The sequence below is a fragment of the Dama dama genome, chromosome 4 (genome assembly GCF_033118175.1).
Source record: "Dama dama isolate Ldn47 chromosome 4, ASM3311817v1, whole genome shotgun sequence".
Classification (NCBI taxonomy): Eukaryota; Metazoa; Chordata; class Mammalia; order Artiodactyla; family Cervidae; genus Dama; species Dama dama.
Genome location: NC_083684.1, coordinates 36,204,037 through 36,348,215, shown reverse-complemented (window position 1 = coordinate 36,348,215; position 144,179 = coordinate 36,204,037).

Genomic DNA, 144,179 nt, shown 5'->3' with positions numbered 1-144,179 from the left:
TTCTGTGCAATAAAACCAAAACCAATGCAAAATGACAACCTATAGACTAGGATAAAGTGTGAAAATGATGCAACCATGAAGTGTTTAATTTCCAAAATACACAAATAGCTCATATAACTCAATAGCAAGAAACAAGCAACCTAATAAAAAAATGGACAGAAATTCTAAACAGACACATTTACAAAGAAGACACAGATGGCCGATAGGCACAAGAAAAGATGCTCAACATTGCTAATTATTAGAGAAATGTATTCAGAGCTATAATGAGATATTACTTCACAGTGTTTAGAATGGTCATTATCAAAAAGTCTACAAATAATAAATGCTGGAGAGGGTGTTGAGAAAAGGAAATTTCCTTACATGGTTGGTGGGAATGTAAATTAGTGCAGTCACTATGTAGAACAGTTGGAAGCTGCTTTAAAAAAATACTAAAAATTGTTATTATATGATCCATAAAACATATAACTGGTAAATACAACAGCTCTATTGTATTTGAAAAGATACATGCACTCCAACATTCTTTGCAGCACTACTGACAATTGCCAAGATATGGAAGCAACCTAAGAGACCATCAACAGATGAATGGATAATGAAGATCCAGAATACATACATTGGAGTATTACTCAGCCATAAAAAAGAATGAAATAATGCCATTTGCAGCAATATGGATGGACCTAGAGACTATCATACTAAGTGAAGTCAGTCAGAGAAAGACAAATATGTGATATCACATATTTGTGAAATCTAAAAAATAGTGCAAAGGAACTTATTCACAAAACAGAAACAGGCTCACAGACATAGAAACAAACTTATGGTTACCAAAGAGGAAGGAGGAAGAGGAATACATTGGGAGTATGGGATTAACAGATGCATATAACCATATAGAAAATAAACAACAGGGATTTTTTTTTGTTTGGAACAGAGAAATATATTCAATATCTTATAATAAACTATAATGGAGAAGAACCACTTGCTGTACACTTAAAACTAACACAGTATTATAAACCAACTATGCTTCAATTAAAAAAAAAATACAGGACTTCCCTGGTGGTTCAGTGGTTAAGAACCTGCCTGCCAATGCAGGAGTCACGGGTTCAATCCCAGGTCTGGGAAGATCCCACATGCCTCAGGGCAACTAAGCCTGTGTACCACAAGTACTGTGCCTATACTCTAGAGCCTGTAAGCCACAACTCCTGAGATCACATGCCACAACTACTGAAGTCTGCTCACCCCAGACCTAATGCCCCCCAACAGGAGAAGCCACAGCAATAAGAAGCCCACACACTACAACCTGAAAGTAGACTCTACTTGCCACAGCCAAAGAAAGCCCACACCCAGTAACAAAGACGCAGCATAGCCAAAAATAAATAAGAATTTTTAAAAGAATATGTTTAATATGTAATAAATATATACACATAATAAATTATTATGTAAATAATAAATATACTTAAAAGTTATTTAAAAAACTTTTCAAGCCTTACCATCCTGTTGCAGCTACTCTAACAGTAGTGCAAAATCAGCCATAGACAATAGATAGGAATGTATGACTATATACCAGTAAAATTTTATTTACAAATAACATTGCAAATTTATTTAGCTCATGGGCCACAGTTTTCAGACTCCTAATCGAGAAAATCTGGGGGATTGTAAATAATAAGGAGTTTTTGCTTTAACCCAACAAAAATAGGATAAACTATTGGATGGCTTTACCATGGAGAAAAATTGCTGAATTTACATTTCAAAGATCACTCTACCCGAGACTGTAATAGTGTATAAGAGAATGGAGTACATCAGAGTGCAAACCGTAGAATAATTTGTTGGTAACTGCAGTTGAGAGATATTGCTAACAGGATGATTGTTAGAAGGGTGAGAGAGATGGAAAGAGGTCAATCTGTATGGGTGTGTATTTGTGTGTGCACAGACATGCATAAACCTTCCATCAGGATAGAAGCTGTACATTTTTTTTTGACATTTTCCTTTGTGTGAATAAACAGATTCTGCAACATCTGTAACATAATTCTAAAGAAAGAGGCAGAGCTTTATCTATGAGAATGGCATTGGAGTGATTAAATGATGATTTCCTGTACACAGTGGATTTATATGAGTTATAGGGAAGAGAATAGCTCTACTGACCGGGTGATTTAATGTTCTCTTCCTAACAACTTGCAAAACATTATGAGATGGTAAGAATGATATCACCAGAGGCATTTTGAAACTGCTTGAAATTGATCACTACTAGACAATAGCTTCATTTTTGCCTGGCCTATTCTCAGATAGTCGGCTGTTTGAAATAGCTATTATTGAAAGCCTTTTTATTGGAATGCTTTCTTTTGCACTGATGGTTGCTTAGCTAACAAAGCACCCAAGGTAGAGAAAGACACACAGTAGGCATTAAGTAAATGCTAGTGGACTCAATCTCACTTGGCTGGAACAAAGTCATTTTTATATTAAGTCTGCGTTTAAAATTTTAGAGCAAAGTCCAGGATTATGGTAAATACCAGATTATGTACAGCCAACTTTTACTTTTCTTAATAAGGAAATTCAATTTTTTTAACTTTCTATGTTGTATTGGGTATAGCCGATTAACAATGTTGTGATAGTTTCAGAAGAACTGGTGAAATTTATTTATTTCTCCCTGCATCACTCATTTATACATGGGCTGCTGGTGCCACAGTTCATGCCTGAACACATTACCTGAGCCATTTCTCAGGATTGTGTTTACAGCAAGCAACTGAGGGGTGAGGTTACATTTCCCTCAGGGACAAAGGTCTACTTGTTTCCTGCTTGCTATAAAATGGTTGGTTTCTTAAGTTCAGTGTTCCTTTTCTGTGTTACAACCCTCTGTGTATGCAGATATCTGTCTAGATGTCCTGCTTGAGATTTTCAGGGCAAGCAGAATTGATACAAACATGTGGATACTCATGTGACTCACTGTATCTTTGATGTGATGTGGTGAAGTTCTTTGTCTTTGACCAAGCAGTTTCATGTCTTCTGCCAGCATCTATGAAAAAAGCATCAGGATCAACTTAGTACTAAATTTTAAGTAGGGAATAATCATATCCTAGCCATGAAAAAAATGCTTTTAAGTTTTATATTTTGCATAAATATTCCATATTGAATACTTCTAATTATACAGAGACTACTTGTAATTTACAAATATATACAAACACACATATAGATACACACACGTATGCATACGTGTCTGTTGAGCTTTATTCCCTTCTTATTAAAATTAATCATTGTGAAATTAACCTTATTCTAATGCCATTTTCCCAAATATTTATAACATCAATGTTAATGACATAAATGATGATAGTACTTTTATTGCTTACAAGTACTTTTTCAAAGGTTGCTTTTGATCCTCAAACTTTCAGGCATGTGTGGTGCATATTATTAGTACAAATATAGATGAAAACCTATTATTCAAAAGGTTTCTATAACTTTCTCAAATAACTATAATGTTTAAAACCTACACTTATAATTTGAAATTGTCCATTCTATATTGTTCAAAATATCATTCAAAATATAGTACACTGAAAAATAATTATTGCAAGATGATTTATTCATTTATTCAAAAAATTTCTCCAGACTTATTGTATGACTTATATAATATATACTGTGCATATGTGTGTCTGTAAGAGAGAAAAAAAAAAAAACAGCTGAACACAATACACAGTATACTGAGGGTTCTCGGGTGGCCCTACTGGTAAAAGAACACACCGGACAGTGTAGGAGATATAAGAGACTTGGGTTCAATCCCTGGGTAGAAAAGATCCCCTAGAGGAAGACATGGCAACCCACTCCAATATGCTTGCTTGGAGAATCCCATGGACAGTGGAGCCTGGTGGGCTACAGTCCATAGAGCTGCAAAAAGTTGGACATGACTGAAGCGACTTAGCATGCATGCTCACACACACACAGTATATTCAGTGTCACAGTGCTGAGGAAAACTGGTTAAGATGCCTGGTTCCCTTTTACAGTATCATCATATTAATTTTTGGTTATTAGACTCCAACATGTTTGTTGAAATAATTTTGGGAAATTAAAGTACACTGTCAATGTCTGAGTTGGGAATAGAAAAGAGAATAGGGTAGGATCAGGATTGGAGCTGACCGAGAATCATGAACTCATACACATAGAGCCAGGTATTAGAATCTCAGACCGAAGAAAACTTCAAGTTCTTCTGCTTCCTTGCAAGAGAAAATCATGCTTATTTAACATGCATATCAATCTATCTATCTATCTATCTATATATATATATATATTCATATGTAAATTGTAAAGCTCTGAGTACTATGATTAAATCTGAGTCAACTCTGAATGATCTTTATCATGGAAGGCTTTGCCTTCCTTCTTAACACACAGATAGGAACCCTCAATTGTTAAACTAAGACGTGATTGAAGGAACAAGTTGATGTCTTGGTCAGAGGTGAATACTTGCCCATCTTCCAGTTCTTGGTGCTGAGCACAGTGCCTTGAGGGACAGCATGCACACACACACGCAGGATATAAAAAAAGAAGGAAATCAAGAGAAGTAAGGTTGAAGAGGTCAAGGGGACTCTTCTTGAAGATAATTGATGAGGGACTTCCCTGGTGGTCAGTGGCTGAGACTATGAGCTCCTAATGCAGGAGGCCTGGGTTAGATAACTGGTCAGGGAACAAGATCCCACATGCTGCAACTAAGACCCAGTGCAGCCAAATGAACAAATTAACATTTTTAAAAAGATAATTGATGAAGCAAGCATGAGCTTTAGACAATCTTTGGAAGAATTCATCTCAGACTATCAAAAGAAAACAGAAAATAATTACAAAAATATTATTATAAGACTTTAATTACAAGGTGAAGGGAGAAATAGAAATCGGGTAAGTGGGCTGGGCTAGGGAAGGCAAATAACGCTGAAAATAGGAAGGGTTAAAGAAGAATTAAGGAAAAGGAAAGGAGAGAAGAGAAAGAGAAGAAAGACAGAGAAGGAGGCTGGGAAGAGCAGAGGAAAAGAAAGAGAAAGGAAGGATGAGAAAGAGAGGAAAAAAGGAAGGAAGAAGGGGGTCAAACTTATTTATTCCAGTTTCACTTTCTTCCCATATGATTAGTAACTCAATTAGGTATTCTGTTTGAACCTTTCAGCAGGCAAGAGGGGAGAACAAGGCTGTTTTTCTTTATACACTTGACTTAGCCACGCCTGCCGTTTAACTGGCAGCCTCTGCATATTCCCCTGACAGCACCTGGAGAGGGTGCCTGTTGAACACCAAAAGGGTGGTGGGAAAATATGACATGTGACACCAGGCAAGATCTGATCCACAACAAATGAAATCTGTCAGCCATCTCCTCAAAGGCTGCCACCTTTCATATCCCTGCTTGGCTGAGCTAGCTTTTGAGACAGACTTACAGTATTATTCAGCTGGCTTGATTTTCCTTTTTGTGACAACCCTCCCCTGGAGGCCATCCATCTCTTTACAATCTTGGAGAATGACTCTAACTGAGTGGTATTTCAATGCAATTTATAGCTCTCTATTGTAAACACAAATATGGGTTATATCTTAGCACTGGAAAGAATGCTAATGGCCAGTCTTGGGTCACTATGATTTTGGATGAAATTAGTACCAGAACACGTAAGGAATTTAGATACGCACACTGAATGGAGATGAAAGGAAGAACAAAAAAACAAGCAAACATGAACACCCAGAAGGAAAAACGGAAGGATTAAGCTCCAGTTTTCTATGGTCATTAATTAGTTTTGTATTCATAAACTTCACAGGGAGCTAGAAGGAATGTATAAAGTAACCTACACTTCAAACTTATTAGCAAAGTTGTAGGAAACAGCAGCCAGAATTGTGATATTTTAAAAAATACAACAAACCCTAAAATGTCCCTAATTCCTTTGAACGACTCAAAACTACTAAATATTTCAATTCTTGCACTTCCCTAGTGAACCAGTGGTTAAGAATCTGCCTGCCAGTGCAGCGGATGCTGGATCCATCCCTGGAATGGGAAGATTCCACATGCCTCAGGGAACTAAGCCTGTAGGTGCTACAACTGCTGACCCCACGGTAGGAAAATAGAAGTCACAGCAATGAGCAGCCCACACAGGGCAACTAGAAAAAGCCCACTGGCATCAACGGAAGACCCACCCAATGCAGTCAAAAATAATAAATAAATAAAATAAAATATAAATGAACTAAATTAACATTTAAAAAATTCCAATTCTCCCCAAATTCAGCTATATTGGAAAACACTCTAAGAACAGCCAAAATAATCATGAAGAACAAATTCAAGGGCTTCCAGTACCTGATTTTAAGACCTTTCCTAGCAGCACAGTAATTCAGAAAGCATGGGTGGCAAAGGTAGACGCCTGCTCCACTCCAGCATGCTCATCTTTCTGTGGTTTCTCTTCGCTCCTGGGAGTAGCTTAGCTCCAGACACTGGGACCCCCATCTCTGCCACTAGCCTGGGGTCCACTTGCCCTACCCCTCCCCACAGTGCTTAGTACGCAGATGGGGCACCCGGCCCATCTCTGCAAAATAAGCATGGTACCTGTTTAGGAATACACCATCAGGATCACCTGATTTGCAACAAAGTCACCAATTTAGTACAAAGTGGAAAGCAAAGTCTTACCAATAAATGATACTGAACTGCTGTTGAGTAGATAACTAAGTGCAGTATTTTTGGCTCATAAAATATGATTAACTTCAACATATTATCAGTTTAACCAACTGTTAAAATCAAGAACACCCTTAATGCGCCACCCCCCCCCCCCCCCCCCGCCATCATTGCCAACATTTGGTATTGTCTGCCTCCCTCCTCTGGCCTTTCAGGTAGTTGGCAGGTGTACCACATTGTGATTTCCATAAGTTTTTCCTAAAGAGGCTGATCACCTTTCTTGGGCTCATTAGCCCTTTGAATCTCCACTTGTGTGAAATGCCGTCAAGTATTATACCGATTTTTCTATTGGGTTGTTCATTATTTCCTTAGGGATTCATCAGAACTATTTTATGCATCTGAATGTGAAATCTGTAATGTGACCATTGTCCCTCATTCTATCAAATTGTTTGGTCACTCTGACAATGGAAGTACAGAAAAGAGGCCAGGGTTAGCATGAGAAACACAATGACTGATAATAGTCTGCAGAGCAATGGGGGGAAAACAGACTGAGGAAAACAAATGACTATCTGGTAGTCTTACTTTGCAGAAATACCTGCCTACAGTTTTCTTGTCAGAGCTGCTTCAGGTCTTTGCTCACAGCCCTCCAAACCCCACCTTTAGCTAGAGTTAACACAAATCTTTAATTTAAAGGGTACAGAGGTAAGAAAGGAAGCAACAAACAACAAAAACCAGCTGGCATCAAGATGGCAATGGATCTGACCTCCAACCGACCCGGAGTCTCATTGTATGTTTATACTATAGTAGATGTCACACCTACCAGCTGCTGCTACTAGATACTAAGGACCAAAACATTGAAAGTGGATGGCACCCTACTCCCTAGAAAAAGCCCTGTCCCTTCCCCAAAGACAAGTGCGTATGCCTACCCATTATTGCTCAGTCACTTGGTTGTGTCCAACTCTTTGAGACCCCATGGACTGAAGCCCACCAGACTCCTTTGTCAATGGAATTTTCCAGGCAAGAATACTGGAGTGGGTTATCATAGCCTCAAGCCTTCTCCCTTTGTTCTTACATTTTAAAATTAAATCCCTCTTGCCACAGGGGCAAGATGTTGATCTGCGAAAATAGTCCCCACTTCTCCATTCTTTAGCTACTGAATAAAGTTTGTGCTGTGTTGATCTTAGTTTAGGTTTCGTTATTCAGCGCCTCAAACCTGAAGGGAAAAAGAACCCTTCCTACACTGCCCCTGACGGCGGCAAGAAAGACGGTCAGGCTGGGGCCCCACAACAGAGTCCTATGACTTTAATCCAGCAACATCTGGACATTTGCAGAGTCTGAACAACAGTAACTGTCACTGGGCTTCCTGGTGGTCCAGTGGTTAAGAATCTACCTGCCATTGCAGGCGACACAGGTTTATCCCTGGTCTGGGAAGAGCCCACCTGCCGAGGGACAACTAAGCCCATAACCGCGACTCCTGAAGCCCGTGTGCCCTAGAACCCATGACGCACAACGAGAAGTACCACAATGAGAAGGCCAAGCACAGCAACAGAGACCCAGTGAGCCAAAAATAAATTTAAAAATGAACAACTGTTACGGCTCCCCACCAATCAATCAGGACTGAATGGCTTTCTCACCTTGTTTGTAGTTTTTACCCTTATCGTCTACAGCTCATTTGCCCCAAAATACCTGGCCTGACTGGGTTTCCTTGGGTTGCAAACCCATTAAAGCCCTGCAGTTACTTTGCCTAACAGTAAAGTTGCCTCTTGGGGCTTTTCTTTCCAGTGACATCTCTCTTAATAGAGCCTTTGAATGCACTGAAGCTCTCAATTTTCGTATAATGTGATGCAGACACCTTTTTTCTTCAACACTTAACACTTTTACTGTCCTGTTCAGAAAATCCTTATCCTCTTCCAAAGAAGTAATGATGTTCTCTTATGTATACTCTGAAAGCTTCATTATTCTTTCTCATATATAATTCTACAATTAATATCTGGAATTCAATATTTGTTTATAAAAAGCAAAGGAACTTACATGGGAGACTCATCCTTGTCCTCCTACCTTGAGAGGAGTAGGTCTCTGCGCCCAGCCAGCAGAATCTTAAAAGCTTACATGGCCGCTTTAACAGGGTTCAGGCAGGTATTCAGTGCAGATGGTCTCAATAACACATCACTGTCTCAATAACACACCACGCCCTACTGTTAAACTGGCCACAGCTGTGGAAACCATGGGTCGAACTAATACATTTCAAAGGCAGGGTGTATGAAGCCTCTGACTGCCTGAGCCCAAAGAGCAGTTTCACCAGAGCTCATATCCTGTCAACGACTCCTCCAATTGTGGCAAGCACTATGATGCATTAATACTTTTTATTTCCCCTTTGATTGTCCAACTGACCCAGCACAATTGACTGAAAACACTTTCCTCCCTTGCACTTCAGTATTATCTTTAGAGAACGCTAAAAGAGGCCAGAGGATTTCCCAGATGGCTCAGTGGTGAAGAATCTGCCTGCCAATGCAGGAGATGTGGGTTTGATCCCTGGGTCAGGAAGATCCCTTGGAGGAGGAAATGGCAACCCACTCTAATATTCTTGCCTGGGGATCCCATGGACAGGGGAGCCTGGCAGGCTATAGTCCATGAAGTTGCAGAGTCAGTCATGACTGAGTGACTGAGTGTGCACTCATGCAAAAGAGGCCAGAAGGATACTGACTTCATATAAAGTTTATATAGACATATGACTTTATCTAGATAAAGTAAAACCCCATTGGATCATGAACCAAACATTAGTGCAACTTACTACATGTAAGTTATACTTCAATACAAAGGTAACTTTTATGTATATTGATATTCATGTGATATTGGAAAAGATGCTATAAATTAATGATATTACATATCTTTCAACTCTTTCAGGTTAGGTCAGGTTAAACAAGGTGCTTCTAAATGGATGAAAGACAGGTTAAGTTAATAACAATTTGTTAAGGCTGTAAAAATTTTTGATGCACTTTCTAGACACTGAGAAAAGTGATGACTCCATTAACTAGAAAATAAACTTGCTTGCAAATCAGATGGTTTTCAGTTCCTTTTTCCCCAATAAAATTATAGGTATACAGTAGTATACATACTGAGAGATCATTGAACATTTTTTGGTTACAACTTGAAAGGGACTTGCCAAATTGAGTGATTTTATGTGGCAAAACTTTCATTCCCTTCCTCTCATCTGTGTACATGTTTTCTCAGGTATTATTTCTGTTTTAAAAAAATAAAAAAAAATAGATTTAACTGGTGCTGGTCTCTGTCCCTTTCTACCAAGAATAAATATTCTTCCATGAATATATGATTTACTTGATAAAAAAGTTCCTTTCATATAAAGAATCCAATTTAGCAAAAATATTTTTATATATTTGAGAAAAATTTATACCAGTATTTTTATATTAATTGCAATATAATAATAATTCATGCATGCTCAGTCATATCTGACTTTTTACAACGCTATGGACTTGTAGCCCGGCAGGCTCCTCTGTCCACTGGATTCTCCAGGCAAAAATACTAGAGTGGATTGCCATGCCCTCCTCCAGGGGTCTTCCCCATCCGGACTGAACCCACATCTCTTGCATCTCCTGCATTGGCAGGCAAGTCCTTTAGCACTAGCACCACCTGGGAAGCCCAATATTAATCCAACTGAGTTCAAATTCTTAGAGCCTTTTAGCTGTGTGAGCGTGCTAAGTCACTTCAGTCATGCCCAACTCTTTGTGACCATATGGACCATCGCCTGCCAGGCTCCTGTATCCATGGGATTCCTCAGGTCATGGTGGGATTCTTCAGCCTACTGGAGTGGGTCGCCATGCCCTCCTCCAGGGGATCTTCCCAACCCAGGGATCAAACCTGTGAATCTGGCATCCGCATTGTTAGGTGGATTCTTTACCACTAGGGCCACCTGGGAAGCCCCTTTTAGCTGTAGGATGCTATAATATAAAAAAATATTTGTAAATGCATTTTATTATAAAGCTGTATCCTATGGTGAAAATAAAATACCTTCCAGGATAAACAGTTACATCAGGATAAACTTTTTAAAAGATAGCAAAAAGAAGTGCTTTCAAGTAGAAAAAGATAAAATAAGCTTTCTTGTGAATTTATAAAATGATTGATGGTGGTGTGATATCGTGATTTTTAATAAGAAATATATACTTGGTCTTCATCCCTGTTTCTGGCGCAGATCTCCCAATCACTTGGAATTTAATAAAAGTGGCTTGTGTTATATTCATGAGGTGACTTTTGGACCTTACATAAGGATGGGTGCTGGTTGCCAGGGGAACCAGCTGTGTGATTAGAACCTGAAACTTTCAGTTTATCCCCTGACCTCCAAGGAGGGGAAAAGCAGTTGGAAGCTGAATCAGTTGCCAATCAGATCAGATTGATCATTTAATCAATCATGCATATGTAATAATGTTTCTATAAAAATCCCAAAAGATGGGGTTCGGAGAGCTTCCAGTAGACATTCAGGGAGAGTGGTATATTCAGAGAACAAGGAATCTCCTCACCCTTTCACCATACCTGGTCCTATGCACTTCTTCTATCTGGCTGTTCCTGAGCTATGTCGTTTTATAATAAACCAATAAGCTAGGAAGTAAAATGTTTGTCTGAGTTCTGTAAGTTGCTCAAGCATATTAATCAAACCTGCAGAAGACATCAAGGGAACCTGTTATTTTTAGCAGGTGAATCAGAAACATAGGTGACTATCTGGGCTTTTGACTGGGAACTGAAGTAAGCTAGGGGAGAGAGTAAGGCGAAGAAGGACAACTTGTGGGACTGAGCCTTTTACCTACTGAATCTGACACCATCTCTGGGAAGATAGTGTCACAGTTGTGCTCACTTCCAGGACACCCAACTGGTGTCTGAGAACTGTTTATTGGTCCTATGGAAACTCCTCTTTCCACACACTGGACCTGAGTCCAGTTCAGTTCAGTCACTTAGTCGCTGTCCGACTCTGCAACCCCATGGACTGCAGTACACCAGGCTTCCCTGTCCATCACTTCTCTGTCCAAACTCCTGGAGTTTGCTCAAACTCGTGTGCACTAAGTCGGTGATGCCATCAAACCGTCTCATCTTCTGTTGTCCCCTTCTCCTCCTGGCTTCAATCTTTTCCAGCATCAGGGTCTTTTCTAGTGAGTCAGTTCTTCACATCAGGTGGCCAAAGTACTGGCGTTTCAGCTTCAGCATTAGTCCTTCCAATGAATATTCAGGACTGATTTCCTTTAGGATGGACTGGTTGGATGTCCTTGCAGTCCAAGGGGACTCTCAAGAGTCTTCTCCAACACCACAGTTCAAAAGCATCAGTTCTTCACTGCTCAGCTTTCCTGGAATTGAGTTCAGGACCCCCCAAAAAAGTGGTTATCAACTTGCCATAAGATTTTCATATTGTTGAATATATTTTAAAGATTAATCTACATTAAAAAAATTCAGCATTAAAATATGCAAGGGATGGTAACATTTGCAACTGCCTACACTTCTCTTTTTTAAACTATTTTTAAGAATATTTATTTGGCTGTTCATGGTCTTAGCTGGGGTGTTATAGCCACGTGTTCTGGGAAACAAACTCACTCAGAAGGACAATGCAGATAGTGGAGTGCAGTTTATTACACCAGTGGGCCCAAGGCAGATTCTCCTCTTAGCCAAGGACCCCGACCGACTTTTGTGAAAACCTTATATACCTTAAGTGTACTGCTCAAGTGCACATCCCCAAATTCCTTAAACCTAGCCTGGAAAGTGTTAAAGGGAGATGCAATCAGGTTACAGCTACGATTCATAATCAGAAGGGTCTACACCCCTGGTGCCAAAAAGATGACAAAGGTGACTGACTACGTAGGGGGTGATCACATTCTTTTTGGCAACGGGAACTCTTGTTATGGAATCTGGTGTTTATCAGTCCGGGAGGCCAGTTCGGCTGTAGGTATGTTATCCCCATAGCTACCCGGCATGTGGTCCAAAGCTCACTGAGAGTGCAAGATGGAGTTTCCTTCTTTTTCAAGATGCAGTCAGCTTGGCCTGTTCCTTTCCTCCCTCAGGGGCACTCAGGATCAGTTGTGGCATGTGAACTCTTAACTGTGGTATGTGGAATCCAGTTTCCAGATCAGGGATTGAACCCGGGTCCCCTGCACTGGGAGAATAGATTCTTAGCCACTGGACCACCAAGGATGTCCCACAACTGCTTACACTGAAGGTTAAATGTTTTGCATCAGTTTAAACATTTGTGAGAGGTTGAGGTTTCCAAAGTTCATTTGGAAATATATGAACAACAACAGAAAAATTTTGAAAAACACTGTCCAAAAACATAAAAGCAGCCAAGTAAAAATTGTCAGTACATGGACCTTGGACAGTAGGGAAGCCCTGCTCTCAGACTCTTGTCTTTCCAGGGTTACTCTGCTACTTCCAGGATGAAATTCACACAAGAACATAACAGGTATGATGTCAGCTCACTGACTTCTGAAGCTTCATTTCCTGAGTGATGCTTTCCACTATCATGTAGATTGATCCATGAAAACAGGACATTTAGTACTTCCCTGAAAGAACACGGCACTTTCCGCAGAGGGCTTGCTATTTCTTTTTTTTTTAAGTGGGTTTTGTCATACATTGATATGAATCAGCCATGGATTTACACGTCTTCCCCATCCCAATCCCCGCTCCCACCTCCCTCTCCACCCGATTCCTCTCGAAACATCCCACCCTCGCCTTCTCCCACAGAGTTCAAAAGTCTGTTCTGTATTTCTGTGTCTCTTTTTCTGTTTTGCATATAGGGTTATCGTTACCATCTTTCTAAATTCCATATATATGTGTTAGTATGCTGTAATGTTCTTTGTCTTTCTGGCTTACTTCACTCTGTATAAAGGGCTCCAGCTTCATCCATCTCATTAGGACTGGTTCAAATGAATTCTTTTTAATGGCTGAGTAATATTCCATGGTGTATATGTACCACAGCTTCCTTATCCATTCATCTGCTGATGGGCTATTTCTGTCTCCACTCCTAATGGACAGGCAAACAACTCCTACTCCTCTGAACTCAGATCAGCATTGTCTCCTCCTCTGGAAATATCCCTGGGTGATCACAGAAAGATTCACACTTTTGTCAGGATTAGAACCCCTTATTGAGTTAAGAGTTTGCACCACTGTTAAAGTCTATTAATTCCCTCAGAGCAGAGATCTTTTTCTTCTTGCTTGCTTTTAAACCTTGAGCTTTTTAAACATTGTCTACTATATAGGGCATAAATGACTGTAGAATGAATGAATTTAAGAATAAACAAACATTGAATCTACTTTTTTCATCTATAGAGGCAAGTGGATTCGTTTGAAACAAGCAAGTAAGATATATCTGGATAATCTGAAATTCTAAACTTTACAGTATCTGAAAGGTAAATCTGTTTTATTTTCAAGTTAAGAAATACTACATATATGGAATATCTGAGAGGCATGTTGTTAATTACAGAATTAAAAATATGAGAATTTTGTAGTTAGGGCTTGTCTGGTGGCTCAGCTGTAAAGAACCCATTTGCCAGAGCAGAAGATACAAGTTCAGTCCCTGGGTGGGGAAAATCCCCTGGAAGAGGGCACAGCAACCCACTCCAGTATTCTTGCCTAGGGAGTCCCATGGACAAGAGGAGCCTGGTGGGCTATAGTCCAGGGGATTGCAAAAGAATAGGACATGATATAGCAGCTAGATGACAATAATTTTGTAGTTATTCCTCCTTTATTCTCAAAATAAGTATATATTCCTAAAGCGAGCATTCTTTTAAGTATGGTGAGATGGCTTCTACAAACCTATTGACTCTATTAACATTTTCATTACAGTGTCTGTCCTGATCATCAGAAATTACAACATTGTGCTGTCTTAAATATCCTGTGTAGTTGAAAAATCTATAATGGAGTGATTCAATTTGCTCATGATTGAGTAAAATATTGAGATGATAAGCAGTGAACCACAGGGGAAAAAAAAATATTGGTCAATCGTCCTTTATTTCTAGATTTGAGGACTGACTGGCTGATAGGATGGCTGATTGATTGGCAAAAGGAATGGGTGCCTAACTGGCTCAATCACTGCCTGTCTCAAAGGTTTAATGACTGGTTGACTAGCTGCCTGGAAGACTGACTAACTTACTTGCTAGCTGATTGGTTGACTACCTTCATGGATGGCCAGTTGACTAGCTAACTATCTGATTAAAGAGATGACCAATTACACAGCGGCCTGACACGCCGTCTCAGAGGCTGCATGCTGATGGTCTGACTGACAGTTTTCCTGACTAAATCCATAGCCAATGCACAGAATGTACATTTTCTGGAGGTGTTTTCAGCTGCATACTCACACTCCCCCAGAATGCAAGGTTATGCAGAAATCCTGACCATGCGTGTGATGTCTGGGATTACATAAAATTCACAGTTCCATTTCAGAAGATTATTGCACCTGAGCAACTCCAACTTCTAATGCTTTGTATTCCACAACCAGAAATAATTAGGGAAGAATTAGGGACTCCATCTACAGACAGTTAGATGTGTTAAGACAAAAATAAAAATAATCCTGACTGTGTTTGCTACAATCTAGAGGAGTCCAGCCTTATTTGATGAGGGTGCAAATGATTATTAGTTAGCTATTGCCTAGGAATCAGTAGCTTCTTTTTCTTGTCCCATGTCAATAAGATGGGTAATAAATTTTCCTATGATGACAGAGATCATAAAATCAGACCCCACGGTATCTCTCAGGTAGTAAATCTTATTTAAAAAATGATTAAAGACAATCATGTTTCCTTTAGGGAATTTCTTTCCATCCTGTTTTCTGGTAAGACTGTGTATCACTGTGAAGTCTTTTGGTCATGTCTGATTCTTTGTGACCTCATTGACTGTAGCCTACCATGTTCCTCTGTCCATTGGATTTTCTAGGCAAGGGTACTGGAGTGGGTTGCCAGTTCCTTCTCCAGGGGACCTTCCCAACCCAGGGATCAAACCCAGGTCTCCCTCACTGCAGGCAGATGCTTTATCATTTGAGCCACTGGGAAAGCTGTGTCTTGCTCACCTGCCACTGATGATCCGGATCCAAACTCGTCTTTCCAAAGAGTTAGAACATTTAACAAGATAGACTGTACTATGTTCTTAAGGAGGACATTCCCATCTCTCAGGATCAGTTGGCAAGAAGTTTCTGAGGGAGCTCTTCCCTCTCATGGGTGCTTGCCTAATAGAAAATAAAGTCAATAAAAAGAAGTAAGGGAAGATCCCCTGGAGAAGGACATGACAACCCACTCCAGTATTCTTGCCTGTAAAATCCCATGGACAGAGGAACCTGGCAAGCTACAGTCCACGGGGTTGCAAGAATTGGACATGACTTAGCAATTAAACCACCACCTAAAAGAAGTAAAAGCTGAGAGAAAGAGAGAGAGAAGGGGGAAAAGATGGAGAGGAGAGAAGAGGAGAGGAGAGGGGATTCCCAAATGCTGTATTTGTGCTTACTCAAAAAGAATAATAAAGCAGAAAATAAAGGAGAGCCAAGATTGAGGGAAGTCCTTCTGAGAAGCTACATTTAAGTTAAGGAGAGAGAAAGAATGTTTGAGCTGGCTTCATCCCATTCGTCAAAAGCTAAGTTCAAGTGGCACTAACTCCGCTGCACTTACTGTGCGCCCAGCTGCTCAGCTGTGCCCCACTTTTTCCTGTGGCCCACCAGGCTCCTCCGCTCGTGGAACTTCCTGGGCAAGAATACTGGACTGGGTTGCCAGTTCCTCCTCCAGGGGCTCTTCCTAACTCGGGGATCGAACCCATGTCTCTTGTGTCTCCCGCATCTCCTGCAGTGGCAGGCAGATTCTTTATCCTGGCACCACCTGGGAAGCCTCAGTTGTGTTTATTTGGACACTGAAGGTGTATGCCCTCCTGGGACAAAAAAAATAAAGGTAGATTACCCATACAAAAATGTGCAAGAGTATGTTACTCATACAGAAGACATAACAAATTAATACTTAGAATGGCCTTTCCCTGGAAATACATAAAATTCATCCAAAAGGAATTCACTCACTGTTTGTGGAATGTGTCCTAAGTTCTAGGCAAGATATTTTAAAACACGCTTTCATTTAATATTCCCGGTACCCTCATAAAAATATATTAGAATTCCCATATTTAGGTTAAAAAAAAAAAAAGCAAAAACAAGTATGTGCTAGGATAAATAAATTTCAAATAATCGGTATTTATTAACTGGGATAGAATTTTGATTTAAGACTAGGTTTGCCTAACTCTGAATCTTATTCTTTAACAGACATTCTTCAACATTGCTTCTGAATAATAAAAACACTTGCTGTTATCTTAAGAAAAGTAAATTCAAGGGAAAGGAATTGACCCATATAAAAAACACCTTTGACATTTTCAATTAGATTTATTTATGAAGAGGCTTGAATAAAGACTAGTGAATAATGTCTTTTTCCCTTGTCTTATAAGATCACTTCCTAAAGTTTCCTTCAAATAGCTTGAGTCATTTCTGTCTGAGTGGTTCTTGGCAAAGAAATGAAAGCTTCACAATGACACAGTTCACAAGTTACTGCATAAATCAGCAAGGACGAAGGATCCCATTATCTGGTCATGGATCCCCAGCCGCAAGAAGCTTTTGCTAAAGGTAAATCCACAAATGCATCAACATAGGGAGAACCTTCTAAAAGTCACGGCCAGATTCCAATATAAGATGATGAGATGTGTGCAATGATTTAGGACAGATTGGAGTCCTCAGTGGCAGAAACCTATTTCTTCAGATACCGCTTCTCTTTTCCCTGATACAAAGGTGACAAGAGAATGCCACAGAGCAGATAGGAGTGAAGAGTCCCAGTAACATTAGGAAGAATATGTAGATACACAAGGGGCAAGAAACACCTCAGCTCAGATCTGTAAGCCAATGAAATAAAGCAGAATACTACATTATTAACTCAAGCATTGGGATTCATGAACAGTGCTCCAAAATTTCATGTCAGGTATAGACTATCAATCTAATAATTTTCATAATGCAAATTGATTTGTATTTCAGATAACTTATTTTCATCCCTGAACTGAGTTTGACATATCTAATTTTTGGATGAATTCAATTATGTCTGGCATAAGAAGTATTGACCCCAAAATAAAAGTACTAGCTAAACTTTAATCAGGACATGTGGTGCTCCAGGTATTTTGATAAATGCTATATATGAGTTATCTTAATAGACAATCAGTAATCTGTAAAATAGGTACATTTGCCATTCCCACTCAACAGATGACGTATGACTGGCTGCTAAGTAATATGTATATATACCCAGGTCAGGGCTCAATGAGTCTCATTCCAGGAAATATGTGTTAATGGTAACTAACACCCACTAATGGCCTTCTATGTAATATATCTTCTACTTAGAATGCCTAAGATTTAGTACTTTATTAATTCTCTTATTGTTTTCTTATTTTTATCCTCTGTTTATAGGGTAACAAAGTTAAGGTCATGAGGAATAATTAAAAATAGGCTGTAAGTAGCAAAAACTATTAAAAAAATATTTCAAAGCTGACACCCTTTTCACCCTGCCACAGCAAATAAAAATGATTGATACCTGCTGGATATTTGGGAAAAAGTGTTTATGCTACTTTCTTCTGTTAGATCTGTACTTTCAAATAGGAAGAAAAAAAAGATTACTTTTTTGTTTCATCTCTTATTGGTATCAGTACATGCAGTGCCTGGCATATTGTAGACACTCAACATTAATTAAATGAGTGAATGATCATGTAATAGACTTTGGAGTGGGCGCATAGTTCAGTGATACAGAAGTTTTAATTTACTACGGAGACTCATGAACCTACTTCATGAAGAGTGAGTAGAGAAGCCCATGTTCTTTTTCCTCACTTCTGCTTCTGTGTTGCTGTTTCAGGTGAAAGTCCTAGCATCTATAGCCAACATCTGTGAAAGCTCAAATTCATTGTCACCGAGTTCAAATGAGGGCTATATGCCATACTTAACATTTGGTGTTTCTTTTATTTATTATGTGTATTTGTTGTTGTTGCTCAGTTGTTAAGCCATGTCTAACTCTTTGTGATGTCATCATCTATTATTATCACATTATCTACACACTATTATCACTATTATCATCACATCATTATTAAGGCACATCTTCTCATTTGCCTTTTCCCTTCAAATCCAACCACTCTTCCCATCCATACCTCTAACAAAAACTACTCTGCAAATTTAAAAAAAATTTTTTTAAATATTTTAAAACTTACAGAAAAGTTGAAGAATACTAGAAAGTTTATATCTTTCACCCAGTTTCTCCTATTGTGAAAAATCTTAAATAACCATATGAGAACTATCAAAATTATACAAATAACATTGGAATAATACTGTTAAGTAACTATAAACTTTGTTCAGGTTTTATCAGTGTTTCCATTAATGTTCTCTGTTCTTACATTCAATCTAGGAGTCTTTAGTTCATTTTATTGGAGAATAATTTTTTAGGAAGTTAAATCTCCAGTGTCCCAATTTAGACCTTTAACAAAAATTCTAGCTGTCTATTAACAATAATTTTATAAAGTTTTTTAACTTGTTTTTTTGATAATCAGGTATGGTTGTTTTCTTTCTTTTTTTATTAAAAAAATTTTTTTTGAACTGTATACAGGGAATTTTACCCAGAAAAGTCTGTCTCTTCTAGCCAACAGACCTATGCATAAATGGTGGATGATGGGCAAGGAAAGGTACAAAGGTGGTAGTCAGATAGTTCAAGTTCCAATCCTAGTTTTACCTCTACCCAGCTTTAGGCTCTTAGGCAAATCATATAATATTTTTAATCCTGATTTTACTAGTTTACTATAGGAAATATAATGTGTACTTCAAAGACCTCTCATAAGCAACCTATGAGGTGGCGCATGGGAAGAACAGAAAGCACTAGTTTCTTAACTTCTACTAGTTCCAGTGTTTTCCTTCCCTCTTACAATGGCTTCATCTCCTCTTGAATTTTTTTATAAGTAATTACAGTTATTCCTCCTAGCCACATACCAGCCACATAATATGGTGTGAAAAGCTTTCACAGGGCTAGGTGGGTGGAGTGGGATTTGGAAATAATTACTTGATACTCCAAAATAACTTATTAATTAAAGTTTGAAAGTCATTAACTTAAAAGTATAACCTGCATAGTTGTGTCAACAGATCCAACACTGAGTTTTTATTGTTGTTTGTTTACTTGTTTTCTTTCAGTAGTTTCATAATTTCTCAACACATATCAAGTATATCAGCGTTTTTGGAGTAGCACACATTGAATTTCATATTCCAATACCTCCCTTCATGTATGTCCAAACTGAACTTCTGGGGATTGTCCCCTTTATTGTAATATTTTAGAGAAACATATTAAAGAGAGAGCATAAAATAGTTCATTACCTGCTTGGTGAGACTTTTCCTTCCTCTTTATTCCACTTAGAAGATAGACTATTCTGGAAACAGGAAGGGAAAAGAAAACAGGAACATACAAATAGTGAGGACATTCCAAAGTGTTTGACACAAATATATATGTCAACTCTGGGAAGCACTGAGAAACCACATCTACTGAAACATCACAGGCATAAAGATGGAGCCCATCCTTTAGCTGGCTGCTGAGATCAATCGGAATTTGTTTTAGAAATTTCCACCACTTGCTAAAGTGTACACAGTGCCCTTGTCAATAGAAGTGGCAGGTTGATATTTTAAAACAAAGTCATTGCAATGTAAATATTTTTACATGATTTTAAAACACATGCTATAATTATAGAAAGTGGGATTTATTTAATGACATAATTAATATAAATATGGGAAAGTACTTAAAAAGCAATTAAAAGCAACAACCTACTAGTACACATTACTTGGATGAACTTCAAAGATATTATGCCAAGTAAAAATAAATATTCTCAAATGAATGTGTGTGTGTGTCTCTGTATGTGCATGCATGTGTGTATCTATCTATTTATCTCCAAACCTATCTATCTAACTACCTATCAAGAGATTCAGTTCAGTTCAGTTCAATTGCTCAGTCATGTCTGACTCCTTGCAACTCCATGAATCACAGCACGCCAGGCCTCCCTGTCCATCACCAACTCCTGGAGTTTACTCAAACTCATGTCCATTGAGTCAGTCCTACCTAATGTCAGAGTTACGGAGCTGGTGTGATAATTAATTTTATGTGTCAACTTGACAGGACTGAGGTATCCAGATTAAACATTATTTCTGAGTGTCTCTGTGAGAATATTCCCAGATGGAAATAACAGTTGAATCAGTGGAATCAGTAAAATAGATTGCCCTATCCAATTGGCTCAAAATCACCCAGTCAGTTGAGGAGCTGAAGAGAACAAATAGGAGAAAAAGGAAATTGTTGCTCCTTTTGTTTTCTGCCTGTATGCTAGAGAAGGGACATTGATATTCTCCTGGCCTTGGACTGGGATTCACGCTATTCACATCTGGTTCTCAGGCCTTTGCACTCAGATTGGAATTATATCACTAGCTTTTGTGGGTCTTCAGCTTGCAAAAGGCAAATCAAGGGACTTAGCTGTCATGATCACTTAAGCCAATACCTCATTCCTAATATTTATCTATCTATTTCCTATTGGATCTGTTTCTCTGGAGAATCCCAGTAACAATGTGAACCAGTGAGAGAGTGTCAAGGATAGGCAAAGGGAGAGAGAGAATGATTATAAAGTGGTAACATAGGGTTCTTCAAGATAAAAGAATAGTTCTGTATTTTGACTATGATGATGTTTATAAAAATCTATAAATGTGATTAAACATCATGGAACTATACAGAAAAGGATGCAAAAACTGGTTTATTCAAAAGCTGGTGTCCTGTATGCAGGACAAGAAGCAGCATTTAGAACATTACATGGAACAACAGACTGGTTCAAATTTGGGAAAGGAGTATATCAAAGCTGTATATTTTCACGTTGCTTATTTAACTTATATGCAGAGTTCAGTTCAGTTCAGTTCAGTTCAGTCGCTCAGTCGTGTCCGACTCTGTTACCCCATGAACTGCAGCACACCAGGCTTCCCAGTCCATCACCAACTCCCGGAGTTTACTCAAACTCATGTCCATTGATTCGGTGATGCCATCCAACCATCTCATCCTCTGTCATCACCTTCTTATCCTACCTTTAACCTTTCCCAGCACCAGGGTCTTTTCAAATGAGTCAGTTCTTCCCATCAGGTGGCCAAAGTATTGGAGTTTCAGGTTCAACATCAGTCCTTCCAATGAATATTCAGGACTGATTTCCTTTAGGATGGATTGGTTGGATCTCCTTGCAGTCCAAGGGACTCTCAAGAGTCTTCTCCAATACCACAGTTCAAAAGCATCAATTATTTGGCACTCAGCTTTCTTTATAGTCCAACTCTCACATCCATGCTTGGCTACTTGAAAAACCACAGCCTTGACTAGATGGACCTTTGTTGACAAAGTAATGTCTCTGCTTTTTAATATGCTGTCTAGGTTGGTCATAACTTTCCTTCCAAGGAGCAAGTGTCTTTTAATTTCATGGCTGCAGTCACAATCTGCAGTGATTTTGGAGGCCAAAAAAATAAAGTCTGTCACTGTTTCCACTGTTTCCCCATCTATTTGCCATGAAGTGATGGGACCGTAATGGGATGCCATGAAGAGATCTCTAGTCTTTCCCATTCTATTGTTTTCCTTTATTTATTTGCACTGATCACTGAGGAAGGCTTTCTTATCTCTCCTTGCTATTCTTTGGAAATAGCAAAGGAGAAAAGGAAGGATATATGCAGAGTACGTCATGTAAAATGCTGGCCTTGGTGAATCACAAGCTGAAATCAAGATCACCAGGAGAAAAGCAACAACCTCAGACATGCAGAGTAAACCACTCAAATGGCAGAAAGCAAAGAGGAACTAAAGAACCTCTTGATGAGGGTGAAAGAAGACGATGAAAAGTTTGGCTTAAAACTCAACATTCAAAAAACAAAGATCATGGTATCCAGGTCCCATCACTTCAAAGAAAAGATGGGGAAATAGTGGAAACAATGACAGACTTTATTTTCTTGGACTCCAAAATCACTTGGACAGTGACTGCAACCATGTAATTAAAAGGCACTTACTTGCTCCTTGGAAGGAAAGCTATAACGAACCTAGACAGCGTATTAAAAAGCATAGATGTCACTTTGACCAGTGATGGCCAACAGATGGCCAAAGCTGACTTTGGCCAAAAAAGGTCCATTTAGTCAAAGCTTTGGCTTTTCCAGTAGTCATGTACAGACTTGAGAGTTGGACCGTAAAGAAGACTGAGCACCAAAGAATTGATTTTTTCAAACTGTGGTGTGGGAGAAGATTCTTGAGAGTCCCTTCACCAGCAAGGAGGTCAAGCCATCAATCCTAAAGGAAATCAGTCCTGAATATTCACTTGAAGGACTGATGCTGAAGCTGAAGCTCCAATACTTTGGCCCCTAATGTGAAGAGCCGACTTATTGGAAAAGATTGTGATGTGGGGAAAGATTGAGGGCATGAAGAGAAGCATGCCACAGAGGATGAGATGGTTGGATGGAGTCACTGACTCAATGGACAAACTCAGGGTGTGAGCAAACTCAGGGTGGTAGTGAAGGACAGGGAAGTCAGGCATGCTGCAGTTAATAGGGTCTCAAAGAGTCGCACACAACTTAGCAACTGAACAACAACAACAAAAGAGATACTAACAAACATAAAAACTATTATAATCAGTTATTACAGTAACATTATTATATAGTCTGTTTTAAGTTAGGTATTTGGCACATTCTAGATAGAAAATTCCTCAACTGATTTGATCTTCACAACTCTGAAAAGTATATGCCTTTTACTAGAAACCACCTTTGGTAGAAAAGGAAACTGAGGCTCACAGAGGTAAAAATAAAATACCCAAACACACAGAGTACTACATGACAGAGACAGGATTAACTCCAGAATTGTTGTGCTTCAAGGCAAGTATATAACCAGTGCTTTCCGGAAGAGATGTTTTCCAAAAAGAGACACCTGCGTTCGTGAAGGCAGATGGTAGTCCAGATGACGCACATAATATCTCCAGCTCCTGTAAACTGTGCTGAAGCCTTTACCCTTATAACATGGTGGCAAAGAGGTGGGGCATTGGGATAGATAACTTGTATTGTATATTTAACTGCTTTAATGCTTCTCAAAACCCTGAGAATTAGATATTAGTGCCATTGCAATTATGCTAGAATAAGGAATGAAAGACATATACTTTGTCAAAGTTACATACTACTAGCATAAAAAAATTCAACTGACTACATTTTAAAGCTCTCCTTGGCTTTATTTGATGATTCATAATTGAGCAGCATTGAAGGTAGCAGAAAGGAGCTTTAAGAAACTATATAAATGAAAGACTTTTATAGGGAAAAGGGAGCGGGAACAAGAAATTTGTATGCAAAAATGCCCATTGGTTCTTGCAAGGTTATTTTATTCTAGTGTATAGCAGGTGTCTATAAGTCAGATTGCCTAGTTAATGCTGGTGAGGTGATAGGTTTAAGATTTCAGTTCTGGAAGAGTTGAAACTAATTAATTGAAGTCTTCGTTTGATGACTGGGGCTTAGCATAAGCAACTCCTTTTTTAACCTATTATATTGTTTTTAACCGTGGTAAAGGAAAGAACTGGAAATTATCATAATAAGTGTCAGTCTACCCATCTACTTCAACCATATTCAGTTCAGTTCAGTTCAGTTCATATTAGGACTTGCTAATTGATCCTAGGATCCTTTCTGCTAAATCTCATCAACAATCTAGATTCTTTCCCAACACATTGCCTCTGGGAGTCTCTACTGATGGATTTGAATTGCCATTAGGGATTAAAATTATTTACTCTTTCCTGAATAAATTAACCTTAATAGTTGACATTCCATGATTCTTCATTAAGTAAAGTGAATTATTTACAACCTCTGTAAAGGAAATCCTATCTTTCCTCTGACCAGAGTGTAAATATATTGTGGGTCTGCACCAAAGCAGGAATCATAAAGGACACATGAGACTTTCCTTTCTGTACCCTTGAGGGACATTAGAATTTAATAAAACAGGCTTTTAGTTAATTCTACAGAAAAGAAAATTAAAAAGAACTCATTCTAGAAGATAATTTAACAGAGCAGAGCAAAGCATAAGCCATGCAATTAGACTAAAATGGATTTTTTTTTCTGTTTTGCATAACCTTGGCAAACTAATTTAACCATATTAAGACTCATTTTCCACGTGTGAAATATTGTTAGAATAATACTATCATATTGCATTTTTACCCAGGTTAAGTGATGAATCATAGATAAAGCTCCAAGCTCAGTGCTTGTGTATAGAATGTACTAACAGAACATTTGTGCTCTTTCACTTTCGTTTTATATGTTGAAATGACTGAAATAGAGCATGTGATTTTCCCAGGACATGCAACAGTATTAGAATTTTAGAATCAGAGAATGTCAAGGTACGAATGGCCTTTTCATTATTCTATACTGTCTTCCCCTTACAGGCTGGGACCAGGAATTACTAATCTCTTTGTAGTCTTTAATGCCTGCTTTAAAGTGATGGTTTATGTACTTGAACAGTTGAATATCTATTCAAATTCTAACTACTTAGACTAAAAGCAGAAGGCCCAGTATATCAAACACAAAATAAATAATTTGATTTCTAGAGTGTCATGACCTAGATTATGTTGACTTCAAGAGTGGTACATTTGTTCCTCTTCACAAAGTGTCCTTTTTAATAAAACATTTACTTGAAGTAAGTTCCTGAATTTTACTTAAGGATCAGACAGGCAAGCTTCAAAAGAAACTACATCTGTTCTTCAGGGTTTGCATTACGATTTGGATGAGGAAAATCTCATCTATTTTATACTGTCGATTGTTATCTAAATTAATTCTGAATAGAATGGAATTCAAAAGCATGAGGGAAGTGTCTAAAACTCTGTTTTGCTTTTAATGTGGCATTGTTTGGTAGTAGTTCTCTATGTTGGAACTTTAAAAAAAAATTAGGTGTATGAGTGCTTTGTGTCAGGAGATTTGGCTACTTATGTGGCCTGAAAGAATGGTTCCATATATTCCAATGACATGAACTGCCTAGGGAGCAGTGTGTTGAGTATATCAGAATGTAGCTTCCAGAATTTTAGCCCCTCCAAATCTGTTTCAGCAGGTCTAAGAATGAGACCTTTAAAGCTCTATTGCAACAAGCATCATAGATGATTCTTATAGGCAGCAATTGCTTTTCTATAGTCAATAACGACAACAATAACAATACAATTGGAAGATGGCTTGGATGAGGAAATAAAACCAAAGTTCTCTGTGTTCAGTGTTTTCTCTCTATCCCTATAGCTTTGCTGATGAACATCATTGCCAAAATCAGTGCAAAATTAGCAGGGAGCGATTTGTATTCAGGTAGTGAGCCTGGTCACCTGGAATCTCCTTCAAAGTGGGCTATGTTCTCTGCTCTTGGCAAAACAGAACACAGAGCAGAAGATTTCTGTTGGGATATGGCATTGTGACTCTTCTAATGAAGCACTTATCCCGGGAATAGAGAGGAGCCATTAACCTGTGAAGGATCAGGTAGAGTTTATGTGTCATCCCATTTCCACGGATCACACAAAAGCTTCTCAACATTTCCTGCTTTCATCCTCACATCATCTTCATTTCACCAGACAACCATGAAAAGTGAAAGTGAAAGTTGTTCAGTCATGTCCGACTTTTTGTGACCCGATGGCCTGTAGCCCGCCAGGCTCCTTTGTCCGTGGGGATTCTGCAGGCAAGAATACTGGAGTGGATTGCTGTGTTCTTCTCCAGGGGATCTTCCCAACCCAGGGATCAAACCCAGGTCCTCCACATTGCAGACAGATTCTTTACCATCTGAGCCACCAGGGAAGCCCCCAGACAAGCATAATGACCTTCAAAGTACATAAAATTCATCATATCAATCTTCATTGCTTAGGATCACAATTCAAATCTTTCCTTCCTCTTCTCTCGAGTCTTCCAAAATTATCACAAGCCTCTTTCCTATTAGCTATGCTTTGACCTTCTTTTCTTTCTAGATTGAGAATTTCCTGAGGTTAATATCTATAGTTCCTTTTCCTTTTTCAATAGTTAAAAAAATATGGCTCCACAATCTAGTTTCTCAGGTCAAAAGTCAACTTTTCTTTAGAGGACTTTCCTGACCATCATTATATTTTATCAGGTAGAGGTATTTTTACTGGGTAAAATATATTTTATCCTGACCATTGATATTTTTTTATCAACCTATATTTTCCTTAAACACACCTTTTACAAACCGTAATTTTCTTTTTGTGCTTATGCTTTCTACTTGTTTCTTATCTATTTTTCCTTTTAGATTATAAGCAGAGATATCACTTTGCTAGCAAAGATCTATCTAGTCAAACCTCTGGCTTCTCCAGTAGTCATGTACAGTTGTGAGAGTTGGACCATAAAGGAGTCTGAGGGATGAAGATTGGATGCTTTTGAACTGTGGTGCTAGAGAAGACTCTTTAAAATCCTTTGGACTGCAAGGAGATCAACCAATCAATCCTAAAGGAAATCAACCCTATATATTAAGGGCTGATGTTGAAGCTGAAGTTCCAATACTTTGGCCACCTGATACAAAGAGAAAACTCATTGGAAAAGACCCTGATGCTGGAAAAGATGGAAGGCAATAGGAGAAGAGGGCAGCAAAGGATGAGATGTTTATATAGCATCACCAAATCACTGGACGTGAATTTGAGCAAACTCCAGAGACAGTGCAAGACACGGAAGTCTGTAGTCCATGGGATTGCAGAGTCAGACATAACTTAGCCACTGAACAACAACTACTCTCAATGCTTGACACAATGTCTGACATAAAGTAAGTGCTCAATATGTTATGTTACAGGTAAAGAGATGGCATATTTGCATTACCTTCTTAGACAAAGCCTGTGGTGCTGCAGTCCATGGGGTGGTGAAGAGTCAGACATGACTTCCCGACTGAACAACAATAGCAACAAAGGGCACGAAGGGCCTGTAACTGAAAAAGTAGTTTTAATTGTTATTTTGCAGATAAGATTATCAAAGTAAATTTGATATAATAATTATCTCCAATTTAGATTTTAAAAAGCCAAAGATTTGTTACTTTTTTACTCCAAAACCCAATGAAACATATATTTTTTATATTTTTCAGTTCTTCTGTATGAGACTTGTCACATGCCATTAAATGCATTTGTTATCCATACAAAATGTGTGTGTGTGTGTGTGTGTGTGTGTGTGAATCTATCCTGTATTTAACCATTTGTACTGTTTCTAATATTTTCTATTTTAAAATGCACTTCAGGGAATGTCTCTATATCCGATCCTTAATGTTCTTTCAGGGTCATTTTTCTGCTACTTTTTGAGTGATTTTCCTGACATCATAGTCCAACACATGCAAAGGTTTTTTTCCTTAAATTTTAATTTCCCAGAACTCTTTCTTATTTCTCATTTCTCTTTTTAAAAAATATTTATTCTTAATCAGAGGATAACTACCTTACAAATATTGTGATGGTTTCCACCATGCAGCAACATGAGGCAGCCATAGGAACACATACATATGCTCCCTCTGGAGCCTCCCTCCACCTCACCCCATCCCACCCCTTTAGGTGGTCACAGAGCACCAGTTTGAACTCCCTGCACCATACAGCAAATTCGCACTGGCTATCTCTTTTGCATATGGTAATGTATATGTTTCCATGCTATCCTCTCAATTCATTCTTTAAAAGAACGTCATCTTATTTCTTGGTTGAAATATATCTTTTACTTTCCATAAGAACATTTTATATTGGTATTGATGTGTAGTTTTGATTTTCTTCTCAAAGACTGTGTTCATTTCCTCTCATTTCTTTTCTTTGTCTTGAGTTCCACCTTTAGAGTGGAGACCCTCCTCAAATGTCTAATTACATGGTGATATTTAAATTATGATTTATCTTGAAAAATCACTTAATGCTTTCTAATTAGCTCTGGTTCAGTGGTGGTTGGTGTTTGTCAACTGGTACAATTCACTGAAGGATGAAGGAAGAAAACTAAAATGTTTTCCCCTGAAAGTATTCAATTTTTGAAAGCAAAATAAAAACCCTTCCAAATCTCCAAAATGGGCTCAATAAATCTTATATTCAGAAACCTGAGAGCTAAATAGCAGGGGAAAATTCTAGGTAAGAGGAATCTCATGCTACAGTGAATAGAAATGCACTTAAGCACTTCCTTTATTTATGATTATACCTCTCCCAATCTTCCTTTGTGTTTTGAATCAAGACCAACATGGGGAGGCAGAGTAGAATAGGAGTCTTAACTGTGGCTCATTTAACCTTCAACCATCACATATTATATCTGTAATTCCTGAGATTCCATGAGATGAGTGAATCTCCCTTTTTTTCTTTTACAACACTACACTTTTAACTTCTGATTCTCTACCTTCTGTTAGAAAATTAACAGTGATATAACTGCTATAAATTTTTCAAATGTGTGTCGAAATGTGCAAATGTCTTCTCACTCTTTTATACTTAGGTGTTTTTTTTTTTTTTAAAGAAAGAAGTAAACTGCTACCATTTTAGTAGTCATCTAGGTGATGAATGCATGAATTCTATAAAATATATGAAGCCTCTCTTTTTTTATTCTATGATAATAATTTATTTGTATATGCATTAATACACTGTAGGCTAGTGTTCCAAGTTAAATAAGATTGTATTATTTGAGATAAACTTCATGTTGCATCTATAATTTCGAAATATTGAACAGTAGTCAAATAAAGGGTCATTTCTGTTCAGAGATTTATAGGCTAGCAGATGCCCCAACTATTATATCTCTCTGGTTTCCACTCTGTATTAATTAAAAGTCTCATTTCTTCTGTCCTTGGCCATAGACCACTGATCTGAACAATTACTCCAGGCAGAATCTGCTGCTACCACCAGCTCAGGTGAATAATAAAAAGAGAAAGGCACGGCAGTTAATTTGAAGCCTGTCAGTGCCTTCACATGAGACAAATATAATATTTTCTATATTAATTTTTAATTACAGAAAAATTTTTAAAAATTTCCAAAATCATCTTTGTGCTATATAATACACTAAGGTGTTTGTATGTTTTTAATGTGACCATTGAGATTCCCTGGTGGCTCAGATGGGAAAGAATCTGCCTGCAGTGTGGAAGATGAGCATTCTATCCCTGCATTGGGAAGATCCCCTCGTCAAGGGAAAGGCTACCCACTTCAATATTCTTGCCTGGAAAATTCCATGGACAGGAAGCCTGGCGGACTATAGGCCACGGCGTCACAGTCAACATAACTGAGTGACAAATATAACAGTGTGACCATCATACGACTTTAAAGAAATTAGCATTATTTCTGACTTATTATTGGAGCCATTTGATAGATGAACTAATTGAGGCTTGGAAAAGTTAAGAATTTGATAAAATGCACCTGTAATAGCATTAATAATTGTTTAACTTGAGCCAGTCATAGTAATCATTGCTTTTCACTTATTAGACATTGAATCTCCATAAAATCTCATAGCAATAGGTAGTATTAAATTCATTTAAGAGAATGAGAAAACTATAATTATAAACATTATAAAAAGCAAAATAAAACATGTCTAACATTATGAAACAGTGGGAGAACTGGGGTTCAAGATGAGAAGAGTCGGATTTCAAAACATAAGCTTTTCCCCACAAGCATCACATAGCTTATTACATGTTCCTGTCTACTTACTATATGGGCATTTTGGAAAATATCAATTAATAGGATTTTAAAATTAAAGCACTGATTGAAAACCTGCACATGGTCTTAGATTATCTGGAGTCTTGGATCTCTTCTCTCATTTGGTGATAAATCCAGTATAAATTTAAGTCAAGGGCACAGACTTCCAAATAAGTGAATAACTATCTAGGATTTCATCTGACAGAAGATACTTCAATAAGAGGCTTTTTTTTCCAACTGTGCTTCACACCTTTAATATCATTCGAGGACATTCATTCAGTGTTGACACCATTCACAATTGTGCAAATGACATTATCAGATTGTCAGGCAAATTGAAGCAATTATCTCATGAGTCTTAAGTAATGCTCACGTTGACATATATTTGCCTTTTGATAACAAGGAGTGATCTGTCAGCTGAAAAGCAGGTCTATCATTGAAATCCTTCTTAGATATTTATTTCATTTCCAGGCAAATGACAACTTTGGCAATAAACAGTGATATTCTTTCACTTAAGGTGAGTTTTAGGAATAGAGTTAAGTTAGTACTGGCAGCTTGGCATATATTAGCATATGAAAACACTCAGCATTTTGTCTCTTGGGAAAAGCAGTAATTAATCATTGACAAACAAATTGTAATTCTGATTATGCATAATAGTGAAGAAATCGTATCTCAGCTTCATGCAGGCTGAAGGGGTGAGAAGCTAAGAACTGCACAGTGGGACAACCACTAAATGTGTCTGAACATAAAGGACACTGTATGATGCAGCACTCAGAGCAAAACAAACCATGGTGGGATAAATAATAATTAACAGCCTGAGTAAGATTCTTTTCCACTACCAAGAAGAGTGGTTTGATAATGGCCATTTATTTTCTTTCTTTCTTTTTTTTTTAATACAGTCTAGTTCAAGGAAAAAGTCAGGAATTGTCAACTTCTGGCATGTAAAACCCAGATCATGCAACTCAGTTTGGGTACCTCAAGGCCAGTTCCTGTCACTATCCTTCTCTCATGTTGGCTTGCTATTCAGTGGCTAATATGCACGTGAGGGCAGGCATTCCCTCAGCCTACCCTTTAAGAAGATTCAGGACTGTCACACAGCACTCACTGATTGTTTGTCCAAATATTCACCAATCCATGAACTTTGCTCAAATGTGAACCATCAGGATAGAATCCAATGATAAATAAAATCATATGGTGGTGGTTGAGTTTGCTAAGTTATGTCCAACTCTTGCGACCCCACGGACTGTAGCCTGCCAGGTTCCTCTGTCCATGGGATTCTCCAGGCAAGAATACAGGAGTGGGTTGCCATTTCCTTCTCATATGAGTGTGTTGCATAAAGACAACTATAATCCAGCCAGATTTATTCATTTAAAATATTTTCCATTTTAAAATAAATTAAACTATATCCATGGGTCTCTAAAGGTAAGATGGGCCCTGGGCACAGTGCCTGCTGTATTTCTTGGATAAGTTTTCATTCTTAAGAGGTACCCTAGAATTAGTTTAGACCTCCCATCTTTATGCAGTGGGAGAACACATAAATAATGTCAGGTTATTACCTCCTTATTGTTTACAGAGGTAGACACTGGAAGTAGATCTTAGTACCCATTGTAGCTTATATATAAAATTTCACACTGCTATTTTTAATACCTTGTTTATAAAGGTATAACAGATGAGATTTGTTTAGACATCTTTAATATTGCCAAATGAGTTCACAAAATTTTTAAAAAGAAATATTCTTTTATTTTTTTCTTAGCAACAAGAGTATAGGGGTTTTTCATAATGGCTATTTCTGGCCAGAAGCAAGGATACAACTTAAGATTCATATCTGGACTTGATTATTTCTCTACAAATAACTTATATGCACTATTAACTTTTACTTGAGTGATTCTCAAATTTGTTCAACCCCATCTCTTTTGTTTTTTGGAGGTCTGGAAGATCCTCCAGAAAAGGAAATGGCAACCCACTCCAGTACTCTTGCCTGGAAAATTCCATGGACAGCGGAGCCTGGTAGGCTACAGTCCATGGGGTCACAGAGTTGGACACAACTTAGGGACTTCACTTTCTTTCACTTTCATCTCTTTTTTTTAATTGTCATCTCAAATATATTTTCTATCTGTTATGTTAAACCTTATACTCTTCTGGAAAAAAAATATACTCAGCAGGTATGTGTTCCATTCATCTGAATGGTATTTTTAAAAATAAATGTAATTAAATAAATAATAAATTAACATGTTAATTATAAATTATCATGTTAATAATAAATTAACATGAGTTATTGATACGAGCTAAATATATGCTTGGTAATAACATATTAGCTAAAATTCTTCATATTATTTTCTCTTGACCAAACTGGTGAGTGACTTCACAGTGAAATTATGGCAATATACCATGGGGTTTTGTATCTAACTCATGTGTAAACCACTGCATGGTCATGTTTTAAAGTGATGTAATCATTTACATTTTTGAAAAATAACACTTACCTTGTTTCTGAAAATAGTTGTAAGAAATATCCCAGCCAGTAGACTGTTACAGAATATGAAATGCAGAAGCCTGCTCTGAAACATAAAACGTATGTCTATTCCATAGTGAGTAGACATTAGTTTGAAAGAAGGAAGACTTCTATGTCATTGCTGTTGTTCAGCTGCTAAGTCATGTCCAACTCTTTGCGACCCCATGGACTGCAGTACACCAGGATTTCTTGTCCTTTACTATCTCCCGGAGTTTGCTCAAATTCATGTCAATTGAGTTGGTGATACTATCCAACCATCTCATCCTCTGCTTCCCCCTTTTCCTTTTGCCTTCAGTCTTTCCCCACATGAGGGTCTCTTCCAATGAATATGTTCTTCCATCAGGTGGTCAAAGTAGTGGAGTTTCAGCTTCAGCGTCAGTCCTTCCAGTGAATATTCAGGACTTATTTCCTTTAGGATTGACTGGTTTGATCTCCTTGCAGTCCAAGGGATGCTCAAGAGTCTTCTCCAGCACCACAATTCAAAAGCATCAGTTCTTCAGTGCTCAGCCTTCTTTATGGTCCAACTCTCATATCCATACATGACTACTGGAAAAGCCATAGCTTTTGACTATACAGAACTTTTTTGGCAAAGTGATGTCTCTGCTTTTTAATACATGGTCTAGATTTGTCATAGCTTTTCTTCCAAGTAGCAAGCTACAATCACAATCTGCAGTGATTTTGGAGCCCAAGAAAGTAAAACTCTCCTATATATTCTGAAATGAAAGGAAAAGAAAATGGCTTCAGATTATATAGCTGTGCCAAGTATACACAATTCATCTACTTTAATTAGCTTTATTGATATATAATGTGCAGAAAATAAAAGTCACCAAATGTAAGTATAGAGTTGAATGATTTTTTACCCATGTAATCCTCATCACAATCATGATGGTAAACATTTCCAGCACCTCAAAGGATCCCTCATACCAATTTTCAGTCACTTTCCTACCCCAGCATTCTACCCTTGCCAAACACTCAACTGCTTTCTTTCATTTCTAGAATTTCTTATAAATGAAACCATGTTGTATGTAGTTTTTCCTTTAGCATACCACATTTAAAACCCATCCATGTGGTTGCATGCTTTAGTGGTTCATTATTTTATTGCTGAATAATATTCTACTATATGAATAATAATGTATATCTTTTATACATTCACTAATTGATGAGCATGTGAATTGTGTGTGATTTGTGGCTACTGTGAATAATGCTTCTATGAGCATTCATTTATACATGTCACAAACAAAACCATATTTGTTTGTGTGACATATTAATATATTTATATTTCTTGGGTAAAGACCTAAAATATGGGGTTGCTGAGTCATATGGAAAGTGTATTTTAATTTTATAAGAAACTACCAAAATGCTTTTTTCAAAATGGCTATATTATTTTGAATTTTTATATATTTCTTTCAGTCAAATAATTTTAGATCAATTTGAGGCTTTCAAGTCTCACTCTGGGCTTTGTTATGACAGTTCCAGAAAGCCTTTATTCCGTTTTTTTTTTGCCCCACTACTATGGCGATATCACTCTGAAGAATCTTACAAATACGTCATTTTCTAGGGGGACATGGGTCCCCTGGCTACTCTGGCTACCAGGATCACTAACTCTTGCCAAACTTCTGTGAGTTCTGGTGAAATACGGGCTTTTGCTTCCCAGTGGTTCTGTCTTTGGCCTTGAGTGGTTTCATCTTATGCAGGTATGGAGATTGGTATTCAGCCAGAGTTTCCAATCTTGGACCTTTGCCTATGTAATTCCCTCTTTTCTGGTATTGTCACCTGAAAATTCTAGTTGTTTCAGCCACCACCACCCCCCAAATTGTTAATCTCTGCATTCTCTACACAATAAGCTCATTAAACTCTGTATCATCCTTTTCTTTGTGACCTGAAAATTGTTTCTGAGCTATAAATTGAGAAATCATAAGACTTACCTAAATTTTAGTTTTTGTTTAGGCTTGTAGTATTTCTGTGACTTTTGTTTAGTATCTAAACATTTGTATTCACTGTATTTTGTTTTATTATCTAGCTGCTCATGGCAGTAGGGCAAACCTATTGTAGGACATTTTTCTTGGGTATGAGGAGATGTGTCCTTCCTATCTAAATCTACATTAATTAAGAAAAAAACTTACAGTTAAAACTTACATAATTGACAATGTGATAATTAACTTAATTTCTCTAGCTTCAGTATGGATTCTGCTTTGCCCAAAGCTGCTTTGTTTTTTATTTACATTTTCATCTGTGAATTGCTTAAAAATTTCTTATACACAGTATATTCTTAATAAACATTGAGTGAATGATTGACAAATAAATGATGAATGATTATACCTTCTTTCATAGGAATGGGGAAATCAGTTGGATATATTATATATAATATGGACGTACCAGAACACTCTCCTGACAGGGAGCTATTTTTTATTTCCCTGAAGTATGAAATGTACTGGCCTGTTGGGCTGCAGATGAATACCAAAGTGTGAATATGTGAGACTGCTACTTAATTTGTTCCCTTCCTTAAAGAAATGCCCATTAAACACAGGAAAAATATTAGATTAATCTCTCCTAGTATGGCCATTCCCCAGGCTCCTCTATCATAATAAACTGGAGCATTTTCATCTGATGACTTGAGTTCTAATCTTAGCATCAGCCTTGATTAACTAAACATATAATTTGGTAGAGGAAATATCAACTCCTTGGGTTTAACTTTGAAAGTGAAAGTGAAAGTCACTCAGTTGTGTCCAACTTTTTGTGACCCCATGGACTATACAGTCCATAGAATTCTCCAGGCCAGAATACTGGAGTGGGTAGCCTTTCCTTTCTGCTGGGGATCTTCCCAACCCAGGGATTGAACCCAGGGCTCCCGCATTGCAGGCTATTCTTTACCAGCTGATCGACAAGGGAAGCCTAAGAATACTGGAGTGGGTAGTCTATCCTTTCTCCAGCGCATCTTCCTGACCCAGGAGTCAAACCAGGGTCTCCTGCATTGCAGGAGGATTCTTTACCAACTGAGTTATCAGGGACGCCCTGGGTTTAACTTTACATTTAAATAATATGAAGTAGTTGGACTAACTAAAGTACCTGCTCACTCTTGAGATCTTGTTCAAAGCTGTTTAAGATAATATTTCTTTTCTCACTGATGCATTCTCATTAGATGCACTTGCCAAGTATAGTTGCCTGAAACTGTGTTTTTTGTTTTTTTTTTTTCATATCACATCTTGGCTGAAACATAAAAAGAGAAATGATTCAAAAAGAGGAAGTAACACAAATATCAATAATCCAAAATGTAATATAATTTTATTGCACTTGATATGACTTTTCAGAGCTAAGTTAAAGCTAGCAGAAAATTCTTTATCTGGTCATTAGTTCAGTGTTCCATAGACTAAAGTACTTCTAGAGCTATAAAATGGGGCTGTATCATTTGATTTGAGAGAACTGAGTATGAACTTACAAACATACATTGCTCAATATGAGTTTTACATCTGCTTTTATGACCTAAATAATTAACAGTAAGAAAATTACATTTATGTTCTTTTTGTTTCATTTCATATGTTTTTAAAAATTAATCCCTTAAATTGTTTCTAGAGTTGTCTTTGTATTTTCAGAAGTTGACTATTAGTAGCACTGCAACTAAGTTTATAGTGTGAAATAGCAATGAGACAAGTTATATTTATATAATCTACTTGTTTTATAATCAGCACTCTGATGATTTATACATCACATTTTATTAAAAGACAAGACAAAATTATTATGGAACTGTAAGTCTAGATACTTGAGTTGCATAATTATAGAATAAAAGTACCACAATTTCTAACACTATTGAGATTTTGATGGTGGAAGAATGTGCTGATAACTTTTTCTTCTTCTTACCATTATGGTTATAAAAGAGGAGATGACCTAGTTAAACATTGTGATTTTTGTTTAAAATTGCTTCACACTGACCATTCATTTATTCACCCAACAAATACTAAGCATCAAGGACTACCCAGGTGCTGAAAATACATTGGCAAACAAGCTAGACACAGCATCAACCATGGCAACTTGCCTTTTGAGAATCAGTAGACAGATAACAGATAAAAATACAAAATTGACAGCTTGTGATTTGAAGGAGAATTATGAGGGTCATACAAAACGATAGACGTGGGCTGAAAGGTGGAGCTAGTGAGTAAAGGAAATAATCATCCACAGATTTTAAAGAACATGGCTCCAGTGATACAGCTTCTCCACACTTTCCAGTACACACTTCTGCCTGCTATACATCTCCATCTCTACAAAAACTTCACATGCATCATGAACACAATCAAATCTACCATTCAATGCCCAAATTTTCTAAGTTTAGCCATTCTCCAACTTTAATGACTTACTCCTACTGATTTACTACCAAAATATCTCTTAAATATCTCAAAATATTTCCTTTCTCCAACTCCACTGTGAATACCTCAGGAATGCACTAGCTTCTGAGTACTTAATAGATATCAAGTCTTATGCCATATACTTTACAAGTTATACATTCATATATTATCTCCACCCTATGATACTTACTGTTAAATCCTCAGCCTTTGGACTCCAGAACTTGCGTTTTAAGTCACTATTCTCTTACAATCTCCTTTGTCACCTGGTAGATATCCCTAAAATATCGCTCTATCATGCACAGTGCTACTAGATCACCAATTCTCCCTCTGACACAAAATTATTTGAGGTTCTCTAAATATGTACATTAGCAGTACAGAAACCTGGCTGATAATAGTGATCCCTGTGTACTTGAAGAAACTTCCTGGTGGGAACTTCCCTGGTGGCTCAGTCAGTAAAGAATATGCCTGCAATGCAGGAGACCCAGGTTTGATCCCTGGGTTGGGAAGATCCCATGGAGAAGGGGATGGCAACCCACTGCAGTAATCTTGCCTGGAGAATTCCATGGACAGAGAAGCCTGGTTGACTACAGTCCATGGGGTCACAAAGTCAGGCATGACTGAGCGACTAACACACTTAAAGATAAGTGTGTGTATATATTTGTATATATTATTTGATATAATATATATATATATGTTATATGTGCTAAGTTGCTCCAGTTGTGTCCAAATCTGCAACCCTATGGACTGTAGCCTGCCAGGGTCGTGTCCATGGGAATCTCCAGGCAAGATTACTGGAATGGGTTTCCATGCCCTCCGCCAGGGGATCTTTTCAACCCAGGGACTGAACCTGCATCTCTTACATCTCTTGCATTGGCAGGCAGGTTCTTAACCACTGGCACCACCTGGGAAGCCCATGTGTTACATGTGCTATACATATCCATACAAATATACTTACATGTATGTGTTTACATGTGTACACACACACGTGTGCATGTGTGTTTGGCCTTGCTCGCATCTGCAAAAACATAAATTCAAAAAGTAAATGCTAGAAATCTGTGTTTTTTTCAAAATGTTGCTGATTATTCCAAAGATGGGGCTTCCCAGGTGGTTCAGTGGGTAAAAAAATTGATCTGCCAATGTAGATGTAGCGGATGCAGGTTCCATCCCTGGGTTAGGAAGATCCCCTGGAGGAAAATCCCATGGTCACAGAAGCCTGGAGGCCTACAGTCCATGGGGTCTCAAAGAGTCAGACATGACTGAATGACTGAGCATGCATGCATTCCAAAGATGAACCAACATTAGTGAGCTATGGTTTCCAGACTATCTGAGCTTCTTATTATCTGTTTTGTATCTAGCCCAGATGCTGCCACAAACTCCATCCCTTTCTTCCTGACATATGTTCCAATTTCACTGAGCACTATTTCTCAAACACACCATCTTCTCTTATGACTCCACAATACTTCTTAAAAATTATAATTGCCTGGAACAACACCCATCTTTTCATCCAGTTAGCAGGTTCCTTCTCTGTCAATAAAAATATAAGTGAACTTCTAATGGGGAGACTTCTTTCCTCCTCCTTGTCTGTTTTCAATGTTTCTTCTCTTGTTCTGTCCTATGTGAAGGATTTGATTTAACAATTATTATCAGGCCTCTGATGCCCACTGAGGGAGCTAATGGAAGGAAAATTACATAAGAGAAGGAAATTATTGATTCTGGTGTCTAAGGTCTGTCATTCACAATCTTGTGATAGCAATGACTAAAGTGGAGCCAATATTTTCTACATTTAGTCTAATAAATTCAAGTTAGCATGCTTACTTTTATTTATTTATTTTTCTTTCTTTTTTTTTAATTTATTTATTTATTATTTTTTTATTAGTTGGAGGCCAATCACTTCACAACATTTCAGTGGGTTTTGTCATACATTGATATGGATCAGCCATGGATTTACACGTATTCCCCATCCGGATCCCCCCTCCCACCTCCCTCTCCACCCGATTCCCCCGGGTCCTCCCAGTGCACCAGGCTGGAGCACTTGTCTCATGCATCCCACCTGGGCTGGTGATCTGTTTCACCATAGATAGTATACATGCTGTTCTTTTGAAATATCCCACCCTCACCTTCTCCCACAGAGTTCAAAAGTCTGTTCTGTATTTCTGTGCCTCTTTTTCTGTTTTGCATATAGGGTTGTCGTTACCATCTTTCTAAATTCCATATATATGTGTTAGTATGCTGTAATGTTCTTTATCTTTCTGGCTTACTTCACTCTGTATAAGGGGCTCCAGCTTCATCCATCTCATTAGGACTGGTTCAAATGAATTCTTTTTAATGGCTGAGTAATATTCCATGGTGTATATGTACCACAGCTTCCTTATCCATTCATCTGCTGATGGGCATCTAGGTTGTTTCCATGTCCTGGCTATTATAAACAGTGCTGCGATGAACATTGGGGTGCACGTGTCTCTTTCAGCTCTGGTTTCCTCAGTGTGTATGCCCAGAATTGGGATTGCTGGGTCATATGGCAGTTCTATTTCCAGTTTTTTAAGAAATCTCCACACTGTTTTCCATAGCGGCTTACTTTTAAAATAAAACAGAAGTTGCAACAGAATTGCAAATAAAATACAATTAGCTCTATCAAGTCAAATATGAAGGAGGAAGGATAAGAAGAGGACTTGCATGATATCTCATACCTCATGCATATGATTATCTGCATATGGGAAACTGTACAATTGTACAGACTAGTGCAAAACTAACAATGTGAAGTGACTCTAGGGGAGTAGAAGTAGAAATATGGAAAATGAAAAGCTAGATGAATGATTCCTGATATATATTGGGTGATTTCAGTTCTCATTAATATTAATTATTAAAATTGTGTAAGAGATAAATTCAGTTTTCATTTTCAAGACAAGAAAATTGAGACTCCAAGGGATTTTGTGTAATTAATCTATGTTTACATTATAACTTTGTAGCATAGCCAGTGTTCAAGTCTATATTTAAATCATGATTCTTTTTTCATTTCACTCTAATTTTCCCACTCAAAACTTTCAGGTTACAACTAAATCTTTGAGCATGAGTCAGAGATGAGCAATGGCCAAAATAAATAAGTAATTATTGTAGTACTTTAAAATGCCATCTAAAAAATAAATAAATAAATAAATAAATAAAATGCCATATAGCAGAGAATACAGGTATACTGTAATTTTGAAATAGCAATATACAATCTGTTTCTGAGGAGAAAACATCATGGTGTAGAGAAGACATAAACAAATGGGAGGCAGAAAAATTTGAGTTGGAATTCTGGTCCTGTCCTAATTAACTGTATACAATAATCTTAGCTCTATGTATACATGCATGTATACATTTGTGCATGTGTGTGCGTGTTTGTATGTGTATAGGTATAAAGTATGATTGTACATGCTGAGTCACTCAGTCCTATCTGACTCTTTGCAACCCCATAGACTGGATCCCACCAGGTTCCTCTGTCCATTGGATTCTCCAGGCAAGAATACGGGAGGGGGTAGCCGTTTCCTACCTACTTCATGATTTAGTCATAAATCCTAGAGGAAATATAAAAATACTCACAGTCATGATTATCTCTAGATAAGAGCTTAGGAAATGTGTTGTTTTTTTTTTTTTTCTGTTGATCATATAGTTACCTGATTGAAACTGGTTACCATATATAGACATGAACAAAAAGCATGCAGTGTTTAGCTTGTCTTCAAGTAGTGATTGGATAAGAGCATTGTTCCAATCTTTTAAAAGGTTGTTCATTCTGAGATTGCTATGGAGAGGGGAAGGACATGTGGAGTGAGCAGGGATCCCAGCCCAACCCTTTGTGATTATTCAGGGCACTTCCTGTTGAAGGAGCTATAATCGCTTCCATTCTGGTTGGCAGGGAAGGAAGGTGTTCTAGCTTGGAAAATTGTACTCTTCTGCTTCCTACTTCCCCTTCTAATGTCTTGTCAAGTACTGCTCTATTCCACAGCAGCTCTCAGAGATTACCCCAAATGAAGGTGTGACATTGAAGAATAATTATTTCCCCACAGAAACCATTTTACCCACAACTTATTGGAATTCCATTTAATGTACTCTTAAGAACAAACAAGCAAAATCATAAAGAACAGCAGACTTCAAATAAGAAGTGGATTCTAGTCCCATCGCTACCACTAGGTTGCATGTCTGCATAAAATTTCTTTGAAATACATATCACATGGCTGAGTTCTTTCCTAGTATTTGGAAATCAAGGAGGGATAAAACTGAAAGCACCTTTCCTCTTAGAAATCCAACTTCTCCATTTTCACAGAAATGTGACTTAAAAAAAAAATCAATAACTCAACCTCTTTCTGAGGGCTGTTCTTTGTCTCCATGGCATGCTGTGATATTATCTGTGTCCCTGCAAGATGAACAAGAGAACTGTCAGTATGACATGAGCTGTAAAGGACTAGTTTATCCTTAAACCAGGGCTCCGCCTTGGTCTATTCAAAAACATTCTACTTTCCCCTAGTGATTTTCTGTTACTATTTCTTTTGTTTGTTCACATAAATAGAAAAGAGCTAGGAAAAATGGGGATGGGAGAATGTAACAATCAAAACATGGGTATGAGTTCACTGGATAAATAAGAAACTAATATCCTTATGGTTAAAAAGCCCACAGTTGTTAAGTTTCAATGCATGGACATGGATCCCTGGGATTCAGAAACCAATTTATTTATTTATTTATGTTTAATTGTTTTATTTTATGTTCTGTTTGATATAATAGCCCAAATATCCAAAAGTTCTGGGTTGTCAGAGCTCTGCTCATTTAGAATGTTCCCTTCCATTTGAATATCTGCAAAAATTTAACATTTTGTGTGCATGCTTCTGCTTCTCAAAGCATGAAGAAGAGTGATAAAAAACCTTTAACCAGACAAATGCAACTTTTGTTCTATAAAAATACAATTGCCACACTTTATTTTCTTATGTGACTTGTCCTCCTACTTCCAATAACAATCTAAGATGTTAGAATGCAGGATCAGTATTCATTTAATTTCCTTTTGTCCTCTTCATGGAGCCCATTTCTTACTAATCCCCTAAATATTTGTAGCCTGAATTGGATATTGATTTGAAAATAAGCACATAGTCAAAGACTTTAAAGAATGAATTATTGAATTTGAAACAATAGGTAGCAGATTATTTCTCCTCTAATTGGAGCTAGCTTTTTAAAGACAAGGGGATATGATATGGTGCCTTTTAAGAGCATTGGGAAAATCTAGTGAATTCTGACTTTTACCTCTTTATCCAATAGAGACTTTTTGTTGCAAAATGATTATCTTGGAAACCAGTTTTGTTTTCTAGATTAGCAGTCTTGCAGTCTTCATATTGTCCATATCAGAACTGCTTAAAATGTGGTCCAAAGATCACCTGCAAGAGCATTACTTGGGAAGTCAGTTAAATATACAAATTACTGGACTATAAATTGAACCTTAGGGAGACAGTATCTGGTTCTTGTAGATAAGCATGAAAAGCCTATCCTACAATCTAGTTCAGTATCTTATCAAATCATAAGTAATGTGAAGTAAGAAATGGACTGGAAATACTTTTTTTTAGCTGTGTTCTGAAGTCCATAGGTGAGTCTTTACTATTGACAGCAAAGTGATGGTGGTCTGGTTGACTTGCTTTGCTCTGTTGTCATCTATGTGGGCTTCTGGTTTGAGACATGTTTAACTTAAGTACCATGCAGACACACACCCAACAATATTCATCTTCAGTGATGGGTGGAGAGCACATCAGTGCATGTGTGTATGCTTAGTTGTGTCCGACTCTTTGCGACCTCATGGACTGTGGCCTGCCTGGCTCCTCTGTCCATGGGATTTTTCAGGCAAGAGTATTGGAGTGGGTTGCCAGTCCCTTCTCCAGGGGATCTTCCTGACCCAGGGATCGAAGCCATGTCTCCTGTGTCTCCTGCATTGCAGGCAAATTCTTTATCTACTGAACCATTTTGGAGGGCACATCAGAATTAGGTTTAATTTTCAGATTTGTCACAATTAGCTGCACAAATTACTTTAACTCCCTGAGTATCATTTTCCTTTACCATATGGCTATATTGAATTCCTCTCACATTTTGAAGAGTATCTACCACAATTTCTGATACCATGGAGATGCACAAAAAATTATTTACTGTCAAACAGATGCTTTAATACTAGGCTGCCAAAATCCTGAGAAGTCTACATTCTAAGTAACGTGGTTCACACTTCTTTTCCAACCAAAAAACCATGGTATTATATGTCAACCACGAGTCAATCACAAGGTATAGGAAATGTTGGGACTAGAAAGATGTCCTTGGACTTCCTAGTGGTCCAGTGGTTAAGAATCTGCCTGCTAATACAGGGGACATGGGATTGATCACTGGTGTGGGAAAATTCCACATACTGTGGGACAGCCAAGCCTGAGTGCCACAACTAGAGCTCATGTTCCCCAAGAGCTCATGCTCCTTGGTCAAGCTCAAGGGCACCTCAATGAGAAGCCCACACACAGCAACAGAGAACGGCCCCCAATTATAGCAACTAGAGCAAGCCTGTGCAGCAGCGAAGACCCAGTGCAGCCAAAAATAAATAAAATTAAAAAATAGAAAGATGTCCTTACCAAGAGTTGAATTTGAAGAATCTTTCTCCATAAATGTTTAGCAATAAACAGGGTATGGAACCAACTAAATTTTGGAGAATGGCCCATTTTATCCCTTTCTTTATATAGTGATAATGCCTACTTAGCTAGAAAAAATGATGATGAATATAAAGCAAGGTAAGATTTTATTTAAATGCATCTTTCCCCAAATACAGTTGATCATATAATCTTTTCTGTTTTCAACTACAAACATTTCAAAGACTTAGTATTCTGAAGAATACATTTTTGCAAGTGCTAGTATCAAAGTCCATGGAGAAAATCTGCCCAATGTACTTTCTCCCAGTTAATCTCAGACCCTTCCTTAAAAGCTAATTAAAACAGTCATTTGAACCATTTCTGAAAGCCAAATTGTGAAAAGATCACTTCCTTTTTTCCCTGGAGTCATGATCTTGGCATCAATTTCAAGTGATAAAAATCTCAAGAGCTAAACATCAGCCTTCAAATGAGCTCATCACATCAGATGACACCTGGTTATTGTTGAAATCACTACCGATATATAGTCTTGTGTTTTTTTTTGAACTCCTGCAAGAATGTGACAGTATCATTTCCAAAGCATAACCTGTACTCCTAAGTCTGTGTTAATTGTTCCTTGCTTGACACAAAAGATCTGAGGCATAGGCACCCAGGAAAGAAGGCATTATGAGAACAGCCAGATTAGATTTGTGAAGACAATTAAGCTCAATTCTTTATGGCCGCTTCTTACTCTTAGCTTTGAAATATTTCTTGCTGTTGAATCATTTGGATTCCTGGTAGCACTGCTGGGGAGAGAAAAAAGAGAGATATTTATTAAACAAACAAACAAGAACAAAGAAATAAATCTAGCTCTTCTTACCATGTGAATTAAATTGAGAGACTATAAAAGTTTGTGTTTTTGTGTTAGGAGTTTTACAGAAAGTATCTTTAGCATTTCCTTTCCTGAAACTATGTCTGTGCAGAGTGCTATCAAATTTTAATTGTCCCCAGAGGACAGGTTACAGGTAATTAAATCAACTCTCTCCAGCAAAGAATACTTTAAAACACTTTTGAGAGTGCTGGAGTTTTTACCTGACCTTTGAGAAAAGCACTTTGTGACTGACACAGTTTGTGTTTCTGTTACAGGTTTATCTTTGGCACAGATGAATTAGCGTCTATCTTCATAAAGTCTGAGTTCAGATAAACTTAGACATACTTAGCCACTGGCTTGTCGTCTCATGTTGAGTGATCCTTGGATCGGGGGTTCATTCTATTCTATGTTAGTTTTATCAGGGGAGCTATATGAATGAAAGTGCATAATTTACTTCACAGTCTTAAGGAATGACTTATATTCAGTATAGAAATCGGGTGGAATAAATATCTTTTTTTTTTCCAAATGCAACAACCACCTTTATGCTTGTAAGAAACAGGGATGGCATTAATGTCATCCCAGAAGATTTAGCAGTTTCCTCTATGTGAGACTCTCTGAAAGGGCTTAGGATATATATATGGGTTGACTTTCCAAGTTTTCTTCTTTATCCTTTCCTAAAGCACCTAATTTGCAGTCAACCCTCAGGTGCAAATTCTTGTAATGAGAAGTTCTAAAGTCTAGAGCATTTTCTTGCTTGTAAATGGTGTCCCATATAGGACTTTGTACCCAAAAGATTCTCAGAAAATGCTTAATAATTACGTGTTGTAGGGAAATGAGTAGACCATTGAGTTTGAAGTTGGAATAATCTGCTCCATCTTTCCCACCACATTTTTGTAAAGGTAAGTGTATCTGTCTGGATGGCAATTATTCTTTTCCATAAAAGAAAGCTGCTGTTTAGTCACCAAGTTGTGCTGACTCCTCTGCGACCCCAGGGACTGGAGCCCACCAGGCTGCACTGGCAGTGGGATCTCCTGGGCAAGAGTACTGGAGTGGGCCGGCAGCTCCTTCTCCAGGGGATCGTCCCAACCCAGCAATCAAACTTGCATCTCCTGTATTGGCAGGAGGATTCTTTACCACTGAGTCACCAGGGAAGCTCCATAAAAGAAAGTGCATGCTTGCTAAGTCATTTCAGTCATGTTCAACTCTTTGTGGCCCTATGGACTATAGGCCAGCAGGCTCCTCTGTCCATGAGATTCTCCAGGCAAGAATATTGAAATGGGCTGTCATGCCCTCCTCCAGAGGATATTACTGTCCCAGGGGTTGAACCCTCATCTCTTACATCTCCTGCACTGGCAGGCAGGTTCTTTACCACTAGAGCCATCTAGGAAGCACATCAAAGAAAGTACTTTTATTTAAATGTTGATGAACTGTATTAAAATTCCTATGTTCAGTTTTGCTTTTATTTCCAATGTTCTGGGAGGTGGGTCACAGAGGATCTTGCTGTGATTTATGTCGGAGAGTGTTTTGCCTATGTTCTCCTCTAGGAGTTTTATAGTTTCTGGTCTTACATTTAGATCTTTAATCCATTTTGAGTTTATTTTTGTGTATGGTGTTAGAAAGTGTTCTAGTTTCATTCTTTTACAAGTGGTTGACCAGTTTTCCCAGCACCACTTGTTGAAGAGGTTGTCTTTTTTCCATTGTATATCCTTGCCTCCTTTGTCAAAGATAAGGTGTCCATAGGTTCGTGGATTTATCTCTGGGCTTTCTATTCTGTTCCATTGATCTATATTTCTGTCTTTGTGCCAGTACCATACTGTCTTGATGACTGTGGCTTTGTAGTAGAGTCTGAAGCCAGGCAGGTTGATTCCTCCAGTTCCATTCTTCTTTCTCAAGATTACTTTGGCTATTCGAGGTTTTTTGTATTTCCATACAAATTGTGAAATTCTTTGGTCTAGTTCTGTGAAAAATACCGTTGGTAGCTTGATAGGGATTGCATTGAATCTATAGATTGCTTTGGGTAGAATAGCCATTTTGACAATATTGATTCTTCCAATCCATGAACACGGTATGTTTCTCCATCTGTTTGTGTCCTCTTTGATTTCTTTCATCAGTGTTTTATAGTTTTCTATGTATAGATCTTTTGTTTCTTTAGGTAGATATACTCCTAAGTATTTTATTATTTTTGTTGCAATGGTGAATGGTATTGTTTCCTTAATTTCTCTTTCTGTTTTTTCATTGTTAGTATATAGGAATGCAAGGGATTTCTGTGTGTTAATTTTATATCCTGCAACTTTACTATATTCATTGATTAGCTCTAGTAATTTTCTGGTAGAGTCTTTAGGGTTTTCTATGTAGAGGATCATGTCATCTGCAAACAGTGAGAGTTTCACTTCTTTTCCTATCTGGATTCCTTTTACTTCTTTTTCTGCTCTGATTGCTGTGGCCAAAACTTCCAACACTATGTTGAATAGTAGTGGTGAGAGTGGGACCTAATGAAACTTAAAAGCTTTTGCACTACAAAGGAAACTATAAGTAAGGTGAAAAGACAGCCCTCAGATTGGGAGAAAATAATAGCAAATGAAGAAACAGACAAAGGATTAATCTCAAAAATATACAAGCAACTCCTGCAGCTCAATTCCAGAAAAATAAATTACCCAATCAAAAAATGGGCCAAACAACTAAACAGACATTTCTCCAAAGAAGACATACAGATGGCTAACAAACACATGAAAAGATGCTCAACATCACTCATTATCAGAGAAATGCAAATCAAAACCACAATGAGGTACCATTACACGCCAGTCAGGATGGCTGCTATCCAAAAGTCTACAAGCAATAAATGCTGGAGAGGGTGTGGAGAAAAGGGAACCCTCTTACACTGTTGGTGGGAATGCAAACTAGTACAGCTGCTATGGAAAACAGTGTGGAGATTTCTTAAAAAACTGGAAATAGAACTGCCATATGACCCAGCAATCCCACTTCTGGGCATACACACTGAGGAAACCAGATCTGAAAGAGACACGTGCACCCCAATGTTCATCGCAGCACTGTTTATAATAGCCAGGACATGGAAGCAACCTAGATGCCCATCAGTAGATGAATGGATAAGGAAGTTGTGGTACATATACACCATGGAATATTACTCAGCCATTAAAAAGAATTCATTTGAATCAGTCCTAATGAGATGGATGAAACTGGAGCCCCTTATACAGAGTGAAGGAAGCCAGAAAGATAAAGAACATTACAGCATACTAACACATATATATGGAATTTAGAAAGATGGTAACGATAACCTTATATGCAAAACAGAAAAAGAGACACAGAAATACAGAACAGACTTTTGAACTCTGTAGGAGAAGGGGAGGGTGGGATGTTTCAAAAGAACAGCATGTATCCTATCTATGGTGAAACAGATCACCAGCCCAGGTGGGATGCATGAGACAAGTGCTCCGGCCTGGTGCACTGGGAAGACCCAGAGGAATCGGGTGGAGAGGGAGGTGGGAGGGGGGATCGGGATGGGGAATATGTGTAAATCTATGGCTGATTCATATCAGCCATATGACAAAACCCACTGAAATGTTGTGAAGTAATTAGCCTCCAACTAATAAAAAAAAAAAAAAAAATTCCTATGTTCAGTTAAACAAAGACTATTGAAATAGGACTTTTTCTTGAAAAGTCACAGATATTTGTTTAGTCATCATATATCTGTTAAATTTGCTTGATGGGCCAGAAAAAGTAAATGAGATCATTCTTATCTAAAATGCTCAGTGTGGGAATATAACTCTATAATTGGACAGATTATTTTCTGTGCATTAGGCTTCCCTTAACAGTATGTCACATATTTTTGAAGTTTTTGGTGGCTGACACCTCTCATGATGCTTCCAGTAATCTTTAAATGTATTTTTTTTTAATTATAAAGGAGTACACGCTGATTGATAAAAATTAAACAAATGAAGAATGACATGAAAAAGACAACCCTAATTCCATGATCCCACTATTCAGAAGACAAGAACTACTGAACTTAGAAAATCCTCTTTTGCCATTCAATTCTATGTTGAATATGCATATATGAATCAGTGTGTTTGGATAATAAGAACTATTAGGGTCTTAGTATCTATATCTATATCTCTATGTGTTCTGATCGTTTGACATTATTTTCTTATAATGCTAAATACATTTTAATAGCAGAATTTTATTGTTTACAGACTACTTGACCATACAAATGAACCATGGTTTATTTAATTCCATTTTGTATACTTCTTTAACTATTAGTATATTATATGCACTAAATGAACATATTTCTTCACAAAATATTTATAAAACAATTTTCATAGTGTATGTAGACATTTAGATGAAACTTTCTGAAATACCCTTTGCTTTTTTGTTTTAACAATAAATCTTTCTTAAGCAATTATTTTCTTTCTCTCACTCTCTTTTCAGTGTAACAGTTCCCCTATTTTGTGTCTCAGAAACTTGTCTTAATCCTACTTTACCTATTGAAACATTTGGGCAAAGAAGAGTTGATCCAATCCATTTTGCCACTACATAGGTCTTGGACTCCCTGTTTTCATTCTCAGTATTATTTGCCAAGATACAATCAGAATACTAATTTTCTGCATTAGGTAAACAGGATTTTTTTTTGTATAGACCTAGATATTAGTATATTTCAGTGAAAATCAATATGTTTCTCACAACTGGAATCACTCTCTGAGGATGTGGAGACAAATACATTGAAAAATAATTTCAAAGTAGGCTAAAATTTGTCTTTTGATAGAAGCACCACAGGATAGAATAGCATAGGAATATAATCATAAGATTATATAGAATTTCTGGTGTGCTCTTTTTCCATGCCTTTGTCTTTCTTAGTTCTTCCTATAATTACATGTACAACAACAATGCAGTATGTAGACACTGTCCACCTACATCCTGTTTGTTACCATCATACTGTAGTAAGTTTTCATTTCTTATTGGATGTATCAAGAGAGATGAGAAGCAAAGATGGGTGTGTGGCACAAGCAGTAGGTCATGAGATGCTTTAGATCGCTTTCAGAAATCAGCTCACCCAAAGCAATGACATGACACCTTTTTGTAAATTTCCTTCCTTTTACCCCAACAAAAATAGTCCATATCTGAGAAATTGTCAGCCATTGGGACAGGGTCATATCCCATAAACTTAAAAATATTTTTTTTCCTTTTTGTTTCTGCAAAATGCAATATTTTAGCTCTGATCTGTTTCATACTTTAGTTAGCAAGAATTCACCCTGAGATTTTCAAGGAGAAGATGAATTAATAACCAATATTCCTACTTTGGTCCATGTGAGCAAAGTGGCACGCCCACAGTAATATATAAAAGTGAGTGCCATGCTTCTGTAAAACCATTTCTACTTATAAATCTCTTTCAAGCTAACATCTAGAATGATATTTTTAATATCTTAGTCATTGGCACAACCATCCATGAAGCTTCCTATTCTAATGGCTACTATTCATTTTGGCGGGAGGGAAGGGTAAGAGACAGCTAAGGGAAACACAGTTCCCACTTGTTCCATGGAACTAATCCTATATCAGATGAAAGCATTAAAAAATCTTCTTTTTTTAACTATCCCACTGGTAGCTGCCCCCACCGTGACCTGGTTACAGTGCAAGTCTGTGATATGTCACTAGCACAACTTGGATGTCCAACACATGCCTTTCATTGGATTTAACTAATTGGGCTCATGTGCATTACACAACAAAAACCAACATTAACGCAGGCTTTATTCAGATAACAATAATCAAGACAAAATAGCAGTGGCAGCAAAGCAATCACTACTTATTGATGCTAACTATGTGTCAGGCATTCTCGTGAATACATTAAATATAATGTATGTCCACATCAACATCATATGATGGGCTCTGTCATGCTCCATTTTCAAATTAGGAAACCAAGCCTAAAGAGGCAGTGTGTTGTCTAAATTCAACAGCAGATTTATCATTCAAATCCAAGATTCTTGAATTCTAAAGAGTGATTTTCTTCCTGTATTGCAGGAGTGTGAGTGTGTGTGCATGTTTGTCTTTAGTTCATATTTCTATAGTGTCCTATTGGTTTCTTCATAGGCACCCCAGTAAATAGCATAATACCATTTTCAAATGTATCTATATATTATTTATAAATGTTAGTATATAGCACCAAAGAACTGATGCTTTTGAACTGTGGTACTGGGGACGACTCTTGAGAGTCCCTTGAACAACAAGGATATCAAAACAGTCAATCCTAAAGGAAATCAACCCTGAATATTCATTACAAGGACTGAAGCTGAAGCTTCAATATGTTGGCCACCTGATATGAAGGGCTGACTCATTGAAAAAGACCCTGATGCTGGAAAAGATTGAAGGCAGGAGGAGAAGGGGATGCAGAGGTTGAGATGATTGGATGGCATTGCTGACACAATGGACTGGAATTTGAGCAAACTCTGTGGGATGGTGAAGGACAGGGAAGCCTGGTATGCTGCATGGGTTCACAAAAAGCTGGTATGCTGCATGGGTTCACAAAAAGTCACATATGAACTTATCACCTGAACAACAACAACAATAGTAGCTTTGCATTTCTTCCAAGAAAAAATAAATAAATGTATGAAATACCATAGTCACTTTCTTTTTTCTGACCAACAGATAATCAGTTGCCTTGTTTTCCTGCAAAAATGATTTCTTATCATCAAGATCCTTAAGCTCCAAATCGTTTCTACATTTCCTTTCAGCACTTCAGTCTGAAGAGTCCAAAGCCATGAGGCTTCTGAGTTAATAAAACAACACTGTATCTTACATTACTCCTCATTTCCCCCAGTGTGTAATGGAAATTGTTATATTACTTCATACTGAACTACTTTGTTGACAAAATCCTCCAACAGCAGTAATTGACTAGACATTTGTACATGAGATTTAGTACAGGTATTAAAAAAAACCTTATCATACATCCTTTTATTAGAAGTTTATGAAGAATAGGCTCATTCATAGACAATTTTCTCTTCTCCATCCAATCTTTATTTCCAAAATAGAGAAGCAGAATCTTGATTCAGTGATGAAAATTTTCTGTGCTTAAAATCCATATTATATTTGAATGGGACTTAGTTTACATGCAATATTGAATTCAAATTTGAGCAGTGGCATCATTTTGGGGAGAAATAACTCAGAGTGCTTTCACAGCTCAAATTTTAATGGTATATATAATTTTCCAAGATAGGAGCTCAAAATCAGTCTTGTGCAGAAATGATAGAAACTGTCATTAAAATGGTTGAAAGTAGAAAAGTCAGGTAAAAAGTTAAAGACAATTTTTTCCCATTTTTTTCTTTCTTTTTAAAGAGTCCTCAAATTTTTTGAACCATTATTTTTTTCAAAAGGAAAAAAAATGTCAAAATCATTCTCTTTGTTCCCTTAGTTGTATGACAAGAAATGAATTGACAATAGTGCACCAGAATAATCCCAAATGCTTTGAAATCCTTCCTTTGGGGAGAAATTTATGTTCTGTGCAGTATGAACAAAATGAAGTTTTTTATCATAATTACCACAATGAGACCCAGAGCATCCAGTGCTATCTACCTCTCCCTAGCACTTACACATAAAGCATCCTAAGTGTCATCTAACCCTGGTACCCCAGGGAAGCCAGGTTCATGGAGAATTACGCTGCCACTACTATTTGGGATAACAACTGCCCTAATCTCAGAGCCATGACCGTAATGCAGCTTTCAAGGATGTAAATCTTCTATAACTACCAACTACTGATTCTAGAACTAAACTCCCAGATTTTGCGCTAGGAGATCTCATTCTGCAATTCCATCTACTTACTGAAGATCACAAAATTATGCCTCAAAATATCTTGAAATATCCATAAATAAAATCACAATTGTTCCCTTCTTTTATTCCACTACTCACTTTTAGTTCTTTCATTGCCTACTTTTCTTTTCTTTTCTTGGTGATGGGGTGATGGTGGTTGGATGTGGACTCTAGCTTATGTCTCAGCATGTGTTATCTGCTAATTTCACAAACTGGTAAACTGAAATTCACACTTAATTCCTCCCTCTGCTTAACCATCAATAACAATAAAGGACCATGTCTGTCACTCTAGGGATGCCTAAATATCTAACAAAACTTTGCCCAACTTTCATAATCACAAAAAGTACATTAGATTACAGTTCTTCCCCTTCTGTCAAGGACTGTTGCCATCCATCCTAACTGTCTATCCTCTTTTCAGTACTGACCCTTTCGATTGGATTGATCTTCACACTCTTGTCAAAATGGTCAACCCGGACTGAAGATAAAAAGATCCTCTGCTTTAATCAATGTAATGGCCTTTTCTCATTAGGCTCATCTCTTGCTTACAGAATTCTAATCCCTACATTATTTCTGATCATTTGTCTTCTAACAGTCCCCGATTATGGAGTATTGAGATATTTCAACTCTTAAAGTTGCATATATTTAGTGAACATACAATAACTTCCTCTCTGATAAGACTGGCACCAAAACTGCTTCCTCTTGATTTAACTAAGGCAGCACTTTCTAACCCTCATCTCATATTATCCACCATCTTCTGAGTCAAAACTTGCTTAAACAAGCTGCTGAAGCTGTTAATTATGACTTTAGATTCAACTGTACATTCATGATTTCTTTTTCTAATTCTTTAATTCTTATATTGTAGTCTCTTTTTAGTCTTCCCTAGTTACTGTCCAAAATAAACTTTCCATTTTTTGTTTTACTATAGTTCTATAGATTAAACAAAATACATATATGTAAATATATATATAAACCTGCTTGAACAAAAGAACATAAGACGTGTGTGTGTATGTATAAGATACCCCAAGGAAAATAATACTTATAAGAAAAAAATTGATGGGAGAAATATTTTTGACTACCTCCTCAAACCTTTCATATAGAATAAGTCTCTTGTCTCTCTCTCTCTCTCTCTCTGAGTCTCTTTTTCTTTCTCTCTCCCTTTTAATTAGTACATTCTATAACTTTTACTATCAAGAAAGTTTCAAATGCCGTCTGTTAGGAAATGACTTTCCATCTTTGTTTCAGTAATCAAACTCAGAAACTCTAAATCAGGAATACAGAGCATCCTTTCCCAGATGCTGAAAATAATGTTTTCCTCTCTCACCTCTCTTAAATGTATCTCTCTTACACCACTCATAACAGTCTAGTGGACTGTGAGATTCTTATATATTCTTGTTGTAAGAAGTTTTCTGTTTCAGTTAAGATGGAGTACACACACTAAGCTACTCTTGTTCACTGATTATTAGTAAAAATCAAGGAAGCAGCTACTAGAGGATGATGTAGAATAAATGAGAGCAGGCAGTTAAGAGTAGGGAAATCAAAACAAAAAAATGGCCATAGGGTAATAAATTGCCAGCTTGTTTTTTCTCTTTTTGATGTTATGTTTTACTCCTTGTTTTTGTTGTTACATCATGCTCTTTTCTCTTTTTCTCCTGTATCTCCTTGATTAGACCCTCACAGCTCCAAGATTTGCAAATGGATATAGACAGGAAAATGATAAGAAAAAACACTTTCCTGGTGGATCAGATGGTATAGAATCTGCCTGCAATGTAGGAGACCTGGGTTTGAACCCTGGGTTGGGAAGATCCCCTGTAGAAGGGAATGGCTACCCACTCAACTATGTTTGCCTGGAGACTCCCATGGACAGAGGAGCCTGGTGTGCTACAGTCAGTGGCATCACAAAGAGTCAGGCACACAACTGAATGACTAAACTTTCACACTTTTCTCAAAAAAGGAGTAAGATGTTGCTGGAGGTAGAAGAATGACGTTCTTTTGATTTATCAAGCACCATCCTAGGCAAACCCTAGTTAAACCTTCACCTTCTTATGGTGAAGACAACAGAGGCAGCAGGAGGGGGAGATGGTGGTGGCAGCAGAAACAGTTCCATACTCTTTCCTCCTGCTGTTTTCCTTCAATACTGACCCAGTCATGGGAATTTGCAATCAAATGAGGATACTAAATCCTCAGGTTTTTAACCAGAGAAGCAGGAAGGAAACCACTGAGAATTCAGGAATATGGAGAAGATTGCAGACAAGTGGGCAAAAGAAGATTGCAGACAGGTGGACAAAAGAGAAATCTTGGGCTCTTCCATGACTACTGTAAGTAGAACTGATCAGAATCAAAAACACAAAAATTTTGAAGACTGAACAAGTGTGTACATCACTGCCAGGCCCCAGAGTGAAACTTGGATGTTTCACATACTGGACCAACCAAGATTTGTCAGCCAAGGCTTGAAAAGTAAACTGTCATTGGAATAACAATTCAAAGCAAGTAAATCAGTATTTGTGGTCTGAATCCAACCCGTTTGATTGGTTGCTTAAAATTTTTCTTTAAAAGACTTTTGCTGCTGCTGCTGCTGCTAAGTCACTCAGTCGTGTCCGACTCTGTGCAACCCCATAGACGGCAGCCCGTCCTTGGGATTCTCTAGGCAAGAACACTGGAGTGGGTTATCATTTCCTTCTCCAATGCATGAAAGTGAAAAGTGAAAGTGAAGTCGCTCAGTCGTGCCTGACTCTTAGCATCCCCATGGACTGAAGCCCACCAGGCTCCTCCGCCCATGGGATTTTCCAGCAAGAGTACAGGACCCTAAATCTCATAATTATTTGCTTGGGCTAGAAAATCACTGCAGATGGTGACTGCAGCCATGAAATTAAAAGATGCTTGCCCCTTGTAAGAAAAACTATGATCAACCTAGACAGCATATTAAAAAACAGAGACATTACTTTACCGAGAAAGGTTCAGCTAGTCAAAGCTATGGTTTTTCCAGTAGTCACATATGGATGTGAGAGATGGACCACAAAGAAAGCTAGTACTGAAGAATTGATACTTTTGAGCTGCGGTATTGGGGAAGACTTTTGAGAGTTCCTTGGACTGTGAGGAAATCAAACCAGTCAATCCTAAAGGAAATCAGTCTTAAATATTCATTGGAAGGACTGAAGCTGAAGCTCGAATACTTTGGCCACTTGATGCGAAATACTGACTCATTGGGTAAGACCCTGATGCTGGGAAAGATTGAAGGCAGGAGGAGAAGGGGACGACAGGGGGTGAGATAGTTGGATGCTATCACCAACTCAATTGACATGAGTTTAAGCAAGCTCCAGGGGTTGGTGATGGACAGGGAAGCCTGGCATGTTGCAGTCCACGGGGTCACAAAGAGTCGGACATGACTGAGCAACTAACATCTCATAATAGCTTTAAATTATCCATCATAATTATGCACCATGAATACAGTCTTCAAATGAATGGAAATAAAGTAGATTTTTTCATGAAGTAGAATCTTTACCAGTGGAAATTTTAGAACTGAAAAACACAATAATGCAAATGTTTAAATCAATAAAAAGACTCAATAATAGAGATGACATACACAGAGGCCAGTGGAATTGAAGGTAGATCTATAGAAATCATAGTCTAAACACAGAGAAGAAAGATTAAAACTGAATGAACCAAATTTCAGGGACCTGTGTGACAGTTTCAAAAGGTGTAACGTTTGTCATTGCAGACTCAATAGGAAGATTCTAGAAATAGGTACTGACAAAATATTTGAATTGGCAATAGTTGAAAACCTCCAAAATGTGGTTCCCTGTTGTCTCAGATGGGAAAGAATCTGTCTGCAATGCGGAGACCTAGGTTTGATCCCTGGGTCAGGAAGATCTCCTGGAGATGGGAATGGCTACCTACTCCAGGACTCTTGCCTGGAGAAGTCCATGGACAGAGGAGACTGGTGAGATACAGTACACGGGGTCACAAAGAGTCAGACACGACTGCATGACTAACACTTTCAGTTCATTTCCCCAAGTGTGGTAACACCCATAAACTTGGAGATTCCAGAAACTCAGCAAAACCCAAGCACAATGAAATGGAAGTAAACCATGCCCAGACACATCTTAATCAAACTCCTGAAAACAAACAAAAATATATATAAAGGGAACATGATTAAAAGCAGACAGAGAAAGACAATACATTGCACATAGAAGAAAGTGATTCAAGTGGGTCCAAATTTCTAATGAAAATCAATGGTGGCAACAGAAGAACCTGGCAGGCTACAGCCGATGGGGATGCAAGAGCCGGACATGACTTAGTGACTAAACCACCACCAACAAGACAGTGGAACAGCATTTCTGTGAGGAAAGACAGAGGTCAACTTAGAATTCTCTGTTCAGCAAAACTATCTTTATAAAGGAAAGTGAAATATATTCTCAGATGAACAAAAATTAAGACAACTTGTTACCACAGACATGGATGCAAAGGAGCTTGCTCATTCAGTCGAAAAGATGCTATAAAAGAGGAAATTTGGAAACTTAAGGATGAATTAAGAGCAACAAAAATGACAACTATCTATACAAATGTAATAGAATACATTTTGCCTCTTATAATTTTAAAATATTTTAAAATCTTCTTACATTTTAAAAAAATTATCTATTTTAATTGGAGGCTAATTACTTCACAATATATAGTGGGTTTTGCCATACATTGACATGAATCAGCCACGGGTGTACATGAGTTCCCCATCCTGAACCCCCCCTCCCACCTCCCTCTGCATCCCATCCCTCAGGGTCATCCTAGTGCACCAGCCCTGAGCACCCTGTCTCATGCATTCAACCTGGACTGGCGATGTGTTTCACATATGATAATATACATGTTTCAAAGCTATTCTCTCAAATCATCCCAGCCTTGCCTTTTCCCACAGAGTCCAAAAGACTCTTCTATACATCTGTGTCTCTTCTGCTGTCTCGCATGTAGGGTCATCATTATCATCTTTCTAAATTCCATATATTTGCATTAGTATACTGTATTGGTGTTTTTCTTTCTGACCTACTTCACTCTGTACAATAGGCTCCAGTTTCATCCACCTCATTAGAACTGATTCAAATGAATTCTTTTTAATGACTGAGTAATATTCCATTGTGTACATGTACCACATCTTTCTTATCCATTCATCTGCTGTGGAAATCTAGGTTGCTTCCATGTCCTAGTTATTATAAACAGTGCTGTGGTGAACATTGGGGTACATGTATCTCTTTCAATTCTGGTTTCCTTGGTGTGTATGCCCAGTATTGGGATTGCTGGGTCATATGGCAGTTCTATTTCCAGTTTTTTAAGGAATCTCCACACTGTTCTCCATATGGCTATACTAGTTTGCATTCCCACCAACAGTGTAAGAGGGTTCCCTTTCCTCCACACCCTCTCCAACATTTATTGTTTGTAGACTTTTGGAGAGCAGCCATTCTGACCTGTGTGAGATGGTACCCCATTGTGGTTTTGGTTTGCATTTCTCTGATAATGAGTGATGTTGAGCATCTTTTCATGTGTTTGTTAGCCATCTGTATGTCTTCATTGGAGAAATGTCTGTTTAGTTCTTTGGCCCATTTTTTGATTGGGTCGTTTATTTTTCTGGAATTGAGCTGCAGGGGCTGTTTGTATATTTTTGAGATTAATTCTTTGTCAGTTGCTTCGTTTGCTATTATTTTCTCCCATTCTGAAGGCTGTCTTTTCACCTTGCTTATAGTTTCCTTTGTTGTGCAAAAGCTGTTAAATTTAATTAGGTCCCATTTGTTTATTTTTGCTTTTATTTCTGTTACTCTGGGTGGTGGGTCATATAGGATCCTGCTGTGATTTATGTCAGAGAGTGTTTTGCCTATGTTTTCCTCTAGGAGTTTTATAGTTTCTGGTCTTACATTTAGATCTTTAATTGATTTTGAGTTTATTTTTGTGTATGGTGTTATAAAGTGTTCTAGTTTCATTCTTTTACAAGTGGTTGACCAGTTTTCCCAGCACCATTGTTAAAGAGACTGTCTTTTCTCCATTGTATATTCTTGCCTCCTTTACCAAAGATAAGGTGTCCATAGGCGTGTGGATTTATCTCTGGATTTTCTATTTTGTTCCATTGATCTATATTTCTATCTTTGTGCCAGTACCATGCTGTCTTCATGACTGTGGCTTTGTAGTATAGCCTGAACTCAGGCAGGTTGATTCCTCTAGTTCCATTCTTCTTTCTCAAGATTTCTTTGGCTATTCAAGGTTTTTTGTATTTCCATACAAATTATGAAATTATTTGTTCTAGTTCTGAAAAATACCGTTGGTAGCTTGATAGGGATTGCATTGAATCTATAGATTGCTTTCGGTAGTATACTCATTTTCACTATATTGATTCTTCCAATCCACAAACATGGTATATTTCTCCATCTGTTTGTGTCCTCTTTGATTTCTTTCATTAGTGTTTTATAGTTTTCTATGTATAGGTCTTTTGTTTCTTTAGGTAGATATATTCCTAAGTATTTTATTCTTTTTGTTGCAATGGTGGATAGAATTGTTTCCTAATTTCTCTTTCTGTTTTCTCATTGTTAGTGTATAGGAATGCAAGGGATTTCTCTGTGTTAATTTTATATCCTGCAACTTTACTATATTCATTGATTAGCTCTAGTAATTTTCTGGTGCAGTCTTTAGGGTTTTCTATGTAGAGGATCATGTTATCTGCAAACAGTGAGAGTTTTACTTCTTCTTTTCTGATCTGGATTCCTTTTATTTCTTTTTCTTCTCTGATTGCTGTGGCTAAAACTTCCATAACTATGTTGAATAGTAGTGGTGAGAGTGGGCCCCCTTGTCTTGTTCCTGTCTTTAGGGGAAATGCTTTCAATTTTTCACCATTGAGGATAATGTTTGCTGTGAGTTTGTCATATATAGCTTTTATTATGTTGAGGTATGTTCCTTCTATTCCTGCTTTCTGGAGGGTTTTTTTTTTTTTTAATCATAAATGGATGTTGAATTTTGTCAAAGGCTTTCTCTGCCTCTATTGAGAGAATCATATGGCTTTTATCTTTCAATTTGTTGATGTGGCATATCACATTGATTGATTTGTGGATATTAAAGAATACTTGCATCCCTGGGATAAAACCCACTTGGTCATGATGTGTGATCTTTTTAATATGCTGTTGGATTCTGTTTGCTAGGATTTTGTTACAGATTTTTGCATCTATGTTCGTCAGTGATATTGGCATATACTTTTCTTTTTTTGTGTGGCATCTTTGTCTGGTTTTGATATTAGGGTGATGGTGACCTCATATAATGAGTTTGGAAGTTTACCTTCCTCTGGAATTTTCTGTAAAAGTTTGACTAGGATAGGTATTAGCGCTTCTCTAAATTTTTGGTAGAATTCAGCTGTGAAGCTGTCTGGCCCTGGGGTTTTGTTTGCTGGAAGATTTCTGATTACAGTTTCGATTTCCATGCTTGTGATGGGTCTGCTAACATTTTTCTATTTCTTCCTGGTTCAGTACTGGAAAGTTATACTTTTCTAAGAATTTGTCCATTTCTTCCAAGTTGTCCATTTTATTGACATATAGTTGCTGACAGTAGTCTCTTATGATCCTTTGTATTTCTGTGTTGTCTGTTGTGATTTCTCCATTTTCATTTCTAATTTTGTTGATTTGATTCTTCTCTCTTTTTTTCTTGATGAGTCTGGCTAATGGTTTGTCTATTTTATTTATCTTCTCAAATAATCAGCTTTTGGCTTTGTTGATTTTTGCTATGGTCTGTTTTGTTTCTTTTGCATTTATTTCTGCCCTAATTTTTATGATTTCTTTCCTTCTACTAACCCTGAGGTTCTTCATGTCTTTATTTTCTAGTTGCTTTAAATGTAGAATTAGGTTATTTATTTGACTTTTTTCTTGATAGATCAACTAAACAGAAAATTAGCAAGGACACCCATACTTTAAATGATACAATGGACCAATTAGACTTAATTGATATCTATAGGACATTTCACCCCAAAATAATGAATTTCACCTTTTTCTGAAGTGCACACAGAACGTTCTCCAGGATAGATCACATCCTAGGCCATAAATCTAGCCTTGGTCAATTAAAAAAACATTGAAATCATTCCAAGCATCTTCTCTGATCACAATGCAGTAAGATTAGATGCCAGCTATAGGGAAAAAAAACTATTACAAATTCCAACATATGGAGGCTAAACAACATGCTTCTGAATAACCAACAAATCACAGAAGAAATAAAAAAAAGAAAGAAAAATCTGCATGGAAATGAAAGAACATGAAAACACAACAACTCAAAACCTTTGGGACTCAGTGAAAGCAGTGCTAAGGGGAAGGTTCATAGCAATACAAGCTTACCTCAAGAAATAAGAAAAAAGTCAAATAAATAACCTATGTATGACTATTGAAAGCAAAAATTACTACATTGCCTAATTTTTTTTCAAATTATGTATATAAAATGCATATGACAACTACCACATAAATTAGGGATCCCTGTGGGATATTTTACTTTGACTTTTCAAAGAACCAGTTTTATATTAATATTTTATTGCATAGTTCAAAAAAAGTGCTCTTGGATAGGAAGAGTCAACATAGCTTAGATGCCAATTATTCACAATCTGATCTTTAGATTTAATGCACGCTCCATGAAAACCTCAGAAGACATTTTATAACTATAAAAAACTGTTTCTGAAATTTATGGGAAAGAGACGTGAACTTGAAGAGCCAAAATGATTTTGAGAAAGAACAACAAACTTAAAAGATTTAGACTTCATGATTTTAAGACTCACAAAAAAACTGCATTAAGCAAGGTTATGTGGAGTAGACACACTGAACAATGGAACAGAATAAATAGTACAGAAATGGAAACAAATATAGTCAATTAATTTTTGAAAAAATTGTAAATGCAATTCAAAAAAAGGACTTTAAATTTTATACCATAGATAAAATTTAACTGGCTCCTAGATTTATTTAAATGTAAAACATAAACCTATTAAAAAAGAAAACATTGGAAAAACCTTTGTGAACTTTAGTTAGGCAAAGTATCCTTATTGATGAGAATAAAACAATGATTAATAAAAATTATTAATTGAGCTTTATCAAAATTAAAAACCTTTGCTAGGAAAAAAAGATCCTGTTATTGATGTGAAAAGGCTTCATTGGAAGACAGCCCAGCAGTTAAATGAAGCACACACCTCCCATAGCACCCAGCAATCCCACTCATGCATTTATCCTGGAGAAATGCCTATATATTTAAACAAAAATCTGTATATGGATAGCTCTAGCAGTACTATCTATAGTCACCCAAAGGTGGGCATAACCTAAATTTTCTTTAATATTTAAATAAAAAATAAATTTTGGTATAATGGAATGCTATCCAGCATTTAAAAAGAAACTACTGATAAAGATAACACAACTGAATCTCAAAAGCGCTATTCTAAGTGGATATGAGAGTTGGACTGTGAAGAAAGCTGAGGGTCAAAGAATTGATGCTTTTGAACTGTGGTGTTGGAGAAGACTCTTGACAGTCCCTTGGACTGCAAGGAGATCCAACCAGTCCATCATAAGGAGATCAGTCCTGGGGGTTCATTGGAAGGACTGATGCTGAAGCTGAAACTCCAGTACTTTGGCCACCTCATGCGAAGAGTTGACTCCTTAGAAAAGACCCTGATGTTGGGAGGGATTGGGGGCAAGAAGGGAAGGGGATGACAGAGGATGAGATGGCTGGATGGTATCACCGACTCGATGGACATGGGTTTGAGTAAACTCCGGGAGTTGGTGATGGACAGGGAGGCCTGGCGTGCTGTGATTCATGTGGTCGTAAAGAGTCGGACACGACTGAGCAACTGAACTGTATTGAAGTGGAAGAAACAACTTCCACTCTTACATATTATCTTATTCTAAGTATATCACATTCTAGAAGAGACAAAATTACAGGGATGGAGAATAGGTTTCTGACTGATTGCCATGGAGCAGTACAAGACAAATTTTGGGGGTTGTGGAATTATTCTGTATCCTGTTTGTAGTGATGGTTACACAAATTTAAACATACATTAAATTCATACAGTTACACACAAAAGTGTGACTTTTTACCATATATAAATTTAATTATATATTTATGTATATTTATATTTTTTATTTCAGGAAAGACCATGTGTAAATATGTATATATGTGTGTACATATACACACACAGAGTCCAATTTTAAAAAAAAAGTAGAGAAAGTTGTTGATATCACTTACCCAGTTGTTCATTTATTTATGAAGTCATTCAACCATGCCTCCAATTCAACCAATATTTCTTGGGCCCCAACTTCATCACAGATAAAAAGACTTTAAACCTCCCACGTTCTCTTTTACTCTTTTCTTCCTCAATGATTATAGGGGCTAAAAAACAGAAATTCCACCTATAAAAGAAAAGGAGTGTTGCTTAAATTAAGCTGAGGCTACTATTTCTATCAGTGAATTGAAAGAGAAAATAAAAAAAACACACAGGGACAAGTAATTATTTTCTTCCTCTCTCCATCCCTCCTTTTCTGTCTATCTCTTTCTCTCTTCTCTTCCCCCACCAGGGTTATTGGGTCCAGAGGCTTCCTGGCTGATATTGAACACAGAGCACTACAGCCCAACACTTTAGAGACAAATTATTTTTCTCTGTGTTTCAAAATCTTTTCTTATTTGTGTCCATCATTTCTAACATCTGTATGGTAAGATGCTAAAGTTTGGATTGTGGTGTGTGTGTGTGCGTGTGTGAGTGGATTATTCTTATTCTACAATTGTTCACTGGAAAGAAGTACTCACTTCTGTTGTAACTGTCCTTTAAAATGACTAAAATATACTGTTATTATTCCCTATGCACATATTACTCTAGCAAGGTAAGCAGCACTGTTTATAATAGCCAGGACATGGAAGCAACCTAGATGCCCATCAGCAGATGAATGGATAAGGAAGCTGTGGTACATATACACCATGGAATATTACTCAGCCATTAAAAAGAATTCATTTGAACCAGTCCTAATGAGATGGATGAAGCTGGAGCCCATTATACAGAGTGAAGTAAGCCAGAAAGATAAAGAACATTACAGCATACTGACACATGTATATGGAATTTAGAAAGGTGAAAACGATAACCCTATATGCAGAACAGAAAAAGAGACACAGAAATACAGAACAGACTTTTGAACTTTGTGGGAGAATGTGAGGGTGGGATATTTCAAAAGAACAGTATGTATACTATCTATGGTGAAACAGATCACCAGCCCAGGTGGGATGCACGAGACAAGTGCTCCGGCCTGGTGCACTGGGAAGACCCAGAGGAATCGGGTGGAGAGGGAGGTGGGAGGGGGGATCGGGATTGGGAATACATGTAAATCCATGGCTGATTCATATCAATGTATGACAAAACCCACTGGAAAAAAAAAAATAATAAAAAAAAAAAAAAGAAGAATTGAGGTGCCAAATAAAAATGAAAAATTCTTAGGTCTTCCAGAATAATAATATTTTAGCACATTCCTTCCTATTTATGAATATGTATATCCCCCCACTTGAATGTAGTAACAGACACAAACTTTTCTTAGATACAAATGACCTTTATAATAAATAATTGAATTTGTTTATTAGAGAATCATTATGTAACAAAATTTTAAATTCAATAGATAATTTATTCTAGTCTCGAAGTAGGGTACAGAGGAGGGTAGTTCAAAAACTGTCTGGGCAATCTTCTCCATGAGTTTTCTCATGGAACAAGGATCTTTCTGACTTTATTCTTCCCATTTGCTTGAATGCTATTTCCAATATTAACTCATAATTCAGTACAACTGATCCAAATCTTGCCATCATGTTCACATGATGTTCACAACCCAAAAAAGAGGAAGGCAATTATAATTAAATGGGCCAAGGTGAGTAGTAACTGTCTTTTAAGCTAAAGTTATAAAAACCTGCTACTGGACATTTTTGCTTGAATCTCCCTTATTGAAAATTATTGATGTAGTATCATTTAGCTGAAAGTGGGTCCTTATTTTTAGCAGCTCTGGTCCCATGTAAAAACATAGTTGCAATAAAACAGTAGACCAAATGTTGGGATGACTGATTCTCTGTTACAACTGTCATATGATATTGTCCGTAATTTCCCTTTCAAATATCAGTCTTTTTTTTTTTTTTCTTAGCTAATAGTGGAATTGCTATTCTTCATTAAAGAAAGTGAAAAAGTGAAAGTGAAGTCGCTCAGTCGTGTCTGTCTCTTTGCGACCCCATGGACTGTAGCCTACCGGCCTCCTCCACCCATGGGATTTTCTGGGCAAGGGTATTGGAGTGGGTTTCCATTTCCTTCTCCAGGGAATCTTTCCGACCCAGGGATCAAACCCAGGTCCCCCACATTGCAGGCAGATGCTTTACCCTCTGAACCACTAGGGAAGCTCTTGGTTAATTAGCTGAATAATCATCATGTGTTTTGACATTGTAGACATTATTAGTTGAAACTGATGATATTCAATGAGAACCAATTATTTTGTTGGGAAAGGGAATGGTCTGCAAATGAAACATAGAAATGGTCAATCATGATTTGTCATTTTAAGTTGTATTTATGCACACACATATACAAACACATACATATGTTACAACTTCATATGGAAGTTTTTAACTAATGATATTATATACTACTAAAACATTATCAAAGATATAAAAGTCGTTGAATCATAATGGTATCTTTCTTGATTTTGGGAATAGAAAGAAAAGATTAGTGATAGTCCTCTTCACTTCATATATTTATTAAGATGAATATCTACATTTACTTTCAGCTTAACTTCACAGTTCAGAAGATGAAAAATATGCAAAGTCAGTCAAGCAACTCAACAAAGTAGGCTGAAAAGGTCAAATTCCAAAAGTTGTCCATGTCTTGCAAGCACCATTTAGACTGAAAAAGACCCAAGTATTCATAAGTTCACATTCCAAAATTACAGTGGATGTTCATTTAAGTGGCAGTAATAAAATATTCTCCAGGAAAACTTTTATTGTGTCTGGAATAACTGACTTAAAATAAGAGCTCTAAATATATTGAGTTCTATTTCCTTACTGTATTATAGAGTGATTAGGTAAGAGGACTCTTCTATTTCTCTGAAACTTGATTTTTCCATTGAAGATAATAAATATTCAACCATTCATTAATCCATTCCACAAATATTTACTGAGTACCATTTATGTGTTAGGAAGTGTGCTAGACATTTTGAATGATTCTTCTTAAGGAGAATGGTAAATTAATGAATATTCTAGTAACAGTCATATTACTAAGATTTTAGTTTTGAGTAGGTCTTCTATTTGCTCCGTATTCTCAAAATGTAAGCTTCACTTCTCCGTTCATCTGTTCTGCTACTAGAATAGAAGGGCAAATGAGAAGGATACATTTGATTCATTTGAATGCTAAAATTCTGTTGTTAGAATAACATATGTTAAATTGTTAAATTCCTGTATTTTTATTGGGACAATATTTTAATGTACATATTTCTTCTTTTGCCTTTCTTTGGGATTGGAGTGAAAATTCACATTTTCCAGTCCTGTGGCCAATGCTGAGTTTTCCAAACTTGCTGGCATATTGAGTGCAGCTCTTTCACAGCATCATCTTTTATGATTTGAAAGAGCTCAACTGGAATTCCATCACCTCCACTAACTTTGTTTGTAGTGATGCTTCCTAAGGCCCACTAGACTTCACATTCCAGGCTGTCTGGCTCTAGGTGAGTGATCACACCATAGTGATTGTCTGGGTCATGAAATTTTTTTTTTTTTTTTTTTGCACAGTTCTGTGTATCCTTGCCACCTCTTCTTAATGTCTTCTTAATGGTCCATACCATTTCTGTCCTTTATTAAGCCCATCTTTGCATGAAATGTTCCCTTGGTATCTCTAATTTTCTTAAAGAGATCTCTAGATTTTCCCATTCTATTGTTTTCCTCTATTTCTTTCCAGTGATCACCGAGGAAGTCTTTCTTATCTCTCCTTGCTATTCTTTGGAACTCTGCATTCAAATGGCTATACCTTTCATTTTCTCCTTTGCTTTTCACTTCTCTTCTTTCCACAGCTATTTGTAAGGCCTCCTCAGACAGCCATTTTGCTTTTTTGCATTTCTTTTTCTTGGGGATGGTCTTGCTCCCTGTCTCCTGTACAATGTCACAAACCTTCATCCATAGTTCATTAGGCACTCTGTCTATCAGATCTAGTCCCTTAAATCTATTTCTCACTTCCACTGTATAATCGTAAGGGATTTGATTTAGGTCTTGCCTGAAAGGTCTAGTGGTTTTCCCTACTTTCTTCAATTTAAGCCTGAACTTGGCAATAAGGAGTTCATGATCTGAGCCACAGTCAGCTCCCAGTCTTGTTTCTGCTGACTGTATAGAGCTTCTCCATTTTTGTTGCAAAGAATATAATCAATCTGATTTCGGTATTGATCATCTGGTGATGTCCATGTATAGAGTCTTCTCTTGTGTTGTTGGAAGAGGGTGTTTGCTATGACCAGTGCATTCTCTTAGCAAAACTCTATTAGCTTTTGCCCTGCTTCCTTCCGTACTCCAAGGGCAAATTTGCCTGTTACTCCAGGTGTTTATTTACTTCCGACTTTTGCACTTCAGTCCCCTATCATGAAAAGGACATCTATTTTGGGTGTTAGTTCTAAAAGGTCTTTTAAGTCTTCATAGAACCGTTCAGCTTCAGCTTCTTCAGCATTCTTGGTCAGGGCATAGACTTGGATTACCATGATACTGAATGGTTTACCTTGAAAATGAACAGAGAGCATTCTTCATTTTTGAGACTGCATGCACGTACTGCATTTCATACTCTTTTGTTGACTATGGGCCACTCCATATCTTCTAAGGGATTCTTGCTCATCTGAGTTAAATTCACCCATTCTAGTCCATTTTGGAAAAGGCAGAGAAACCAGAGATTAAATTGCCAACATCCACTGGATCATCAAAAAAGCATAAGAGTTCCAGAAAAATATCTATTTCTGCTTTACTGACTATGCCAAAGTCTTTGACTGTGTGGATCACAAAGAACTGTGGGAAATTCTTGAAGACATGGGAGTACCAGACCACCTGACCTGCCTCTTAAGAAATCTGTATGCAGGTCAGGAAGCAACAGTTAGAACTGGACATGGAACAACAGACTGGTTCCAAATAGGAAAAGGAGTACATCAAGGCTGTATATTGTCACCCTGCTTACTTAACTTCTATGCAGAGTACATCATGAGAAACACTGGGCTGAATGAAGCACAAACTGGAATCAATATTGCCGGGAGAAATATCAATAACCTCAGATATGCAGATGACACCACCCTTATGGCAGGAAGTGAAGAAGAACTAAAGAGCTTCTTGATGAAAGTGAAAGAAGAGAGTGAAAAAGTTGCTTAAGGCTCAACATTCAGAAAACTAAGATCATGGCATCTGGTCCTATCACTTCATGGCAAAGAGATGGGGAAAGAGTGGAAACAGTGGCAGACTTTATTCTTTTGGGCTCCAAAATCACTGCAGATGGTGACTGCAGCCATGAAATTAAAAGACACTTACTTCTTGACAGGAAAGTTTTGAACAACCTAGACAGCACATTAAAAAGCAGAGACATTACTTTGCCAACAATGGTCGTCTAGTCAAGGCTGTGGTTTTTCCAGTAGTCATGTATGGATGTGAGAGTTGGACTATAAAGAAAGCTGAGCACCGAAGAACTGATGTTTTTGAACTGTGGTGTTGGAGAAGACTCTTTAGAGTCCCTTGGACTGCAAGAAGATTCAACCAGTCCACCCTAAAGGAAATCAGTCCTGTATATTCATTGGAAGGACTGATGTTGAAGCTGAAACTCCAATACTTTGGCCATCTGATGCAAAGAGCTGACTCATTTGAAAAGACCTCGATGCTGGGAAAGATTGAATGTGGGAGGGGAAGGGGAACACAGAGCATGAGATGGTTGGGTGGCATCACTGAGTCAATGGACATGAGTTTGAGTAAACTCCAGGAGTTGGTGATAGACAGGGAGGCCTGGCGTGCTGCAGTCCATCAGGTCACAAAGGGTCAGACACGCCCTAGTGACTGAAATGAACTGAACTGAATTGATTTCTTCTTGCAAGCATGCTCAGTTGTGTTCAACTCTTTGTGAACCATGGACTGTAGCAGCAAGGTTCCTCTCTACATGAGACTTCTCATGCAAGAATACTGGAATGGGTTGCCATTTCCTTCTCCAGGGGATCTTCCCAACCTAGGGATCCAACCCACTTCTCCTCTGTCTCCTGCACTGGCAGGCAGATTCTTTACCAGCTCAGGCAAATTTCACTTAGGATGCTGTTTCCTAGAGTTCGTTATCTTTTCAGAAATGTATGTTCATTTAACTCGCAAAACAGATTTTATCAGAAGAACACATGTATCTTCCCTCCATAATTTCAAGTTGATAAAGTGTGTGAAATTAGAATCATCCTAAAGTTTCTGTCATCCTGTCTTATGATGCCCTATGTTTGATACAAATAAAGAAGGGTGTCCTCCTGAAGCTATTTACACTTTCATTCATTTGTATAAAAAGCAATAATATCCTCACAGTGAATCTAAACTGCTTGTCATCACTAGAGTTCTCCTGGTAATTACTTCAATGCACTTTGAAGCTATGCAATGTGGTCCACTAGTAAATTATGTTGACATCTATATTTTTCATTTTCCTTGGACAGTTAATTTATGTTGACTACAAATGTAAATCTTTCACAGATGTAACTACTTTTATCTAATACTATATGGAATATTTACTGACCTGGTAAAGCCTTGTTTGTCTTTCCTGCTGGCATGGGAGTTGAGCAAGAAGGTTAATAGCCATGCCAATCAGTCAGCATGCAATTTTGTCTCTGCCATAGGGTTTGTCAAGCAGGAAAGTCCTTTCCAGCATATTGGTGTTCCGAGAAATGGGAGAATCATGTCTCCTCTCTATATTGACACAATGTGTCAAGGGAGACAAAGTGTTTCTAAAGGCTACTTGGAGGAGAGTGCTGTCAAAATGTGAAGTATTCTCTACTATCATCATAAACTCAGACTGTAGTGCATGCTGTGACTGGAAAAATAGATAATAGATGTCAGAGAAGGAGAATAGTGAAAGGAAAATGAATGCAACAATACACGTTGATCATGCTGGTCCAAGGTATATACTGATGTGTCAAAAGCCATAATAGTTGCTTCCAAGCATCAGAACTCAGAAAGTGATTTTAGGAGGAAAATGCATGCCAAAGTCAAGTATCCTTTGGACAGCCAGAATTCAACCAGATAATAGCCCTGGTTCTCAGTGATCCTCACCAACAAGGAAGTTACAGAATGACCAGAAGTGGGACAAATCAATAATTCAATTCATGATGATGAGGAGTTGCTATGGAAACTGTTCCTCCAAATATTTTATGATTAAACACAGGGTCCCTGACATAGAAAGGGACTAGGAATATCTGATATCTTTACGATTGCCTTCTCGGACCTTATTTCAGAAAATCTTCAACTTTTCCATCCTCATTCATGTAGTTCAGTGGGATACTAGTGGCTTTTATTAAAACAGAATTTCAGCTCCAATATGCTCAGTGAATTGGATTGAAATTAGGAACATTATCCTAGCTGGTATAGTGAGAATTTTTTCATTAGTAATTTGGCAAACCTGGGTGAGGCTATTTTCTCTCTTTAAGTGGTTGAATATTTAGTATGTAAACTGGAAACTACATATGGCTCTAAATTGTGCGTTATGAGACAAGGAAACAAAGAATGCCAGTCTGACCAGAAAAGAATGAAGCAGTTCTGCAGGAATCAATGAAGGACAATGAAGAAGGGTTCCTCATGGTATCAGAACCTCTGACTCTGGTTTATTTTGTGACACACAAGTCTGGATTCTGTGGAATACCATGGATTCTTATAATGTAGCTTACACTCTTTGTTAAGAAAAATCTATTAGATGCATAAAGTGAGTCTTATCTAACATACATGAGAGAGATATCAAGGAGGACTAGGATGGGTCCCCATTCATCAGTTTTGTTGATTGGAATTCAAGTTGGGCTTACCATATAACCAGGGCTTTCCTGGTGGCTCAGACGGTAAAGAATCCAACGGCAATGCAGGAGACCTGAGTTCGATCCCTGGTTTGAGAAGATCCCCTGAAGGGGGGCATGGCAACCAATTCCAGTATTCTGTCCTGGAGAATCCCCATGGACAGAGGAGCATGGCAGGTATTGTCCATGAGGTCGCACAGAGTCGGACATGACTGAGTGACTAAGCATACACTATATAACCAAGGAAATGACAGCATTCATCCAGTACCTAAATCTGGTTTGATAATAAAGAAGGCTGATTCAAGACATATCTGTTCATGGACTACCTGATTCTGGATCTGGGGCTTAAAGCTAAAGTGTCTAAAAATCTCTCTTCAGATCTAAGAAAATAAGACTCATGGTGAAGGCACAATTCAGCAAGTCAGTATAAAGATGATCTATAAAAAGTCAGTATAAAAAAGGGAATAGTATGCAACCTGTGTACTTACCTGCAATTTTCTAATTATTCCATGTATTAAAGGAAAGATAATTAATACTTGATGATTTGATAGAACTTGTTGATTTCATACAACTTAGCAAAGGTCTCTTTTTCTTTTGTTTAATTGCCAAGCTATACATTATCATCATACTTATCCAGATAAATAAACCAAAGCTCAAGGTAGTGAATTTAAGCAAACTCCAGGAGATAGTGGATGACAGGGAAGCCTGGTGTGCTGCAGTCCATGGGGTTGCACAGTCAGACACAACTTATTGAGTGAAAAACAAGATAGTGAAGCCTCGCCCATGGTCAGAAAACTCAAGATGTGATACATCACTGTGACTGTACATTCTGTATATAACCCTTCTCCTACATTTTGCCATTCACCATTTACCAACTGCTATATTAATTGATTGTCTTCTGTATGTTGGCAGTGTAGCAAATATTATATCTGTAATGTCTAATTTTTGTAATTATACTAAGGCCAAGTAGGTATGTGTTGAATGTGACAGAGCCAGATTTTAGATTCCAAAGTGTTTAGTTCTAAAGTCTACCATTTTAGGTTACTTTGCTTTTTTTTTTTTTTTTGATTAAGTGCATTTCCATTTTTTACTATTTCCTAGTTGCTAGAAGAAGAAAATCTGTTTTCAAATAACTTAATATGTGTATAAAGAGAGCATGCTGGAGAACTAACTGCAATACAGTTATGACACTTGAAGTCAGTAGCTATAGAATTCACTGTGGAATATATATCAGTACCCTCAGAATGCAGTGGAATAAGGAGCTCTTAGTTGACCTGAAGAGACATTGCTTGTTGACCCTAAAATCCCCTAAAAAAGAATGAGGGATTTGGATATTTTAGGCGTTTTTATTGGTAGCTTCCTTTTTTAAGTATTCAACAGTGGGGCTTCTGAGTGAGTCTTAGTTTTCTAGGGCTTCTTTACCAAAGTACCACAAACCCAGCGGGGGCAAGGGGGAGCTGGGGGTTAAAGGACAGAAATTTATTTCTTCATAGTTCAAATTATCCTAGACCCAAGTGTTGAGAGGACACATGCCTTCTGAGGGCTGTGCCTTTTGCCTAGCTTCTGGCAGCTTGTTTGCTAGCAGTCTTCAGCTTAGACGCATCACTCCAGTCTCTGCTTTAATCTGTGGCATGCGGTATTTTCCCCATGTGTGTGTCTCTGTGCACCTTTACTCATTTTACAAGGACACCAGTCATACTGGATTATGATCTACCCTAATGACCTCATCTTAGTGTAAATAACTATCTCTGCAATGACTCTACTTCCAAGGCCACATCCTGAGGTTCTAGGGATTAGGACTTCAATATATGAATTTCTAGGGGGACACAATTCAGTCCATAACCAGGTGTTTTGTAGATGAATAGTCTCTAACCCCAGCTCTGCTTGCAACTGACTTCATGTTTAAGTTGCTCTTAGGGCTTACAGATACTGACTCTGGAGAAGTTAAATCTTATCAACCTCATCTCTTTCCTTTTCTATCAATTCCTCATCTTCCAGCTGTCTCCTGTTTTATCTCTCTCTCTCTTTCCTTGCTTTCAAGTCTGCCATCGCTTACCACGATGTCTCTCAAAAGATAAGTTTTTGCTGGTCCATTTGTAGTTGGAAAGGAGACTTTGCTGACTACATCACTTCCATCTGTTCTGGATGATTAAATTTCTTTTATATTCTGACCAGGCCATAAATCCAGCATTATTTTTAGGCAATTGCAAAATTGTTCTGTTCACATCTTTTGTCAAAGAATAAACCAATCAGTAAATTTTACTGGGAAGACAGACCATCTCATTGATTACTTTTACAAACATCATAAACAGTCATGCTAGGAAAGAATCAATTTTAATTTATTATTTTTATTCTGTGTCATTAAAAAAATATTTAAAGCTGTGTTCTGGCTGACTTTCATGTTGAACATAGAAATATTAGAATTGCTGACTCAGCCCAGGGCCTGTTGATGAATTTTATTATTTTTTTCCTTTACAAATACCATTAAGTGTGAAGCATTTAGATTCATTTGTTTTCCCTAAGAGCTGGAAGGTCCAAGTCACTTGCCATTTTCGTGATTCCAAACAGGCTTTAGAAATTAGCAAGAGGGAGGTTCAGGAAACTCATTTCACACTTGGGATAAAGTAAAGCTCCCTTTACCATCACATTCTCCCAAATTTCTTTATTTTCCACAACACCTGACTTCTGGATTCGCCTAACATTTTGGATTTCTAAACACTTATTTTTTGTGGTCTAGGGACTTTTGACCACATTACTGACATAAAGTCATATCAGCTTTCCACTGGTCCCTATAAGTTGTTTACCTACACTTCATACCAGTTTAGTGTTCAGCCAAATGTTGCATGGATAATGTAAAGGAGACAATCGTATGCATTAGGATTATAAAAAAGACATTAAAAAGTAAAGGTTATTCAGAAATAATAGAACATTCTCTTCACAACCATATGTGATAATTAACACATTAGTTCAGTAGCTCTATAATTGCCTAAGAGGAGCAAATATATTTCATTTTTATAACTCCATAGAGATTTTAATGGGCATTTTATCTGTTAGGTTTCAATTTCTAGGAGGGAAATGTCTTTAATTTTCTCTACTATGTAACAAATGATATCTCAGTTTAGTTTGGTTATTTGAGAAAGAAATATAATTTATCTCAACCTCCATGTTCACCATTTTAGTAAATGTTCAAAGTTGAATGTATGTGTATATTAAAAAATGGCTTCACATTGTCATTGTGGATGTTTATTATCTGGGTTGGGTTGTGACTGAGAACAGAAGAGGAGAAATATCCCATTTATTCAGAAATGACCTCTGTGAGTTATTGAATCTGTTAGAATTTTTTCTAGCTAATCAGGCTTTCTCTTGTCCTGTGTCTTAGAGTCAAAATTGAATTGAGTTTTTGAAAGACAGAGTTGAGCTGGCCAAGAGTCAGAACTCACAGGCTTTATATCATTGATATTAATGACAGCATGCACAGATTAAAAATATGTATTTTTAATTGCAGACTACTAATGGAAATTTTAAGGAAAATCATTTCTCTTTTATATTATAAATAATGTACTTTAAACTGAGAAAATTCTACATTATAAAATGATAGTTTGTTGTAGGAAAAATAAAAAGAGTTGTGGATAGGGATCCAAAGTCCTGTTTTCATATACTTTCCTGCTACAGATAAGAAAATCTAAATTCACAGAAACCAAGCAAAAGTCCTAAGAACATAAAAGAAGTTGATTACAAAATGATTACTAGAAACAGAGGTTTCTGAGTCCAAGTCAGTCACTTACCTAACATGGCCTGGGATATGTTTGGTTAATTTTTTTCCAAAACATAGTTTGTTTAATGGGGCAAAAATGAAGCAATTGTTAGGCCAAGGGAGCCACTCAAATTGGAGAGATTCATACAATGTTATGATTATAAATTCCAAGTCTAAGTGGGGTAAATGAGGAAACTGTAGACTACAGATGTAATTCAGTCATAGTCACTCAGGAAGATTATGACTGATGTTGAGATAGAAAGAAACAGGTTCTGCCTCTGACCTATTGCCCTTCTTAAGAAGCTTGATGTCAACCCTTCTACGAGAAAGAGCAAACAATATTATGTATTTAAATAGACAAAATTTTTTTTAGGAATGTGTTACAATTTTATTTTCAGTTGATCATCTGCTTTTCTACTATTTTAATGTTTTAAATTGTGGTAAAAGTTACATAATATAAAACATACTATTTTTACCATATTTAACTGTACAGTTCAGTGGCATTAAGTATATTCACATTGTACAACTCTCACCATCATCCATCTCCTGAATTTTGATCCACAGAATTCATAATTGTCTGTAATCTGATCTCAGTTTTGGTTTGTTTGTGCTTATTTTGATTTTCTTTGTCCCTACCATTAACTTGGATTATGCTTATTTAAAATTTATATTAAACTATGAGACAAACAACAGAAATGGGTAAGATAAATAATATTTAGTAAGTACTTTCCATATATAGGAATTATGCTGGCTATTTTTATTTATCTTTTCTATTAATTCTTCATAGTAACACAGAATTTAGTTGCATTATCCCAATTAATAAGAACAATTATTGAGGCAATGACTTAAACAGGCCACACTCAGAGCAGTTGAAATTAAAAAAAAAAAAAAAAAGAAATAAAGAAAAATGTGGTCTGCTGACTGAAAAGTGATATTATAAAAAGCAAAGGTCTTTATTTACATTTTTAAGCGTTTGGGGAATCTCCCTTTATGCATTTCTTCCGGAGACACCTTAGTAATGCACTGTGATTCTATTTAAAGTTCAGAATAAGTTTTGAATATTTCTTAGATTATTAAATTGTGACCTGCAAGAAATATTAAGATAATCATTTTCAAATACAACGTCACAAGCAATGCATTTAGCCAAGAAAAAAACTATAAATATTTAAACTTGAAGGATGTCTTGTTACTGATAAAGAAACAGTCTATGACGTTTTACCTACTCTATAGTTCAAGTTCACTTCAGCAGATGTTGTATAAGCCAGTTAAAGACATAATTACCCTAATCATTTCATTTTTTTCAGGAAACTTCCAGATGCTTGACTGTAACCATACTCTTGTTCTCAAAAGATATATGTGTCTTATTTCTGTAGAAACACAGACAATAAATTAAGTGATTTTTGATGCTATGTTAAATGTAATAACTGTATGTGTTGATTGTCTTGACAAAGGAATTTTAGTGAATTCATTCAGGCTTCCTAAAAATTTTATGAATGTCTGGCTCCACTCTGTGATAAGCTGTAGTGATAGAAGGATGAATGAAAGTTGAACAGATCCTTCAGGGAGGTTGAAAACTACTGAGGTAGACACATTTTGAAGAGATATATAATACAATGAAATAAGAGATAAATAAAAATATAGGACCTGAGGAGGAAACAATGTTTGTAACTGAGTGATCACGGCAATGTATTTTAACATTTACTGAGCTGGTACCATATGCCAGAAAGTTAAATGCTTTCTAACTAATTTATTCCAAACTGAATTCCCATGATGGATACTTTACCTAAACAATCATTTTAAACCCACAGATATTTACCACACTTGCATAATTCACCTTATTGGAAGGCTGAAAAGTTTAGAGGGATTTAGTTGTCTTAAAGTCACACAGTAGATCCCACAGTCAAACTAGGTAATTTGAAGAAAGTTTAATAAAGCAGATATCTATAAAGTATGGGTAAATTTAGAAGAACAAAGGATAGTGCTGTAGTACTGGATTATCTAGACTAGGGAGTATGCTGTTTTACCACTAATTTGTAAGTAGGGTCAGGAGAGGAAGGAGTTAAAGAAACCTGGGGAGGCAGCAGGATAAAGAGATCTATCTGATGAGAGCTGTTGCTTTTGGGTAGAGGGTCATTGCTAAGCCACAGCACCCAGGAGGAAAGGAGCCAGGAGAATAAATATCCTAATGTCTCTCTTCTCTGGTCTGAGATCTACTGTTGGTGCCTCCACTGGCTAAAACCACCTGCAAGTCCAAGGCCAAGAGATAATTATTTAGTCTTAAGAAGGGTAGAAATTGGTTGGGAGTAAATATGAGGCAGGGAAATTGGTTCATAACCAGCAGAACAGAGAAGAGCACACAGCCAGAGGAAAGAAAGTTGTTCTATTCACTGAGGGTGCCCCTAAGCTGCAAGAGATGGGGCGGATGAAAAACTCTGTCCTTAATCACTTTTACACTCCTCCACAACATCTTTTTTGTTATTGTTGCTGTTTTTTTAACTTTTTTTTTAATTTTTATTTTTTTCCATTTATTTTTATTAGTTGGAGGCTACTTACTTTACAATATTGTAGTGGTTTTTGCCATACGTTGACATGAATCAGCCATGGATTTGTATGTATTCCCCATCCCGATACCCCTCCCACCTCCCTCTCCACCCGATCCCTCTGGGTCTTCCCAGTGCACCAGCTCCGAGCACTTGTCCCATGCATCCAACCTGGGCTGGTGATCTGTTTCACGCTAGATAATATACATGTTTTGATACAATGTTGTTTTAGTTCCTATTGCTCAGCAAAGTGAATCAGCTATAAGGACACATATCCCCCTCTTCTTTGGATGCCCTTCCCATCTGGGTCACCACAGAGCACTGAGTAGAGTTCCTTGCTACACAGCAGTTATCTCATTAGTTATCTATTTTATACATAGCATCAATAGTATACATATGTCAGTCCCAATCTCCCAATTAATCCTACCTCCTCTTTCTCCCTCTATAGCATCTTTATACTTATCTTGTATCTTTAGCAAAAAATTTTTTTTTTTACTTTTTCCAAAGTTATGTATATGAAAGCTATGTGGGACAAATATGCTGAAATATGAGTAAAGAAATTTAACTTAGGGGAATATTGGGAAAATTTTATCACAAAGCCAGTAGCATTCACATCACAAATTGAATATACACCATGAGTCTGGCATTGCTCTAGGCACTAAGGGGAACAAAATGCTGTTTTCTTTCTTCAAAAAGCTGTGAGTAAAGACATAAGGACAAGTAAATCAATGATTGCAGTATTCATTAGTGTATACAAAACACACATACACACATGATGAAGAAAAGAAGGACTTGATATTTTGCCGATATCATTCCATGTTATCCTCAACACTACCCTATAAAGGTACTGTTATTGACATTTTACAAATGAGTTCAATAAGATTTAGCAGTTAAGTAACTTCCCTAAAATCTGAAAGCAAATAAATGCTGCAATCATATCTGGATCCAAAGTCCATGTTCAAATTTCTATTATAAAAATACTTCCTTTTGTGTCAGACAACAAAGATAATTTGGCAGTGTCCAGAAAGTGGGAGTAAACTATGGTTGTGAATAGAGACAACATCATGGATTTTAAATGGGTCATAATATTTTCCTTATGATGTAGTTGACTGTGTTCCAACCCTGTGGTCAGTTATTGATATTTTCTGAAAAATAAGCAAGGCATGATATCCAGTCTAATCCTGGCTTCACTAAGGATATATGTGCATGTACTCTATCCTGCTCATATAGTTTCATAGCCCACTGCCTTTCTGCTATGCTCAGTCCTCATATTAGAAGTTATTTATGTTCCTGGCACATCATATATTATCCACTATGACTATATGAATGTGCATAACCGTCTTTTGGCTCGCTATGCTTCATCTGTCATCTATTACCCTCCATTTCTCCTAAACACACACACACACACACACACACACACACACACACAACTAGTGAATGTAACACTTAAGGATAATTTCCTGCCATCAAATATGAATGAGTATGCCATAATTAAGTATTATGGAAAGTATTAAACTCATATTATGAAAGAGAGTAAATAAAGCTGGAAAATTGTCAATCTTTCGTTTGTCTCTCGTTCAATCATAAGATGGTACTCATGTTCTTTAGTCTTTGAAATTTTTAAAAATATAACCATAGGAAACTGCTGTCATGTGGTTAAGAATGACTCACATTTCCCTTAATGCCACTTGATTTTTGTTTTAATATTTCAAAGTATAAATAACTGCAGTAAAAAGAGATGCCGTAGAAAAATACTAGACATTAGAAGAAATAAAGTAAATTTTATTGAACACTTACTATGTGCCTGACAATATTGTTGTCAAAAAATTATAGATTGGAAATGATTCAGAATAAAAGAAACTTCTCATTTTTTTCTTAAATAATTAATCCAGTTCCTTTTTCACCATGTCAAATGGATAAGCCCTCAGAAAAGAACAGATGATTTCAAAGAGAATATGAAGTTTTTTCCTGGAATGTGCATCTCCCTATAATGGAGGATTTCTTGTCATATTTCCTAGTATTGCTCATATCTTCACATTTGAGAGTTCCCCAAACTCCTAGTACTTTGCATTTCCCCCCTATTTTCTATTGTCTATTTTTAAAGTATTGTGTGAGTTTCTTCACCAAATATTACTGGTATTTTTTTAGAAATATTACCATTTGATGTCAAGCCCAGCACTGTGCTGGTTGGTTTTTTCCCCAATTAGTTTGGATTCTTATTTTGAGTGTGAGCTTTATTCTTTATTAAAATTTGAACTCTGTACTTCTGATTTAATCCCCTGATAATAGGGAATTAAAAAGACCTGTATCATGCCACAGTGTTGGTGATTAATCCCATCTGTTTTTAACACCAAGTTCCACATAGAGTATTTATCATCTTGGTGATTTCAGTTATCCTTGTTTAACTTATCATTAATTAAAATTTTACTAATGGTGAGTTATTGACTTCTGAGTTCAATGAAACAGCATAATATAGAGGGAAGTATGGATGAACACAATCATAGTAAGCTTTGCAGAATAGTGTGATTAGAAAAAAGAGAAAACAAGAAAGAAAAATATTAATTGAGAAACACTCATTGCTCTGTTGCCATTTCTGAGTTATTACATATGTGCATGTGTGCTCAGTCATGTCTGACTCTTTGTAACCTCATAGACTGCAGCCTGCCAGGCTCCTCTGTCCATAGGATTTCTCAGGCAAGAATACTGGAATGGGTTGCCCTTTCTTACACCAGGGGACCTTCCCGACCCAGGGATAGAACTCGCGTCTCCTGTGTCTCCTGCATTGGCAGGCGGATACTTTACCATTAAGCCACCTGGGAAGTTGAGTTATTGTATAGATGTGGTGAAACTTGATACAAGTGTTAGAATTTAATTTAAATTCTAAATGAGTGAATTAATGACTTTTCTAATTACTAGTTCCATTTCTTATAGACAACTTAAGTTTTGAAGCTGAGATGGAAAATAGATTTCCCTGGGAAAGGTTTGGGATTCTGCAGTAAATTATATTATTTTAATGTAGAAAAATATAAAACACACTATTATAAAATTAATTATAATGGCAATAAAATAAATAACTAAGCCTGTGTTACAAACACGTATTTATTGTGAGGTCCCTATAATAGCTAGTTCTTCATTCTCTCCTTCACTCTACCCACAATTCTACTAGAGGTCCAAAATAATTGCAACTCATGGGTCATGCCCTCAAATAATTATTTTTCACTTGGAGGTCAAGGCTTAAATAAACTCAAGTGAATTAACAATAATATGAATAGCATCAAATGTCATAGAGTTCAAAGGAGCAAGATCATTGGGAAGTGACACGGTTATAGAAATATTCCTGGGGGATTAGTGTTCTAAGGACGTGCAGAGTTTAATAACATCTCTAACAGTGACAACAGATATGCATTGAGCATTACTTTGTGCTAGAAAATATTTATTATACAAATGTTATAGACGAGGATATCGAGTCATAGAAAAATAAAATAACTGGCTCACAAAGAATGAGAGGAGAGCTATCTATTTGGGAAAAACAAAGAAGGAAATAGTGTGCAGGTGATGCTCTCAGTGTGTGTCATTATTCCATAGTTACTCTCCACCATTTAGAGTAAAGACCAGATGCTGGGAGTCATGGAATCTAAGTTCAGAAATGCACTGATGAGGACTTTGATAGGGGAGTGATTAAAGCTTTATCTGGAATCAATACTTTAGAACAATTAATATAACCATGAGTTGGAAAAGTTTGAGTGGTCAGTGACTGATTCATTAGAAAGCTGATTCTGCTAAGTATCTGATTTTAAATTGTGGCATTGAGGGCTGAGAGGAAATCATGATCATAGCATCAGGAAGACTTGGAAGAAATAAACTCATTGAAAATGCAAACAGAGGAAAAATATGTATATAGGGTAATGACTGAGACCAGAGCAAGGAGAAGAACATTGGCTGAACATCCATTATGAGACAACAGTTGTAATTATTAATTAAGCCATAACTTCTCTAACCTTCTCACACAGTCTCCATGAAAACGATTAGTGTCATTAATGAATAAATCAAAATGAATATGGCTCAAAGAATACGCTGCACAGTTCATACATCTCAAATGTGGGAAAGCTGGGTTTTCTGAAGCCCAATCCTCTTACTCTAAAGTTCTTTCTAATTCCCCAGACATGCCTCCTGAGGCACTGCAAGGTACTGAGTTAATTAAAATCTTAAGACTGTGCCCCAAAACCCAGAATGAGTGAGACTGTAAAATAGGGTTTTTGAAGTGCTCTCAGATAAACAGAATTCTCTATAATTTACATGTCATCACATCAGCTTTAATTACAGTATAACATGGTATCATTGATTGAGTAATCTTCATTATATATATATATTTACCCCTAGTCCATCTTGTTTTTAATTCTATAGTACTGTTTGAATAGTTTCTGCAAGTATTCTACATAGGAAGTTATGGCTAAAACATTCATCTTAACATTTCTTCTCCTTGTGGAAATGCAGATTCTCTCTTGTACACCAAACTAATTAAAGTCCCCTCCCCACATAATATACAAATGGCACATAAATATTTAACAGCCTGGTTTAGCATTTTTATTAGATTCTATGATACATCAAATATACACTGTTTAAAAGCTGAATCTAAATGATATAGTGCTTTCGAAAACCCCATCACGCATGATGTATTTTACCAATAAAATTTAAAGAAAACATTTAAGCTGTACTGACAATAAACTGTCATTCTTTACTTATTCTTTGACTTGAACTTGAGCATTCACCAATAATTCATTATGCTTTTATTAGGAGTAAGTAGTGCTGGATGAGCCGGATACGATATAAAATTACCCACGGATTATCCTATATAATGGAACCAGTCCTGCCTTTTAAGAATCCCTTGTATAGAAGCCTAGGAAAGGTTCAATAATTTTGAGATTACCTCTTTCAACAGATTCATCTCCTAATTTCAACTTTATCTATTTTCCTTCCGATTGTCCACTCTCTTTTAGTCTCCAGATGTTCCTACATCTAATCTAGCCCCCTTGAGGTGTCAAGTTTTTCAGGCTTGCTTTCTGGACTGCCAACTATCCTCTGCTGTTGCAGACTGCTACAAGGCCAACAATTTCTCTGCAAGGTCTCTCCACCACTATAAGCACCTAGTGTTCATCATCATTTTGGGCTCACCATACTACTGGTTCTATTCTATCATACAAACCATACTTAGGAATATAAGTTCTATGGGGTGTCTTCAAACTACCCATATGGCTGAAACCTTTGGAAAGTGGTTTATGTATGGCCCGATTTACAATTTGTGTGAAATGTTAACAGTGAGGTTGAACCAAAATAAACCAAAAAATAAATTTCACCATTAGCCTTTCTTATAGCTCAACATGAAATCTGACCTCTAAACTTAACACAGCTGAGTTGATAACAAGTTATGAAAATGGTTAATGATTCTAATATATTTTGTCCAATTTAAAGAATTAATATTCTAAAGATTATTTGCTGTTAAGAGTTTTGACAGTATGAAATACACTGATAATAGGTAGAGAAAAACTAATAAAGGGTAGAAAGTACAATTAGTGAACCCTGGAGTAAAGCTTTCCAAGAGAAGGAAAAAATAAATACCTAAGTCTAAAATTCACTATCCAAACATCACTGTATTATCTTTGCATTCCCAATTTAAAAATGTCAAAATAGAGGCCTGAGAGAGGTTTCTTTGAGATGCAGTTTCAATCCCTGTGTTGAAAAGATCCCCTGAAGAAGGAAATGGTAACCTGCTCCAATATTCTTGCCTGGAAAATTCCATGCACAGAGGAGCCTGGCTGGCTCTGGGGTCCCTGGGGTCACAAAGAGTGGGACATGACTAAGTGCCCATGTATGCAGGCAGATATTGTAAGTGTTACATAAGGACAAGTTATTGGATCTTTGAGAATCTAAAGCTGAGAGCGTCAGTGGAATTCAAGAAGATTGATTTTGTGATGTTTGGAGAATGGTTGTTGTTGTTGTTTTTACTTAGAAGAATCCCTAAAAATATAACAATCACTTCAAAGAGTCCCTGTGTTGCTGATCCATGAAAGTATTCATGATGAGGATACTGGAGGATAGACAAAGCAGAGAATGGATAAGCAACTGTAAAGCAATTTATGAAACCCAAGAAACTGTGATTTTCATTTTATAAATTGCTTGTTACACTAACCTAGAGTTGGAACACCCTAGCTGATATATCAGGAAGTTTTTCCCAAATATACTAAATTAGTTGAGGGTCCCAAATGCAGTCAATTATATCATATTTCCTTACCTTTCTTAATTCTGAGCATTATGTTACTAGCATGTGAGACGAGTGCGATTGTGTGGTAGTTTGAGCATTTTTTTGGCATTGTCTTTCTTTGGGATTGGAATGAAAACCGACCTTTTCCAGTCCTGTGGCCACTGCTGCGTTTTACAAATTTGCTGGCATGTTGAGTGCAGTACTTTCACAGTATCATCTTTTATTATTTGAAATAGCTCAACTGGAATTCCACCACCTCCACCTGCTTTGTTGGTAGTGATGCTTCCTAAGACCCACTTGACTTCACATTCCAGGATGTCTGGCTCTAGGTGAGTGATCACACCATCGCGATTATCTAGGTCGTGAAGATCTTTTTTGTATAGTTCTTCTGTGTATTCTTGCCACCTCTTCTTAATATCTTCTACTTCTGTTAGGTCCATACCATTTCTCTCCTTTATTGACACATTCTGTATGAAATACTCCCTTGGTATCTCTAATTTTCTTGAAGAGATTTCTAGTCTTTCCCATTCTATTGTTTCCCTCTATTTCTTTGCTTTGTTTGCTTAGGAAGGATTTCTTATCTCTCTTTACTATTCTTTGGGTAATGCTCAAAATTCTCCAAGCCAGGCTTCAACAATATGTGAACCGTGAACTTCCAGATGTCCAAGCTGGTTTTAGAAAAGGCAGAGGAACCAGAGACCAAATTGCCAACATTCGTTGGATCACGGAAAAAGCACGAGAGTACCAGAAAAACATCTATTGCTGCTTTATTGACTACGCCAAAGTCTTTGACTGTGTGGATCACCACAAACTGTGGAAAATTCTGAAAGAGATGGTAATACTAGACCACCTGACCTGCCCCTTGAGAAATTGGTATACAGGTCAGGAAGAAACAATTAAAACTGGACACGGAACAACAGACTGGTTTCAAATAGGAAAAGGAGTATGTCAAGGCTGTATATTGTCACCCTGCTTATTTAACTTACATGCAGAGTATATCAACGAAGGGTCAGGCTGGATGAAGCACAAACTAGTCAAGATTTCCAGGAGAAATATTAATAACCTCAGATATGCAGATGACAGCACCCTTATTGCAGAAAGCAAAGAAGAACTAAAGAGCCTCTTGATGAAAGTGAAAGAGGAGAGTTAAAAAGTTGGTTTAAAACTCAACATTCAGAAAACGAAGATCATGGCATCCGGTCCCATCACTTCATAGCAAATAGATGGGGAAACAGTGGAAACAGTGGTTGGCTTTTTATTTTTGGGGGCTCCAAAATCACTGCAGATGGTGACTGCTGCCATGAAATTAAAAGACACTTACTCCTTGGCAGGAAAGTTATGACCAAGACATAGTTATGACCTAGACAGAACATTAAAAAGCAGAGACTTTACTTTGCCAACAAAGGTCCATCTAGTTAAGACTATGGTTTTTCCAGTAGTCATGTATGGATGTGAGAATTGGACTATAAAGAAACCTGAGCACTGAAAAATTAATGCTTTTGAACTGTGGTCTTGGAGAAGACTCTTGAGAGTCCCTTGGACTACAAGGAGATCAACCAGTCCATCCTAAAGGAAATCAGTCCTGAATATTCATTGGAAGGACTGATGTTGAAGTTGAAACTCCAATACTTTGGCCACCTGATATGAAAAACTGACTCATTTGAAAAGACCCTGATGCTGGGAAAGATTGAAGGCAGGAGGAGAAGGGGGCGACAGAGGATGAGCTGATTGGATGGCATCACCGATTCAATGGACATGAGTTTGAGTAGACTGAGTGACTGAACTGAACTACCTTTGTTAATGATATTCCTTTCACCTGTGATGTCTTATGCTTCTTTCTTAATTTCTATTTCTTCAGTGAAGATTTCTGTTAGTGGTGAGTATATTAGCATTGTTTACTTATAAAGTTTTTGGGAACGTATCTCATAGCTTGTGGCATAGTTGTTGCTAAATAATCATCTGCTTTTGTCATTTTAATTGCTCTATCTTTATGGAAAATCTTTCTTAACCTCACCTTTCCCATATCTAACTCAAACTCAAATTCTATTTGCCAAGTTGCTGTTTGTTTTTTTTCTGCTCTTATTTTTCTATTCTTATTTTTTACTGGATATTTCTTAGTAATAATAGAAAATCATAGATTAGGGAATTTGGAGTATATACATAGGAGCAAATAAAAATATGCATAGTTTTAATTTTACAGAATATAATTTTTTGTAGAGCCAGTCTTATTTGTTATTATACTGGTATAATTATGATATTAGACCATCATTAACCTTTTTGCCATTCCCATTAATTATCGGGTTTATACATAGTAGTATATATATGCCAATCCCAATCTCCCAATTCATCCCACCCTGCCGTTCCCCCTTGGTATCCATGTTTGTTCTCTATATCTGTATTTCGATTTTTGATTTGTAAATAAAACCATCTATACCATTTTTTTAGATTCCATATATATGCATTAATATAAGGTATTTGTTTTTCTCTTTCTGATTTACTTCACTCTGTATGACAGTCTCTAGGACCATCCATGTCTCTGCAAATGGCACAATATTGTTCTTTTTTATGGCTGAGTAATATTAATATTCCATTGTATATGTGCCACATCTTTATCCATTCTTCTGTTGACAGACATTTAAGTTGCTTCCATATCCTGGCTATTGTAAACACTACTGAAATAAACACTGGAGTGTATGTATATTTTTGAATTATGGCTTTCTCTGGATATATGCCCACGTGTAGGATTTCTGGGTCATATGGTAGGCGTATTTCTAGTTTTTTTTTTTTTTTTTTTTTTAAGGAATCTCCATACTGTTCTCCATAGTGGCTGTACCAATTTACATTCTGACCTACACTGTAAGAGTTTCCTTTACTTCACATTTTCTCTCTACACACATTCCTGTGTGTAGGAATTTTTTATAATGACCATTCTGACAGTGTGAGATAATACTTCATTATAGTTTTGATTTGCAAAAGGTCTGTCTAGTCAAGGCTATGGTTTTTCCAGTGGTCATGTATGGATATGAGAGTTGGGCTGTGAAGAAAGTTGAGCGCCGAAAAATTGATGCTTTTGAACTGTGGTGTTGGAGAAGACTCTTGAGAGTCCCTTGGACTGCAAGGAGATCCAACCAGTCCATCCTAAAGGAGATCAGTCCTGGGTGTTCACTGGATGGACTGATGCTGAAGCTGAAACTCCAATACTTTGGCCACATCATGCGAAGAGTTGACTCATTGGAAAAGACCCTGATGCTTGGAGCAATTGGGGGCAGGAGGAGAAGGGGACAAAAGAGGATGAGATGGCTGGATGGCATCACCAACTTGATGGACATGAGTTTTAGTAAACTCTGGGAGTTGGTGATGGACAGGGAGGCCTGGCGTGCTGGGATTAATGGGGTCGGAAAGAGTCGGACATGACTGAGCGACTGAACTGAACTGAACTGAACTGAATGATTAGTGATGTTGAGCATCTTTTTATGTGTTTGTTGCCCATCCGTATGTCTTTTTGGAGAAATTTCTATCTAGGTTTTCTGCCCATTTTTTTTTTTTTTTAATTGAAACCATCACAAACTTTTATGCCTGGATATAGCTCTATTGGTGAATACCTCTTGAGGGCACTATTTGTACCTACAGTTAACCCAAATGAAAGTCTGAGGCAAGCAATGTCACCCCTAACAATGTGTAGTGATGTAGTATTGCCTGGGACACATTCTAGAAATGGGGTAGTTACCAAAGTCAATTTCATAGAGGGACATTAAGACTCAGCAAGTTTATAAAACGGGAACTACTTGACACAGCTATTTAGTTGGGTGAAATCTGGTCTTTCTCTGTTCAATGCCGATCCAGACTCTGTTTCATGCTGAGAAGACAGTGAATGCAAAACGCACCACTCTGCTGCCAGGACCCTGATGTGCAGTCATGGCTCGCTTTACACACGTAATGGAAATAGTGTCCACATGTATGTAACTCTTCTGTTGTAGATATTAAGGCTAGAAAGCCAAGAGCTCCTTTATATTTGGCATGCTATTCCATCACACATAACATTAAGCCAAAGAAAGGAAAGAAAAAGAGATTAAAATTCCATTTCCTAGTTGACTTGATTTATTTTTGCTGCCTATCTCTATGTCTTTGTTTCTTTTGTTATCCTAAGGTGGGGCTCTTTTATCACTTTGAGACATAAGATTGAAGAAAGTAATAAAAGCTTTGTAGATTCAAATTTATAAATGAATGGCTTATATAATTTCATGGGAATAATAGTTCCCTCAAAGAACTATGAACCCATGGTCCAAGATTAAGTATTTTCACTCTGTGCATTTTATATTCTGGTTGAGGTGGTTGTGTGGATATCATGCAGCAATCTATCACAAATGGGGATTGCCCATATACTGAATATGGGATTCCCATGGTTTTTGATTAGTTCAGTTCATGCTGTCTATATATGTAACACATTTGGTATCACATTGGTATAAATATGGCATTCAGTTCAGTTCAGTTCAGTCGCTCAGTCATGTCTGACTGTTTCCGACCCCATGAATTGCAGCATGCCAGGCCTCCCTGTCCATCACGAACTCCCAGACTTTACTAAAACTCATGTCCATCAAGTCGGTGATGCCATTCAGCCATCTCATCCTCTGTTGTCCCCTTCTCCTCCTGCCCCCAATCCCTCCCAGCATCAGGGTCCTTTCCAATGAGTCAACTCTTTGCATGAGGTGGCCAAAGTATTGGAGTTTCAGTTCAGTATCAGTCCTTCCAATGAACACCCAGGACTGATCTCCTTTAGGATGGACTGGTTAATCTCCTTGTAGTCCAAGGGACTCTCAAGAGTCTTCTCCAACACCACAGTTCAAAAGCATCAATTCTTTGGCGCTCAGCTTTCTTTATAGTCCAACTCTCACATCCATATATGACCACTGGAAAAACCATAGCCTTGACTAGACAGACCTTTGTTGGCAAAGTAATGTCTCTGCTTTTTAATATGCTATCCAGGTTGGTCACAACTTTCCTTCCAAGGAGTAAGCGTCTTTTAATTTCATGCTGCAATCACCATCTGCAGTGATTTTGAAGCTCCCCCCCCCCAAAAAAAAAAGTAAAGTCTGACACTGTTTCCACTATTTCCCCACCTATTTTCCACGAAGTGATGGGACCAGATGCCATGATCTTAGTTTTCTGAATGTTAAGCTTTAAGCCAACTTTTTCACTCTCCTCTTTCACTTTCATCAAGAGGTTTTTTAGTTTCTCTTCACTTATATGGCATTAGATGATCATAAACTTGTATGCCTGGACATGGGTCTGCCTGGTGCATAACTCCTGGTGGTATTATTTACATATAGTACAGTGTATGCAAACTCAAGTTTTCGGGAATACAACGTAACTCCTAAAGTGTACAATAATGCAACAATAGAGGAAGTACAGTTAATCCTGGAAAATTCACCCCATGGCAGATTTGTCTGGATGTCAAAGAATAAACACTTCTATGCTGAACTAGAGTCTAATAAAGTTTGTACTATTGATTGTCAAGAGGAGCTGTTTATTATACTCACTCCAACAAAATGTTAAAAGGGTGATGCAAAATATAAACATGATATCTATATAGTTAAACCCTTCGGATAATTTTAAAGTTTACAGCTTATGCTCTAAAACTAAGTACTTACTTCTATATCACATTCAACTTCCAATGAGATTTACTTATAGGAAAAATTCCTTTGAAACTTGAGAATAGAGAATAGGATTTTTAAAAATTGTAACAACTAATACTTAAATCCTTTTACAAACACCATAAACATAAAAATAACAAAGAGAATGCTAAGTTATCGCAATTATGTGTAATTCATTAAGATTACAAAATACACCACTGCATTGGAAATAAATTCATCAGTTCAGTTCAGTCTCTCAGTCTTGTCCAATTCTTTGCTACCCCATGGACTGCACCACGCCAGGCATCCCCATCCATCCCCAACTCCCGGACCTTGCTCAAACTCATGTCCATTGAGTTGGTGATGCCATCCAACCATCTCATCCTCTGTCATCCCCTTCTCCTCCCTCCTTCAATCCTTCCCAGCATCAGGGTCTTTTCCAATGAGTCAGTTCTTCGCATCAGGTGGCCAAAATATTGGAACTTCACATTCAGCATCAGGCCTTCTAATGAATATTCAGAACTGATTTCCTTTAGGATTGACTGGTTGGATTTCTTTGCAGTCCAAGGGACTCAACTGTCTTTTCCAACACCACACTTCAAAAGCATCAGTCCTCAGTGCTCAGCTTTCTTTATGGTTCAACTCGCACATCTGTACATGACTACTGGAAAAACCATAGATTTGACTATATGACATTTGTCGGCAAAGTAATGTCTCTGCTTTTTAATATGCAATCTAGATTGGTCATTAGCTTTTTGTCCAAGGAGCAAGTGTCTTTTAATTTCATGACTGCTATTACCATCTGCAGTGATTTTGAAGCCCCCAAAAATAAAGTCTGTCATTGTTTCCCCATCTATTTGCTATGAAGTGATGGGACCAGATGCCATGATCTTAGTTTTCTGAATGTTGAGCTTTAAGCTAGCTTTTTCACTCTCTTCTTTCACTTTCATCAAAAGGTTCTTTAGTTCCTCTTTGCTTTCTGCCATTAGGGTGGTGTCATCTGCATATCTGAGGTTATTGATATTTCTCCCAGAAATCTTGATTTCAGCTGGTGGTTCATCCAGCCTGGCATTTTGCACAATGTACTCTTCATATAAGTAAAATAAGTTTTATGACAATATACAGCATTGACGTACTCCTTTCCCAATTTGGAACCAGTCCATTGTTCCATGGCCAGTTCTAGCTGTTGCTTCTTGACCTACATACAGATTCCTCAGCAGACAGGTAAGATGGTCTGGTATTCCCATCTCCTGAAGAATTTTTTCACAGTTTGTTGTGATCCACACAGTCAAAGCATTTGGCATAGTCAATAAAACAGAAGTAAATATTTTTCTGGAGCTCTCTTGCTTTTTCTACATTCCAACGGATGTGAGCAATTTGATCTCTTGTTCCTCTGCCTTTTCTAAACCCAGCTTGAATATCTGGGAGTTCACAGTTCATGTATTGTTGAAGCCTGGCTTGGAGAATTTTGAGCATTACTTTGCTGGCATATGCTGCTGCTGCTGCTGCTGCTGCTAAGTTACTTCAGTCGTGTCTGACTCTGTGCGACCCCATAGATGGCAGCCCACCAGGCTCCCCCATCCCTGGGATTTTCCAGGCAAGAACACTGGAGTGGGTTGCCATTTCCTTCTCCAATGCATGAAAGTGAAAAGTGAAAGTGAAGTCGCTGAGTCATGTCCGACTCTTAGCGACCCATGGACTGCAGCCCACCAGGCTCCTCCATCCATGGGATTTTCCAGGCAAGAGTATGAGATGAGTGCAATTGTGCAATAGTTTGAGCATTATTTGCATTGCTTTTCTTTGTAATTGGAATGAAAACTGACCTTTTTCAGTCCTGTGGCCACTGCTAAGTCTTCCAAATTGGCTGCATACTGAGTGCAGCATTTTCACAGCATCACCTTTCAGGATTTTAAATAGCTAAACTGGAATCCCACCACCTCCACTAGCTTTGTTTGTAATGATGTTATCTAAGGCCCACAAGACTTCTCATTCCAGGATGTCTGGCTCTAAGTGAGTGATCATACCATCATTGTTATCTGGGTTATGAAGATCTTTTTTGTATAGTTTTTCTGTGTATTCTTGCCACCTCTTCTTAATATCTTCTGCTTCTATTAGGTCCATACTGTTTCTCCCCTGTATTGTGCCCATCTTTGCATGAAATGTTCCCTTGGTATCTCTAATTTTCTTGAAGAGATCTCTAGTCTTTCCCATTCTATCATTTCCCTCTATTTCTTTGCATTGTTTGCTTAGGAAGGTTTTCTTTTCTCTCCTTGCTACTCTTTAATACTCTGCATTCAGAATGGTATATCTTTCCTTTTCTCCTTTGCCTTTAGCTTCCATTCTTTTCTCAGCTATTTGTAAGGCCTCCTTCTTTTTCTTGGAGATGGTCTTGATCACTGCCTCCTATACAATGTCACAAACCACATTTCTTCAGGCACTCTATCAGATATAATCCTTTGAATCTATTTGTCACTTCCACTGTAAACTTCCACTGTAAGGGATTTGATTTAGGTCATACCTCCCAGTTGTGAATGTGACTGGTAATGGAAGCAAGGTCCGATCCTGTGAAGGGCAATATTGCATAGGAACCTGGAATGTTCAGTCTATGAATCAAAGCAAATTGGAAGTAGTCAAACAGGAGATGGCAGGAGTAAACGTTGACATTTTAGGAATCAGCAACTAAAATGGACTGGAATGGGTGGATTTAGCTCAGATGACCATTATATCTACCACTGTGGGCAAGAATCTGTTAGAAGAAATGGAGTAGCCATCATAGTCCACAAGAGTCTGAAATGCAGTACTTGGATGCAGTCTCATAAATGACAGAATGATCTCTGTTCTTTTCCAAGGCAAACCATTCAATACCATGGTATTCCAAGTCTATGCCCTGACCAGGAATGCTGAAGAAGCTGAAGCTGAACGGTTCTATGAAGACCTACAAGACCTTTTAGAACTAACACCCAAAAAAGATGTTCTTTTCATTATAGGGGACTGGAATGCAAAAGTAGGAAGTAAAGAAACACCTGGAGTAACAGGCAAATTTGCCCTTGGAGTACAGAATGAAGCAGGGCACAGGCTAAAAGAGTTTTGCCAAAAGAACGCACTGTTCATAGCAAACACCCCCTTCCAACAACACAAGAGAAGACTCTACATATGGACATCACCAGATGGTCAACACTGAAATAAGATTGATTATATTCTTTGCAGCAAAAATGGAGAAGCTCTATACAGACAGCAAAAACAAGACTGGGAACTAACCGTGGCTCAAATAATGAACTCCTTATTGCCAAATTCAGACTTAAATTGAAGAAAGTAGGGGAAACCACTAGACCATTCAGGTATGACCTAAATCAAATCCCTTATGATTATACAGTGGAAGTGAGAAATAGATTTAAGGGACTAGATCTGATAGACAGAGTGCCTGATGAACCATGGACAGAGGTTCATGACATTGTACAGGAGACAGGTTCTCAAGGGAAGAACATCGAAGTGGTTTACCATTACCTTCTCCAGTGGACCACATTTTGTCAGAAATCTCCACCATGACCCAGCCGTCTTGGGCTCTACAGGGCATGGCTCATAGTTTCATTGAGTTAGAAAGGCTGTGATCTATGTGATCTGTTGGTTTGTTTTCTGGGAATGTGGTTTTCATTCTGTCTGACCTCTGATGGATAAGGATAAGAACATATGGAAGTTTCCTGATGGCAGGGACTAACTGTGGGGGAAACTGGGTCTTGCTCTGATGGGCAGGGCTATACTTAGTAAATATTTAATCCAATTTTCTGTTGATAACAGGGCTGTGTTCCCTCCCTGTTGTTTGGCCTGAGGCCAAACTATGGTAGGGGTAATGAAGGTAATGGCAACTTCCTTCAAAATGACTCTTGCACACACTGCTGTATTCAGCGTCCTGACCATTGAGCAGGACACTGTCAACACACGCCTCTGCTGGAGACTTCTGGACACTCACACAAGTCTGGCTCAGTCTCTTGTGGGGACGCTGCTCCTTTCTCCTGGGTCCTGGTGTGCACATGGTTGTTTGTGCCCTTCAAGAGTCTGTTTCCCCAGTTCTGTGGAAGTTCTGTAATAAAATTCCACTGGCCTCCAAAGTCAAAATCCCTGGTGGTTCTCAGTCCTTTTGCAAGATCACCAGGTTGAGAAATCTGTTGTGTGTCCTATAACTTTCTTAACAGTGTGAGACTTTCTTTGGTATAATTATTCTTCAGCTTGTGGGCTGTCTGATTGGCAGCTCTATGGTGGGGCTTACGGTGACCTCCTCCAAGAGGTCTTATGCCACATGTTGCTTGACCCAGGTCTGCTGCAGCCAGAGCCCCTGTCCCCGCAGCAAGCCACTGCTGACCTGTGCCTCCACAGGAGACACTCAAACACTCAAAGGCAGGTCTGGCTCAGTCACTGTGGGGATCTCTGGGTCCTGGTGCACACAAGGTTTCGTTTGAGCCCTCTGAGTGTCTCTGGCGGGTATGGGGTTTGATTCTGAACATGATTTTGCCCCTACTACTGTCTTGTTTGGACTTTTCTTTGCCCTTGCATTTGTTTTTTTTTTTTTTTTTTTTGGGTGGGGGTGGGATCCAACAGTCAATAATTTCATGTAAGTTTCTAATTTCAAATCTGAACAGTTTAACATGTGATTTAAATTAAGTCTACTAAAACTAAGAATGTCTACATATTTGAAGAGGAAAAATTTAAAAAAAAAAAACCTTTAAAGTGATATTTTCTTAAGCTCACAATGAATAATTTACTTGCCAAATCATGGCATATTGTTTCTAATTTAACAAGAAGCAAAAATTAAACCACTGACAAATGAGATTCATTCTGCCAAACAAGTTTTCATTACAAGGTAGATGTGATGTCATTAAGAATTTTAAGTGCCATCAAAAGAGCTTAAAGCACGCAAGCTACTTTGGTGTTCAAAATAATTAAAACTGTCACAAATCTTTAAGCATCCTGAAAATCAATGTTATTGCACAGATATGTAGTGATGAGAGGGGAACTGAAGTCAATGTTTATCCTTAAGAGTGAAAATCAATCATTTCCTTTTCCTAACTCTGAACATCCCTATCTTCAGGATTTTGCAATTATTATACCTACCCAAAAAAGAGAGAGAAAACCCTTTTTGTATATTGTTGTAATCTATCTATCCTTTATTATTTAGCATAATATGCTTTTATGGCTTCATGATTAGATAGCTCAGAGCACCAAATCCCATCTCTGCCATTTCCTAATTATATGCCTTTAGTATGTCACTTTGACTCTCTGAAACTCAGTTTTCTCAAATGAAAAACGAGATTAAATGTACCTGCTGCTTAAGGTTGCTTTGAAAATAGACTACAGCAGTGCATTTTGTGGGCTTCCCTGATGGTTCAGATGGTAAAGAATCTGCTTGCAATGTGGGAGACCCAGGTTCGACCCCTAGGTTGGGAAGAATCCCTGGAGAAGGAAATGGCAACCCACTCCAGTATTCTTCCCTGGAGAATTCCATGGCCAGTGGAGCATGATGGGCTATAGTCCACAGTGTTGCAAAGAATTGGACACAATAAGCAACTAACACACACTTAGCACTGATTTTTTCAGTTAAAAAGGACAGTATGAGGACACTTACACTTCTCATTTATGCTACATCAAAGCCAAGAACAGTAATAACACTACCATCAGAATATACAACATCAATAGCAAAACAGAATGGAACTTAATGCCATATTATCAGTGTAACCAGGGAAGGAGAAATGCATGACGTCATAAAGGAAAGAAGTCTTTAAAAAATAGAGAATTCAGGCCACAACAAAAATGGAGGGAACTTGAGAGTTGACTTAGAATTCTTCAGTTAAGAAGCAAGATGGAAGCTTCCTGGAAATAAGTGTCAAGATCCAGAATTATTTAAAAAGATTAAGTATCTTGATAACAAGATACATGGCAAGAAAAAAAAAAAATCAACATCACAGAATGACACCAGAGAGAGCACCAGTTGAGGTAAGACTTCACATAAATCACCAAGATTTTCTGCGACTCAGTGCCCTGTGAACTGAGAAGGCAGATTGTAAGTTCAAGTGAGAAAAGAAGGAAGGATGAGACTACCAGATTGTTTCACCACAAGCCAGTGCTTCAAGACCCACTGACATGATACCCAAAGCAGAGAAGAGATGTTTTTTAAAGGCAAAAGACAGAACAAAATAAGTTACAGAATTTTTCAACATTAAATTAGTGATTGCTTCTCTACCATTTTTTTTTTAAATAGTACCATCTATTAATAGTCTAGTCAAGGCTATGGTTTTTCCAGTAGTCATGTATGGATGTGAGAGTTGGACTATATAGAAAGCTGAGCACCGAATAACTGATGCTTTTGAACTGTGGTCTTGGAGAAGACTCGAGAGTCACTTGGATTCCAAGGAGATCCAACCAGTCCATCCTAAAGGAAATCAGTCCTGACTATTCATTGGAAGGACTGATGTTGAAGCTGAAACTCCAATACTTTGGCCACCTGATGCAAAGAGCTGACTTATTTAAGAGACTCTGATGCTGGGAAAGATTGAGGGCAGAAGGAGAAGGGGAAGACAGAGGATGAGATGGTTGGATGGCATCACCAACTGGATGGACATGAGTTTCAGTAAACTCTGGGAGTTGGTGATGGACAGGGAGGCCTGGCATGCTGCAGTCCATGGGGTTGCAAAGAGTCAAACATGACTGAGCGACTGAACTAACTAAATTAATAGCTTCATCCATTCAAAATGGAGCTGCTTAAGATCTTGGAGAGATCAAGCTTCTGTCAGTTGTTGCCAATGCACATATGTGTTTGCATCTGTATGTACTTGTCTGTGTATGTATTTTTTCACATACATGCTACATATTCACAATGAATGACTGATAAACATGATTATTTCCTAATACAGTATGGCTGCTCTAGACATAAATCAGAGAATTAAAATGAAATCAGGAACCAGGAGAATGCAAACAATCTAGTCATGAATACCAAAGGAAAAGAAAAAAAGAAAAGAAAGAAAATGATTTCTTTCCTTACTTTGAAGTCTGTTCTGTCTAAAATTGACATAGCCACCTCTGACTTTTTCTGATTACTGTCAGGATGGTATAATTTTCTCCACTTACACTTTTAATTTACATGTGAATTTATATTTAAAGTGGATTTCTTGAAAATATTTAGTGGTATCATGTTTTTGATATGCTTTGCAATTTCTCATTTTAAAAAAATGTTTTTTGTTGTTGTGGACCATTTTTAATGTCTTTATTGAATTTTTTACAGTATTCTTTCTGTTTTATGTTCTCCTTATGGGATCTTAGCTCACTGACCAGGGATTGAACCTACATCTCCTGCAGTGGAAGCCAAAGTTTTAACCACTAGATCACCAGGGAAGCCCTGCAATTTCTGTCTTTTAGTCTGTGCATTTAGACCACTGGCATTCAAAGGGATTACTGAAATAGTTGAAGGAATATCTACCAAAATTATTATTGGTTTCTACTTCTTGTCCTTATTCTTTGTTCTTATTTTTGTCTTCCACTCTTTTACAGCCTTTTATTGTCTTAATTGAGCATTTAATATGATTCCATTTTCTCTTAGTTCCTTATATATCAGTTATATTTCCTTTTTAGTTCTAATTGGTTGCCCTTGAGTTTGCAATATACATTTATGTCTAACTGCAATTAATTCAAGTCCATATAACTTTCAAATAACATGATACTACTTCATGTATAGTGTAAGTACTTTATACTATCAAAATAATTCTATAATTTTTGTTTTCCCTTCTGTATCATTGCTGTCATTCATTTCACTTATATATAGGCATATACGCAAGATATAGATATAAGTATGTGTAATTTATATTACATATACTTGCTGCTATTTCTTTTAAAGAAACTGATATTTGTCAGATTGTGTTGTTGTTCAGTTGCTAAGTTGTGACTGACTCTTTGGGACCCTACGGAATGCAGCATACCAGGCTTCCCTGTCCTTCACTAACTCCTGGAACTTGCCCAAACTCATGTCCATTGAGTCAGTGATGCCATTCAAACATTTCATTTTCTGTCACCCTCTTCTCCTGCTTTCAATCTTTCCCAGCATCAGCATCTTTCCCAGTGAGTTGGCTCTTCACATCAGGTGGTCAGAGTACTGGAACTTCAACTGCAGCATCAGTCCTTCCAATGAATATTCAGGACTGATTTCCTTTAGGATTGACTGGTTGGATCTCCTTGTTGTCCAAAGGAATCTCAAAAGTCTTCTCCAGCACCACAGTTTGAAAGCATCAATTCTCCACTCAGCCTTTTTGTGGTTCAGCTCTCACATCCATACATGACTACTGGGAAAACCATACCTTTCACTAGACAGACCTTTGCTGGCAAAGTGACATCTCTGTTTTTTAATCTATCTAGATCTGTCATAGCTTTCTTCCAAGGAGCAAGTATCTTTTAATTTCATGGTTGCAGTCACCATCTGCAGTGATTTTAGAGCTCAAGAAAATAAAATATGCCACTCTCCATTTTCCCCCATCTATTTGCCATGAAGTGATGTGCCAGGATCTTAGTTTTTTGAATTCTGAATTTTAAGCCAGCTCTTTCACTATCCTCTTTCACCTTCATGGAGAGGCTCTTTCCTCTTCACATTTTTGCTCTTAGGGTGGTATAATCTGCATATCTGAGGTTGTTGATATTTCTCAGACTTAGTCCCTCTTCACTTTCTGCCACTAGGGTGGTATCATCTGCATATTTGAGGTTGTTGATATTTGTCACATTAAGAATAAAAAATAAATGCTTTTAGTTCTCTTAATCCTTCCTGAGTGCTGTCCCTTTCGGTCTATAGACACAAGTTTATTATTTTCCTTCCCTATAAAGAACTTCTTCTAACATTGCTTTCTAGATAGATCCACTGGCAATGCATTTCAATAATTTTTATTTGAGGCAGACTTAATTTCCTTCACTTTTGAAGGAAAATTTTGCAGGATACAGTATTCTATGCTGGTGTTTTTGTTTCTCTGTCTCTCTCCATTACTTTAAAAAGTCACTCTTCACTCCTTTTGTTTAAATGGTTTCTGAGGAGAAGTTAGACGTAATTCTTATCTTTGTTCCTCTATGGATTATGTGTTTCCCCTGCTCTGATGGATTTAAAAATATTTTCTTCATATTTTATTTTCTAAAGGTTGAATATGATATACCTACATACATAGTTTCTTCCTTTCTTTTCTTTCTTCTTCTTTTTTTTTTTCCCATTTATCTTTCCTAATGTCCTTTGAGCTTCCTGGATATTTGCTTTGGTATCTGATATCAGTTTGGGGAAATTCTCTGTCATCATTACTTGAAATATAGATTCTCTTCCTTTCTTGTACTCCCATTCTGCGTATATCACACCTCATGTAGTTGTCCTACAGATCTTGGATATTCTGCTGCTGTGTTATTTTAGTCTTTCTACTTTTTTCTTTTTTTCCATCTTAGAAGTTTCTATTTACATATGTTCAAGCTCAGAGATCCTTTCCTTTGCTGTGTCTAGTATAAGAATAAGTTTATCAAAGGCATTCTTCATATTCTGTTATAGTGTTTTTGAACTCTACCATTTCATTTTGTTTTCTCTTGGAATTACCACCCTTGGTTTACATAATCCATTGCTCTTGTTTGTTATCTACTTTTACCATTGGAGTTATTAGCATAAAAATCATAGTTTGGCTTTTTTTTTTTTTTCATTCCTAGTTTGATAATTTCAATGTTCCTAAACATATCTGATTCTGTCTTGATGTTTGTTCAGCTTTTGAAAACTGTGCTTTTTGTCTCTTAGTGTACCTTATACTCTTTGTTGAAATCCAGACATGATATTCCCAATGCAAGTTTCTGCTTATGTGTTTCTGCTCTGGTAACTTGTGACTTTCCATATATCATTCTGTCTTTCTCTTCAGTTGTGGGGACAGCAGGGTGCTCTGTAACTCACTTCTCTGATAGATCTAAGAAGAGTTTTTGATTTTTCCCATTAGTCCAGCTTTTTACTTATTGTTAGGATGGAGTGGCAACTTTCAAGCTCCTTACATGCTGGCTATATAGTTTTTATTTTTACTTGATTGCTATTCCCATGAGCTTAATAAACTTTATTATTGAAGATATCCAACATTTAGTATTGTTAATTTTCTCTACCATTTGTTGTCTATTAATTTCACTTCTTGTAATTAATTATCTTCCTTCTACTTACTTTAGGTTTAATTTGCTCATTTTTATAAGCTTCATAAAATAGAAACTTAGATCATTGATTTTAAACATTTTTTATTTTCTATTGTGAGCATTTATAGCTCTAAATTTCCCTTTAAGCACTCATTCCTTAGCTGCACTCTACAAACTGAAAATACATTCTATTTTCATTATTATTCTGTTCAAAATAGTTCCTAATGTTTTTTATTATTTCTTATTTGTACAGTAATTTATTTAGAAGGATTTTCATCACTTTCCAACTATTTTCCTGTTTATCTTTTTATTACTGATTTACTTATATAATCCATTTTTTTTGGTCATAAATCATGCTCTGTAAGATTACAATATATTGAAATTTACTGAGACTTACAGTATATGCTGATATAGGATCATTTAGTTATCATTCCACTGCACTTGAAAAGAATATAAATTTTGCATTATTTGGGTGATATTTTGATTAGATAAACATGGTTTATATTGTTCAATCTTCAAAAAGTTTTTGTATAGTTTTCCAATTATTGAGACAGGGATATTAACATCTCCACATTCAATTATAGATTTATGTATTGAACACTGAGTTCTGTCAGCCTTTCTTCATGTATTATTAAAATCTCTTAGTCTTCCCCTACATATTTTTGCCTGTTAGGTCTTCCTGGTGAATTGACCTGGATGATAAATGATAATGATAAAATTAATTTATCATTAATATGTTCCCATTATCTCTTTGTAAACACACTGTCTTGAAGTCTATTTTCCATGAAATTAATATCCCCTGGTTTCCCTGGTTCCTTATGGTTACTGGATGAAATACATATATTTTCCCAATTGTTTACTTTCAAGCTTTCTATACTTATATATAAAGTGTACGTCTCTTAGACAACATATTGTTACATACTTGAGACTTGTTTAAAAATATCCAATCTGTTGGTGGACTTTTTTGATGGACTATTTACCATATAATATTGTGTGTGTCTGTTTCTAAGTTTTCCCTTTTAATTCCTCTGTTGGCCATTTGACTCTACTTTGTTGATTTATTTTTATAGATGTTTCTTTCAAGTTGCAACAGGTATCCTTTTCATATTAAAAAATGCTTTATACTGTATTAATGTAAAATATCTTGTATATTTTTGTATAATCTACTTATTCTATTCCATCCATCATTTATGCTCTTACTGTCATATCATTACACATAACTATATTATAAATCTTACAGTGTAAAGAGATAATCTTGCTTAATATAACTCTACATCATTCAAGTGATTAAGAGAATAAAATGCATAGAAACATGTAATATTTGACATTTACCTACAAATTTAACATTTCTGATGCTCTTTTTCCTGCCTGGAAATCTGAATTTCCATCTTGGGTCCATTCTCTCTCACCTGCTATATAGTGCAGGTCCAATGGCAATCTAGTGTTATTTATCTTAGATTTTTTCCTATCCAAAAACATCATTAAAAACATTATTCTGCTTTCACCCTTGAAGGCTGTGTAGCTACATAAGGACTATTGAGTTTATAGGTTTTATTTTTTCTCTTCCTCTTTTGAAGATGCAATTCCATGTGGAATCTGCTGACCCACGTTAACCATTGCTTGTATCATGTGCCCTGCATACAATGCATGCTTGTCCTTGCTCTCTTTTTTGGTTAACATTTTGTTTTGCAATAATTATAGACTCACAGAAAGCTGAAAAACTGTATAGAGAGTTTCCATGTGCCTATCTCCCAGCTTTTTAAATTGTCAAGCAGAATCGTCTATAATTATAATACATTATCAAAACCAGGAAGTTGATTGACATGGAATATAATCTGATCTTCGATTTCTTAAGTTATTGCATACACTTTCTTTTTTGTTATGTTTTGATAGACTGACAAATGGCCTTCCGAAAAAATCCACATCCTAACCTCTGTGACTTGTGAATAGTATATGACAAAGGAGGTATTGCAGGTGTGGTTAAATTAAAGATCTTGAGATGATGAAGGTATCCTTAATTATCCCAATGGACACTACATGCTCTGCGAACATCTTGATTTCAGCTCAGTCATTATGATTTCAATATTCTGGCCTCCAGAACTTACTGTAATAGAAAATATTTTCTTTGTTTTAAGCTACCAAAATTGTTTTTTTTTTTTTTTTTTCCAGCAGACTCAGGAAACCTGTATTTATATTTAAGTGTAACTTCTCTTTTCTTTAATTTTGCTAAAGAGAAAACATCATGTAAAAGAAAATATACAGTGTATAACTTTTGGGGGTTGACTTTTTCTAATGATGCCTTTGAGATCCATCTGATTTGTTTAATTTACTGAGAGTTAGCTCTTTTTTATTGCTGACTAGTAGTCCATTGTATATAGATGTACCAGAGTTTATTTACACATTTAACTGTTGAAGGACATTTAGATTGCTCCCTGTTTGGGTTATTACAAATAAAGCTTCTGTGAACATTCATGTCGTTTTCTGTGTGAATTTAAGTCAATTTATCTAGGATGTCTTTTAAGACATGCAGCCATGAAATTAAAAGACACTTATTCCTTAGAAAGAAAGTTATGACCAACCTAGATAGTATATTAAAAAGCAGAGACATTACTTTGCCAACAAAGGTCCATCTGGTCAAGGCTATGGTTTTTCCAGTGGTCATGTATGGATATGAGAGTTGGACTGTGAAGAAAGCTGAGTGCTGAAAAATTGATGCTTTTGAACTATGGTGTTGGAGAATACTCTTGAGAGTGACTTGGACTGTAAAGAGAGCCAACCAGTCCATCCTAAAGGATATCAGTCCTGGGTGTTCATTGGAAGGACTGATGATGAAGCTGAAACTCCAGTACTTTGGCCATTTCATGTGAAGTGCTGACTCACTGGAAAAGACCTTGATGCTGGGAGGGATTGGGGGCAGGAGGAAAAGGGGACGACAGAGGATGAGATGGATGGATGGCATCACCGACTCGATGGGCATGAGTTTGAGTCAACTCCAGGAGTTGGTGATGGACAGGGAGGCCTGGCGTGCTGCGATTCATGGGGTCACAAAGAGTCGGACATGACTGAGCAACTGAACTGAACTGATCTAGGATGTCTAACTCAGGAGTAAAATTGCTGAAACATGCAGTGCTTGTTTAGATTTTTAAGAAACTCCCCATCAGGTGTCCAGATTGGATATACCATTTTGCATACACTCCAGCAGTTAATGAGAGATCTAGTGTCTTTACATATGTACCGTCATTCAGCATTATCAGTATTTTTAACATTAATATTTTAGTAAGTCTATAGTGATATCTCACTTGGTTTTAATTTGAAAATTCCTGCTGGCCAAAAACATTGAGCATCTTTTCATGTGTTTATTTGCCATTTCCATGTTTTCTTTGGTGAAGTGTCTAACTAGTCCTAGTCATTATTCCATTTTCTAAATGTTTTTTCTTTGCTTGTTTTTTTTTTTTTTTGTTTTCTGTTGAGTGTAGAGAGTTATGTAGCCCAGAAGGAGTTATGTAGCCTGGAAACAAGTCTTTTATTGGAAACATGATTTACAAATACTTTCTCCTAGTTAGCCATCTATTACTTCACTTTCTTAACAGAGTCATTCATATAGCAAAAGCTTTTAATTATTACAAAGTTCAGTTTATCTATGATTTTTCCTGCATGGATCATGTTTTACTGCTATATTTAAGAAGTGTTAGCCTTTGCCAAAGTAATTAAAAGCAGAGACATTACTTTGCTGACAAAAGCCTTTATAGTCAAAGCCATGGTTTTTCCAGTAGTCATGTATGGATATGAAAGTTGGACCATAAAGAAGGCTGAGCACCAAAGAACTGATGCTTTTGAACTGTGGTGTTGGAGAAGACTCTTGAGAGTCTCATGGACCACCAGGAGATCAAACCAGTCAATCCTAACGGAAATCAACCCTGAATATTCATTGGAAGAATTGGTGCTGAAACTGAAGCTCCAATACTTTGGCCACCTGATGTGAAGAGCCAACTCATTAGAAAAAACTCTGATGCCGGGAAAGATTGAAGCAAGAGCAGAAGGGAACAATAGAGGATGAGATGGTTGGATGGCATCACTGACTCAATGGACATGAGTTTGAACAAGCTCTGGGAGATGGTGAAGGACAGTGAAGCCTTGTGTGCTGCAGTCCTTTGGGACTCAAGCTGTTGGACATGACTGAGCAACTGAACAGCAACAAAAGTTATTAGTATTTTCCCTTATAATTTGTTCTGACAGTTCTATAGCTAACATTTTTACATTGATATTTATGACCCATTTTGAATTAATGTGTCTATATGGTATAAGACTTAGGTTGAAGTTAATTTATAATATTCAATATTTCCTACATGGTTTGTTGAAAAGACACCATCTCCTAAAATTTATCTTTACCTTGGATTTCATCATTTTGACTATAATGTATCTAAATCTTGTTTTCCTTACATTTAGCCTTTTTAGTCCTGTTGCCATTTTCTACTTGAGGGGATCCTCTTGACCCTGGCAGAGTCTCCTGCATTGACAGGGGGGTTCTTTACCACTGTGCCACCTGGAAAGCCCTCTCTCTCTTTTTTAACTTTAACATGACATTATCTCAGCAATAACTTTATCATAACATAAAGCACATTGGATAGAAATTTTTCTCTTCATTCAGGTGGAAGTTCTGTGTATCAGTAAAGAGACAGAGCAATTTTACAGAGATAATCATAGTACCAGTCCCCAGATGCATCTGTAAAGCTATTAAGAACCAAAGAGGAGGCTAATGAAAAGATCTCCTGTGGTTACAAAAATTACATGACTTTGGTCTTTTCCTCCAGATATTTCTTTCATTAGTTTCTTCTGCAAGTCTTGGCAAAAGTGTATTTATTACACTGCCTCTATTTCCCCAATGCACTTTATCACTGGGAGACCAAGAATAGAATCTCAAAGAAACATGTAATTAATTTTCTTTATCATTTCTTTATAAATGTGAAAATTAATAAAGGACTTGACTAGTCCTCTAATCCCTTTTATCTTCACACTCACACAAACACATACATTACACTTATAAATAATACAATGTCAAGATGTGGAAACAACAATTTCCATGATATGTATGTTTTCAGATATCTCTAAAGGGTTTCACTTGTCACACCAATTTTACTTCTCTAGGGCAACTTATGGGGAAGTTGAATGATGCTTTCTAACCCATGTCAACTCAGTCTAAATGGAAAAAGTAGCATTGTTCTCTTGAAGAATAAACAGTACAGCTAGAGGACTCACCTTTTCAGACAGCAGCACCTTGTCTTTGTAGAAAAACTCGGAGTAGTTCTGATTATATAAAAATCTATTAATACTGCTGATTAAAAATGTCAAAAGAACTAATGTGACACAAAGAAAATCTAATGAACAGAGCTGGGTGTTTAGATTCATATTCTTAGTTTTCATACGCATTCTTGAGGAAATCAGTAGTCAAAATGGGTATCTTGGGGGTGATTTTGACCCTGGTAGGTTCAACTAACAAATATGTGAAATATATTTGTGTGTGTGTGCGCACACATTTTAGATTTTGATCATTGATTAAAGAAATCACACATATAGCTTACTGTGAACTCAAACAGTGGCTTACCAGCTATACAAAGTTCACTATAAAGCAAAAGTTAAAGCTCACATGATGTGCGTGATTCTGTCTTCAGAATATAAACTGGTCCTGATACCTCAATACTTATCACTGTTTTCGGAAAAAATGAAGATGGATTTTTGACTGTTAAAGACTGTCAGGAGAAATATGACTACTTTATATATTCTTAAATGAATTATTTTAGGTGGTGTATATTATTGTGTATGCGTGTTATAAGTCAAATCTGATTCTTCCTTACTTACATGCCACCAAAGGCATCTAAGAGGTAAGAAGTCTTCTTCTAAAAGTGACATAAGATGGCCCTGTTCAGGGATGTTAATGACTAAAAATGAGAAACCTGTCTATCCTCAGTATTTGTGAGCCCCAGGAAAGAGGCTGATTTACCAAGCACTCTGACCTTGGTAAAAAAAGATCCAAAAGACTGAATAAACCCTTTGACTCTGCCAGCTAGAGTACTTAGAATATTTTTCATTTTAGTATAGATAAAGAGTATATGACTTTTATTCATAGTTGAATTAAATTAGAAAGAAAAGGTATAAGAATATAATGGCAAATGAGAAGATTCATACATATATGATCAATTATCCTGCTAGATAATGGCCTTCAGTAAACAGCAAGTGTTTAAGATTAAGAAGATAATAACTGACATGTTTAGAAAAAATATACAAAAAATGTTGGGCATTACAATGAAGGCAAGTAGGGCTTTATAAAGAAGAGGTGTAAAGGATGAGAAGACTTGGTTTGTTGGAATATGAGTGATAAGTCAATGGTCAGATATAGTATTTGAGGTATCAGTGATGTCATACCTTTAGAAAGACAGGTTGCCCAGAAAGGTAGGTCAATATATATTTTTCTCTTTTTGACTTATTTCACTCTGTATGACAGTCTCTACATCCATCCACATCTCTATAAATGACCTAATTTTGTTCCTGTTTTGGCTGAGTAAGTGGCATCTAGATTATATTATTTGCAAAGCAGAAATAGAGACACAGACATAGAGAACAGATGTACGGATACCAAGGGGGAAAGAAGGGTGTGAGATGAGTTGGGAGTTTGGGATTGATGTATATGATATTTACAAAACAGATAACTGATGAGAATATACTGTATAGAATGGGGAACTCTACTCTGCTCTGTGGTGACAAATTGGAAGGAATTCAAAAAAGAGGAAATACATGTATGCATACAGTTGATTCACTTTGCTGTACAGTAGAAACTAACACATCATCATAAAACAACTATAGGCCAATAAAAATTAATTCTAAAAAAAAAGTAAAGGTCAATACTACCACTGAAGTGGCCTTCTTCTTTAGCACATCCTTAAAAAGCTTGCTGTGAAGATTATCTTTCAATGCTCACAAAGGAAAGGAAATGGGCTTGATGGTTGACATTCTGAGTTCAAATTTCAGCTCTTCCACTTCTGAGTTGTGAGATGGGATACATTACTTAACTTCTATGAACTTCAGTATAGAAGTTAACACAAATATAAACTAATACAGAAGAGAAATAATACTGCCTAAGAGGCATTATGGCCTGTAGCTAAGAGCACACACTCTGGAAGTAAACTTCTGGGCTCAAATTCCGTTCCCACCACTTATAGGATTTATATTCTGGGTTAAGTTTTTTTTTTTTTTTTTGGATAATGTGCCAGTTTCTCATCTCTAAATTAGATTATCCTACAGAACTGTTCTGGGACTTCCCTGGTGGCTTCGATGGTTAAGAATCAGCCTGCAATGCAAGAGACCCAGCCCCAAATGCAGGAGACCAGCCCTAATCTCTGGGTTGTGAAGATGCCCCTGGAGAAGGGATTGGCTACCCACTCCAGTATTCTTGGGCTTCTCTGGTGGCTCAGATAGTAAAGAATCTGCCTGCAATGCGGGAAACCTGGGTTTGATCCCTAGGTTGGGAAGATCCCCTGGAGGAGAGATTGGCTACCCACTCTAGTATTCTTGCCTGGAGAATCCCCATGGACAGAAGAGCCTAGTGGGCTACAGTCCATGGTGTTGAAAAGAGTCAGCCATGACTGAGTGACTAAGCATGGCAAAGAGCTGTTCTGAGCACTGAATGCATAAATTTTAAAATAGTGCCCAGAAAGAAGTGGCTAAAAACTGTTCAGTATTAGTATTTGTGTTATTGTCATTACATGAAGGGTATTTTGAAAGATGAAATGACATAAGTTTGTAATGCGTCAAGTTTAGTTTGTAGCACACAATAAAGATGCAACAGTGGTATTTAATCTCCTGTTTTCATGCCAAAAAATGTAAAAATAAACTCATCTTTGTATCATTCTCTGAAGGAAATATCACTGGCTTCCTACTATTTTCTAATAGCCATACTCCTCAAAGGAAATCTTTCTACCAACAGTCATAACTAGACTTCCCGTAAGTAGCAACAATGAACTTTCTCACCCGTTAGTTAATCAGATTACTCAAGGCCTCTATGGTGCAGGTTAAAACTCATTTTCTATATGAAACCATTCTTAGCAGAAACTTATTGACACAATGGTCCACATTAAGCCATTGACCTCAACAAAGGACTCATTTTATCTAACACAGTTAAGTATGTTTCATAAACACATTTATGGAAACCAGGTACATTCTCTGTCTGATCCTCTTATTTATATCAAACAGTGCTCTTCTTTCCACACATAAGAAAAATATACAGGTTTCTTTTCAATAACACATTTTTTTTAAACATTGGAAATATTTCGTAAATTTTACCTAAATCCTATCCATGTAGAAATGAGTAAACAGAAACTCAGACAGGTTAACTTACTTAACAGCTACTAACTGACAAGATGCTAATCCACAGAAATCACCTTAGTTTATCTTTTTTAAACCCTTATGATTTTATATTTGTGTGCCTGAAATAGCAAGCCACATTTACAGTCTACTAAAATTGAAGTATTTCTGCATCTTATTTAAAAATCTGAAAGTGTTGTGGTGGCCTCATAAACAATGAATATTTTAAAAATAAATGTCACTGGGATACCATGAATTGTCTCAATTGACAAACTTTCTTGCCATCTGCTCCAAAGAAGCCACATAGACTTTAGATTTGGTAAATGGTTCATCATCCCAATAGCTTCAGGGACAGCAATAAAAAAATCTGTAGATAACAGATTATCTGTCAGAAAATTCCATGTGTTAACTATTTTTCTCTATCATATTTTCAGTCCTAATTAAATATTTAGACTAATCAGATGTTAAGAATTTTTTATGTGATTTGTGAAAAATATAGATAGTATAATATTAACTTAGAGGTTTCACAACTTCCCACTGCTTAGTGTCTGAAGATGACATCTCTGCTTCCAAAACATATTATACTTAAAAGTAGTTGAAATGTATACATGACACACCATTAATGTGAGAAAATTTGCACATCTTTTCTCCCCCCATTATTTCAGCCCCTGGAAAAGTTAATGGAAGCTCCAAAGGGCAAGTAAAGAATAAATGAAGACATTAAAGGAGAGCAATGATGTTCCTCTTTGAAAGCAATTTTGTTGTATCCATAATTAGGGTATGGAAACAGACCCATGCCCCTTGCATAGGACACTGCTAGAGGTTTGAATTTCCCATGACTGTCCTGAAGTTCTGCATCAGATCCCAATAATGTTACATGGACACAAGGCAGAGAGAATTCAAAGAGCTGGAAGGAAAATAGACCAGAAAGTAACTTGCTATGTCATGTGTCCTTGAAAAATTCACTGTCCCTGTAGGAGAATTAATTTTATCCTCAGTAGAGGGGAAAAAAAAAACTTTGGATAGATCATCAGTTCTCAGTGTTAATTTATCAGCCACCCTCCTAATCAAAGCCACTCATAGGCTCACCATAACATACTACTCTTGAGTGCTAAAATTCTGGTGCTGAAAGCTTTTCTGCTTCTCTGTCAGGTAAGTGACCACAGCAAAATTCAAAAAAATGAAAATGACAACAATGACAACAATGTTCTTTAATTATTTGCTCTAATTAATGTGAAATTATATCATGCAAAATAATGTTAAATGCAACACATTATGAGCTGATTATGATCAACTAATCTATTGCAACAGGGCTGTTTGAGACACAGAGAATAGACTTTTCATTGCCAAGGGGAAGGAAGAATGGGTGAGAGATGGACTAGGAGTCTGGGGTCAGGGTTCGTAGAAACAAACCATTACATAAAGAATGGATATACAACAAGATCCTAATGTATAGCACAGGGGACTATATTCAACATCCTGGGATGAACCATAATAGAAAAGAATATAAAGAAGAGTACATAAATGTGTATAACTGAGTCACTTTGCTGTACAGAAGAAATTAACAAAATATTACAAATCAACTACACTACAATTTAAAAAAAAGTAAATAAACAATAGGGCTGTTGAGGACCTCTGAGTTGGTTAATTTCACAGGTAGTTCTAATGGTGTTAAAAAACTCTCTGTCTTTCTCTCTGTCTCTCTCTCTCACACACACACATATTCTGATTTTTGCATACTTACTTTAGTTTTAACACTATTAGCTGCTCATGTCTCTGATTAATTAACTGTAAGAACTTTAAGTTACCTAGAATCTGATCAATCATTTCCTGGTTGGTTTTATCACACATTTTGATGTCAATTTTGAATAGATACCTGTATCTTGAAGGAGCAGATAGCAGGATATAGTCCAACAATGGTCAGAAATACTGTCTTCAATAAGGTAGGACTGGATGCTGACAGAAATTATATTAAGCATTTTCAAATTGATTTATATAATTAATATTATGATTGGATTATATTCTATTCAATTATGTTTCATTATTTCTTTATTATCTTATTGTTAGATAATTTAATTTCTAAATTTTCACTTTAAAAAAATCAACATTTGTGCACTGAGGTGTTTACTTTTTCTATTCAACATGCTTTCCTTAACAAGTTTGAAATCAAATAAATTCCATCAATAGGTTTCAGTGTTCTCTAGATATAATTTGATCTCTTTCTTTTAACTATAAAAGTATAAAATCTTTCTTAATTTAAGCCCTAGCTTATTCCCAGAAACTTTGAACAAGTCTTAAATGACACTTTAAGCCATAAACCACTTTCAAATAAAAATGATGTATGCTGATTATCTTGAAAAATTAAACAATAGTAACATTAAAAAAAAAAAAGAAGATGAACACAACTTTCACAACTTTCTACATCCAGAAATAACCATGGTTAATACTGATGAGACTGAGCTAAATATTTTTGCATGTAGATATGAAGACAGGAGAAGGGATAAATAGATTGATAGAGGTTTCTATGTATTCCTGTGTATTAGAGTGGTACATCATTTCATTTAAAACAATTTTATTTGTTTTTAGCAAAATGAGACAAAAAAGAAAGGACATAACAGGAAGCATGAAATAGACTTTATAAATTAATATGAACACAAGCAAAAATATTTCAAAAGAAATAAGTTAATATAGCTATAATTTTATTATAGTGAGGCTCTGCTGTTAAAAGTAAGGAATTTAGCTTATACTACAATTTCTCTCACTGCCCTTTCCCTATAGTATTTATATTACTTATATTTTGTCCTATAGTTCTATATTGATCCCTACTTCCACTATACAAGCTGAGTGGTATAGATTATTTTTCATGACATAAATCAGCAGAAAGAACAGGCAAGAAAGCTTTAAGGAGGATAAACATGCTGATCTGTCTCTCAGTACAGAGTTCCTTTTGGCAACAATTATGATATTAACTATAAGTAAGAAAATATGAACTCAGAAATACTTGCTTTATATAGAAATTGCAACTTGTCCATGGAAGAAAAAAAAAATGTGTATCTTGTTTATTGATTACATGTTTATATTGTTCACAATTCAAACCTTTCTCTTATTATCAGGACATTTACTGCTACACAAACACCTCACAACATCCACCCAATTCCTCTCCTGAGGAGAACATGTAGTCTATTTGTTTATTCAGTTACTTGGTTAATTATGATATGTCTAAATTTCCATCTGGTATCATTTGTCTTAATCCTGAGGACAACACTGCCTGTAATGGTTCTTGTCATGCAAGTGGTATAGTGGTGAGTTCTCTCACCTTTTGTATGTCTGAGAAAAAAAAAAAGTTAAAGTATTTCACCTTATCTTTTGCAGATATTTTTGTAGGGTATAGAAATCTAAGTTTACAAACGTCATCTCTAATTATGTTAAAGATGCTATCCCACTGTGTTCTGCCTTTTATTGTTCCTAGTGACAAGTCTGCTGTCATTTCTTTATCTTCTTTTATATGTTATATTTATTTTTTCCTTTCTGGATACTTTTAAGATTATTACTTGAAAATGTTTTATTATTGCTGTTTTGGGGATTATTCAATTTGACAGGGTGTATTTTGTTGTCATTTTTTCCTTTCTTTCTTTTTATTTTTTGGCCACGCTGTGTGGCTTGCAGGATCTTAGTTCTTCAATCAGGGATTGAACCTGTGACCTCAGTAGTGAAAGTGTGGAGTCCTAACCACTGGACCATCACGGAATTCCCAATTATGGTTTTCTTCATGTTTCTCTTGCTTGGGGATTGTTGAATATTTTGGGCCTGGAGGTTAACAATTTTTAACAAATTTGGAAAAATCATGGTCATGATATATCTTCAAATGTTTTTTCTGCTCCATGTCCTCTTCTCATGGAACTCCAGCTACATATACATTCATCCACTTCAGATTGTTCTGTAGCTCACTGAGACCCCTTTTTTCTCTCATTGTTTCATTTTGATAGCACCCACTGTTACATCTTTAAGTCCTCTAAACTGTCATTCTGCAGTGTCTAATGTGATGTTAATCTCATACTATATAAATTTTATTTAAGACACTGTGCTTTTCATTATATCAGTTCTACTTAAATAGTTCCCCATGCTTTTCTCTAACTCTTTTGACATATGGAAAATATTAAGTGTTTTAATATACTCGTCTGTAATTGTCTCTATCTTTGTCAGTTATGTCTGTTTCTATTGACTGTTATTTCTCCTGGTTATATTTTTCTGTTTCTTAGATTTATTTTCTGAAGTTTGCCATATTTCTCATATTTCTTTAAATATTGCTGCTCTCTGTTCATAAGCATACATAATGTTACTGGGATTCTGTTTAATGCTTCTGAATTTTATTTTTATTTTGTTAAGGTTGTCCAGTGCAGCTAATATGACTCCACTTCTGAATTAGGACTATTCTGAGGACAATACACATTGCTTCCTACACTAAAAGGTCCTTCTACTCTGGCTGGTAGAAACATGAACTTTTGGCCCATGTGTGAGCTATCTGGATTGTTCTCTTTATTCTTTTCTGGCGTTTCCCTCTCAAGTCTCAAGTTCCTCAGATGAATGTGCAGAGAAGTGCTTATTTTAGAATCCAAGGGGATCGTTTTGTAGATACCTGGAGCAATCTGTGGAGTTTCTCTCTAGTACTTGCTCAGCTTTGAGTTAACTTGGCTTCTTTAAATTCCAGACTCCGTCTTCCCAACTCAGCAAGGCCACTGACCTCTGTTTGAGTTCTCCCTGTACTGAAGTCTGGAAACTTTCTTTAGTCAAAAAACTGGGCTATCGTAGGTTTTGCTTTTATTTTTATTATCTTCTCCCAGTGATCATTATGGGGCTTTCCTGGTGGCTCAGAGGTAAAGAATCTGCCTGCCAATGCAGGAGATGTGGATTTGATTCCTGGGTTAGAAGATTACCCTGGAGAAGGAAATGGCAACCCACTCCAGTATTCTTGCCTGGGAAATGCAAGGACAGAGGAGCCTGGAGAGCTACAGTCCATGGGGTTGCAGAAGAGTTAGACATGGATTAGTGGCTAAACAACAATCAATCAAGTGATGGTTATCCTGTGCTGACTAAACTAAATTTATTTCATGTGGTTCTAGGTGTGCCTTGAAGCTCATCTTTCCTTCTTTTTTAATACAAGCAGACATCTTGTGAAGAGACGATTATGCATTAAAAGAGTAATATCACATATTTGTGAGTCCCTTCCATCTTAAACACTACTTTTCTTTTATTCTGTAACATGGGACTCAATTTCCATTAAAAAATATAGTACTCTTCTTTCATGGCCCACCCACAGCCTTAGATCCCATGTATTTAATCACAATGTTATTAAATAGATATTTCAAGGTGTTAAAACTTACTTTAAAAAAAATCTGTGTCTGAACCAGGTCTCAGGATCTCTGTTTCTTAGTTGTCATAGTCCCATCCTTTCTTCAATCTTCATATTTCTTTGTTATAAATTGTACATTAAAGTGCATCTGTTAAATATACACATATATATGTTTTACAGTTGTAGCTATTTATCTGTTTCTCAGGTGATGGGTTTACTTATTACATATTTTTTAGATTTGTTTCAAGGGAAAAGAAAATTTTAGGGTATTTTAAATGCAGTGGAACAGATATACAGAATTGTGTCTGTGAAATAAATATTTTGGGGAAAATACGTCCATGTTCAATGTTCATAATTTAAAAATAAAATAAGTATGCAAGAGTTATGTTATTAATGTACATTCACAAAAATTATCTTGTATGTAAAATGCCCATTGCATATATTTTTCTCATGCTGTTGGAAGCCCTGTTTTATTCCACAAAATACATTTTTTATATTTTCTATTTACTGTAGCCAATTTGCAACAAATAACCACCAAGTTTCTTTCAAAGAAAGCAGATATCAGTAGTAAAACTGGCAAATGACATATTACTTCCACTCTAAAGTGCCTGCCTCATACAGGGTAGATAACTGCCAGCATTATAAATATCCTAAAGACAGGAGAGTATTTGGAAATAATTTTTTCCATCCAAAGAAAATCAGGCATAAGAGAGGAAAAAGCAAAATACCATTAATACCAAACCATTGGGAAAGGAATTCCACCAGGAAAACGCACAGCCTCAGAGTTCACTTTGAAAAGGTAACACACATTATTTCTAAATAGGTTTTTTAAATTTGTTTTCTGGTTTAGTGTTTGTGTTATTCTGTATAATTAAAAGGTTTTCTCATGTGTAGATTTTCAATTTCATTACTTGTGGGTTTAACAGATAGGCAAGTCTGGAAAATAAATATATGGTTCATAATGTTTGGATGATCTATTTCAGACAGTTTTATAGAAAACAGATACCTCCAGCGTAATATGAAATTCTAATTATCTTAGAATCATGTGATATACACAGCACAGCACATCTCAAATTTTAAGATACTTTTTTCTATTCTAATTCCATTTAGCCCACTGTTGTAATCTGTTTTATGTCTGTGTTTTAATTTTGTTTATGTTCCCTCTAACAATGTACTTAATATCTCAAAGTGCTCTGCCATAAGCTCTAAGAAAGACATCTTTTCATTACCACAAATGAATTACTTTTCATAAGTCTCATTCCCCATGTATTTCATTAGGTCCTTCTTCATATCAGAGCTTTCTTCCTCTCTCACACAAACACATGTATGAGAAAAGAGGGATAAATCAGGAGCTTGGTATTGACATGCACACACTACTTTATATAAGACAGATAAACAACAAGGACCTACTATAAGCACAGGGAACTCTAGTCAATATTCTGTGATAACCTATATGAGAAAAGAATCCAAAAAAGAATGAATATATGTAATGTATAGCCGAAACACTTTGCCGTATACCTGAAACTAACCTAACAGTGTAAATCAACTATAATCCAATATTTTTTTAAGAGAGACAGCCACCTAGGCCTATCAGAGAGGAGTGTCCTATAAATATAAAATAGTGATGTATGCATAAGACTGCCTCGCCTGTGAGTATACATGAATGAGGGACGATTGATGCACACTACAGCACAGGGTTGCACAGAATCAGGCATGACTGAAGTGACAGCATGCAGAGAGAAGACTGAGATGGTGACATAGTCAAAACCATAAGAAGTCTCAGTATTCAAATTCATCATCTGCAATTCAGGATAAAGTTGCACTGGCCAGGAAGTCCCATGTATCACCTGGATAGAGTGAGAAGTCTTCATCTAAGGCAGAGGTTATGGCAAGAGGGTAGAGATACTAAAGTTGAATTGATCAGCACAGCTGAGGATTCTGAAAGAATAGGAGACGTCTAAGCTGCAGGCACCAATTCTGGGATGCTGCCAAACTTCGCTTCCTGTAAGATGTTTCTAATGTGGATACTGTGCCAAGAGTCTGGATTCAGAGAAAATATGGGAGTTAGAAGCAAATGAGACAGTTGATCCAGGTTGAGGAGCAGCAAAGATAGCTGGAGATCACCTGAACTGTTACTTAGAATAAATAATAGCATTTGATTTATTGCAAATAAGGAATCGACTAGAGTGCTGTCTATCACCAGATAGCTCAATTTGAAGGATCAAGAGAAGAACTGAATGCATATCTATGCAGACTTTGCTTATCTTCAATACTCAATCTCTGTAATAAAGAGTTCTGATTCCATCTAAAAAATCTATTTTTAACTGCAGGAAGCTTGTAAGCCTCTTTTCTTTGTGTCCCATAACTGGACAAGCTAAGGAAACCTGGATGCTCCTTCAGTATAAGCAGGAGGGTCAAACCATGAAAGTCCCCGGCCATACCAGAGGGCCCTAACCCCAGCCTTACCTCCTAGCCACAGGAAAACTCATGCCAGTCTTTGTTCTCTCAAGCCATTACTGACCTGCTAGAGAAGACAATCTGCTCATCCCATAACTGACAGACTCAATTATATAATTGGGTTTACAAGGTGTCACAGTGGTAAAGAATCTGCCTGCCTATGCAGGAGACACAAGAGACTCAGGTTCGATTCCTGGGTTGGAAAGATCCCTTGTAGAAGGAAATGGCAACCCACTCCTGTATTCTTGCCTGGGAAATCCCACGGACAGAAGAGTCTGGTGGGCTACAGTTTATGGCATCGCAAAGAATCAGACATGACTGAACATACACACACACCCTTATTTAATCATCAAACTTTTTTTTATAAATTGGAGTATAACTACTTTACAATGTTATGTTAGTTTCTGCTGTACAAAATAAGCCATTTTAAACCTTGGTACATTTGTGGCATCATTGCTAACTCTGAACTGAATTTTGGGTAAGGGATCCATTTTACACTGCAAGTGATCATAGCAGTTTCTTTAGGTAGAGGTTGCTCACTTTGCTTTGAATACCTAATATTACCCAGTCAGAGACCCCTTTGTGGAAGGCCGAGTTTTTTGAATTAGCTCTCCAACACCTAGCAATAATTATTCAAGAACTAGATTACATTTCTGTAATTCTCTATTCCTGGCAACAGATCAATGTAAGTGTCCTGTGGTACTTATTTTCTGGAGTCTTGGCTAATGCATCCTGCGTAAGCAAGGAGATGTAGACCCTTTGATAGAGATATATTACAGTACATGCAGTGGAAAATACCCCTTTCTTGTCACATTTATGTGGTTGATGTCAACATAGGGATATTTCCCCATGCCCTATTAACCAAGAGAAAGTAAATCCATTGCAAATATAGGGACTTATTGCTTCTTCAATTCGAGTGGCTTCAATGTCTGCTGAGGTACTCATGTTTTAGGTCAGTGTAGGGTCCCACAAAGGCTTTTATAGATGTGTATGAAGGCAAATGGTATCCCAAGAAACATTGTTCCATGATCCCATTAACGTGTGACTTTCCAAGCTTAAATTGTGCCATGTTTATTTTCCCCTTCACTTGTCCACAATTTCTCCCATTTAATTTAGATTGTTCAATTACCATTAATTCCAGGCAATCTATTGTTCAATTGGATGGTTTTCAATTGCAAATTAAGACTGCTGCTTTCAAACAAGAAAGCTAATTTAAACCTGACAACAGGTTTGTTTTTTTTTTTTTAAATGGGAAAATAGTATGAGAGAGTAGAACATAACACAGACATTTGTTTGTGTATTAAGGTGTCACTTGTTAGTTTAATTAGAGCAAAACTGTAGTTTTCTACTAACTAGCTTTCTAAATGGCAGAAATAACTAGCACCATGACTCCTCATGTGGAGAATATTGTCATAAAAGCCTTACCTACCCACTTAACAATTCCAGAATGGTTTCTTCTTACTTATCCAAAGAGTTTTGTCATTTAACAAGCTCCATCTTAAAATCATTGTAAGCAAAAAGTAAAGATTAAGAAGTTATATTATTAAATAGATGGCACTGTGTACAGCCTAAGGGAAAGCAAAAATGTTCAGTAGTACTAAAAAAGGTTCTATGTAATGTCAAATTAGGCAATGACCCTCAGAAAATATAAAGAACAACTCAAGGTTGGCGTGTGCCTGTATCATCAGATTCTGGCACATATCTGTTTAGAAAACAGAGGGAAAATTCTTCCATTGGATAATATACAATGTTATCCATGATCCTTCTGATTGATGGATAAATGTATTTGAAAACAAGCATGTTGGGATTTCCCTGGTGGTCCAGTGGTTAAGACTTTTCACTCCCAATGCAGGGGGCCCAGGTTCAATCCCTGGTTAGGTAACTAGATCCTGCATGCATGCCACAACTACGAAGTCTGTAAGCCACAACTAAGACCCAGCATTGCCAAAATAAATAATAAATATTAAAAAAACAAGTATATTAAACCAATTACCCTGGAAATTTCTTAGTAAAGTGGCAGGAGAAAAAAATATATCAATCAAGAAATAATTGCCTTTACTTTTAAAACTGACATTGACTAGAACTTACTGAGGCATTTTTAACACTTTTGCTATTTGCTACAATAATGTTTTTCCAGTGGGTCATGTACGGATGCGAGAGTTGGACTATAAAGAAAGCTGAGCACCGGAGAATTGATGCTTTTGAACTGTGGTGTTGGAGAAGACTCTTGAGAGTTCCTTGGACTGCAAGGAGATCCAACCAGTCCATCCTAAAGGAGATCAGTCCTGGGTTCATTGGAAGGACTGATGCTGAAGCTGAAACTCCAATACTTGGGCCACCTCATGCAAAGAACTGACTCATTTGAAAAGACCCTGATGCTGGGAAAGACTGAGGGCAGGAGGAGAAGGGGACGACAGAGGATGAGCTGGTTGGATGGCATCACCGACTCAATGGACATGGGTTTGGGTAGACTCCAGGAGTTGGTGATGGACAGGGAGGCCTGGTATTCTGTGGTTCATGGGATTGAAAAGAGTTGGACACGACTGAGCGACTGAACTGAACAATAATGTTTAGAATACGTGCTTATGCAAAGTAGAATAAGGGAAATTGTTAATGAAGTTTCAAAATCTGTAAAGCACCACATGGTGGTGAGCATAAGGAATATGCAGAAAAAGAATCTCGAGGTCTGAGCATTTTCAAAAGCAAAGGTAGAATGGGTTGTGACGAAAGCTTTATATATTAATAAATAAATCTCTGAATTCAAAGAGGTGGTTTCCATTCTCACACACTAGGGACAGCTGTTGTTCATGCTATGGCTTCTGGGAAGAATTATATACATCATGGTAACCATAATGAAGCTCCAATACTTTGGCCACTGGATGCAAAAAGCTAACTCTTTGGAAAAGACCCTGATGCTGGGGAAGACTGAAAGCAGAAGGAGGGAATGACAGAGGACGAGATGGTTGCATGGCATCACCAACTCAATGGACATGAGTTTGAGCAAACTCTGGGAGATGGTGAAGGACAGGGAAGTCTGGCGTGCTGCAGTCCTTGGTGTCACAAGGAGTTGAACATGACTGAGTGACTGAACAACATCCACCATAATGAAGAGTTTCCAGCACAAGAATGTTGGTAAAATGAGTTATAATTGTATTCCAAGTAAACATTGTTATTTTAAGCTGATGAATGGACACAAGGGATAATTTTTTTTCATAATTCATATTATAAACAAATAAGATAGACCATATGGGACTATGTGTATTCTCAGCATTGTCTGACTCTTTGTGACACCATAGATTGTAGCCCTCCAGGCTTCTCTATCCATGGAATTTTCCAGGCAAGAATACTAGAAGAGGTTGCCATTTCCCACTCCAGGGTATCTTCCTGACCCAGGATTGAACCTGCATCTCTTGTGTCTCCTGAATTGGCAGGCAGATTCTGTACCACTGCGCCACTTGGGAAGCCCAAATAGGAATGGTAGACATAAAAAAATATAGATTATTAAGGATGAATGTCATTGCAAATATACTCCTATTGCCCACTCTGGGAGTTAGAATCTTAATTACATTACTCAAAAAGGATGAGCCTACACTGTCGCTTATCAATTTATTCGAATTCTTGTATAAGATTTTATAACTGATTGAAACTGACAACTCTATGCTATACAATAAAAATAATAAGCATTTTGTTTTTTCATAAACTTTTAAAACTGTTTAGAAAAAAATAGAAATAATATTAACTGTGGTTCTAATGTAAATTTCAAATTCCTTCATAAAAATGATTGGTGAAAATTAACATGAAGACTAAGTGAAAAAATTTAATTTTTCTAGTATTTTGAAAATTCAATCATTCACTCTATCACTAAAACTCTGTGGCACATGAATAATAGATAATATATTTTGAACTGAGGGTTCTCTTTTTTATTTAGAAGCTACTTTTATTATATGCAGGAAACATTTAAGGTTGGCTTTTGAATCTACTCAATACTCACCTCAAATGCTCCCATTATACTAGACATTTTAGAACTATTAATCCTATATCTCAGAGTTTGCCTTCTTCAAAATACTGTGCAGCATCCTACTTTTAAAGAAAAATTAATTTCTAATTTTTGGGTGTTGTCTCCGTGTTTTCACATGAGCACCATCTCTCATCTACAATATCATTTTTCTCCTGCTTGGGGTTGGGGATGATTTCTGCTGTTCTCTTATATAAGGATTTACCTCCTACCATCAGAGTACAAGAGGGATCCCTCAATATAAATTAACTTGAAACCATGAATACTTTTTGCACAGCACTGTTAAAGATCCTTCTGGACAGGACTATGTTTTTTTCTTTCAACTTGATCTGAGTCCACAGTGCCTAACGAGTATACAAATGCACAGTGAGCATAAAGAGTATGAGTTTTCTCTTCTACTCAGCCACACCAGGATAGATACATCAGGTACTATGTTCTACATAAAAACTGGCTTCAAATTAATAACCAGGTACAAACCAAAAAGTCATACTCTGAGATTAACTCGCTCATTCAACAGAGCACTTGTTCTGCTGTTTGCAGATTGCCGTTGCAAATTGCCATTGCAATTTTGGAAAATCATTTAACCTGTTTAAATTTCATCTATCAAACAGAGATCACAGCAGCCCCTAACTTCTAGTAGTCTCATATGCAAGGTACAGCTTTTAAATACTTAGCACAGTAACTGGCACCCTGAAAAGTGTGGAATGATGTGTAAAGTTAGGTTCATAAATTTAGGCTGCTGCTAAGTCACTTCAGTCGTGTCCGACTCTGTGAGACCCCACAGACGGCAGCCCACCAGGCTCCCCCATCCCTGGGATTCTCCAGTCAAGAGTACTGGAGTGGGGTGCCATTGCCTTCTCCGAAATTTAGGCTACTATTGCCTAATTTCTGGAAAAGTATCCTTGTAAAAAGAGCAGTACTTTTACTTTAATTGTGTGAGACCATATCCTGCTGTAAAAGAATTGCTAACAACACTGCAAAAAACTTACTGTCAAGGATGGTTCTCAAACACCTCCAGACTGTTGCTTTAGAAATAAACAAAACAACCACCCAAGAAAACTCCATTAATAAAGAAAAGCTCTTGCTCCTGAGGGAGTTAGCCGGAAGTAATTTTGTTCAGTGGGTTAGAACAGGATCTGTGGGGAGGCACAGAGAGAGGGCAGAGCTCCCAGAGGCCATGCTGATAATGAATTGTTAAGCTTTTTTGTGGGATGGACAACTGTGCAAACATGTGATGCTTCCTGAGGACCAAGTTTCAGGACCTCTGAGTGTGCTGAAGGCTTTGCCACTAGGGGAAGAATTAAATAGTCACAGTGAAAAGAGGTGAAGCCAGACACTTACGACTTTGCAAAAATAACTGGGGTGGTGAGAAACTGCTATCAGTTTCCCATGAATAGTAAGGCTGTGGACCTGGACTCTTGTTTTTACAGACTTGATGAGATGGCTCTAACAGAAAGCAGACCATGCTAAGACATGGAATCTGACTCCTCATCTGTTTTCCTTCCCGATTTCGGCAAGGAGGGAAAAACTACTGTGTGAAATGAAAGTAGTACACTGGAGGAAAAGAATCAAGTTTGTTTTCAAGATATGGAAAGAAAGGAAATAAAATCAAGTTTGTGCAAAACATGAAGAAGACTGCTGCAACTTGGGATGTGACTCCTTATAATAGCTTTTTTATTTTTTTCTTATAATAGCTTTTAAAGAGCAACAGGGCAGAATTTCCAAACTCATCCACGGGCAGCGGCAAACTCAGAATGTCTTGCCTCGTCAGCAGAACACAAAAGCAAAAGGCAATTGCAGTTTCCCCTTTCCTCATTATATAAATCCCCATCAAGATGATGAAACTAAATGATACCGTCTTCCCAGCAGGCACCAACTCCCCAGGTGGCTCAGTATAAAGAATCCACCTGCCAGTGCAGGAGATGTGGGTTTGATCCCTGGGTTGGCAAGATCCCCTGGAGAAGGGCATGGCAACCTGTTCCAGTATTATTGCCTGGAGAATCCCATGGACAGAGGAGCCTGGTGGGCTATAGTCTACAAGGTCTCAAAGAATCAGACATGACTGAGTGACTGAGCATGAGCAGGCACCAGATGGGGCAAAGCAAGGAAGTGGCAGAGAGAGCAAAGGAGATACCACAGATTTTGTCCTACAACCCATGTCAGAGAGGTTTCTAAAGGGTGATGCTTGACTATGCCTTGAGGAGAGCATGACTTTGCCCAGCTACAGTGAATTTCTTCAGTTCAGTTCAGTTCAGTTCAGCTCAGTCACTCAGTCATGTCCGATTCTTTGCGATCCCATGAATCACAGCAGGCCAGGCCTCCCTGTCCATCACAAACTCCCGGAGTTTACTCAAACTCATGCCCATCGAGTCGGTGATGCCATCCAGCCATCTCATCCTCTGTCGTCCTCTTCTCCTCCTACCCCCAATCCCTCCCAGCATCAGGGTCTTTTCCAACGAGTCAACTTTTTGCATGAGGTGGCCAAAGTACTGGAGTTTCAGTTTCAGCATCAGTCCTTCCAATGAACACCCAGGACTGATCTCCTTTAGGATGGACTGGTTAGATCTCCTTGTAGTCCAAGGACTCTCAAGAGTCTTCAACAACACCACAGTTCAAAAGCATCAATTTTTTGGCACTCAGCTTTCTTCACAGTCCAACTCTCACATCCATACATGACCACTTGAAAAACCATATTCTTGACCAGACGGACCTTTGTTGGCAAAGTAATGTCTCTGCTTTTTAATATGCCATCTAGGTTGGTCATAACTTTCCTTCCAAGGAGTAAGCGTCTTAATTTCATGGCTGCAGTCACCATCTGCAGTGATTTTGGAGCCCAAAAAAATGAAGTCTGACACTGTTTCCACTGTCTCCCCATCTGTTTGCCATGAGGTGATGGGACCAGATGCCATTATTTTAGTTTTCTGAATGTTAAGCTTTAAGCCAACTTTTTCACTCTCCTCTTTCACTTTCATCAAGAGGCTTTTTAGTTCCTGTTCACTCTCTGCCATAAGGGTGGTGTCATCTGCATATCTGAGGTTATTGATATTTCTCCCAGTAATCTTGATTCCAGCTTGTGCTTCATCCACCCCAGCGTTTCTTATGATGTACTCTGCAAAGAAGTTAAATAAGCAGGGTGACAATATACAGCCTTGACATACTCCTTTCCCTATTTGTAACCAGTCTGTTGTTCCATGTCCAGTTCTAACTGTTGCTTCCTGACCTGCATAGAGGTTTTCTCAAGAGGCAGGTCAGGTGGTTTGATATTCCCATCTCTTTCAGAATTTTCCACAGTTTATTGTGATCCACACAGTCGAAGGCTTTGGCGTAGTCAATAAAGCAGAAATAGATGTTTTTCTGGAACTCTCTTGCTTTTTCGATGATCCAGCAGATATTGGCAATTTGATCTCTGGTTCCTCTGCCTTTTCTAATACCAGCTTGAACATCTGGAAGGTCTCGGTTCACATATTGCTGAATTTCTTCAAGTATCAATCAAATATGCTCATAGAGCCTTTCCTGATCACCCTATTTAAAATGTCCTTGTCACTCTCTATCTTCAATTCCTCTTTGATTGCTAGACACACACACAATTTTATTATCTGTCTTTTCAATTAAAACTTTAACTCTCCAAGGAGAAAAACTTAAAAAAAACTGTACAATTTTAAAGATTGCACTCTATATATAGTCATTACAAAGTATTGGCTCTATTCCCTGTGTTGTACAATACATCCTTGAGGCCTATCTTATATCCAACAGTTTGTACCTCCCACTTCCCCACTCCTGTATTAACCCAACCCAGTGCCTGTCAAAATGTCTGGCTTTTAGTAGGTCCAAATGATACTAATAACATTATTATTACTTTATACATATAATAATCATAATTTAGAGTATTAATAGTACTATTAATAGTAGAACACATAACTGAACATTGTCTCTTTAGATAGGAGCACGATGAAGTTTTTCTAAGTACAAATAACATTATGAATAAAATAGAGTGATAAACAGCTGTGTGAGCTTAGTCGTTCAGTTGTGTCTGACTCTTTGTGACCTCATGGACTGTAGCCCATCAGGCTCCTGTGTCCATGGGATTTTCCAGGAAAAAACACTAGAATAGGTTGCCATTTCCTTCTCCAGGGCATCTTCTATATCCAGGGATCGAACCCGTGTCTCCTGCGTCTCCTGAATCTCCTGCATTGGCGGGCAGATACTTTACCACTGCACACCTGGAAAGCCCAAAGAAACAGCCCCCGTGGGTATTGGCAACTGGGATCACATGTTCTGAACACAGTTTCTAGAAGAAGCCAGTAGGAGAGAAACCCTGATTTCAAGCTAGATTCTTTCTCTTTAATGATGACAATTTTGAGGTAGCCAACTTGTGAAAATTGCTAGTTCTTTTTAATTAAGTAACATAAAATCAAAAAAACTTTTATGACCTCACGTGCTAAGTCACTTCAGTCATGTCTGACTCTTTGCAACCCCATGGACTATAGCCCACCAGGCTCCTCTGTCCATGAAATTCTTCAGGCAAGAATACTGGAGTGGGTTACCATTTTCTTCTCCGGGGGATCTTCTGGACCCAGGGATTGAACTGGATTGTAGGCAGATTCTTTACTATCTGAGCCACTAGAGAAGCCCTATTTTGATCTCATATGATACGAAAATCTTTGCCAATTAAGCCTATTCTAGTCTGTCAAGTGACAAAATCAAAGCAAGACCCTGACATAAATGGACAATGAAACTGATGTTTACTCTCCTTGGCACAAGAGAAATATCTTACTCATGATCCTAGTTTCAGCTTCAAGAACAGTACATGACACTTCTTAGATGCTAAAAATATGAGAAAGGATGTATAGAAAAGTGGATAAGAAAGGGAAAAAGAGTTCCATTAAATAGTGAGCATCATTCAAACAAATAAAGAGATAGAGTTCAAGGAAACCTTTAAAGATGCTGGGATTTGTAAGGGCTGTAACAGATGAAGCTATTTTAAGCTACTTCAGAAATAACCAAGGAGATGATAGCTAGTGAATAGCTTAGAAGGGGAGACTCTGATGTCAAATTGCACAGGATCAAATCTCACTGAAACATTTGATAACTGTTACCTCAATAATTAACCTAACCTCTCCAAGAGATAGTTTCCTTGTAAAGGACTGTAACAAGCAACTTAAAGCACTATTATGAGACTTGCAGGAGAGGATGGTTATAATTGTGCTCAGGTTTGGAATAGGTCTTCCCAGATGATGCACTGGTCAAGAACCCTCCTACAAATGGAGGAGACACAAGAGATGCGGGTTTGGTCCCTAGGTTGGGAAGATTCCCTAGAATAGGAAATAACAACCCATTTCAGTATTATTGCCTGGAAAATTCCATAGACAGAGGTGTATGGAGGGCTACAGTCTATGGAGTTGTGAAGACTGTACCTGACTCAACAACTTAGCGTACACATACAGAGGTTTGGAATAGAACAATGGTTGCATACTATTACTGTTACTATTTTGCTGTGAATATAGAACAATTCAGGGGAGGGGAAAAAAGATTTCCAAAGGAAATTCAAAGGAGTGAAGTTCAAAGTGAAGTGAAATTCAAAGGAATGAAATTCAAAGCAGAAAGACAGAAAGGAAAAGTAATCCTACCCTTCTGCCAAAAGTTAGGCATCAGAGGAAAACTTCACTTAGCTGCAGATTCTCAGAAAGGATATTTTCCATTCTATTGTTGCAGGATGTAATGATGCATGGAATGAGTGTGGAGTTTGGAATCAGAAAAGTCTAGCTGGAACCTACCTTGAGATCAAGACAAGTTCCTTCATTTCCTCAACTTGAAAATGTAGGGGTCTTATCAGAAGTCAGTGCAAAATAGTAGACAAAGCACATCCTACACATCCTAGATGCAATTTCAAACACAGACATTTTTGACTTGTATCCTCACAGTGTTCAAATGACATATAGAAACTGGATTTAGTTTTGAGTCACTGTTTCCTGGTGGCTCACACGGAAATCAATCTCCCTGCAATGCGAGAAATCTGGGTTTGATTCCTGGGTGGAGAAGACCCCCTGGGGGAGGGAATGGCTACCCACTACAGTATTCTTGCCTGGAGAATCCCATGAACAGAGGAACCCAGTGGGCTACAGTCCATGGGGTAGCAAACAGTTGGACGACTGAGCAACTAACACTTTCACTTTTGAGTCATTGCAGGGCAGGCTTAATGCCATAAGGATTTGGCACAGTGGTATATTCAACTAAACAGCAGTTTGACTGAAGTTGATTAACTGTATGTCCAAATTTCAAAGTATTTACTCCCTCTCCCATAAAGTGTTTTGTCCAACCCACAAATTTACTTGCAAAACATAGAAAGATTTGCAACAGTCAGTTCTGTTAAGTCTGAACCTTCTAAAGAAGGATAATTCTATGATAATTTTTAAACTGATTCAGAGGGGAGCATTTTTAACCAAAGCTTGCATTATTTTTAGTCACATATTTTAAAAAATTCTCTTAGTGTGGGTAGAGTAGTACTTCCCTTAATTTGTGATATTAAAATAAACTGCAACTCATAAAATGTCATCAACAATCTAGTGCAAAAAGTTTGCCTAAGTAAATTTGCATAAAAGTTCAACTTGGTGAAAGATGTTTTCACACACATCATTCTATCCTTGCAACAACTTATCTTCGTTCAGGGACCACAGAAGCAGATCCTGAGATAGAGATTTTGGGGAAGTGACTTTGGGAAGGGAATTTTCTCTGAGGAGATGAAAGCAGAACAAACAGGGAAGAAGCTAACCAAAGATGTAGGTTTACCTGAATTCTCGCCACCAAGAAGCCCCATTGTGAGCTCTGGGGCATGAGTGGTACCAGAGTTGTCTCATTCTGTGTACCCCGTATCAGTTAGTGATTGGATGCAGTTTACTCATGAGGGTGTGGTATTTCCACCTGAGCTAAGAAGTTGTTTTTATACTTTATTGAAGTATAGTTGATTTACAATGTTGTGTTGGATTATGCTGTACAGAAATGTGATCCAGTTATTTATATATATATATATATATATATATATATATATATATTCTTTTTTTCACATTATTTTCCATTATGGTTTCAATCATACATGATATTGAATATAGTTCCCTATACTATACAGTAGGACTTTGTTTATCCATTCTATATAAAATAGATTGCATCTACTAATTCCAAATGCTCAACCATCCCTCTCCAATCTCCCCTTGCCCTTGGCAACCACAGGTCTGTCCTCTAGGTCTGTGAGCCTGTTTCTGTTTTGTGGATAAGTTCGTTTCTGTCATAGCTTAGATCCCACATATTAGTGATTGTATGTGGTATTTGTCTTTCTGTCTGACTTACATAACTTAGTATGATGATCTCTAGATTCATCCATGTAGCTGCAAATGGCATTACTCCATTCTTTTTATGGCTGATTAATATTCCAGTGTGTGTGTGTGTGTGTGTGTGTGTGTGTGTGTGTGTACAGGTAATCTGATGTAATGTATTTTGGTCATCTAATTTTTGCCACCTGATGCAAACAACTGACTCACTGGAAAAGTCCCTGATGCTGGGAAAGATTTAGGGCAGAAGGAGAAGAAGGTGTCAGAGGATGAGACAGCTAGATGGCTCACCAATACAATGAACATGAACTTGGGCAAACTTTAGGAGATGGTGAGGGACAGGGAGGCCTGGAATGCTGCAGCTTATGGGGTCACAAAGAGTCAGACACAACTGGGTAGTTGAATAACAACAACAAATACATATATATCCACACACACATGCATGTGTGCTAAGTGGCTTCAGTCATTTCCGACTCTTTGTGACCCCATAGCCTGCCAGGCTCCTCTGTCCATGGGATTCTCCAGGCAGGAATACTGGAGTGGGTTGCCATGCCTTTCTCCAGGGGATCTTCCTGACCCAGGGATTGAAGCCACATCTCTTATGTCTCCTGCTTTGGCAGGTGGGTACTTTACTATTGGCACCACCTGAAAATTTTATATATACTATGTATATATATATATATATATATATATATATATATATATATATATATATAATATTTCAGTGAAAATCTTCCACCAAAAGGTTAAATCCTTTGAGTAAAGGACCTTTTAGAAAAGTGCCTGAAGATAACAAAGAACAAAAATGCATATATATACACAGCTTTATTCATTTCTCTGTTGATGGATATTTAGGTTGCTTCCATGTCTTGGCTATTGCAAATAATGCTGCTATGAACCCTGGAGTGCATACATATTTTCAAGTTATAGTTTTGCCTAGATATATTGGTATAGGAAGTTTTGATCATTTGTGGTAGCTCTCCAGAGAAAAGTACAATCATGAGCCAAGAGCAAACTTAATGCTCAGAAATGAGGGGTGGTTGCATTGGGCCAGTAAAAGAGATCTAGGCAGGATTCACCACCTCTACTATAATTCATCTCTTGCTTTTCTCAGATCCACTTGCTTATCATACTCAATCCCCTCCATCCCATCACAGTTTCTCCAGAACTGTGAATAGTTAGAATTTCTAGGTAAACTTACAGTCTTTGAAGCTCCAGTTGGCCTTGCTATAAGTAGCCACAGTGCTGTCTTCTTGTGAAAATCAGAACCACTTTCATTTACCAAGTGATAACTATTGTCCTTGCTTTTGGATTTACTGGCTTGAAGGGTCTAAAGTGACTAGGTAGCTATCATAGCTTTAGGTTTGGTGGGATTTTATATCTTTGTCTGAGAACCAAGACTTCTAGACACACAGAAACTAATGTTGTTGGGACAAGAACAAATTACTAAACTGCGTATAGTCTTTTCTAATTCCATTTCTTAGTTCATGGGCCCATTTATTGTGACAGTTGAGTACCTAGTGCCAAATAATGGCCATTGGTGTAAGTTGCATATTGCACTGTGAATATGCACACTATCCCAGAAGATATCCTCTCCAATATGGTTCTTCAGCTGTATCTGCTAAAGGTCATTTCATTCCTCTAGTGAGGCAGAACTTCTGGATTACATGTATGATCCTAAAGAACATTATGAGAAGTTCTTGACAGGCTTTAATGAATAAACCAAATGGAACATACTTATGTTACTCTGATCCAGCTACTATAACAAAACACTATAAACTGAGTGGCTTAAAAAATAGAAATTAACTTTCTCACAGTCTGGAGGCTAGAAGTCTCAGATCAAGATGGCAGTATGGTTGGTTTCTGGTGAAGCCTCTCTTCCTAGTTTGTAGATGTGTGCTCATATGGCCTTTTGTTTGTATCTACATAGAGATAATTTTGATGTTTTCTCCTCCTCTTATAAGGACACCAATTCTGTTGGATTAGGGCCCCACCCTTATGACCTCTTTTAACCTTATTACCTCCCTTAAGGCCCTATATCCAACTGGGGCTTTGGGCTTGAACATATAAGTTTTGAGGAGATACCATTCAGTTTATTCTGAGACTGGGTTTAGAGCAAGGCCATGCCATTTGCAGCAGAGAACTATCTATCATTCAAAAGTATCTCCAGGTAGAGATGAGTCTTACCAGGAGACATCAAGAGATCATGTAGCCAGAACTCCCTCTCTTAAGCTGGGTGCTGTTAGACCACATATCATATGAGTAGGCTGAGCAGAAATCCATTATAAGATGAAAGTGATCTACAGCTAGACTTGAACAACTCCAGAGGATTCAAGTAAGTTGTAAAAAATTGTAGCCTGATCTTTCATGTCACCCACTGTTTACACGGACACCTTTACCTAAATTCAAACCTGTGGCCTTTTATGGTATTACCTTGTACTAGCTGAAAGCGTTAGAAAGGTAATGAGCTTGCTTCACAGTTGTTCTGGCTAGGTATGAGGGAATGACCTGAAAACTGACTAGTGGTAGTTGGGTTTCTGAAAGACAGTGGTGAGAAGAAACCCTTCTAATAGTCACAATCTTGGGTGGGTTACAGAGTCTAGTGCCGTAGCCATTTTCAATGTGAATTAGTTTTTCTTATGTTTAGACAGGAAGCAGGATCTCTGTATGATTTTTTTCATTAACATATATCCATATATGCATCAAGTCTATAGAAGAGACTGAAAAGAAAGTATCTTAGTAAACTCCCTGATTCTTATCACTCATTTGAAAAGACCCTAATGCTGGGAAAGATTGAAGGCGGGAGGAAAAGGGGACAACAGAGAATGAGATGGTTGGGTGGCATCACTGACTCAATGGATGTGAGTTTGAGTAAACTCCAGGAGTTGGTGACGGAGAGGGAGGCCTGGCATACTACAGTCCATGGGGTTGCAAAGAGTCGGACATAACTGAGAGACTGAACTAAACTGAACTGAAACATTTTATAATTATTTTGGAGTTTAGTTTTCTGAGATTACAGTTAAAGAACGCCATGGTTTAATTCACGTATTCTTCTAAACTAATTTATTTTGATCTTGGAAAGGAAGGCATCCCTTTTTGTTTTTAGTTTTTAGACAGAATTCATTCAAAATTAAAGCTGCATATAAAAACCTTAAGTTTTCTGTTGATTCTTTAATAAAGTCATGACTTTTGTGCAGCTCTGAATGGGTCTCAGTGTGGATAAACGATACAATACCATCAGTTAAAACCTCTTTCAAAGCTCACTTGAATAAACAATGGGCAAAAAGATAGGTTTGCCAGATTAATGTGATAGAATGTGGTGCTGTGGTTAACTGAGTTTATAACTATGGAGAGACAGATCTGGTTGGTTAGAAATGCTAATAGATAGGAGCATAATTATCACATAAAACCTATAAAACTCAAAATGAGTTTATCTTAATATTGCTGTCCCTCCATAGCCAGTTAGAAAAATCTCCATTTTACCAGAGGAATACAGAAAAAAGCCATCTGGATTATTGGAGAAAAGAGCATTCGAGTGACTTAGATTAACCCGAGCCTTATTTTCTGAGGGAATAGTTCCAACCATCCAACTAGAAAGGATGTCAATTTAGAACTCAGTTTGATGTAAAGGGAAAGAGAAGATTAAGATAATTAATTGGCATCTGACCATGTTTAAAGAGTGGGAAGGTTTGGGATGGAAAACAATCTCAGCAAATTGCATTATAATTATGAGAAGAAAACAGGGTCTATCTCATTGCCTGCAGGGAGCAAGAAATAAAGAGTCAGTATAACTTTATTCTTTATGAGGTGCTCAGAGTCTGCAAAACATTATTGCTGTTGTCATCAGTTGAGAAAAAAGTGATATATTAAAGAAGGCTATAAATCCAATTTGTTATACTAGATACCTATAATAGATGCAAAGCCATATATCTGTTTCCTTAAAAAAAAAAATCTGTGATAGACTATTTGCAAAAATAGCCACACTTACTTTACTTTCTATGTGCAAGTCCCTTTACAGTGTAAGCTTGCAGCTTCTCCCATCAAGAATGACTGTTTCTCTGCCATTTGAATCTGAGGTGTTATATCTTGATTTGTTCAAAACCATGTGGTAGATTCGATAGCACATTTGTTGACCTCATGAGAGTTTGCAAGCTTTTGCTTCCTCTCTTGTATCCCTAATATGCCAATGGAATGAGTCCTTGACTAGACCTTCTGGAAGTCGAGAGACCAAGGCAAAGTTCAGTTTTCACTTTTGAATGGTTAAGAATGCCCAGCCTGAATCAGAAAAGCCAGTTAGAGTAAATTCCCAGATAACCATTTAGATATTGTAGTGCATTGAGACCAACTCGTGATACCCATACTGCCTCAGGACAAAGGACTGCCTAGTTGACCAACAGATTTTGAGCTAATAAAATAGTTGCCATAGTAAGCCATTGGGAGACCTGGGTTCGATCCCTGGGTTGGGAAGATCCCCTGGAGGTAGACAACTTATTCCAGTATTCTTGCCTGGAGAATCCCCATGGACAAAGGAACCTGGAGGGCTATAGTCCATGGGGTTGCAAAGAGTTGGACACAACTGAACAATTAAGCACACATAGTATGCCACTAAACCACTGGTGGTGTGCTACGCCTCAGGGACTACTAGTCAGATATCCAACATGAGAAAGGCCCAAAGGTGGTGTGCTATGCCTCAGGGACTACTAGTCAGACATCCAACATGAGAAAGGCCCAAAGGTGGTGTGCTACGCGTCAGGGACTACTAGTCAGATATCCAACATGAGAAAGGCCCAAAACTGTAACAAAGATAATAAAATATTTCAATTACAATAGAAATAATCCACTATCAGATCAGACACTAGTAATTTTATCAGTGGAATAGGTCAAGAAGATTTAAGCAATACCTTAACATTTAGTCTAAATCATTGTTGCCCCAGACTGATTTCTCACCCCAATGCTCTAGTCATCTATATTATAGGACCTCTGTCATCAAAATATGTTATTCCCTAGGACAGTGGCCATAGATATTTAAGGATCATGAAGTTAAAATGCATGTAAGTCTACTTTTTTATGTAGAAGTCTTCTAGACTCTTCCCCAAAACCAAGTGGGAACTTGAAGTGTGAAGGGTAGTCTGGTAGGTAGAGTTAATAGAATAATACAATATCAGAATGTCCATATCATCTCAAACATATTCATCCATTTAGGAGAAAATGGAAATCATAAGTGATTTGAAAACACTGGGGTACAAATCTACGTTTTTCTTCCGTTGCTTTGAATCCTCCTTGGTTTGCTCTATGCCTAGGAAATGAAGCTCAAAGTCCTTAACAGGGAACAAAAGACTTGGATTACATGGTCTTTTTGTCTGTGACTCCAGCTCTGTCTCCCATCACTCACTTACAAGTACTCCCATGCACTTCAGCATATTAATTTGCTAACAGTTTGTTAGGCCTGTTCATTTCACATTTCTGCCTGAAATGTGCATACCTATTATGTCAGTCTAGAAAGCTCCTATAAATTGTTTTCATTATACACCACGGGTCACTTATCTTGTGAAAACCTTCCTAGTCTTTCAAAGAAGTAAGTTGTTGTCTTCTCTGTATTTCCCTTGTACTTTGCATGTACTTTGAAGTGTAATATTTGCCATACTATTATAGTAATTGCTTCAAATATCTTGTTACCCAAGTAAACTGAAGACTCTATACCCTATCATTTTCACAACAGTGGTATATAATATAGGGTCAAAAGCACATCACAGAATAATCGTTTTGTATAGAAAGTATTGTCTAAAATATGTCCACTTGGTTTCATGTCAACATTCACTAAATATGAGAACCAAATGTAGTAGCATTTATGATTTTTCTAATCACGTGTATAAAAGATGAAAGGGAATAGGTAAACATTTGATAATAAAATATTGAATTAAATCATTTAATTAATTAATTACTGCTTTGAGACATGTAGTAGCAATAAATAATACAATAGACCCAGGCATGCAAAATAATAATAATAGTAATAATAACAATAATAAAGAGTGGAGGAGGAAGGGAAAGGAAAAGTATTAGCAACATAAGACGTATTTTTTGGTTAAAGTTTTCATTTTAACGGGATATAAAATCTTCTTAATCTAAGCCCTTTTAGAATGATTGTTTAAAATACACTCCCTGAAAAAACAACAGTGAGGACATTCTGCTTCCGACCATCTGGAAGTGTCAGGGCATGGACTTACCCTCTTATGTCACTACCATATAACAACTCTTTTCAGGTACTACATAAGATGCATCACAGGACTGTAACTAATGAGGCAAGGGGAATTAATGAGGCAAGCTCCAATCACCCTGAACTTTATGCCTCGAGGCAATTTTCAGACTTTAATGGAGGAACGGGGAGCCCAAGTAAAAGCCAACTGTCTTCAGACACAAAAACGTGTATGGAGGCATCAGGATGAGTGGAATATGCTGAACAGAGTGTTAAAAAAGGGGAAATTATACAGAGAAAGAATATCAGATGATTATAAAGGAATCCCCTTCTGTCTTTGGCTGAAAGCCATCTGTAGGCACATAGAGTGAAACTTCATAGGGTCTGGTAAAAAACATTTTTCAGGAGAGAACAATTGCTCCATTGACATGGAGCTTTCAGCTGAAAGATAGTGCCAAGAAGTGTTCAATTTGCCATCAGCTAGGACATTTGCACTCATCTCACATGCTAGTAAAATAATGCTCAAAATTCTCCAAGCCAGGCTTCAGCAATACGTGAACCGTGAACTTCCAGATGTTCAAGCTGCTTTTAGAAAAGGCAGAGGAACCAGAGATCAAATTGCCAATATCTGCTGGATCATCGAAAAAGCAAGAGAGTTCTAGAAAAACATCTATTTCTGCTTTATTGACTACGCCAAAGCCTTCGACTGTGTGGATCACAATAAACTGTGGAAAATTCTGAAAGAGATGGGAATACCAGACCACCTGACCTGCCTCTTGAGAAACCTCTATGCAGGTCAGGAAGCAACAGTTAGAACTGGACATGGAACAACAGACTGGTTACAAATAGGAAAAGGAGTATGTCAAGGCTGTATATTGTCACCCTGCTTATTTAACTTATATGCAGAGTGCATCATGAGAAATGCTGGACTGGAAGAAGCACAAGCTGTAATCAAGATTGCTGGGAGAAATATCAATAACCTCAGATATGCAGACGACACCACCCTTATGGCAGAAAGTGAAGAGGAACTAAAAAGCCTCTTGATGAAAGTGAAAGAGGAGAGTGGAAAAGTTGGCTTAAAGCTTAACATTCAGAAAACTAAGATCATAGCATCTGGTCCCATCACCTCATGGGAAATAGATGGAGAGACAGTGGAAACAGTGTCAGACTTTATATTTTTGGGCTCCAAAATCACTGCAGATGGTGACTGCAGCCATGAAATTAAAAGATGCTTACTCCTTGGAAGGAAAGTTATGACCAACCTAGATAGGATATTAAAAAGCAGAGACATTACTTTGCCAACAAAGGTCCATCTGGTCAAGCCTATGGTTTTTCTAGTGGTCATGTATGGATGTGAGAGTTGGACTGTGAAGAAAGCTGAGCGCCAAAGAATTGATGCTTTTGAACTGTGGTGTTGGAGAAGACTCTTGAGAGTCCCTCGGACTGCAAGGAGATCCAACCAGTCCATCCTAAAGGAGATCAGTCCTGGGTGTTCATTGGAAGGACTGATGCTGAAGCTGAAACTCCAGTACTTTGGCCACCTCATGCAAAGAGTTGACTCATTGGAAAAGACCCTGATGCTGGGAGGGACTGGGGGCAGGAGGAGAAGAGGACGACAGAAGATGAGACGGCTGCATGGCATCACCAACTCGATGGCCATGAGTTTGAGTAAACTTCAGGAGCTGGTGATGGATAAGGAGGCCTGGCCTGCTGCGATTCATGGGGTCGCAATGAGTTGGACACGACTGAGCGACTGAACTGAACTGAACTGAGGATAGAGAGATCTCTGGAAATGCAAGGGACAGTCAGTAGAAATCTGAGAAAGGCTGCCACTTCTAATGGGAATTGAACTAACTCCATGAAATGACTGCTACAAATACTCTAGAATAGTCCTTAAAAGCCATGGGAGAATTAAATTGATCCACAGAGAAAGCAACTAACTTCTAAAACAAGTGCCACATTCTTAAGGGAGAACAGCAAAATTCAGGATTCTACAATATAAAATTCATAATGCCTATAATCAAATAAAAACTTTCTACACATGTAAAGAAGTAGGAAAAATGACCTAAAAGTAGGGGAAAAAATCAATAGAAATAGAACTGAAAGAGATGATGATTTAATAGTCTATGAGAACTTTAAAACAGTTGTTAAATATGTTCAAAGACTTGAAGGAAAACGTGAATGTCGTTAAGAGGGAAATTAAAGATGTCAAACAAGAAGTAAAAGAGAATTCAAATGATGAAAAGTTTTGAAATTAAAATGTGAAAATGGGATTAATAGCACAATCAACACTGGTGAAGAAAATATCAGTGGGTTAGAAGGTATAACAAGAGAAAATATTCAAATCACAGCCAATATATACATATGTGTGTGTGTGTGTGTGTGTGTGTGTGTGTGTGTGTATATATATGGGATGCATATATATGTATATATACAGAGTAAAACAAAACTAAAAAATGGGCCTTTCCTGGTGGTCCAGTGGTTAAGCCTTTGCCTTCTGATGCTGGGGGTGGCAGTTCAATCCATGGTCAGGGAGCTAATATCCCACATGAAAAAACCAAAATATAAAACAGACACAATATTGAAACAAATTCAATAAAGACTTAAAAAATGGCCTACATCAAAAAAAAAAAAAAAAAAAGAAAAGAAAACAACTAAAAATGTGTGTATGGGTGCAGTGATCTGAGTTACAGTATCACAGTCTAACCTATTTATGCTGTATGCTGCAATCTCAGAAAGGAAAGGGAAGGAGCATCAGAATATTTAAATAAATAATTTTCTTTCCAAATGACCATGGTAGACAGAATAATGACTTCCCCTAATGTCCACATCCAAATCCTTGAAACCTGCCTGTGAATATGTTACCTGTGCTTACACGAAAGAAATTCTGCAGATATGATTAAGTTAAGAATCCAGAGATGGGGAGGTTATCTTGGATGATCCAGGTGAGCCCAATGAAAGTACAAAGGTACTTATAAAAGTGAGGCAAGACAGTCAAAGTGAGAGAAAGAGAGAGAGAGAAGGTCAATAATGGAAGCAGAGCTTGATGTGATGTACACTGAAGATAAAGCATTTGTGAGCAAGTACTAGAAGCTGAAAAGGAAAAGAAATAGATTTTCCTCTAGAATCTCAAGAAGGAATACAACTTTACTGACATCTTAAATTTAGACAATAAAACTCCTTCACATTTCTGACCTCTAGAAGGGTAAAATAATAAATCTGTGTGGTTTTTCAGCCACTAAGTTTTGGTAATTTGTTACAGCAGCAATAGGAAACTAAAAACATCACAAACACAACATCATAATAAACCCAAGCAGAATAAGAAAAAGAAAACCAGACCCAGCATATCATATTCAACTTGCAGATGGCTTGCTTTAAAACAAAAACAAATGAACAAAAAGAAAAAAAACACACACACACAAAAATCCTTAAGAATAGTTTTTGGGGAAAAGGCAAACTAATTACAGGGGCATACTAACTATATACTGATTCTTTTCCATAAACTAGGAAAACCAGAATACAGTGAAACAACAACTTTAAGATATGGAGTAAAAAATGTAAAAGAAGTGCTCAACTTAGAATTCTATGAGAAGAGATGATACCAAAAAAAAAAAAAGAATCAGACAAATCAAAGATGAGTTTGTTGCTACAGAAATTACATAAACTAAAATGTTAAAAATAATTCCAAAGGCAGATAGAAAATGATATATAGAAATTTAATTCTATACAAGAATAAAGAATAATGCAAATAAACTGTGAGTAAAGTTTTCACAATTTTAAAATTTCTTAAAATTAAAAAAAAATTCTTAAAAACCTTTAAAAGTAAAATCAATTACAATGTGTCTTATAACATGTGTGTATGCATATGTAACATGTTTTATATATATACTGTTATAAACATATATATTACATATGCATACTGGATGGGAGAGGAGATCCCATCTATCCTTGTAGCAGTTACCATGAATGCTTAAGGTGCTATTTAAAGGTAACATGAGACGAAGTAAAGATACATATTGTAATCCTAGAGTAACCAAGAGGTTTACTAATACCAGTAGTAGAAATAAAGTGGAGTAAAAAAAAAACATACAATTAGATGAAGCAAAAAAGGAGAGGAAAGGGGGAAAAGAAGAAGAAAAAAAGAACAGGTTAGACAAATAGAAAAAAACAGCAAGATGGTCCTTAAGTTGAATTATATTGATTACTACATGAACTATAAACAGCCTAAACACTCTCACAATGAAAGGAGTGCGAGGCAGTATGTATAAATGAACCTGCATCATGCTTTGGAGTCAGACATAAGAAAGTACTCCAACAATACTAGATTATGTCAAAAGGACTAGAGGAGCCAATATGAAAGGGCTCCAGAAAGACAGATCAAGAACAATTTCAACAACAAAATAAACGACAATACCACTAGACTCTAATCCAAAGCAAGAAATATCAATAGCTCCATACTGTAATAAAAACATGACTGAATAAATACATGCATAAATAAATCTGAAGAACATTTTCTTATTGAAAATTCCAATTAATAAGACAAAAAGATATAGGAGTAATATAAAACCACCATTTGAATATCATAGCAATAATTTCTGCAGGCAAGATCCACTGATGAGTGCTAAAAGTCGAGGAAGAAACTTTAAGTTGAAGCCAGATATTTGCATAGCTTCAAAATATGTATCTCTCCTGAAATATTTAATGTTCATTGTGATAGCTTAAACATATGTTCAAAAATTGCTTGATAATTCTCTCTGGAGGAAGTGAAGATTAGTTCTCTTCTCCTTGAATGTGGACCAGACATTGTAGATTGTAATGAAAAGATTATGGAACAGGAGATACAGTAACTTCAAAAGAAACCTAGCAGTAGCCCCCTTAACTGAGTGATAAAGATTAATGCAACCTGCAATAATCCATGTCAGTACTCTGCACTTCCTAATATAATGCAATAACTAGGGCACATTACTTCTGTGATAATCTTCCCCCAAATCTGTAACCTCAGTCTAATCATGAGTAAATATCTGAGAAACCCAAATTGAAGGACATTTTAAGAATGCTAAAATGACCAGTACTTTTTAAACTGTCAAGAACATTAAAGACAAGGAAAGACTGACACAAACTGGAGGAGATGAAGGAGACACAATGCCTAAAAGTCATGTGGAATCCTGAATTGTCAAACAGAAAAAAAAAAAGGGAAGGAAAATTGGTAAAATTTAAATTGATAAGTCCAATACATATAAGAATGTAAGAGTCCTGAAGGGTGGAAGAATTGAAGAGAGAGTTCAAGTGGAAAAACTATGAGTATTATAGGGAAAAACAGGAGCACATGTTCAGAAGAAAGATGAGTGATACAGAGTTTTAGGAGGTCGTGCAGCTAAAGGTTAGCTTTATTTAAATTAAAAGATGAAAAGGGAACATAGTTGAGCATTTGTCTTCCTGAGAGGCAGCCTGTGCCCTGAGCGGTGGGAATGGCACCACTAACCTCCTTCCCTGGGAGCCACACTCTGTATCTCAGCATCAAGTCACAATCGCTTTAACTGTGTCTTTGAGCATCTGTGCTTTATTTCCATTTATCTTGTGCATCTGATAACGAGATGGATCCTAAGAGCATTGCTTCTTTGGTTTATGCCATTTCAGTTTATGAAAGGTTTCATAGGAATACTCTGGTTTCAGATAATGGAGAAAACCTGTAGTGTAAAATTGAAAGGTATGATGGCTAAAGTATTAAAAGTTGAGGAATTATGAGAGACATAAGAAAGTTAAGGAACTCTAGGGTAAATGGGTTGAATGGAACTTCTGTGGAGATGATAATGCCACCCAAGATATGATAAGAAAAGTGGTGAAGAGAGAAACAGTGATCTATCTAATGTGATCAGTGTGAGAAACTGATCACAATCTATTGCTCAGATTGTGAGTGAACAAAGAGGAGTAACTGGTGGGTTATTGAAGGTCAGCAATAAAGAATAGTTTATAAAATATTGTGTGATTCAGAGAAGCTCTTTAGGTAGGAAGAAAGAGAATAATTTGGGGAACTTCCATGTGGATATAGAAGCAGAGATGTCACAGCCAGCAACCCCTTTGGTGCACAGTGCAAACATACCTCACTTAATAAATGATAGGTGAAGCGGTGGCCATAGGAGATAGTCACATTTCAGATAGAGCTAGGACATAAAAGCAATTTTCATACATAATGTTGAGACATGTCTTGACATCTGGAGGGACAGGCAAAGATTTTCCATGTAGAGTAACAGGTCAGACTGAAAACAATGTAGATGATGCACAGATGTGGGCAGAGGCTGAGATATTAGCAGTGACTGAAGCTAACAGAGATGTACAATAAAATGGGATTGATTTCAGAGACTATATAGTAGGAGTCAAAGGGGGTTGTGTGGTTCTGTAGTTTCTTTTTGAATATGTATTCATCCGCCTTACTTTTGGCTGTGTTGGGTCTTGGTTGTGGTATGTGGGGTCTTTCACTGAGGCACGTGGGGTCTTTTGCTGTGGTGTGCAGGCTCTTTGTTGTGCACATGGGCTTCTCTCTAGCTGGGGTGAGTGGCCTTAGTAACCCCTGAAGCATGTGGGATCTTAGTTCCACCACAAGGGGTCAAAGCAGCATCCGCTGCATTGGAAGGCAGACTCTTAACCACTGGACCACCAGGGAGGTCCTTATACCCCTTTGTTGACAGGAGTTTCAGGTGGTCAGTGGCTTGGGTTTGATAGAATATAGCCTCGTATCAACACTAATATCAATACTTCATATCAGTACTAATTGATTGGGCTTCTCAGGTCGGTCAGCAGGTAAAGAGTCTGCCTGTAATGCAGGAGACACAGGTTCACTTCCTAGGTAGGGAAGATCCCCTGGAGGAGGACATGGCAACCCACTCTAGCATTCTTGTCTGGAGAATCCCATCGACAGAAAAGCCTGTCTGGCTACAGTTCATGGGGTTGCAGGGTCAAATATGACTGAAGCAGTTGAGCATGCATCAGTACTAAGGAGTATGAAGGTGTAACTTGGTGTCTCCCTTAAATTGTGCTATTGACTAAGTCCAGGCCAGAAGTGAAGACATCCAGACAAGAACATATGCAACTTGAGAGACCAGGATTGATATTCCTATTTGGGATACTTGCCTGTTTTGTGGATTCATCTTCTAAGTCAGTTCAATGATTAAGATGCATGTAGGATACATCCAAAGTCACCTAGGTAATAAGTATAAAGATGCTGCTGATATGCCTTCTGAAAGTGAGTTGTTTTTAATAAGATAGAGCTGCTGGAACAAACTAAAAGATAATTTCTTTTTTAATGCATTTAGAATGTCAGAATTGCTTTGTATATTTTAGGAGTTGTGTACTTGAGATATAACTTATAAAATTTTCAGATTGTTGGAGTCAAATGATACCCTGGAGATAACTTATTAAGGCTTTCATTTTTCAGAAGAAGAGAGGAAAATGACTTCTCCAAGACAAGCCAGCTAGACTTAAATAAATAAGACAAGTAAGATCACTAGACCTAGAATTTCTTTCATCTTTTTCTGAGGACACTGACAATGAAGGAATGAATTTTGAAGAGAAAAAATTATAGAAAATAAACAGTTCACCAAAGATCTAGGGAAGAACTGTGAGAAAATAAAAACTCAAATACAAATCTTTTAACATCTAAGGCTTCCAGGTTGAGACAAGCTGTCTCACGAGAAGTCAGTTTTGAGCAGAATTTAGGTAGAAGTGAATTATGGAAAGAAGATAAAACTATAGACGGAGCATGTAAAATGCACAGGATAAGAAAGCAGAAGCTTGAATGACTGATTTGGAAATCAAAATATTCCTTTCTCCTCTCTTAAATGCCCTCATGTAAATCTCACCTTGCCACATTCTGTAACTATCCTACTGCTTATCAGGAGAACCACTGAAGATACTTTCCTTAATTTCTGAGAGCCTCAGTTTTCATCTCTGTCCATGGTACAAGAATTGTACATGACTTCTCTCCCATTGTAAAGTTTGTTCTGAAGCTCAGTGAGAAGGACTGACCAAATGAAAAATAAGGGGTCCTTTAATAAGTATGCTAGGATTTGGTCTAAGAAGTTTCCTTTAGGTAATCCTGAAATCTATGGTTTCATTTAATTTAAACTCCTATATTAAATAAAATTATACTGGTAGAAAATCACCCTAATTTTTATTTCACTTAAAAATATGTGGTATGATTCATTTGAATGCCTACTAAAATGAGAAACAATAGCAATAAAAAATGCTCTGAGTTCATTTACCATACTTAAACTCACATTTTATTTGATCTTCAAGGAATATGAGTTCATAAATTAGCTATAGAGGAGAAATGTTGTCTTTTTTAATAAGCTAAAACTATTTTATTATGATCACAAACTCATAATTCAGATTTTTTGTTTAGATTTCGATTTGGGTTTTCTCTAAAATATCAGTGTTTTTGTTTGTTTTTTTCTTACCCACACACCCTCTGAAAAATCATTAAATGTGTACCAATCACCTTTGAGCACTTGATATGTTTTATTCTGTTCAATGAAGTTGTATAAATATAATAAATCATAATTATAAAATTTTGGAGAGATAAACATTAATATTGCTTTGTTAGATAGAAATATTTGATCAGAATACGTTTTGAAACATTGCATAGACACAAGATGATTTTTCAGTGTTTCCTCATAAGCAAAGTTATTAAATTCCCTAAAGAGGCCATCATTTTTCCATATTAATTCTCAAAATACTAACTTTAAGAATGGAAGGATTATGCTAATAAAGATTAAAGATGCAGTTTAAATTGGGGTAAATGTTTCACGACAATAAAACTAAAAAAGATTCTAAACAGCACTGAATTGCACAAATGTCTGGGGAAATCTATGAATTAAGTATAGATCATCATCTCATAGTAACCTTTGATAGTTCTCATTAAAACTGCAGCAGTAGAATCTGTTAAAGGCCCCCAGAGAGATATTATGTGTAAATGCAGAAATTAAAAAATGAATATTGAATGATCCTATTGAGAAATTAAGGCCATTCAATTGTGTTAATAGTGGTAGTGTATCAGATCTATGTTTTTCATCTCTTCCTCTAAAAAGAAAATGAAAGTCTACATCTAATTTACAGATTTAATAGAACATAATTCAAGTAACACCTATTTTGCATAGTAATTAGCATTAGGACTTTTATAAAGTATTATATACACTGTGTGGTATGCATATTTATATTGTATATCTGTGTATCAATCAGTCAGTCAGTGTTCGTTGCTCAGTCGTATCCAACCCTTTGCAACACCATGGGCTGTACCTCACCAGGCTCCTCTGTCCATGGGATTCTCCAGGCAAGTATATTGGAGTGGGTTGCCGAGCCCTCCTCCAGGGGATCTACCTGACCCAGGGATCAAACCCATGTCTCTTGAGTCTCCTGCACTGGCAGGCTGGTTCTTTACCACTAGTGACACCTGGGAAGCCCCATATATGTGCATATATGTATGTATATGCATGTATATATTGAAACACACACATATATATAAATACATATAAAACTGTATCACTTTGGTCCCATCACTTCATGACAAATAGATGGGGAAACAATGCAAACAGTGGCAGGCTTTATTTTTTTTAGCTCCTAAATCACTGCAGATGGTGACTGCAGCCATGAAATTAAAAGGGGCTTGCTCCTTGGAAGAAAGTGTATGACCAGCCTAGACAACACTTTAAAAAGCAGAGACATGACTTTGCCAACAAAGGTCCATCCAGTCAAAGCTTTGTTTTTCCAGTGGTCATGTACGGATGTGAGTGCTGTTCTTAGCCGCTCAGTTGTGACTGACTCTTCGTGACCCCATGGAAAGTAGTTGGCCATGCTCCTCTGTCCATGGGGATTCTCCAGGTAAGAATACTGGAGTGATTTGCCATGCCCTCCTCCAGGGGAATCTTCCTAACCCAGGGTTCAAACCCACATCTCCCGCACAGCAGGTAGATTCTTTAGTGATTGAGCCTCCATGGAAGTCCATGGATGTGAGAGTTGGATATAAAGAAAACTGAGCACCAAGGAATTGATGCTTTTGAACTATGGTGTTGGAGAAGACTCTTGTGAGTCCCTTGGACTGCAAGGAGATCAAACCAGTCAATCCTAAAGGAAATCAGTCCTGAATATTCATTGGAAGGACTGATGCTAAAGTTGAAGTGCTGATACTTTGGCTGCCTGATGCAAAGAGCTGACTCATTAGAAAAGACCATGATGCTGGAAAAGATTGAAGGCAGGAGGAGAAGGGGACAACAGAGGATGAGATGGTTGGATGATATGACTGACCCAATGGACATGAGTTTGAGCAAGTTCCGGAGATGCTGAAGGACAGGGAAGCCTGACATGCTGTAGTCCATGGGGCCACAAAGAGTCGGACATGACTGAGCAACTGAACAACATATAAAATTGTCATATCTTTGGGCACTACTCTCTTCAACTTAAAAACATAAGTTTATAATGCAATGACATTCAATTCAATCTTTCTCTTTTAGCATAACCTGAGGAGTAATAGATGATTTAACATTTCAGTTCATAGATCTGTGTGATATCAGAATTAAGTACAGAGCTCTATTTTTTAAAAAAGTGATTTCTAGAGTAAGGAGAAGATGATCTAATTTTGTACAAATACACATTTACAGTTTCAGAGAAATTTGACTATAAGAAGACATCATAAACATTATTCAAATCCATCTAATGCTCTCATTTTGAATTGGAAATAACAAATACAGAGAGGTTAAGGGATTTCATACAAAATAATATAGCTATTTATTGGGAGATCTCAAACTAGAACCCAGACTAGCCCTGATCATGTTTCAAAAAGCCACATGAGTCACATTTTTGAAGATAGGTCCATAATCACTTTTCATCTCAGAGAAAGAAAGATTAGTCTTGAATAGAGGAAAGTGGCTTATCAGGCTATTTTTTTGGTGTTCTGTATGAAGTTGTTCTTCAACAGACAGCCAAGGCATTGCAATGGATGTTGGTGATAGAGGTATGGGGAAAAAAATTCCATAAAAAAAATTTGTCTCTCATCTCAGGAGACAAGAACATTAACCAGTGGTTAAAACATATGTTTTTCCCAGGTAGAGGGGCCCTCAGTAGGTATAAGAGTCTGGGGTTCATTGGGACTAGGAGAGGTCAGTGAAGAAAGACTTACTTAAGGGGATGGCACTTATGAGGTCAGTAGGCATTATCCAAACCACAGGAGAAGCAGGAAGTCCAGACAGAGGGACACACAAGAACATTTTTGTAAAGATCACCCAGTATTTGAAAGATCTGATTGTGAACACAAAGCTCTTGTTGGGCTCCCGCCTTTTTAATTTTAACTCAATGCCTCCATTACTGTGTTTAAATGATGGTGGGTATAAGTGCAGGTGAGGATTCTACTCCCGCCTGCAGTTACTCATAAGGAGACATCTTCTGATACTGACAATGATGCTGTCCCCTGGATCAAATATTTTAGGGTAACATTTCAGCCACTAGCCACGTATAAGGCTTTGTACTTCTTGGCAATATTATAAACTTGGGCAGAAAGAAAGGGGAGAACACCTTCAATACTGCTAGGCATATATTACATGAATAAAAGCAGCTCATATTTCAGGGCCAAATTATTCCTATCATAGCAAAGTCTCTTTATGAATTCATTATGTGAATTTCAGCTTTCATAGCAAGTTTCAGGAAAATGAAATGTTTATTTTCCTTTCTGTGTAGAGGCATTTGGATTGT